The sequence below is a fragment of the Eschrichtius robustus genome, chromosome 7 (assembly GCF_028021215.1).
Source record: "Eschrichtius robustus isolate mEscRob2 chromosome 7, mEscRob2.pri, whole genome shotgun sequence".
Lineage (NCBI taxonomy): Eukaryota > Metazoa > Chordata > Mammalia > Artiodactyla > Eschrichtiidae > Eschrichtius > Eschrichtius robustus.
Genome location: NC_090830.1, coordinates 12,635,749 through 12,779,927, shown reverse-complemented (window position 1 = coordinate 12,779,927; position 144,179 = coordinate 12,635,749). Strand labels below are relative to the sequence as shown.

The 144,179-nt window shown below is 46.3% G+C and overlaps 1 protein-coding gene across 2 annotated transcripts; it reads right to left on the bottom strand.

Moving 5' to 3' along the window:
- Nucleotides 1–32,013: 32,013 nt before the first annotated feature.
- SIPA1L2 (signal induced proliferation associated 1 like 2) lies at nucleotides 32,014–139,980 on the bottom strand. Of its 2 annotated transcripts, XM_068548846.1 has the most exons (21): nucleotides 138,333–139,980; nucleotides 120,317–120,450; nucleotides 118,126–118,314; nucleotides 110,151–110,325; nucleotides 105,691–105,794; nucleotides 97,064–97,221; nucleotides 90,807–91,383; nucleotides 86,794–87,068; nucleotides 72,718–72,954; nucleotides 70,896–70,979; nucleotides 69,341–69,441; nucleotides 68,872–68,975; nucleotides 66,835–67,220; nucleotides 61,900–62,124; nucleotides 59,627–59,780; nucleotides 57,313–57,532; nucleotides 49,036–49,167; nucleotides 38,949–39,002; nucleotides 38,276–38,399; nucleotides 37,247–37,328; nucleotides 32,014–33,277 (listed from the first exon to the last, which is right to left on the bottom strand). In XM_068548846.1, exons 1-21 carry the CDS (start codon nucleotides 139,807–139,809, stop codon nucleotides 33,131–33,133), a joined length of 5,139 nt encoding a protein of 1,712 aa, XP_068404947.1. In that variant the 5' UTR covers nucleotides 139,810–139,980; the 3' UTR covers nucleotides 32,014–33,130. The 2 variants fall into 2 exon arrangements, with proteins under 2 accessions (XP_068404947.1, XP_068404948.1); XM_068548847.1 differs by lacking the exon at nucleotides 38,949–39,002.
- Between the last annotated feature and the right edge of the window lie 4,199 nt (nucleotides 139,981–144,179).

The window sequence follows — 144,179 nt, the reverse complement described above, 5'->3', positions numbered from 1 at the left end:
AAATACAAAAAGCTATACAATAGTTGAGACTTTGAGAAGAATTTGATGGTTAATTACTAAAATTGTCCCAACCAAACTCAGCAGAGAAAGTGAGACTAATATCCTCCGCACTGGAACATTAAGCCCAGCCAGTACAATGTCATTTTCTGCCTAAAGCCTCACTTTAATTGAGAGACAAGTAATAAATTAGACTTTCAGGAAACAGGAGTTAGTACCAGATCATCATATTTGGCTGTGGAATGTTTAGTCTTCTCTTGCAGGCACCTGCTTCATGTAATTGAGTGTCTTGTGGGATGTTTTAATAGCCTTTTTCTAAGGGATGAATAATGTCCACTGTATTGCTCCAGGAGCAAAAAACGCCACAGCTGGGCAAGATGCTTAGCAACTGTTACTGTGTTGAAGAGATTTGCCAAACTCAGCAATTTGAGGCAGTCGAAATCCATCATTGTGGTCACGAGGTGCCTCTGTACCAACTAGGCTGGGGACGCTCCACCGAAAGGAAAAGAAAAACCCTTCATTAAAGTCCTGGGGAGAAACCCACCTACATGCTCAGCAAGCTCCGGCACTCAGCGCCCTCAGAATGAGGTACAAGCTCCTTGCCCTGGGTACAGAGTGTTTGTTTAAGAGAACTTGCAAAAGATGAAGGGGAAGTAACACTCAGCAGCTATCCTCAGACGGCTGCAAATTGTATTTTAACAGAAAAGAAGAAAAACAAAAGCCCTCGGATGAAGAACAGTTAACGACATAAGTGCATATGGTTTATAAGTATACCCCAAACTTAATGTTAGAGAATGCCACCTCCTTTATCAAGTTATTTGCAGTGTTGATCCTAAAAAGATAGCTCCAAGCCAATGAAACTACTCATCTGAGGTGTGCTGGACTGGACAAATGTTTTGATCTTATGAGAGTATGTGGGACCATAAGACATTAAAGTGCAAAACAAGCAAAACAAAACAAAACAAAATCTAACACCCGTGATGTCTTTCTTCCTGGATAATCCAGTATCTTAAGCAAGTTATTCTAGCAAAACCAAGATTCTAGTTCTTATCTGTAAATTAAGAGGGAGGCAATGGGAAGTAAAAATGAATTAAATGATTTAAGCCAGTGTTTTCAAGTATTTAGGTCACAGAGTATTTACAAATATCTTGTGACCTTGAAGATTAAAAACAGGCCTCGCCTTGGAAATAGATGCCACTATTTTTTTTTTCAAGGACATGTAAGTGCCGTCGTTGTTAGGCAGATATGAAAGTCATCACGCTTCTCAGCTGTGCATCTCCAATCTGATGTGTTTGTCCTCTTTCATCCAATGCCTACTCTCCCATCCTCTCAATCAGCACATGGAAAGATGCCCAGCATCATTAGCCTTGCCCAAGTCAAAACCACAGTGAAATAACCACTTCACAACCATGAGAATGGCTGTAATAAAAAAGACAACAGCAAACACTGGCCAGGTGTGGAGGAATTGGGACCCTCACACCCTACTGGTAGAATTGTAAAGTGGTGCAGTGCTGTGAAAAAACAGTCTGGAAATGCCTCAGAAAGGTTAAACACAGCGTTACCATAAGACTTAGCAATTTCACTCTTGGTAATATACTCAAGAAAAATGAAAATATATGTCCCCTTTTACACAAATGTTTACAGCAGCAGTACTCATTGTAGCCAAACCTAGAAATACCCCCAGCAGTCCATCAACTGATGAATGGGTAAATAAAATGTGGTATATTCATAGAATGCAGTATTATTTGGCGATAAAAAGAGATGAAGTTAAAAAAGAGAAAAAGAAATGAAGTTCTGATACATGCTATGTGTGGTATGGGTGAAGCTTGAAAACGTTATTCTAAGTGAAAGAAGCCAGACATAAAAGACCACATACTGTATGATTCCGTTTATATGAAATGCCCAGAATAAACAAATTTCTGTCTCTATGGAGACAGAAAGCAGAACAGTTACTGCCTAGGTCTGGGGAGCTCAGGGGAAATGGAAAGTGATTGCTATTGGGTGTGGGATTTAGGGGGGTAATGAAAATGTCCTAAAGTTAATTGTGCTGACAATTGCACAAGTCTATGAATACATTAAAAATCATTAAGTTGTGCACTTCAAATGGGTGAACTATATGGTATGTGAATTATATCTCAATAAAACTATTATACATGAAAAAGAAATAACCCAGAAAAAAACCCAGAATATTAATAACCTAGACTAGATAATTAGAATGAGAAATCAATGGATTAGAAAAAGAGGCAAGAAACATACCGTTAAGTCAATATGTGATCAAATTTGTACTGCAAATCAGTAGTGAAATAATGAAATTATTTCATTAATTAGTTGAATAAATTATGACAAAGAAGTTGGCTAATCATCTGTGAAAGAAGAATAAAGTTAGATACTATGCTCACAGTATATACAAAAACAAATTCCAAATGGACAGAGGTAAACGGACAACAGGTATTTAAAAATAGGCAAAACATCTCATCACATAGAAGGCCTTTTTAAACAAGAAATAGAACTTAAATGTTCCAAAGAAAAAGGCAGGCAATTCTGATTACCTGAAAATCACAATTTATGACAAAAATGATAAGAAGTTTAAAAATAAGCGAGACTATTAAGAATATTGCTATGGACAAATGTTTAATGAACAAGATATAGAAGGAGTTTTTACAAGTCAATAAATAGAAGAAAAATAAAAAATTTTAGAAAAGATAGGAGCAGGTAATTAACATAAAGAAATTCATATGGCCAGTAAACACTTGAAAATGTATGCATGGAAGTTCAATATAAAATACAAATTTCTCTTTTTACCTATGTGATTGGCACACACACACACTTTAATTGAAGTCTTAAATTAAAAAGACTGAAAATACCTAATGTTGATGGAAAAAGATATTCACTCTCATACAATCTTCCTAGGAGATAAATTGTTTATCTTTGAGGGATCAAAATTTGGCCATGTCTATATACTTTTGCATTTATGCCATCATTGTAGTTCCACTTTAAGAATCTAGTCTTAAAGAAATACCTGCACAGGTGCACAAATGATAAGTAAAGATAATTGCAACACTGTTTGTACTAATAAAAAATTGGAAACAAACTAAAGGGACTATTGCTGGTGGATTATTACATAAACTAGGGTACATCCCTACCATGGAATATCATGCAATTGTTAAAGAAATGTATACTGAATGGAAAGACCTCCAAGACACATTCTTAAGGAATGAGAAGCAAGTCTCAAAACAATAAGCATGGAAAGATTCCATTTATATAAAATGTCTATGTAAATATATAAAATGATTAGTAATGCTAACACAATTACTGTGGGGCATGTGATATAAGGGGAAAAGTCCTCTGTACTTGTTTGTTTTCAATGAATACATATTTATGTATCATTTAGTTCATTTTAATTGATACTTAATGAGGGACGCTGGTTAGATTAATTCTCAGTTTCTTTCCAGCTCTCCCCATCTGTGACCCCATATAAGCATCCGTGGCTGCCGCCTCAATCTGTGTTTATCTCTGCAGAGGCAGGCAAGAGAGCCCTGCCAGCACTAGACTTTCTGACTTGAGGCCACCTCCGATCTGATAAAATACACGGGTGGTTAGCAATCTCGCTTTAACCAGTGCCTTCCAGAGTAAATGTATCCGGTTGTAGGTCAGACTGTGAGACAGTAATCTTACCTTGGCATCAGAATCAAGCTGCGTGTTGGATGGTATAAACCAGGAGATGGTCCACAATGTGGTGCCTGAAGGCTGAAGAGAGTGCTGGCTTTGGTTTTCTCTAGCTGGATCACCTGTGCAAAACTGGACACACACGTGGACCTGCCAAAGAGGAAGCCATGGGCCGGGGGATGCGGGGTGCTGGTGGCCCTCCCCATCTGTCCGTTAGCCCTTTGCTGCTTCAGAGGACAGATGGATTAGCAAGAGAAAGCAGAGGGCCATCCTATCTGAGAGCATCAACTGTGTCTATGGGAGACTCTTGGGCGGTGTCGCCAGAAATCTAGGCGAGATGCAGAGACCCTGGACCCACGAGGTACACAGACCATCTTGGTTAGGAAACTGGTTGCAAAGAACAGAAAACTTGTCAAGCTATCATTTCGCACTTCAACGTATAAAATGTCAAGTTACATCTGGGCCGCACAGAGAAGAAAACTGGAACACGAAGGTTAGGTGTTGGGACCTACTTTGCCCTCCCCACCCCTTCCTCTCTCCTCACTATCTCACAGACACACCCCTCTTACAGCTTCTGAGGGACCAACTATTCTTTCTCCTTCATCCTTCCTCTTCCTGCCTTCTTTCTGTCCATCCGTCTGTCTGTCTGACTCTCTCTTTCTCTCTCTCACTCAGTTGGCTTCTGCTTTCAAAAGTCCAAAGTAACCATTCATTTCAGATATGCACCATGATCTCGGCCTTCGATATCCCAATTCTAAATCAGAAGTGAAAGGCCTGGTTATCTCAGAGCAACCTAGGAGTCGGCCCCCAGTTGGTCCTAGTAACTGCTCCTCGTCTTAGCGGTAAGAAAGCAAGAAGAAAGGCAGGGCAGCAAGAGCCACGGGCAGGCTGCACTCAGATTCTCTGGGAGGAAGGCCATGGTTGGAAAAGGGCTGGATCAGGCAGCACAATAGAGTCTCGGGGGTTGAAAGGGCACTTGGAACAACACAGCCTCTTCCCCAGGGTCCCCTACGTGACCCTCTTCATGTTTGCTGTTCAGCCTCTGCCGGAGCGTTCCAGAGACAGGGCCTCCCTGCTGTAGGTCATCCCGGTTTAGAGCAAGTCTGACCAGACCAGGGTCCTGGTGCTGATTCTGAGCCCCGCCTCTGTATGCCCAGCAGGCCTTCACTGCACACTCCCTACTGGAGTTACACCAACTCCTGAGAGTTAGGACCATCAACTCTTGGAAGACTCTGTAGGGGCATATGCCTAAAAGTTGTATTTCCGCATATCAGTGTGAAATCCGTGAAGAAAAACACCCCTTCTGTCTACGCAGCTCTTCCACCTCTATATTCTGACCCTTTGGGTCACTTGGTGGACTGTTGCTTTAGCTGCTGAACTGGAATTCATTAACTAACACAGTCATTCATTCATTCAACAAAGATTGACCTCGTGTCTACTAGGTGGCAAGTACGACACCAGGCATGCAGTGTGACCAAAGGACATGCCTCTGCCCTCAGGGAGCTTGTGGTTTGTAGGGGGAAGGGTGTTAGAAAAAGAACTGCACAAGGTCCATTGACAGAGGCATGGATAAAGAAGATGTGGTACATATATATACAATGGAATATTACTCAGCCATATAAAAGAATGGAATAGTGCCATTTGCAGCAACATGGATGGACCTAGAGATTATCATACTAAGTGAAGTAAGACAGAGAAAGACAAATATCATGTGATATCACTTATATGTGGAATCTAAGAAAAATGATACAAATCATTTACAAAATAGAAATAGACTCACAGACATAGAAAACAAACTTACAGTTACCAAAGGGGAAAGGCAGGGAGGGATAAATTAGGAGTCTGGGATTAACAGATATGCACTACTATATATAAAATAGATAAACAACAAGGACCTATTGTATAGCACAGGGAACTATATTCAAGACCTTTTAATAACCTACAACGGAAAAGAATCCGAAAAAAGGCATATATATATGTGTATATATATATATATGTATGTATAAGTGAATCACTTTGCCGTACCCCGGAAACATTGTAAATCAACTATACATCAATAGAAAAAAAAAGAAAAAGAACTGCACGTATCATTCACGGGATGAAAGGGTTGTGAAAGAAAACCCCGGGGCTGTGAGATGGTAGAAGAGGGAGACCAGTCCTGTCTGAGCGATCAGAGCATCTTTTCTTAGGAAGTGGTGCTGAGGCAGAGGGAGTTTGAGCAGCCTGAGGCAGGAGGAAGAGGCTGGTCTGGCTGGAGGTTAGTGAGTGACAGGACGGGCCGAGAGAGGAGGCCTCCAGCAAAGCCTGCAGGGCACGGGCAGAGAAACGGGGAGGCCACTGCCAGACTCCAAGCAGGCAAGTGGAAAGGTCGTATTTTTATTTTTAAAATCTCACTCTCTTTGCTATGCAGAGATAATCAGAAGGAAGGCAGGGTGGGTGGGAGAAGAGCAGGTAGGGGGTACCGTGGATCTCCAAAACGGAGACGGTGGCTGTTTGGACCAGGAGGGTGGGGAGCAGGGGAGACCTCAGAGTTGGAAAAAAGTCAAAGTCAGTAGATTTTAAGTGTATTTTTTTTTTTTGGCCATACCTCACAGCATGTGGGATCTCAGTTCCCCAACCAGGGATCGAACCCGTGTCCCCTGCATTGGAAGGTGGAGTTTCAACCACGGGACCACCGGGAAGGTCCCCCTTAAGTTATTTTGAAGGCAGAGGACTTTGTGATTCTTTGGAAGGGGAGGGAGAGAGGTGAGTCATATTTATTGACACAGAGAACAATAACAGTGTAGATGTGTCATAAATTCACTGCGGGACCCAGTATGTAAGAGATACTCGGGAAACATCCAAATACAGATGTCAGGACTCTAAAGGGAGAAAATGCCTAAGCTGAAGTCTGGGGTAGTTCTAACTAGAATTCTGTGGGCAGCCTTTACAGGATTGCTTGGAGCAAACTCTATCTCATTAAGATTCTTGTAGATAGTGTAATTCTTCACTCTTCTGTAAACGTGGAACCATGGCAATCAAAATGCAAGCAATTGTTTAGTGAATAAAGCATCGTGAGTAGGTATGTTTCTCTTTGGCCTTTTGGGGAATTGAGACAGTTTCACCACTCAGCCATCATGTTACCATCACGCTACCATTTTGTGACACTTTCCTCCTTTCTCACCAACCTTTGCTTTCTGTAATCTGTCCACGCGAATGGGTTTCTGGGCTCTTGGGCCTCCTGGGGGAGTAGGTGGTGGGTCTGTGGCCGCGTCAGCAGGACTGATTTCTAATTAGAACCCAGTCTAGGAGTGATGATGTACGTGAGCTTTGCTCTGATAATTAATAGTAACACCTTCAAAACCAGCTGATCAAAGCCCATCTGCTCGGAGCTGCAGCCTGGGACGAGGGTTGGTCCTCAAAGCCTCGTTCCCGTGGGTTGAGCCTGAAGCCCTCCGAGGCAGGGTCAGGCCCCTGGGTTCCAGACTCTTTACCTCACACCACACTGCCCCTCCTCCCATCTCATCTAAGCCCACAGAGGAAGGCAGGCTGACTGCAGCCTGTCTCGAAGGTCCTAGAGCCACCGGGAGCCAATGCAGATCCCACGTGGGTGCGTCCAGGATTTTGCATTTACAGTGACTAAAGGGGATCCCCAGGCAGGGGACTCAGACTTGCAGTCTTGCCTTGGGCATGCCTCTATTTTCTTCCCTCCCCATGCTAGCTGGGACTGGCCACCAAGGCTTAGATGAGTTGTCACACCCTCTCCTGTCCCACTGCACCCCCGGCCCCTACTCACCCCATAATTATTTGTTCAGAAGGTCCCTGGCGCAAAGAAACCTCCACTCGTGTCTAGCCGGGCTCTGGCAGCCCCACTGTGGGATGAGTAGCTTCTCAGTGGCTGTGTCTGTATTTGTGTACAAACAGACCTGGAGCCCTGGCCCTGGGGGTCTGTGCCACAGCCCAGCTTCACAAGGGGGGGCCCATGGGACTCAGAAGGTGGCTCCCAAGGCTACCCACCAGCAAAGGGAGGAGTGAAGGTAGACGCCGGCCCACAGGTTGGGGTGGGCGGGGAGGCCAGGGTGTATAGGGTAGAGGGCTCCAGCCCCTCCCCCCGCCCCCCGACTTCTGGAAAGGCTGCCTGTCCTCTGATGCTCTGTGACACTCCTCAGTGGCTCCGGCACTGCACCCCCGTAACAGCATCACAGAGACAAAGCAGCTTCTGTTTTGACGCTTCTGTTTGGATGAAATTCCTACACAGCCCGGGGGTGGGGGGAGGAGTTTCCAGGCAGCTGGGGAGAGCACGGTTGCCTCTGGCTCTGGGATTGGCCTTGACGCGGTGGCCAGAATGGGGACAAGGAAGAAGGCTGGTCCGCTCCTGTCCTGGCTGGGTTTTCTGGTCCTCACTGCTCTTCTCTGGAACCATCGTTCAGATGACATCGCACATCTGAGGTTCTCCTCACTAGTCAGACTTTCTTTCATTTGATGTTTCACCCGGAGCAACTTACAGATCCAAGAGGTTGGTCACATGCAGGGTTCTTAGCAAGCACACGTATTTCTGGATATGTGTTGGGTCAACAAGGACCGTGCTGGATTTTATACATCAACCAGCTCAGAATAGGGTGTAGACGAAAGGCTGCATCCAGGCAGTGTGGACGCTGCTGGGGAGGGCAGGCGGCCATGCAGACTCATCTCCTCAAAATGGCATTGGGTTTGGGGGTTGACCACCATCCTCAGTGTGGCCCCATCTTACTGCCTCAGGGTCCGAGAACCCTTTGGACTGGGGATGTTGACTCCCCCTAACAAAACTTACTAGAAGATTAAGTATACAACCAGAATGACCATTTTTAATTTTAGAATGAGAAATAGAACTGTTGGGTAGACCAGATGTTCACACCAGCCTGACTGCTAACATTTTCTCTCCCTGAGGGCAAGTTATATAGGAAGCGAAGTATGAAAAAGATGTTTGGTGAAAATAAGCTATAGCAAGAGGCATATAGATATATATGTATATCTGTGTATCTATGTGTATATATATATACATATATATATATATATATATATATGTATATATATATATATATATTTAAGGGTTCTCAGGATTTGTTTTAAACAAGTACGATAGGGCACACAGACAAAGAAATGACTATCATGAAGGAAGAAGTTATAAAAACTATGAACATAAAGCTCACAGATCCCTAGAAACAAGAGACACAGCGTGGCGTGTAGGGCCACATGGGGAAGGACCAGGGTTGGTCAGGAGGCGGAGGGAGCAGGGAAAATGTGGGCAAGAGCCTTAATTGTGCGTTCCATGGGAAAGAACAAGTGAGGCGGGGTCAGCAGCCGTAGGATTGGCTAGTTGGAAATTTTTCAGCAGGTTCTGGGGCATAGCAGCCGTCCCCAGTTGTCTGGTACCTGGCCCTGAGATGATTAGGGCAGATGGATGGGTTAGGGTTAGGGTTAGAGCCTGATAGAGGTGGTGGTTGGGATGTGGGCTCTGGATTGGGTGGTTTGTATTCGAAAGGCACACTTGCAGGGCAGTTGTTCGTCTTCCTTAGGAATTGGTTAGCCCTGGTAGGAGCAGTCTATCCAGGGTTACCAAGGTGCCGAGATGTCAAACCTAATAATACAGAATAAAAAGGCATGATTAATACAATATATAATTTATTTATGTGTGTATATGAATGATTTGAATGTTTAAAAGAGTCCATCAGTTTATTCAACATTTGTTGAATGCCTACTAGGAACAAGTTGCCTGTATTACCTCTGCCCTGTTGGAGCTCATAGTTTAGCATCAGTCACTGAAAACCCAGTAAGTCTATATCCAAAATAAAGATACACCTGGTTGAGACTTGTCTTTGGTCAGTGGAACACTCTTCCTGACCGTGCTCAGATGGGCACTGCCAACGTTTGTCTCTATGACTTTCCTTTTTCTGACTTTCTATGCCTGTCCTGACCATGTTCTGAAAGACATGGTCCTTGTTTAGGTACATTGATACATCTAATTAGGTCATAGACCTCTCTGGCCTGGTTGCCTTTCAGGTTCTTGTGAGAGACTTTACATAGCTCAGTTCTGTGCTGATTTCATGATTTGAAGATCATTTCTCCAAGAACCATCTTCAGGCTGATTTCACACATTCCAAGAAAGAAAACTCTGGGGACTGATTGCAATATGTGATTTCTTTGGCCAAGATGTCCCAGAATCATAACAATTCCCGCTGTCCTAGGAAATATCCCTCATCACACTCTCCAAGTGTGGGTCCCAGAGGGGAGAGGAGAGAAAGGTTGAACTAAAGCCTGTAGACTCAGGACCTGCCAGGGAGGCCATGTGTCTTCAAGGACCTCTGGCAGACACGTTTGTGGCGTACATAGTCCCAAAAAGAGATTGTGAGAGAAGGTCAGCATGAAGCATGCTAAAACACACATTATTTTAGCAATTTCCACCTCACAGTTAGGTCCAGTTGTACAGCATGGTTTTCAGATCAGTATTTTGCAACTCAAAACACAGTCCTCTAGGAACAATGTTATAAAAGTCACGCTACATAACTGTTCCCCCAAACCTACTTCCCTTTCCCTAGAAGATCCAGCTCTGGTAATGAGCAGCTCATGAAGGGATTATGCAGTTATCTGAAAGATGAAAGCATCAGTGCAGAGCACAGCAGTCAGGCAAGTGAGGCCATCAGCACAGAGACTCCAAGACCCTGGCAGGAAGGGCTCTTCCCAGTGCAATAAGAGGTCAAAATTGGCCCTATGTGCAAAATAGAGGCATAAGGATGTAAAGGCGGGGTGTCTTCTGGGGCGCCAGCCCTCGCACAAGTAGGCAAGTCTTGCCTTCATCATTCCACCTCCAATGTCAGTGCCCACGTTCTTCCTTCCTGGGCTCATACTGCCTGCTTGAATATCAGTTATAGAATCAGTCAGGATGAGTTTTGGGCCTACATGGCAGAAAAACCTAAATAAGCTTAATCAACTCTCTGGTGGAAAAGAAATTCTGGTGGTTGCAATGCAGACAGTGGGGGTCCCACCAAGTCCCCCAGCACCCAGATCCCTTCAGCTCTTTGCTTATCCATCCCGAGCACGTGCTCTGGGTGGGGGGAAGGGCATCTTCTCCCACGCTGTCCTCTCTGGCCACTTGCATCTCACTGGCCAGAGCACAGTCACGTGACCATAACTAACTCCAAGAGAAATGGAGAGATAGGCTTGAAGCTGGGCACATTGCCACCCACGTGTGCCCAGGGTTCTGATCCTATGGAGGAAGGGGAGAAGGGTTGATGTGGGCACCTAACAACCTCTGCCACAGCAGACATGTGATTATGAGCCCTTATGTGAACGTCACTGGCTACAAACGTGGTAATAATAATAACTCCTGGTGTTACCAAGTCCAAGTGCAGACTGCTCACTGCACAAAAGGCCAATAAATTGAGAGATGAGCCACTGTATTGGAATCGAGCAGACTGAGAAAACGCTGGACCAGTATCCCAAAGAACCATCTTACTGAGTTAGAATTCAGGCTTCTTTTATACCGAAAGGGGATGGGGCGTGGTAGGTTGTTGCAGACTTCTTGGCGTTGGAATTCTTTGTTTTTGCAGCTGTCAAAGTGGGTCAGGTCAGGATGTTCCTGTAAACCTCCAACAAGGCAAATGTTATTCTCTGTTGTGCAACTTTTTACCTCTATATGAGTGGAAAGTGTTACACCTTTAAAGGTCAGAGCCTTGAGAATGGGATATCCTGTATATTTCAGGCTACAGGCAACAGTCTTAACTTGTAGCAAAAGAACAGAATAGGAAAGTTAAAGAAACAGACCCAATTTGGAGTCAGATTTGTTCTTCCCTGTTACAATGCAGAGCACCAGGCTAAGTGTTTACGCACACTCTCTCTTAATTCTCATAGTGTTGCTGTGAATTAGATGACTATTATCCCAGTTTAGTGATGTGGAAACTGAGGCCCAGAGAACACACCAGTAGATGGCAGAGCTGGGATTTGAATACTGCAGATTTAACTTTTTTGCCCTGAGGTCAGCAAAGGTCTGAATATGTAGTGGAGCCAGACCGTGCAGGACTTGGGGCTGCCCCGGCCCATGGCTACAGATGTGTGAGCTTCCCACGGCTGCATTCACACGTCTCCGTGTTAACCCCAGGGATGGGAGCTTGCCCTCCTGCCAGGACACGGCTGGATGGAGAATCTGACTTTCTTCAAGTCCCCTTGCTGCAATTTTGCTCTCATTAGCTCACAAGGTGCCCCCTGTCAATCCCGCTTTCTTTTAGTGTCGACATTGTTGGTTTCAATCATGTCATTCTAATGCCAGGCATAGAAAAGGCGGCCAGCAGAAGCACCTGCCAACTTAGGAATGTGTTGCTTTGCCAGCAGATGTCAGAGGTCAGAGCTGAACACAGTAGACAGGAGGTGGAGCTCCAGCGGAGACCAGGAGGGCAGGGAAGCGAACACCCCTTCCACAGCGGTAGAGCCCTTACGTAGATGGTGTTGTAGCCGATCTAACCCCACATCAACCCTGTGTGGTGGGCGCCATTACTATCCCCACCTCGGAGCGGAGGAATGTCACCAATTACTCAAGGCCACTCAAGTGAAAACACAGGAGAGCTGATTCTTTCTACCACCCAGAGAATCCAAGATGGGGAGTCAGGATCAGGAGAGGGAACAGGGGACAGGCCAGGGGTCACAGAGGAGCAAACACAGCCAAGTCAGAACCAACAGCCAAGGTCAGAGTCCAAAGCTAGAGGCTAAGGCTGAGTCAGGAACGGTCACCAGGGCATGAGAACGAATGCTGGGGCCACGTGGGAAGGCTGGCACTGGGCCCTCAGGCCACCTGCCTTGGGACAGAGCTGATCAATACGCTGGCGTCTGGGGGGCAGACAGACCCCCCCCACCACCACCACGTGTGATGCTGCAGTCTGGGACCAGGGTGAGTGGGCCCTGGAATCCAGTTCCCGTGCTGCTGGCCTAGCTGGGGCTCTGATCCGAGGAAGGGGCCTTTCCTAGAGGGACACGTTTCCTAATTCCTACAAAGAGGCCTCGGAGGCCAGCGGCATCCTTGGAAGCAGGTGTGTCCACCAGAGGACACTGCGTTCCCCGAGGCCTCACCTCGGCACCTGCACACACATAGATGTCTCTTTGGGATACGAGTCAGAAACTCTGAGTGAGAAGGGGCCTCACGGGACCTGTGTCGGGCGTGAGTCCCTTCCTAAATGTCACCTCCTGAGGGGGCCTCCCTCGGGGCTCAGACTCTGAGTTACGCTGCCTCTGCTGGACTCCCAGCCCTTCACCTGCCCTCTCGTGCCAAAGCCTCCAGTTACTTGTGCATAAGCCCTACCTTCCCAGCATCCTCATGACCTGCCTGCCTCTGTACCCTCCAGAGCATCCAGCCCAGGCCTTGGAAGACGAGTGCTGAGAATTCCCACTGCCCTTTCTCTGTGACCTTTGGCTTCTCTGGGGCTTCACTGATCTTCCCGGCCAGATGGAAAGGACTGAATCGACTCCCTCCAAACCCCTCCCACAATGATAACATGATGATCATAAGAGATTTTAATCACATAGCCAACAAACTCCTACTACTGGCCAGACGTCGTGAAGACATCGTATCATTTAATCACCAGAGGACCATGCGTTCTGTGTTACTATACTCACTGTGCCAATGAGGGACCAAGAGCTCAGGGAGGGTAAGTGATTTGTCTAAAGACACACAGCAGAATTGAAACTCAGTTTTTATGCCAAATCCAAATATTTCTCTTTTTTTCCCTTATAGCATCATTATTTCAGTTCACAATAAACCTTTTCTTGAACATCTAGCATAATGCTAGGCACTGTGGGTCCAATGATAAATAAGATACGATCTCTGCCCTTAAAATCATTTTGCTTACGGATTCTAGCAGAGAAAGATCATCTGAGTGGAAATGATATAATTTTAGGAGTGTTAGCAAACGCATGATCAAGCACAATGGCCTCTGGAAGTTCTCCGTTCACGAACGGCTCACAGCCCACGATTACAAACGGCAGACTTTCCCCGGCCCCGCCAGTGTCAGGAGTGCGGTCCCTGCCTGTGCAAAGGCACGGCCAGTGCCCACAGGCTGGGTCCTGCAGACGGGAGCCCGGTCAGAAGCAAGCGGGCCTGCTGGGCTGTGTGCACAGCTGCTTTGGAGCGGCCTGGGGCTGAGTGGTGGAGGGAAGACGATGGTTGCTGCTGCTTTATCCTCCTCTCCATCCCACCCGTGGTGCCCCACCAGGGCTGGGCCCGGTGACGGTGTTGGTGGAACTGCTCCTGTAGACATTTCCCATCGCTCCAAACTTCACCCTGGGACTCTCTTTACAGAACAAATAGCAACTGGGCTGGTTTGTGCAGTGGGGGCGGGCAACAGAGAAAGAAATCGGAGCCAGGATTCTAATCCGCGAGGTTACACTGGAAGCAGCCCCAGGCCGGTTGTCAGGCAGTTTCATGGAGCTGAGACTCCGGTTGCTATGCGGCTGCACAGGGAGCTCGCCCTCTGCCCCAAGCCTCGTTCTCACGACCCTTGGGGCTCTGCAGAGACCTTGACCGCGCGGAGCCAGCCCGCCAGCCTGGGGACAAGCCCCAGGAGGGGATGGCGGCAGAGTGTGTGTGCGTCCAGGAGGACGTGGGCAGGTCTGAGACTTGGGCGCAGCGGCGCTCCTGCGGGGCGGGGGTGTGGACTGCTGGCTGCCCGGCTTTTGCAAGGTTGTCGCCTTGCTCAGACGTGGCCACATGCATCTGTCCCAGGGGCTGGTCACGGGCTTTTCTGTCTCCTGGCAAACAGACGAGACCTTGAAAGGGAACTACTTTGGATGGCAGGGGAAATGCTTGGGCGTGGCCTTGGGTCAAGCTGGGGCAAACTCTCCATTGACCAGCAGACAGGGGTCCAGGCTGTGAAACTTTGCCCCTGGTTAAATGTCTTTGAACGAGGGAAGGTGCAGGACAAAATGACAGCGTGATCTGGGGAGGGGTTGAAAGAGGAAGTGGGCGTAGAGAGAGGCATGCAGAGGTGAAGCGGGAAGACGCATGGCAGACCCTGGGAGCCTGGGCTCCGAGGGCACCAGCTTCCTGGGGGAAGACGGGGACTCAGTAAGTGTGCAGCTGACAGTCAGCTTCTCCTGGACCTTGAGGGCGCAGGAGGGATGCCTTCTTCAGGAGGGGGCCTGGGAACTACCCTGCTCTTCAGGCCTGTGCACTCGAGCAGGTGCGCACAGATGCCCCGACACACACACCGACACGAGCACACACGGGTCCCCCTGGTTCCAGGGGCTGGTAAGCTATAGACCAGCATCTCCAACAGAAACAGGATGCCAGCCAGCTACGCAATTTTAAATTTTCTGGCACACATGTTAAAAAAGTAAAAAAAAAAACAAAACAGATACAATTCATTTTAACAATATATTTTGTTAATCAAATATATCTACAGTATGATCAGTTCACCATGTAATCAAAATAAAAGTGATTAACGATCTATTGCATGCCTTTCCACGTCACAAAGTCGTGACTCTGACGAGCCCACTGAGAGGAGAGCCGAGTTCTGGGGCTCACCAGGTGTCACCCGGACAGATCACTCACCCATCTGCACCAGGCTCCCTGTTTGTAAAACGAAGGGCTCAGGCCAAGGGGACACCTTGGGCAGGATGAATTAGCTCTGGAATTCGAGCGGCCCTCCCAGGGCTTCAGGACCCTCCCACCGTCAGTGGTGGCTTAGGATGGTTGTATGGAGGGAAGAAAATTACGGGGAACACTCAGAATGTTCTGGACAGCCAGGTTTCCTGGAAAAACAGAGCCCCGATTTATCATTGCATGATGTAAATGCTCCCACCATGGCCCATCTCAAGCTCCCGATGACATAACAGCCAGCTTGCCAAACTCCCAAAAAGTATCAGCTGGCTTGTAGGAGGCGAGACAGAGCCCAGGGCACTGCGGTGAGATTCAGAGTTCACTCCTGAGCAGGAAGCCCACTGGTCACGGTGAGTGTCAGGGTCAGCTCCACGGGTGTGCGACCGTGAACGGCACGGGGCGTTAATACCCTGTGGTCATCGTCTTAAAATTCTTAACGACTTAAGTTTTGAATTTGTGTTTTGTAAGTGAAGTCTAGTGGGGCAATAAAGCATGTGCTCGCGTGGTTACCAGGGGATAAGGATGGGGAGGGATACGTTGGGAGACTGGGATGGATGAATACGCACTGCTATATATAAAATAGATAACCAACGAGGACCTGCTGTATAGCACGGGGAACTCTATTCAATAGTCTGTAATGGCCACATGGGGAAAAGATTCTAAAGAAAGAGTGGATATATGTATACGTATAACTGAGTCACTTTGCTGTACAGCAGAAACTAACACAACATGGTAAATCAACTAGACTCCAAAAAAAATTTTAAAAACCCCAAAACCCATGTGTCCTCTTGACTTCAGGTGGTCCTTCTCTTGCTGCCTCCCTGGGATGGGGCTTCAGGTGCAAGCTCCCCCAGCCCCTGGCACCCCAGATGTCAGCTGGCCTCCCCCAGGTGCCCTCTCAGCAGCCACTGCCATCTTCCCACCCAGCGGGGACCTGAGCACAGCACGGGGGGAGGCGCGGCTTGAGACGGTGACAGCGGGGGACCCTGTGCAGGCGAGTAACTTGCTCACCTTGATTCCAGTACCGAGTGTGTCTTGGCTCAGAGGCTGCCGTCCCTTGGGGGCTGCCGTGGGCTGGGCCATGGTCCCTCGCTGCGGCGGCTGGCAGAAGGGGGGACCCTGCTGAGCCCCAGGATGGGGACCCCAGGAGCCTGTGAGGGTCTGCACTCACCCAGGGGATATCCCCGTGTCCAAGGGGGTGACACTCAATAGCAAATACAAAACAACATGGCAGGTAGTGAGAGAGGGAGAGGAGAGGGAAGAAAGGAAAAGTTTTCAATTGTAGTGTCCTCATCAGCACATTTTCCCTACTGTCTGAACAAGGAGACCTGCATTTCCACTGTGCACCGGGCCTGCCAGGTATGAAGCCAGCCCTGGTGGGCACCGCTGGGCACTGACCAGCAAGGGAAGAGAAGAATTCATTAGGCCGGCAGGTGCGTGGGATTGAGTGACCACACTCCGAAGTTCAAGGCCGAGTTCCAGTCACGTAAGGCCCCTCTTTTGCCTTTTTATTTTCATGTACCTCCGTCCCCCACCTGCACTTCACATCCATGTCATGAAGTTCTCAGAGGTCCATCCAATCCATTCTCCACCCATTAACCGACGCTTATTTATGTCTATGAACAAGCATACTAAAAATCCTCTGTTGTTTTGTAGTGTTTGTTTCAAATTATATCCAAATGGTATTGTGATATCATGCTCTTCCCTTTTCTTCATTCTGCACTCACTATTGTCCTTTTGAGGCCCAATTATTGGCTCTGCAGACCTAGTTTATGCCGCCTGGTTGCTTTGATTGCTGGTGAGGCTGAAAACCTCCTGATGTACTCACTAGACTAGGGTTCCCCCGCTGTGACACGCCTGCTCAGATACGTTGCCTATTTTTCTATTCTATTTATCTTTTTCTCTGGCTAATTTGCCAGAGTTCTCTACATATTCAAAACACCAACATTTATCTGTTATAGAAAATGGCTAGAACTTATCCCAGATAATATTTTCACCCATCTTTTTTCTGTCTCAGATGCCAGTTACAGAACAGAAATCTTGACTTTCTTTTTTTTTTTTTAATATATATATATATATATATATATATATATTTTATTGAGGTATAGTTGATTTACAATGTGTGTTAGTTTCAGGTGTACAGCAAAGTGATATATATTCTTTTTCAGATTCTTTTTATTGGCCACGCCATGTGGCATGTGGGATCTTAGTTCCCTGACCAGGGATCGAACCTGTGCCCCCTGTGATGGAAGCGTGGAGTCTTAACCACTGGACCACCAGGGAAGTCCCTCTTTTTTAGATTCTTTTCCCTTATAGGTTATTACAAAATTTTGAATATAGTTCCCTGTGCTATACAGTAGGTCCTTGTTGTGTATCTATTTTATATATATGGTAGTATGTATATGTTACTCCCAAATTCTTAATTTATCCCTCCCCCCTTGACTTTCAAATTAGTGAAATCATTCAGATTTTTCTCTTCTGGCCTTTCCTTTTTGTATTTTGTTTAATAGAGCTTTTCCCAATCAAGGTTATAAAGAGAGTCACCTACACTTCCTTCTGGCTTTATAGTTTTCTATAGTTTTAAATCTATTTTCTAGCTTTCTAGCTTCACCTATTATATTTAAATAGGTTCATGAATCTGGAGTTTTTGACATTTTAATTGTGTGAAGCCCAGGATTGGCCTTCTACACTTCTACAACTTTACACAAGGATAGAAAAAGTGGGCAGAGCTCCAAGGAGCCCACAGGGAGAGGGGCTGGGACTCAAATAATGAATCAGACTGAATGCCAGGTGAGGACCTGTTAACAGCCTAGGATGTGGCCATTAGACGCTCCTACAGCATCCCTACGCAAGCTAAGAATTCCCAGATAGGATTACCTTTCATCCTAAGCTTCGTTCGTAACCAGGTCTTTGTCCCTTTGGGCTTATATTCTGTCATCCTCCGATGTGCTAAGCACTTGATGTGAGGCCCAGGGATGCCTGGCCTGCCTGTCTGCTCTCCACACGCAGACACCCCTGGACCCCCACTAGCTGGGAGCCCTGGAGGGCTGCCCCGTCCCTGGCACAGGCTGTATCGTCACTCTCCATTCCTCATCCTCCTGACTTTTGAGGACACAGACATTGGGATCTGCTTGTCTGCAGCGGCCCTGGACTCTTGCCTTCAGTCACGTTCCCTTTAGCCCCACAAAGGAGGCCCAGCAAAGAATTGTTGCATAATTGAACCTGAACTCCAGGGGCCTCAGGCGGTCCTGGTTGGGATGCCGTGCACTTCCCGTGGCCTTTCTGAGTTGGACACGGACGGCCTTAGGTCCTCGCTCCTTTCCACAAACGTCCACCCAGCACCTAATACCTGGTGACAGGATGCTAAGAAATAGGCAAGAATTTGAACAAGAAACTCACGTGCTGGTTGCAAAGATTCACACGTGAAAATACAATCTGATAACGGTGATGGCCGAGGCAGTGCACTGTCAATGTGCATTTGCCGAGCCCCTGGCACATGCCAGGGAGGATTTTCGGCGCTGAGACAGAGGATGGGGCAGGATGGGGCAGGGGCCCCCCATCTAGAAGGGGTGTGTAATGATATTAATAGCTAGCTTTTATTGAGCGGTTCCTGGTGTGCCAGGTGCTTTTCTAAGTGCTTCACTTGTCTGTACTCTTTCTATTATTATCTTTCTTTTGTACGCGAGGAAACTGAGGCCCAATGAGGCCAAGTAGCTGTTCCAAGGTCACACGGGTCATAGGAGTCAGAATCCTGTATTTGAACCCAGGAAGCCTGGTGCCAGAAGCCCTGTGGGGTGGCCCGTCGGAAGAGACCTATGGTGAAGGAGCCCAGAGGGGAAGATATACTATTTTCTAGAATTCAAGTGTCCTCCTGGCAGCAGTGCCAAAGTAAAGGGGCACCCAGGACACATGTTAGCATGTGCTACACACACATGGGCATCCCATCATCTCAGTTTTTGGCGTGACGACCGTCAACTAGACACCTAGTTTGTGTCAAGGGATGTGCCAGTTGTAAGGGATAAAAAACGCGCTGCGAAGTGGACAGTAGGCACTTAATAAGTGTCTGTTGAATGAATGAATGATTAAGGTAGTAACTGAATAAACGAGAGACAACGTCTCTTCTTCAGGTCGGCCAGCCAGGTGAGTGATATCACTGTGGTCCGTTTGATGGATAAAAGGCAGCGAAATTGCACAGAAGGGCTTGTGACGGGTGATGTCCGGAGAGGGATGCGTCAGGGGCACTCATGTGCAAAGTCGTTCCTGGGCATGGCTTTGAAGCAAGAGCGTGAGGTCGTTGGGCGGAGAAGATGGGAGGGGACATATGAATGCACTAGACGCCAGACGTCGTGGTGGGTTTAGGAAGCCGGTGGGCAGGTGAGGAAGGAGGTGAGTGCAGAGGTGTTGGCCGAAAAAGTCAGGGGAGGGAGGCAGGGTTTTATGCTGAAGCCTTCCCGTCAGGTGCTGGGCAAGGCAAGAAGGACGTTTCACAACTCCCTCCCGCCTGCAGCGTGGTGCCGGGGGCCACGTGCGGATGGGCGCAGAGCCCGGGGGACCACTCAGGAGCTGGGGGCCAGATTCCAGGAAGGCAGTGGCAGCAGCGATGTTTGCGAGAGAAGATGGAAACGTGAGGACACGTTTTCTGGGGTGGGACATTAGAACGACCACCGCCACCGCAGCGTCTCTTGGTGATGGATAAGATGTAGCCAGCGAGGAGGCGCTGTGACCTAGGCTGACTCCCGGACTCCTATCCTGGGTACCAGGCAGACACTGTCACCCACTGAGATGAGGATGGGAATGCAGGGCGGAAGCTATTGGGAACGGGGTGGAGGGCGGTGCTGGGGCCCCTGCCTGGTGATGATTCTCTCCTCTCCTGCAAGACAGTAGTCACCCCTTCTCTTTCTCTATGTGCTTCGGGGGAAGCTGACCCAGGGCCAAGCTCCAGGGGGCCTTGCAGGTCATAACTCAGCCCTGCCTGCTGTGATGAGCTCTGAGACGAGGATGGGGCCCAAGTTGCGCAAGTGAAGTAAACCTTCTGAGTCTTGCTTGATCCTTGGGGCAGACATGCGTCTTGTCTCTCTCTCTCTCTCCCTCTCTCGCTCTCTTTCTGGGGCAGCCACCCTGGGAGCAGGAGAAGAGTCAGCCTCACAAGGAGGCGGACCTCCTGAGCTAGACGGAGACACGTACAGGAGTCAGGGCCCTGGGAGCATGGCTGTGCCAGCAGATGAAAGCCCTTCAGAAACCTGTCTGACCTTGATTCCCTGTTCTGTGAGCCAAAAATTCCCTTAGGGTTCAAGTCTGTTTGAATTGGGTTTCTGTTAATTATAATTGAAAGCATCCTAATTGACACAGAAGAGCAGACTTCTGGTTGGGGAATCTGGAGCTCGGATAGGGAATTGACGTAGAGACGGAGGACCAATGAGCAAAGCCTCCGCTCTCGGCGAGAGGAGCCAGCGAGCTCTCGGAAGCGGAGGGTGGTTTGTAGAAGTGGCTTCCACACCACCAGAGGCTGCAGGAGCAGGCGGGAGGGGCGGCTCCTGGAGGACTGGCTGGAGGAGGAGGCCAGGGAAGGCAGTAGGGGAGCAGTGGGAAAGGTTTGGAAATCCTGTAAGGCTTATAAACTGCCCTGTGCCAGGGGCTGGCACGCAGAAGGTCTATAATGCAAGGTGACTCTACTTACAAAAATGAAATGTCTATTTGTTTTGGTAGCTGGTAGGCCCCTGGTGGCCCTCAGGAGAGCCGTCAGGGTCGAGGGTAGCGGTGGAAATGGAGGTTGATTCTGGGGCACCTCGGGTGGACCTGTAGACAGCCAGGGAGACTGCTTCATCATCAAATACAGATCAGACAAGGAGAGAAGAAAGGCAGCTATTAGCAAAGGAGTTTTTCAAGATGAGAGAAGGCAAGCGACGTGTGTAAGCTGAGTGGAAGGAGATTGAAGCGAAAAAGAGGGAGAAGGTGGGGATGGAGGGTGCCCTTGAAAGAGGTGGTGGAAGCTGGGATGGGGAGCCTGGGAAGGGTGCTGGCCTTGGTGGAGCCAAGGGACCGCTCACCTTCCCAGGTGGGAGGAGGAGGAAGGCGGGTAGGAGTTAAGGGGGCTCAGGACGGCAGAGAGACGGGGAGGCCAAGGCCGGAGGGCGCGGCCAGAGTGGGCTGTCAGAGCTCACGGCTTCCAGGGGGAGGAAGGCACATCCAGGCGTGGCCTTGGCCGTGGGTAGCTGCCGTGGGGAGGAGATGAACCTCGCAGGAGGCAGAGGCAGAGACCATCCTCCACGCGCCTGCCCCAGCACCAAATACACATATGCCATCCTCCCATCCTCCCGGCGTGCTCCTGCCCTGTCTCACCTCTCACCCACCTCCCACCCTCACGCAGGGAGGCAAAAGGGGTGGGTAGGAAGGGGAGCCCCTGAGGATGTCGCACGTTACCTCCAGGTACTTGGGGTGGAGTGTTAGACCCTCGGAGGGACAGTTCACTGCGGAGGCTCTGCGGCCCAGGTGTCCAGTCCCCAGTGGACAGACTGAGGTACAAGGAGGGGAGGGAGGTGGTCCAGGCCTGCCGGTTGCCATCCCCGCCGAACGGAGCTCCCCTGAACCACAGGTGGCTTTTCACCTGACTGCACAGCAGGATCCCTGGAAGAGTCGCCGCTGGCCGTACGAGCAGCACGCCCTGGCCCAGGCTCGACCTGCTCTAGACCACTGCGTCCTGCTCTCCTTGCAAAGTCTGGAGAGTCAACCTCAAAACCAAGTCCGCTGAGCACACAGCCCAGCTGATGTGTTAGATCCCACCTGGAGGGGGCAAACCAGGGGCCCAGCCCCAGGAAGAGAACTCTGTCTGAGTGTCCCCGACATCCAGCACCCCTTCTGCCGCTCGCCTGAGCGTGGACCCATCGTGAGCTGGTCCACGTAGCAGCTCCACCCGTTCTGCTCCATCGAGCAGAAGCGATTCCACGGAGGAAGCTTGGAAGCGTCCCTGCAGAAGAGCTGGCCGAGCTACAGCGCGGGCTATGGGGCCGGCCTTGTTGGCGCAAGGCCGAGCAGCGTGGAGGCGACCCAGGGGCCTTGCGTGGAGCAGCACAAACAGGAAACAGCCTGCCTGCCATTCCTGGGTCCCTGGAGGAACCCGGAAGCCGAGGGAAACCAGTTCTGGACACCTGCTGGAGCCAGGCACAGGCCCAGATCTGCTTTTGTTTTGCCAGATTTAAAAATTTAAAACTTGGGGGAGGGGTGGTAGCGGGAAATGCTTTCACTGCAGGTGTTTACTTTGGCACGGGAGACGGGCTGGCATCCCTTAAAATGAGTTGGCGCCTGGCTGGGATAATGCATTGTTAGGTCTCTTTGCAGCTCCGTTCCCGGCTCAGAGTGCCCCAGCCGGCCCTGCCCTGGTGCGGTTTGCAGGGAGCCTGCAGCTGGGGCCAGGAGCCGGGTCTCCACCCATGTCCTGGGTTATTTATGGGGAGAGGGACGACCAGCCGTCTGGAGTTTCCCCTGTGCCTCTCCCCAGGCCCAGCCTCCCCTGTTCTAACCTAGCCCTGAGCGACCCAGGCCGGGCAGGGGCTGCGGGCACTCAGAGCTGGTGCTCAGGGGGCGGCCCAGGTGAGTCTCACCTGCCCAGGAGTGGCGATGCGGCTTCCTGACACTGGGCACTTGGGCTGCCTCGGGGTTCCCAGCTCAGTGGTGTGTCCTGCCTGCCTCCCACAGCGCCACTGGCTTTCTGCTGCTGATACCCATCAAGCCCCAGGAGACACACAGGTGGGCTGATTTACAACCATCTGCCCGAGAGTGTGGTTTCCACCAGGGCCGCCCAGCTTGAGAGGAGCCATCGCCAATAGAGGTGTTTGTGGGTTTGAATCGAGAAATTAGTCCATCATCTTGGTGCACTCTGCCAGAAAAAGAAAATGACTTTACAGCAACTATACTTCAATTAAAACACACACACACACACACACACACACACACGTATATTCCTATTGGACAGCACTGGTATATAAGATGCATTTTCTTTCTTTTCTAAAAATGATTGCTGCATGATTGATTTTTATCTTACTTAAGTATCACTCATGCTCTCAATTATTCTTTAAAGATTGTCAATGATATTTTGGTAAATTCCTCTATACATTGCCAACCACCTCGGTCCAGAGGACAGCAGTGATCTAGAATAGTTGGATTATGTCATAGGATCATTTCTAGAATTCTTAATTTGATGACCTCAAAACGATGTTAATTCTATTACTTTACATATCCTTGGTTATTCTCTTTGACAAATAAATCGTCAAAACGGGGACAAAAGGACTTTGTGAAGTTAACCCCCATATTTTGTTTGTTTGATTTCTGGTACCCACAGTGTAAGATGTTTTCCTACCACGCCCGGAAAGAAAGCCTACCATTGTACTTCTCTCAGCAGCACGTGCGAGACGAAATGAAGACCAAATGAGTCGTGGGGTTGAGGACTGGCCACATGGTGTTCCTGGGACCCGTCTTTGCCCTCAGCCTTCCTCTTGGCAGACGGTGCTCGGTCGGTCCTTGTGCCGTGAGAGACTTCACGGTGAGTCGTGAGTCCTCTACTGACAAAGACGTCTCTCCTGAAGCACCACCCCCTAGACGCTAAGGCTGTCTGGACATAGTCTGTGGCGGGGGAGGGAGAGGAAGGGCGAAGAGGGGGCATGGTCGTGGGAGGTGGTTAGGAGTTCTATTTCAGTGGCATGATCCATTCACGTCACTCATGGAACAAAGCTCCCTCAAGTACTAGCACTGTACTTGAGAATATTATCCATACATTATCTAGATCCTAGATTCTGTGAGATTGTTCCTTCCAGGGTTTTCTGGTATTTGACAACTCCTAGGCCCAACTATCACCCTCACTGGGAGTCTCAGCTTCCTCAGGCCAGGCTCTGCCCCTTCCCCTAACCTCAGTGTATGAACGCTCCCGGTGAAGGACAGCGGGGTACGCCATCCGTGGGGTGACGTAGCCTGTCCAGGCAACTATTTAAGAGCGTTTACCTCTTAACTTCAGAGCTGAGTCACGCCCTAAGCAGTGGGCTCAGCCCAGGGCATGTGGACACTCATCCTACTTTCTCTTCCTGCCAAGGCCGGTGAGCGGAAAGGAAGCAGAATTTGGGGGAGTGCATGTTAAAACTCTGCCCTCTGCTTGTGTAGCAGTCAAGGGCACCAACAGCTGTTTCGCAGCTCTCCCACAGCCAGCCAAGGCCTAGCACTGGCCTCAGAAGCTCCGTGAAAACAAAGACTACCTGATTAGCCCTTTGATAACTGCCCATGGCACTGTTAACCACGACCTCTCCAGGTAAAAGTGCCAGTAAGTGAGTCAACACGAAGTCCCAAAGGCTCAGAACAGAAGTGGGGAGGGGCCCTGACCCCATGTCCTCCACGACCACAAATTCCATCTTGCTTTCTGGCTGGGCTCTGTCGGCTTGGGTGCAGGGCTGAGCTGGATATTTCTCCTTTTGGAAGAACAGGAAACTGGGCAATGCTCCTACACCTCTGCAATGGTGATGTGGGAACCTGGAGAGTCTCGAATCTGACCTGTTCTACGTCTGTGCCTTGATTTTGCTCAAGGGTTCAACGGCCAGGTTGGAAATCACCATGGGAGCCAGGCTGTTAGCGGGTTCAGTAGGATAGAGTTTATGATTTCAGGCAGTGTTGAAAAATTAGGATTTCCCCAAAGATTCCTCATCTCAAAGGTATCCAGTGATGCTTCTTATTATTACTTCCTTGTCTTGACCTAACTTGACGGAGATTAATCGAATCTTGGGTACAGATATCCTTACCCAAAATGCAAACAGTGCCCAAGATTCACAAACACAGCACTTCCTTTGATACAGCTGAAGAATAACCTTATTGCAGACCGTGTTATAAACCCGGCCTTGCCTGGGTTCCCAGCCCTCAGTCCGCCCATCCAGCACAAGAGTCCTCTTTTCTATAAAGTGAAGCAGGTGGTTCCTTCCGGCTCTGTGGCTCTCCTTCCTTCCAATCAGTACCAGGGCCTTCTCATAATGGCCTTTGTTTTTTCTTCCTTTGAAGCATGGTTTCCAGGCTTCGGAACCCTCAAGCGCCCCTGAAGCTATTCATCTTTAATCCCTTCCCCTGCTGCCCTGGCGTCTGATCTCACCCTTTAGCTCATCCAACCTCCTTATCCTACCAGATGCTCCAACGGCAGAGTTAACTGTGAAAATTTAGGGCCTGGAGCAAACCTTTCAGAATCATTCTTCCTCTGCTCTGCATTAATTATCAAATTAATCACTCTTTGGAGAGAGGGCTTCTTTCCTCCGTTGCTTCTCCCGCGGGCCTCCAGAGCACAGCTTCTTGGAATGGCGTCTGTCTGAATATATGGCAATTGATCAAACTCTGGCTGCTCTCTGACATCCAAAGAGCACTTTGGTGGTGTTTTATATTTCCCTGCATTTGTTCCAACAAGTCTTTACTTTTGGTGAGGCTGAGTTTTCTGGTTTCTCTGTGCTTATCCATCTCAAGTCCCTGCAAACTAACTCATTCAGGTTCCCATCCCTAACCTTTTAAACAAATTTATTTATTTTTAATGGTGGCAAAACACACATCAACTTGACCGTTTTCACCATTTTTAAGTGTGGAGTGCCGTGGCATTAAGCGCATTCATATTTTGTGTGACCACTGCTATGCTCCATCCACAGAACTGTTTTCCATCTTCCCAAACTGGAAGCCCATGTCCATGAACAACAGCTCCCCATCCCCCTCCCCCCGCCCCTGGCACCCACCATCATTCTGCTTTCCCCTCCCCCAGCCCCTGGCACCCCCCGTCATTCTGCTTTCCCGTGTCTATGAATCTGACTACTCCGGGTACCTCCTGTAAGTGGAATCATACAGTAGCGGTCTTTCTTGTGCTGGTTTATTTCACTTAGTGTGATGTCCTCAGGTTCATTCTTGTACCCTGTGCCAGAATCTCTTTCCTTTTTTAGGCTAAATAAAATTCCGTAATAGGTATATACCATATTATCCATTCATCTATCCATCAATGGGCACTTGGGTTGCTTCCCCCTTTTGGTTCCGGTAAATCACGCTGCTGTGAACATGGGCATGTAAATATCTGAGTTCCAGCTTTCAATTTTTGGGGGTACTGACCAGAAGCGGAATTGCTGGATCACGTGGTAATTCTGTTTAATCTTTTGAGGAACCACCGTACAGTTTTCCATAGTGGCTGCACCGTTTTACACTTCTGTCCATTATACGTAAGAGAGTTCCAATTCCTCCCCATCCTCGCCAACACTTGTCCCCTCCCTATCCTTTTCATTTACGATACAATTCATCACAAGGCATAATTCAGGAGAGGACAATGAAGTCTCAGAGAAGAAGATAACGGGTTTCTGTAAGAGGCAACAGTTATTGCAGGAGGGCTGGCTGTGTCATATTTTCTAAGCAAGGTATTGAAAATGGTCATATATGTGGGCAGATATTTTTATAACTAAAATATACATCTATAAGTTAGATGTTCACATCTATTAATGTAATGTATTTAGATGGTAGAACCAAGCCCATTCACCCAAATTGTTCTTTGAACAAGTGAAGGGAGGATTCTTGCAGGCATCTTTCTGCACATGGCTACGTTCTTGGACAGTCGTTAAACAATATAATTTCACATTTGGAAATCAGTGTCACTGGCAGGAATAACCCTCATACAAACAACAAGACAGTAGACAATTAGGGTAGCCAAGTTTAGTTCGATTGTACATTTCAGGGCAAATCATTTAAGAGGTTTCTGCTTTGAAAGAACAGAACAAGAACCTGTTAAATTAGGAAGAAACACTTGCTTTCAGAGTTCATCTCAACGATGAAATTAGTGTAAGCGGTGTGTCCCTCATATGCTCGTCTCTTTAATTAGGTCACTGCCACGCTTCCCTCTACTTACTCAGCAGCTCAGAGATGAAATGGTTTTAGGATGATGCTGGCTGAACAATGAATGGCCTTCGGGTAGTTTAAGTAAAGCAACTATGCTCCAATAAAAAAAAAAAAAAAAAAAAAAAAAAAAGAGTAGCAACAAAAAAGAATCAAGTAGGAGTCAAAGGGTTAAACCTGCTGACCCTTGTGCCCTGCTATAAGGCCATGTCTCCTACTCCCCCGAACAATGCTATCTTGAGTTCTCAAGTGCTTAATTTACAGGGATATAGAAGGCCCAGTCTTGGCATTCTCTATGCATAGAAATGGGCATTGTGGATTTCAGCCTGCTGTTTGGCAAGCCCTCAGCCCAGATGGGGTTCAGTAATGACTCCTGCAAGGTGTTTAATCAGATCCTAGAAGAGCCCATGACTGCCATGTTTAATTATTCCGATTTAATGGAGCATTCAGCTGGATCCCACTTGGTTTGCGAGCAATGATTACGGTCATGGGGAAGAGGGGCCGAGGACCCAGACGGACACCCGGGACGCAGGGATGCGCTACACAGCGATTGAGGAGCTCTGCCAGGGTCTGACATCTCCAGCTGCAGATGTGTATTTATAGCCATTTTCTCTGAGCCAGCACCGATTTAGTCGAGGCAGATGATTTACTGAAATGCTACGGCTCTGAATCTCCTCCTGCACACGGCCTTCCTCCCGATTTCACTGCATAGGGAAAGGCTGGGGGAGCAGCTGATATTCAAACAACAGAACTTCTACTCCAGCACCTAACGGCCTGATTAATGGATGCTGATGACCAGGACATCGGGAGTCTAACCCTTCATCGTGTTAATAAGCGGCCAAAGATACTTGCATGTCAAAGGGGCCGGTTATTTTTTATTTGCTCTTGTGAAAAACCAAGCTGCTCTGCAAATTTTAGGTAGCTCTCTGATATGAGGGCTGGAAAACAGAGGGTGGTATATTTCAGAGTCTGCAGACGCTAATGGTTGAATCAGAATTTTGATTGTAAGGATTGAATGGGGCAGTGAATTTTCTTATATTAAGATGAACCGGAGGGCGCTTAAAAGACTTTTTTTTTTTTAAAAGTAGCTTAAAGGCCCCGAATCTTATATAAAATGCAAGAATGTCACCTTTGGAAGTGACGCTCATTTAAACCTTTTGTAAAATTCACGAGGAGATTTTCTTTGGGCTTAAGCTTCTGCCTAATTCCTGCTATTGAAAGTCAGGAAGCTTGGTCTTTGGGTTAACTTGGAGGTCATAGGTCAGAAACCTAATGCATTCCTTGGATTTTGTGGGTTTCTTACCATGTTCCCTTGCTGAGGAGCATAAACAAACACATTTCTCTCCCACCTGCCTCTAATCAGGTGTTGAATTAAACCCAGTCGACTCTATCTACTTTCCTTTCTGCTAGTGACTAGTATGCCCGAACTGTGCCAGCTAGAACTAGGGAAATGCTTTTCAACTTGTAAGCACCAAATCCACAGACGCTCAAGTGAACTGGAGCTGTTTCTTACTAACCAGTCACCCAAAAGAGCAAAGCGTCTGTAAGGATTTTCATCACCTCCTCCTGCACACCCCCAATCTTGGAAATCCTGAAGAAAAAACATTGGCTTGATTTCAGAGGATCTGAGATGACTTAATAACCTCCGGAGGTTGGGACTAAAAGTGGTGGGCCTTTGCCTCTTAGGAAGGCTTGGGTGAGTGCAGTTCACAGTGACTGCGGCAGAGGGGTGGCTTTGCCATAGACGGTCGCTTGTTCTAGTGACCCACCTTCCTTGTTGCAAAGAGAGTGGGGTCGACTCTTCAAGAAGTCATATTCACAGCTTCTCCACAACTGGAGAGTTCGTCGGTCCATCTGAAGTTCACGTCTGTTCTCTCCTTAAATTGCCGTCCAGGCTTCCCAGGCCAGCAGTTTACGTAAGGAGCAAGAAATGTTAACAACATCCAAGTGCCCCACTGCTAACCACAGTCACAGCTCGTGAAGAAATCTATCAAGCGCGTGATTCTTACTGCGTTTTGAATAGATTATCGCTTTGGTCTTTGGCTCTGCAGACAAGAAGCTATGGTTTATGGCTTCATGAGTTTGATGGAGACTTCGGTTAATGACATGTCATCAGTTTCTGCATTTTAATGGGCTAGCAGGACAGCCGACTCCCGACATTTCAAAGATAATTGTGGTATCAGTAAAGGCAAGACTGTATTTTTACGCTCTCCACCCCTGCCTGATGTAAGTTATATTTTTAATGATAAACCCGCTCCTTGAGACTGAGGAGAGCAGGAGAAAGCCTCTGAAATACGAATTAACTTTGTCACATACGAGAATGGCCTGAATGCATAATAGATCAATGCCTATGGTTAGAAAAAGCCTGCTTGATATCACTTATTCTAAAATAAAACTGATTTCTAGTAGATATATTCTAATATTTAATGAGTTTGTACCCAGGAAGTCCTTACAGAAAGTCGTGTTTAGCTACTAAGGGGTACCTTTTGGAATTAACAGTGTCTATGAGGACGCCAAGTTGCTCAAAACCACATGCACTATGGAGAACACGACACTGGGATTTTCTACAGGTTGGCTTTTGACTGGAAACATACATTTGAAAACAGCTGAGCAGGCCAAAAGTCATGCGGCCACGTCCTCTGGCATGGCCATCTGGCAGACTTGAGAGGTGATTCCTTCTTTGCGGGTATAGACTGAGAAGTATCTCTTCAAAAGAACCCTTTTGGTCTGTAGGTGTGCCCTAGGGAGGTGGGACGACTCTCTTCAGCTAGGTTTGGGTCAGGTTCCTTCGTTTTCTCGAAGCAACGTCAACCTTTGTATCCGCTTGGTTGCCCTCTGATGCAAAAGCATCCATCTCTGCCCCGTGATGCAGAGCTGCACGCAGGCCCTGGCCAGGACACACAACTATCCGTAGTTAAGCTTTTACTGAAGGCAAGAAACGTTTATGGCAAACTGTCTGGTGAACATGCAGTCCAGTGATTCCTCTGAAGTTTAGGGCTTATCCCTGAACCAAACCTTTCCCTCCAGTCTCCCACTCAGCAGCAGCTCTAGGGGTTCTACCTGCGAAGACGTTTTCAGGTGTGACCCAACTCCTTCCCCCCATCTTATCTGTCAGCATCATCGCTCACCTACATGGGTCTCTCTTCTCTACTCTTTCCCTTATCCCAGGGTTTGGTCAACAGTGCTAGCGAGTGGCCTGCAAGCTAAGAATGGCTCTTCCATCTTTAAAGGGCAGTAAATGAGAACTGAACAGGCAACAGACAGTAGGTGACTCTCAAAGTCTAAAATATCGACTGTATGCTTCACACAGAAAGTCTGCAGGCCCCTGTTCCATGCAACTCCTTCTGCTTTTGGAGTCAGAGTAAGCCTTTAAAACACAGGACATATAATAAAATAAACAAAACAAAACAAAAATAAAACACAGGACACATTACGGTGCTTTCCTGCTTCAACAGTTTCCTTTTGACTTAGAATAAAATCCAGACTCTACTATGGCCTAGAGTTACTTAAAGATCTGGCTTTTACCTGTTTTTCCTAACGTTTCCTTCTTTCCCCATCACTACCTATTTTCCCTATATTCTTTCTACAGTTCTACAGACTTGGGGCCTTTGAACTTGTGTCCCCTCTGCCTGGAAAACTCCCCCCAGCTCCCCCTGGCCTGCTCCTTCCCCACCTTCAGAAGTCTCCTACCCACGGAGGGCTCCCCAAGCACACTGTCTACACCTCTGTTCCTCACCTGTAGAGAGGGGATGATCTAGGTAGCTGGCCTTTAGGGTTGCCATATAGACACAATGGACACAGGACAGTGCTTGGCACACGGTAGCGAGTCAAACAATGTCAGTTATTACTATAATTACTACAGTATAATTATAATAATAATTAAGGGATCCCATCCCAGGCACTCTTTATTTCTATCTTTGAGTTTCAAATAATCGGATGCCTGCCTCCCCTTATTAGACTGTATGCCCCGTGAAGGCAGGGCCCAGCTGGTCTTGATCAATGATGGCTCTTCCACTCCTGGCATGTGCCTGGTTCACGGTGAGAGGGAGAGCGGGGAGGGAGAAAGATGCCCACCTGGCCCATGACACCCTGGCTTCCTGAGAATCCGCATTCCCTGGATGTGTCCTGGAGGTGCGCCTGTATCTTTTGCAAGGGTGGCTTCAGGAAACAGCCTTATGAAGCCCCCTGCTCCACCCGCTGCACGACCATTTAGGATATTTTTCAATACACCGCTCATGTGAATGAAGCCCACGTGAGAAATCCCTCTGAAGGTAAATTCTAGGAAATCACTGTGCTTCCTCCAAATTCTTGATACAGTTTCTGTTCTCGGAAGGTGGAGAACTTTGTACCGTGATTACTGTGGTTCCCTTCCCACTCTGGCTCACGTTCTGTCTTCTTTCTGTCTTACCTTTGATTCAAGTTTGCAGTTTACTCCTTCCTGATTATTTTTCAAATCCCTATTACTTTATTGCATTTATTTTCTTGTAAGCAAGACCAAATGCTTTGCTGAATAAGATAAACATTTTAAAAAAAATCAAAATGAAAGGCAATCTTGGGTAAATCACTTGACTTTAGCCTCAGTTTACTGAGCTGTAAAATGGGAATCCCGGCACCCACCTAGTAAGGATACTGTTAGGATTCAATGAGATCTATGAGAAGTGCAGAGGACAGTGTCTGGCACGTGGCAGCCGTTAATCAGCACTAGTAACTTTTTACTTTAAATCAGGTTGGGATTCTGTAAGAAGGCTCAGTAGTACTCAGTACAGATTAAGGTCCTAAACGACCAGGAATAAATTCTCATACACTCAGATTGTTGACATATTAGAACCCCGAAGTCTACATTCACCTGACAACACTGTTCCTTGTGTGGACTCTTTCAAACATTTATTAAAAAAGCAAAACGTACATTCATCTCAAATAGAACAGTTAAAAATGGTAAAGCAATACAAACAACTTGTTACCAGCAGCATCCAGTTGTTAGAAGGAAGGTCCTGCCCCGCTCCTCACTCCTGCTTGGGCAAGCTCAGCCTTTTCTGAGCCCGCTGCTACCTACACCGCCCTCCAAAATAGTGCAGGTGAAACCAAAGTTTATAAAATTAACAATTTAAGGTTAAATAAGCTTAAATAAGGGTGTTAAATACAAGACACTTCATCAAAGCTTCTGTACAAAGATAAAACAAATTTGGCATTGTACAATTGATTCTGCTGGCTCATGGCACACAGGGGAGCTCTCGTAAGTAAGCAGGTTGACTCTTTTCTTTTTTCAACAGAGCATTAACTATACAAAAGTGAACTAAGAGTTGAAGTAACTACTCAGTGAGCCATTTACAAGGCATATGTATCTTTTTTTTTTTTCTTAATCAGAACACTGTTAATATTCAGGCACCGTTTGCTCCTGCAAATAAATAAGTCTCTAAAGGAACTGCGTTTGAACTCGTGTTAGACACATCAGTGCTTTTTCTGTTCCCCTCCCGACACGGCTTTTCCAACTATTTCCCCTGCCTCTTTCTTATTGCTATGATAATGTGGCTGTAGAAATAAAAACTACTGTACATCCAAAAAAATAGAGCACCTTTAACATTAAAGTATATGTCTGATTATTTGTTCTCATGTTTATTTTACAATTCTAAAGCCCAAGCTATGGTCAATTGTTTTAGTATCTCTACCAATTCACCTGATATATAGGACATAAAACCCAACCCTCGTCCCTCAGGAGGGAAGCCCACGCAGAGCTCCGTTTCAGCAGAGCCTTAGAGGGCCACACTGACACCAGAGTTTACATTCATCTCGACACCAGCGTTACATTCATCTTCACGAGCGTTGCTCTCCGCGGTCACACGGCGGCTCCCCGTGCTGCTGGGGGGCATGGTGCTAGACAGAGTGGGGACAGCAAGCACGGCTACGGTGGGCTGGAAGCACAGCGAGAAACCACATGTTGGCGACTGTGAAGGGACCCCGGGCTTCCCCAGGGCCCCTGGTTGGGCGGCGCTCAGGTTACGGCTTCTTGTCGACGGTGTTGAAGAACCACTCCGTGAACTTGCGCAGCTGGGCCGCGGCCGTCTGCGACTCTTCCTGCAGCCGAAGGTTGTCCTGCCTCAGGTGCTGCACTTCGGCCTGCAGCACGGCCTTGTCCTGCTTCTCCTGGGGGCAGGGGGTGGAAACAGATGGTCACACATCTGCGGGACACGCTCTCTCCTCCCAGCTGCAGTCCAAACGCTTCTACCCTTATTTATTTATTAATTTTTTTACTGATTTACTTATTTCTTTTTTTTTTTAAAATTAATTAATTAATTTATGGCTGTGTCGGGTCTTCGTTTCTGTGTGAGGGCTTTCTCTAGTTGCGGCAAGCGGGGGCCACTCTTCATCGCGGTGCGCGGGCCTCTCACTATCGCAGCCTCTCTTGTTGCGGAGCACAGGCTCCAGACGCGCAGGCTCAGTAGTTGTGGCTCACGGGCCCAGTTGCTCCGCGGCATGTGGGATCTTCCCGGACCAGGGCTCGAACCCGTGTCCCCTGCATTGGCAGGCAGATTCTCAACCACTGCGCCACCAGGGAAGCCCCTTATTTATTTCTTGAGGGGAGAGGGAATCTGATTGCCCGCTCTGGTTTCTGCCAAAAACAGGGGGGTGGGGACGAGTAACTCAGAATATTCTTTCCTTTCATCCCACTTTGCTCCCAACAGGAAGCGAGACAGCTGTTATACGGGCAGGTGATTAACCACAGTCTATATTATCCTCTATCTGAAAAAGGGGGCCTGGGAAAAGGTGCAGCCTTGGACAGGAGGGCAGAGCTTCCCGGGTGCACCTCCTTACTGCACAAGTCGGAATCAGCATACCTGCTGATCCTAGGCTTGTTTATCACGAGCTCATCTTGTCTTAAAGCTTTCCTGGGACAGTGTATTTCCCTAATGACCTTCAAAGTGTGCCACTAAAAACTATGTACAAATTATCAAGATTTTTCAGGGACTTCCCTGGTGGCGCAGTGATTAAGAATCCGCCTGCCAGTGCAGGGGACACGGGTTCGAGCCCTGGTCCGGGAAGATCCCACATGCCGCGGAGCAACTAAGCCCGTGCGCCACAAGTACTGAGCCTGCGCTCTAGAGCCCGCGAGCCACAACTACTGAGCCCGCGCGCCACAACCACTGAAGCCCGCGCGCCTAGAGCCCGTGCTCCGCAACGAAGAGTAGCCCCCGCTCGCTGCAACTAGAGAAAGCCCGCGCTCAGCAATGAAGACCCAACGCAGCCAAAAATAAATAAACAAATAGTATTAAGAAAAAAACAAGATTTTTCATAAGAATCAGACCTGGAGTTTCCAACAGACAGTAACGGAAAACGTACAACACAAGTTTGAGCTCCCAGACGCTGAAAGGGATGTCTTGCCCCAGAGAGGGGGGGGGGGGGGTCATTGTCACCGTGGTGGTGGGAGATGACTTGATTGCTAACTCCGCAGACGCACCTGCAGCCCTGTGCCCACGGCCGTGCGGGTGAGCTGGGGGATAAGACTCTTCAGGAGACTGGCCCCCTCGGCGTGTCTGGCCCTGCCCCTGAGCTTTGCTCCTATTTCCCGTCCCTTCTCACCTCTCGACCAAAGACACCGGTCCCAACTGGAGGCTGGTGTTAGAACTCATTGCCGACTCAGCCCACGTCCCTCAGTCACTACAAGAGGTTCAAGCTCCTGGCCGCCCCAGGCGCCAGGGCTCTCGTTCCCAACACGGCTCAGACATCCCCAGGGCCCTGCTGCAGCTCAGCTGCCCACCTCTCCTGACCCCTTGACCCTTTAACTCCACCCATGGAATGCGTCCTCTGTCACCGAAACCTGCTGAACTCTCAAGCTTTTCCCTGGATATTCCCTTTATCTTCAGCTATAAGTGAGTCCTGACTCTCTCCTGGGGACGAGGGTTTGTTCTGAAGAGCACAGGGCCTGGAGGCTGCCAGGCTAACACCTCGCCCCGGCTGCCCGGTGCAGGTAACTGCTCTCCCCTAAAATCCCAGCTGCCGGGAGAAGCCTGACGTGGGCTGAGAGACCTGCCACTCCTGCTCTTTGCCATGGTCGACTCTATCTCCACTCCCTTCCATCATGGAAGATTCCAGAATGTGGTTCACCTTTCTTCTTTCCTCCTCCATCCCTCATGTTTATTGATGATCTTAAGATGCCGTAGATGTTCCACCTGATTCAGTCTCTTTGTGACCTCGAAGACTGCCCTCCTCACCACCCCCCTCCTGTGGCTATTTCCTGTACCTTGAAGCTATTACTGATAACCGCACATCTTCCTAAATGTTTCAAGCTCCCACTGCCTGGCCACCACCTCTTGTCTTTCTAAAATAATTTCTCCAGTATCCACCCCTCCAAAAATGATCTAATCTACCAGTCTTACCTTATTGCCAGCGTCCACTCACACCCCCTGTGATGACATTATTCCTCCTCACCCAGCTTAGACTCTGAGTCACTCAGTTTAATCACATCCTATACACACTGAATGGTCCCTGTCTATCGCTCCTGGTCTTAATTTCTTGTCTAAAATCTAATATTGGTTAAGTCCAACTCTCTAACTTTTCTACACCTACATCTGGAGACAGGGTGACCAGCTGGCCCGGCTGGTCTGGGACGTTCTTAGTTCCAGCTTTGAAAGTTCTGTGTCCTGGGAAACCCTCCATGCCAGGCAAGCTGGGACAGCTGGTCATCCACACTGGAGGAAAATACCTAACTTATGCTGCAGTCTTACCAAATACATCTGGTCCAATTATCCTCCACTCTACACCTTACCCTCCATCCTTAAATCTCTCACCCTCCTTCCCATCGCTCACTCTCAGCTCTGGAATAAAGAAACCACCAGAGGGGAACTTTGTCAACCTGTCTCTGTTTGGACTACAGCCATACCTTGCTTTGCAGATACCAGTGTTTTACAAATTCAGGGTTTGTGGCAACCCTGCATCGAGCAAGTCCATCGGCGCCATTTTGCCAACTGCATTTGCTCACTTCATGTTCCTGTGTCACATTTGGTCATTCTCCCAATATCCCAGACTTTTTCATTATTATTACATTTGTTATGGTGATCTGTGATCTTCGACGTGCTGCAATCGTTTTGGCACTTTTTAGCATGAGAAGGATTTTTTAATTAAGGTATGTACATCGTTTTTATAGGCATCATGTTATTGCACACGTAACAGACTACAGTATGCCATAAACATAATTTTTATATGCACTGAGAAACCACAACATTCATGTGATTCAACTTATTGTGATATTCGCTTTATTGCAGGGGTCTGGAACCACACCTGCAGTACCTCTGACGTAGGCCTGTACTCGTGTATGAATGCACGTGTGCACGCATGCACACGGACACACACACACACACACACTCTGCTCTGGTAACTATGTGTGGACGGCCCCTCCTCCCATCCAGGCCAGCTCCCTCCTTGTTAAGCTCAGGACATTGTTTCCCTCCCAAGTGGATCATCTCTACCAGCGCTCATGCCAGCTGTCACTTCTCTCTTCTCCCTTCTTCCACCAACAAAACCCTCCCCATGGCCCCTCCCCGCCCCACCATCACCCACCAGCTGCAGCACTCCATTCCATTTCCCTGGATAGCAAAGCGGCTGCTGATAGCACGGTGCTCATGATCCAACAAGAGCTCAGCAAAGGTCTGTGGAATGAATGACCTCACACCTTTTGAGGACCGAGCTTGCACAGGTTGATGGGTAGAGCAGACGCTGACTCAGTAGGAGGAAGCAGCCTGGGGAGACCAGGCTTCCTGATAGCAACTAACGCTTCTTAGGTCAGCTCATAAGTGTTGGAGCAACTGATGATAACTCACTGAACTGAAAAACGCTAGCCTGCTGCGTTTCTGCCTCATTCTGAAGACTGGACATCCGGGGCTCATCCTCATCCAGTCAGACCTACAGGACCTTGTGTCCCCTACAATGAAATACAGCAGCTGTGGGCAAGAAGATGGAATCAGACCTCAGGAGTCTCCGTTTCCATTTACGGTTGGGTTTTGATTAGGGCAGTTATCTTTCTTGAGCGTCTTTTTTTTTTTATTCCTAATAGTTAAAAAAAGGTTGATTGTGTAAGAGAAAGAGTTCTGAGCATGGGCTTCCAATCGATTGCTTTACCTTCCGAAGGTCGGTCTGCAGCTGCCGAAGAATCAGCTCCAGCTGGTTGACTTTCCCAGTCAGCGTGGATGGAGGCCGCCCTCTAGCAAGGAAGGAAAGACTTAGAAAGACTCAAGCGCGCTGAAGTCAAGACACCGCAGTCAAGAGTTTTCGCTGGTAAAGTTTTCATGTAAAAAATTCTACTGTGTGCTTAGAGCCCAGCAAGGAAATAAATAAGATTGTGTCAGATGTCGAAAGTGAACACACTGCTGCTTTGGTGGAAAAATCCCTCCTGGGTGCCTTCTGATTTAAAAGGGGATTCAGAATCTCTACAGGCATACGCATTGGTAAGAAAGCAAAAGATAGGTGATCTAAATGCAGTTAGCAGCTGAGGTTAGGTAGACCAGAACGAAGTCCTGAGAACCAAATATAGACTCAATGTCCCCAAATTTGCCTTCCTCTGTTAAGGAAGTATCAAGGGGCTCATCACCAAGATGAACATGCAAGTTGTTGATAACTCGAGTTGACAGACAAGTTGGAATTGGGCGTGGCTGACACTGAGAAAGAACATACACTCCGTGGGCGATGAGCACGCCAAGAACACAGGGACAGAGATAGCTCGCTCTCGGCACACCTCAGTGGGCGCCGTGGGGCTGGGTGGACGACCGGGGTTGGTGGGCGGGAGCGTGCCCTCGGCAGATGGGGGATGGCCAGCGAGGTGTCCCCGTCTGATGCCGCTGCAGTGATCACGCGGCAGATGCTGACCGGGCGTCACACCCTCCCGCCCGGGCCGTGAGCCTCACCACCAAGGGCGCTGACTACACGTCTTGGCAGGACCCTCCCGTGGAGCGCAGCAGTTACGCTGACAAGCTCCATCCACCCCGGCAGCGCAGAAGACGTCTCAGGCCCGCTCGGTCCCTTCTCTGGGTCCTGAAGGACTAGGAGAAGGCAGGTGAAAATGGTTTCCTGGCTGGCCAGGGCTGAGTTGAACCCCTGTTACCCACTGGGGCCCGGGACACGGGAGGGGGGCGGTCCACAGGGGTCACGTACCCAGTGGCGTCCATGAAATCTTTGCCACTGCCAGGATCGACACATAAAGGCAGCTCCTGGGCCCCTTCCAGGTCCTGCTCCGGGTGCATATCTGTCAGGGTACAGAAGGACGCCACTCTCTGGTCTGGGGATGGGAGACACACACAGAAAGAAGCATTAGTAATAGCCGCAAGGCACCATTTCTTCGTGGAAATGAATAGTTGCTAAATAAAATCTTCCCCTCCCCCCAGTCAGTTACTGCCCTGTTTTAAACAAAACAAAGAAGAACAAACTCAGGCAAGCTGCTGACAATCAGAAAGCATTCAGGCTGGCCGCCCTTCTGGGCTGCATGGCACACTCATATCACAGCCGTGGGAACAAGGAGCAGACATTGGATTTGCTAGAGCCAATCTTTCTTCTGTCCACATCCCAAGAAATGCCAAAGCCGCTGGCTGGGCGTGAAAGAACGGCATTGGGGGATGACATGACTGATTCACAGAGCCAAGGAGAGGGACCTCTCCTCAAGCTCTCCCCGAACCCGGAGAGCATCCTTGAGACACAATGGCCCGGACACGTCACCCTGTGTGTCCCCAACCCCCTCCGTGCTTCCATAACCATGCAGACGTGCAGACAATGAAACAGAAAGAGAAGGTTACGGAGGATGGAGACCCCACGAACAGCCCCAGACAATCACCTAGATAGGACGTGTGGTGACAGAGTAGCCCAAGTTCTTCATCTGAGTCAAGACCTGAAATAAGATTTAGAATTTTCTTTTGAACAGTGATATCTCTCCTCACTTGAGAGCCTCTGGGGGCCCACATCAGGCTCAGGTGATGGGGTCCTATGAAATACAGCTGTGTCTGTGTGTGTGTGTGTGTGTGAGGGGCACGTGTGTACACGTGTGTGCCAGTGTGCACATCTGCATGTGTGTAAGTGTGTGTACATGTCTGCCTGTGTGCATGTGTTGTACTAAGCCAGGAACTGCCCCGAGAGACAGTATTATGCATCGCCAAAGAGTGTGGAGAGATTGTACATTTCACGCGTCATGGTCCCGGCCGGACGCACGGCTGTCGTGACCCAACAATGGTTAAGTGGCATGCCACACATGTGCCAGTCCAGCTGCAGGAAGGCGTGACCATTTTGGGTTTGCTTAAATGACCAGCTCCCTGAAGGTAAAGATAGCGGTGGTGAGAGAGATTAGCTACATCTTCTCACTAAAACCCTTAGAGGAAGATCTGTAGTGTTTACAGCAGTGAGAGCGATGGTCAGCACGACGACCCCTCCTTAGCACGGGGCCGTTTCTGTTCCTGGCACCGGTGACTTCACATCCAGTGTCTCAAGAGCTAGGCAGGAAAGGCAATGTGATATTCTTCGGAACGGGAACCAGACAGGCCCAGCGCTGGGCGCTGAACTCTGACGCAAGAACGCTGGCCCAGAAATGCTGAATGGCAGGCAGAGAAATCCTGCTTTCAAGCAAAAGGTACAGGGGAGAAGCAGGGACACATCTAATCATCCACCCCCCCCCCCCCCCCCCTCCACCGCCCCCTGGCACCCGAGCGCATCCACACTTGGGATTCACACGAGGGATACGGCAGGTGCATTAGCGCTGCAGCGGCTTTTTCACGTGATGTGATTAACGGCTGCGAAATCGCACTGGGGTCCGTGTCAGGGGTGCTCTGTTCTTAATTTATCCCCCTCTGGCTGCTGGCCGCCTCTCCTAATGAAGGTACCTGCTCGCCTGGATTCAGGAGGATCATGCACATCCCGTTAATCAGCGAGGATGGCGGAGGGGCCGGGGGCCCTGGAAGGAGCCGGGCCTCAGGGCTGGGGGCACCCACAGAGTCCGGGCCCTCCCAGAGCTGCGCTGAGTACCCCGCCTGATCGATCCGTACAGCAGGTTCCCCAGACATGTGTCCCTGCCCTCCGTCGTGACACCTCAACACCCGTGACAGGTACGCAGGTGTCCTCAACCGACATGCCTGTAAAGCTTTAAGGGGCCCTTCTCCACGCTTCGCACCTTCTACAGGATGACAGACCTTCTGTAACTATACATTCCTGAGAGATAACCAAACTCCCAACTTGGTACAGGCTGGTAGGGGTTTTGCATCTGATGAAGTAATTTGTAATTTAATTAAGATGAACAGCATAACTTGGGCACTGCCTACTTTTACACCTGATGGGATGTGACCAGCAGAAGTGGGCAGGAAGGACGGAGCACACAGGCCGGGGGTGAGTGGCCCTGGGGAGGGGTAGAGGGTCTGGTCTACCGGAGTGTCCAAGGTAACCCTCTGTTCTGTGACGGCCCCAAAGCAGGGAATGCTTCCCAGTTAAAAAAAAATCAACAGCAGAGGCATTTTTTATTCCGCAGTGAATTTAACTACGGACCAAAAGGAGTGAAAGAAAAGAAAGAACTTATTCTTCTCACTTTTTAAAAGGGTCTCATTGACTCATCCACATTTTATGCAACCCGGTAATAATTTGGTTAGTTTGTATCTTTCTTATTAATATACTTGGTTCTGATGGTCAAGTCTAAATATCTCAATGAAAACGTCTTAGCTTGCTTCATCTATTTTTACCTTAATTGATAAAGTACCCACATATTTGAAGAAACAGAACTTGCTACTGGCAGCCATTCAAACATTCCTTGGGGAGAAACAAGGTCCTACCGGTCAGGAGGCAAGAAGCCAGAAATAGTTTTGCCAACGATGTAATTTCACAAAGAGGATTTCACTTTGAATCTGAAAAGCCTGGGAAGCTGAAATGCAACCAGAATGCTACTTGATTAAGTACAGACACTAAACTCCTTTGTAAAATAGCTAATCTTAGTGACAGTTTCCAGTGGGAGCTTTATTCCTCCACAGCTGATTTCTGTAATGATAAATATTCAGTAACCAAGTAATTACTGACATTGAACCAAAAGGCACAGACAAAACTGTAAGAAAAGGGAGGCTCGGAGTATGAACTTCATGTAAATGGTGAGCGCAGCAAAGACCCAAATCACCCACACTCTACGTGTTTGTTTGGTTTTTTCCTTTCTGTTCTTTCCTGTGCAAGCAAATCTGGCTAAGAGGGGACATGAGGGCATGGCTTACACATGAAACAATCCTCCCCTTGAAATAATCTTCAAAAAACCTGATTTCAATGTCAGTTTCTTTTTTAAAATTTATTTTATTGAGTAGTATAGTTGATTTACAATGTTGCGTACCAAAGTGATTCAGTGATATATATTCTTTTCCATTATGGTTGATTACAGGATGTTGAATATAGTTCCCTGTGCTACACAGCAGGACCTTTTTGTTTATTGTCAGTTTCTTATTTTAGTGCATTTAGCACTAAACAAGAGGATGAACAGTCAGCAGACTATTTCATATCAATCTAGAGCTGACATGGCACAACAGTTGCCTGCAAATAATCCCTTTGACCCCAGGCAAGCTGCGTGGAGCCCCTGTCAGAGATCTGTAAGTCCCGGCCTGAATCGGGAGGGACGGGTGCTCTGATCAACTAGCCATGTCTGCCGAGGGTGTAGAATGGGAGAACGTATGCCAGATGTATGCCATACAGGACACGCAGGTGTGAGGCTAAATTAAACTAAACCCATTTCCACAAATGAGGCTGTTCCAATATGTCTTTGCTACAACTACAAATTACAGAAAAGCTGGGGCTCTCTAGCTACAGGTAGAAAATCACAGGTTCTGTTTCTGACAGCTGTGCTTATCAAATTGTAGCTTATTTAACTGACCGCCAGGAAAAGAACATTTTTAAACATAAAATACCTTGGTTTAGCCTTTTGCAGCCTACTGATGAACGTTGCAAGGTAATGGTCTAGAACCTGAGTAATGAACAAAGAAAAGCTCTGGATTTATTCTTTTAAGATACAACTATTGTTGTTTGGTCCGAAACAATTTTCTTACTTTTGAGAGAATTTAAGTCAATTTACTATAGTAAATTAACTGTGCATTTTTTCATCTAAGTAGCTGTCATTTTTCTTTTCTTTTCTGTTTTTGTAAACCTTAGGAGTCTTACCGTGTGTCCCATTTTGTTTATGCTTATATCCACGCAGCGATTAAATGACAGTAACTTTAACAAACTTCATCAAACTTAAGCTGAAGCTTCAGAACCGAAAAAGTTCTCATCATAAACATGCAGGCTTACTGCGCTCTGTTTAAGAAACCAAGGGCATAGGGAACCTAATAAAAGTGTAGACTTCCGTTTTTTCAGAAAATACACTTATGTGGACTTTCATTCCCATGGCGGTGCCTGACAAATGAGTTAATTCTGCACGTGTCACGAGCACACACATCCGCTTGCAACAGTTAAGACCAGCGGGAAAGAGCTGAAATCCCGAGGGGAGGAAAGGCCTGTGGGGACGCGTGCGGGACACGGACACGCAGGGAGTCTCCAATCACCAGTTTATAATGTTGCCTTTGACACCTGTTTCCACTTAAGACAACGTCATCCACTCAACAAATGCAGAGAACACACCGACTGGCAACCTCTGGTATTCTGATAAGAGAACTACTTTAAATCCTAGAACTTTTAAAAAGACTCCACTTCCCCTCCCCGGCTTCACTGTCCGACCCACAGCCAGCTTTGCTAGTTGGGTTTGTTCACTTGACCATATTGGGGGCATGGGACCTCTCTCTGTTATTCGGTCCCTCTATACTTCACATTATTTTATGTCATAAGGGAAGTGACAAATGATGGTCTCAGTGCGTAACGCTGACGACAGGTGTTGTGGAGGAGTTCTGATGGGCCGAGGGTCACATCTCACCCTTCCCCACTAAACGTAACAACTGCCCACGTGACAAGAAGCCAGAACTGGGACTCCGCCAGTTTTCAAACGTGTCACAGGAGAGGGGAGTGAGGGGCCGTGGACTGTCGTGATAAACACACTTGGCACTTGCCTCACCTTCTCTCTCCCAAGCTTATGAAGGAGTTCTCAATTTTTAGACACTGGTTTTTGGAGCAGAGTTCCATTACCTATCTATTCGCTTATTAATTAATTTTTAACAACGCTGCATAGCATTTCTCTGTCGGAAGCTTTTCTATCCTTTCAAATCATTGCCAGTAAGCAAATTCTCAGGAATGAGATTTCTGGTCAAAGGGTGGGTACATTTTCTGGCTCCAGTTATGTATTGTCATATTGCTTTTGAACACAAAGATGGATCAGTGTATAATCTTTATAATGATACCAGCTGTGAGCATTCTTCATAGCTTTCCAGAGCTGCTGCATCGTTTTTCATACTCAAAAGGTGGGAGCTGGTACCTCATTACTGTTTACGTTTACATGTGTGGTTGAACACTTTTCAAGTCCTCATCTATCGTGTGATCCTTCTTTTTGGACTGTGCGACACATGACTTGACCGTTTGTTTATCAGGCATTTGGCACTTTTGGGGGGTCATGTTCCTTCATTCACTGGAGATACCCTGGTTTTATCCATCACATTTATTACAAATCTTTCCCATGTTCCCCTGCTTCCCCTTTTATTTTAATGTTCTCATCCAGGTTCATAAAAGATCTAAAGATTTAAATACTTTTATCTGGTCATATGACATTTTTGTACGTTCTCTCATTACTCCATAATTATGGCACTGGCATGCTTCCAAAACATTAATCGTCCTGTCTTTACTTTTTCTAGAATTGACTTTTCTAATTCCTAAATCCAAATGGAGTACATAAATTCCACTCCCATTTAACTCTTAAATATACACAGATTTCAGCCTAGGCTCTTTTTTTTTCCCTTCAAAAGGACTCATTTCTATCTTTTGAATCGTTATTATGCTGCTTTACTGCTATTGATTTATAATAAACTTTTATGCTGACCATTGTTCATCTGTTTTCCAAATGGATGCAAATATCCTTTAGATATCTGAACTGAAATGGTACGAAGTCTGTGAATTAACTCAGGGAGGGCTCTCCTTTTTCCCATGTGCTTTCTATCCATTCCTATCCTTTCATATATTACAACTTCTCAGGTATCAAAGTGTCCAGTGCTTTTCTCTCATTATAATTCTAATGATGGCTAACTCCCAAGGAACTTATAATTTGATCTTGCTGATGTACCTAAGGTGTCCTTTATGACTGCTAAGTGGAAGGCTGTCTGCAAAGATGGCTGTGGGCACATGCCACCCCTCATACCAGAAGGAAGAGCCTACTTCCATCCTGGGATTTGGGCTGGCCTTGGGACTTTCTCTGCCCAATAGAACGTGGTGGATATAATGTTCTGGGTCTTGAAACGCCATGTATCTTCTGCTTATGGTCTCCTGATTCCTTAAGCCACATGTGAAGAAGTATAATTACCCGCTGGAGACAAGGGTCCAGCTAGACCCCAGCTGTTCCAGGTACAGACACATGAGTGGAGTCACCTTAAGGCTCCAGACCCAGTTGAGCTCCAGCTGAATATAGCCATATGTGTGACCTCAGCTGAAACCATAGGAAGCAGAGGAATCACTCAGCTGAGCCTAGCCGACCCATGGAATCATCAGACGTAACAAACCATAGCTGTCTTCAGCCATAAATTTTGGGGTGGTTTGTTATACAGAAATAGGTAACTGAAAAAATTAACAATGCTTTGAAATGAGGCTTATAAAAATATGAAATATATTTTAAAATATCTTACCTACTCTATTTTATAATCTCTAATAATTTCTTTTTGATTTTTAAAATATTTCCTAGATATAGAATCATATCTATAAATATTTCTTTACTTCCAAAATGTATTCCCTTTTTCTTTTCATTGCTTGTTTAAATGTCAAGAATTCCAATACAAAATCAGAGGACACGGTCTCAAAGGATACCCTTGTTTAGTTTCTGTACTTAAGGGATCTACTTAAAACATTAAAAACATTTTTTTCCATTAAGTATTATGTAACTATTTGGTATAGTATTATGTAACTATACTCAATATCTTGTAATAATCTATAAGGGAAAGGAATCTGAAAAAGAATCTATCTATCTATCTATCTATCTATCTATCTATCTATCTATCTATCTATCATCTCTATATACACGTAACTGAATCACTTTGCTGCATACCTAAAACTAACACAACATTGTAAATCAACTATCAATTATACTTCAATTTAAAAAAAAGTATTATGCAACTATTTGGAATAAAGTAGATATTCTTTGTTAGGCTTTGAAGGTATCTCTCAAATCTTAATTTTTATTAGAAATAGGTCCTGATTCTATTACATATATACCCTTTCAGGGAAATCGATATGACAACTTTTAATGACTTCATCTACTATACCTTATTCTAATTAAGTGATATCACTTATATGTGGTATCTCAATCAAATAGGCAGATACATTCCATTTTTTTAAGGCCTGTTTTCAAATGTGCTAACTACTCATGTCAAAGTATGGGCACAGCCTTCTTCCAGAGGGGCCTGAGCTCAATAAGGCATCTTGAACTGCCTTTATTAGTTTGTAATGATTTAACAGGCACATGGGGATTTTCTGGACTATCTTTTCTTCATGATGTTGAGTCTAGCTCAGAAATGGCTTTGAGAATTGGTACAAAAAGACCATGTCGCAGGCAGAGCAACTGGGTCATCTAGGTGAAGACCTTTCTCTTTAAAGTGCTAAGGGGATGCCTATTTTCATAGCAGCACTATTCACAAGAGCCAAGATGGAAGCAACCTAAATGTCCACCGACAGAGGAATGGATAAAGAAGATGTGGTACATATATACAATGGAATATTACTCAGCCATCAAAAAGAATGAAATAATGCCATCTGCAGCAACATGGATGCAACTAGAGATTATCATACTCAGTGGAGTAAGTCAGACAGAGAAGGACAAATATTGTATGATATCACTTATCTGTTGAAATCTAAAATAGGACACAAATGAACATATCTATGGAACAGCAACAGACAGAGAGAACGGACTTGTGGCTGCCAAGGGGGAGGGGGATGGAGGAGGGATGGACAGGGAGTTTGGGGTTAGCAGATGCGAACGATTATATATAGAATGGATAAACAACGAGGTCCTAATGTACAGCACAGAGAACTATATTCAATATTCTGTGATAAACCATAATGGAGACGAATATGGAAAAACGTGTACATATGGATAACTGAATCACTTTGCTGTACAGCAGAAATTAACACAACATTCTAAATCAACTACACTTCAACAAAATAAATTTTTTAAAAAAGTGCTAAGGGGATGGATCACACCTGGCCACCACCGTACCAACTTGCATCACAGCGGAGCTGACACCGATAGAAAAGAATCTGATGAGCCAAAGGTCTGGAGTTGCAAAGTCTTGAACTTTCCTGTGCTGACTAATGTCTCAAGGTGGCATGCTACCCTACGGAGTAACACCGAGAACAACTGAAATTTTTAAACACGACCTCAACTCTTTCCACATTTTCTACAAAATGTTGATTGGAAAGTTCAGACAGGTCAGGTAACCAAAGTCCTCTCCCCCTGCAAATAGAATCCCACATTCTTTCGGTTGAACTTAGGTACCCCTGCCCCTGAGGCACCGGCTAGCTGGGATGTCTCTGCTTTTTCCTCCTTTGTCTGACGACGCCAACTCCCAGCTAGCCTCTAACTCCAGCTCGGAAGGACCCTGAAGAACAGAACTGGAGGGTAGGGCTGGGAGAAGCCTTCCAGGTTCTCTGGAAAGGTCTTCATTTCACAGACAAGCAGGCTGAAGCCCAACACAAGCATGTACCTTAGAGGACTGGTGTCCAGCATTCAGTGTCGGCACAAGGCGTGTAGCTAAGTGACTTGTCCAAAGGCCAGCAGCCCAGCCGTAGGGCTGCGATCACAACCGCAGCCCCCCGGGATGGACAATTCAGTCACTGCTGTCTGCACCATTTTGCCTTCTCACCCTCCCACCTGCAGCCCAGCTCCCTGAAAAAAATCCACTTCATAGCAGCGATTTTATTCGGAAGGGGTGGAAGGGAGCCAAGCAAAGACACAAATGAGGGTGGAGACAAAGTGATATGTGTTGTTTTAAATCAGAAAAATGAACACAAAATGCAGAAGGACCTCAGAGGTTAAAAATTATGCTGTGGGCTGAGACAGCTCAAGGGTGCACAGGGCCCTGTGCGTTTTGGACCTACTGGCTCCTTTGTACGAGCTCTCCTCATTCGGTTATCTTGCTCTGCGCTTGATCAATAAAGATAAGATAAACTGGAGAAGCAGGCTTCCCTTGAGAAACTCATCATCTAATAGGAAGAGACAGAGATGTGAATAATGCAGAATTCAGTGTGGTAAGCACTACGCTAATATTTATGCAGTGGGGGAGCGGAGAAGACAGAATAGAAGTCCTTACACTCTCCTCGGGCAGTAAGACCACAGTGTGCACGGAACAGGCCAGAGAAAATGCTGCTCTCTCTTGCCTGGGCTGCTCTGGACAGAGGTGAGACTGTGCTCGTGCCCTCTGGGGCTCGGTCACGTCGGGCCAGTGTTCGGAGGGCTGTTACAATGCACTCTACCCATCTTCTGGTTGAGAGAGATGAAGGCTGCATTACCAAGCAGACGGGGGCATTCTCAAGTTTTTGCTGTAAAGCAGCAAACCCAGAACAGTTGTACTCTGTCTGATAAGGGAGCAGGAACAGCCTATGCCTTTTGCAGGAGTTTCTCCCCAACAGTTTCCCTGTCACCCCAACTACCAGAGCTAAACGTCCCTGTACTGAATTAACGCGTCCCTGAATTAGCTTGAGAGTAGCTTTCGACTCCCCCCTCCCCCAGACTCCCCCCCAAATGGTGCTTAGGACCAGAGGCACTGATCCCAACTGATGAGAGAAACTGCCTAGCAGGGCAGCTTGTTAGAGAGGCGGTCAGGGCAGCTGACCTCCACACTCCGCAGCAGCCTGACTGCAAAGTGCACCTGCCCCTCCTGGGAAAGGAATCTGAATACCTTTCCTGAAGCCTGCACATCACAGGTGACGGGAACCGAGGACCAGAGCGGGTGAGTCAAAGGAGAGGGAGAGAAAAGGGCCACTCAGGTGGCCATGGCCACCCCTGGGGGGGGCGGCAGTGAAGACGCAGACACACAGGGGAGTCTCAGACAGGTCACCCAGGTGCAGAGGCTGTGGTCATGGAGAGAATGTAGCAGCAAATGGCAGAAAGTCTGAATCCGGGTCGCCGGGGTCCCTGGACCCACGCCTAAGGTCCAGAGGGTGCCTGGGAGGCAAGCATCTCCCTTGTCCGTGGCCCCCTTTACCTGCAGGCTGGAGAAAAGGTGCAGCTTCCCCTCCTAAATTCACAGAAACATTCTCCAGAGATGGTGGAGGGCAGTGTGACAGCCAGAGGGCCCCAGAGATCAGCCAGTCCAGCACCATCCTGACCACATGGTTACAGGAGGAAGCCGGGGCCCGTGCAGGGTGACCCGCCGTGTCAAGGAGGCCACACCAGAGTCTGCAGGGACCCCAAGCCACCAGACGCCCAGGCCTGTGCTTGTCCGGGCAGCTTGGACCTCTGAAGGGCCTTCTCCTCCCGTCTCGCCCCATCACGCTGGGAGGAAAGATAGAGTCTGTGCCCTAGATCCCCACCTCTACATTCCAGGTAAGAAAACACAGGTGTCAGAGGACAAGTGACGCCTGCCAGGTCACAGCTGGCGCCTGACCTGGAAGCAGGTTTGGGGCCCTTTGCCCAGGGCTATTTCCCTGCGTGCCTGGGTCTCCCTAAGGAAAGGCCCTCGGTCTCAGCCCAAGCCATCCCCTGGTTTTCCTCTTGGGAGATGCTCAGAGCATCCAGACGTTAACCCGGACATCCCTGCGTCGCTGCCCCGGCCCCAGAGGCTGCGAGTCTTTACCTTCAAATGCCCGGGCAGCATCCACGAGGTGGGACCAATCTAACCCCGTGGCCGTGTCCGGGAGGGGCATCAGGCCGGGATCTGCGCACTTGGACTTATCTGACAAGGACCCGTCGGAGAACCAGAACTCATCTAGACAGAAACAAAACCAGAGTGTCAGTCAGATCACAGCACGGGTACCGGCTGGGCCCTCCGAGGGGCCCAGGGGGCTTTTTGTGAAAGATCTCCTGTCCCAGGAAAGAAAGAGATACCCCACCGCAGTCACCCAAGAGACACAGCGCTCGAGAGGAGGGGCTTTGTGAAAGAGCCGCGACCTCCAGGCTCACTGAGAGGTCGCCAGCAGGCAGGGGCCGGGTGCAAGTTCAGGACTGAGCCTTCACGTGAATCAGAAAAGCAGAGGTGAGCTTCTCCCGGGTGGGCTTCTCCCGAGGACAGCACCCCAGTCTGACCACCCTCAGGATCACTTCCTGTTTCCCTTGGGGTGACCTCCCCCTATGGGAAGAGTGCTGAAGCCTCTACTGTAAAAACGGTTCGGTGCAATCTCTTTTGTACATTTCGCTATGTACAAAAATGGTGGTTGGATTACTCTTTTGACTTAACGAGGCAGCTTGATCGCTGGCTAAACCAAAACCCTCTCCCTAACCGGCACTGAATGTTTGCTAGTCTCCCTTTCTCTGTGCAAACAGACCTTTTACATTTCTTCTTTAAACTCTCATCACGGGACTTGAAGCGTTTACGTCACTAGCCATACTGGTTGTTAGGAACTCATTACGCACCTGCGGACAAATTTCCCAAAGGCTGGACCTTCTCTAAGGTGCCTCTCCTGGACCTGCCCAGAATGTGGTACGCAGCTGCTCGCGGACACATCTGACTAATTAGACCAATCAAAATAATGACCACCTGGCCGTCTGAGCCCGCAATTAAGGAAGGGATGTAATTAACCAAATGCACCTGTAATTTTAGCGCCCACATCCTTTGGGGAAACTGTGAAATGCTCGCACCTGGACCAGGACAGAGGGTGCCTGCGATCTGTCCTTGAAGGACCCTAATGCACCGTTTCCCAGCACCTTCCACATGCAGCTCTTAGCCTACCTCTAACAGCTGCAGCTAACGATGAAGCCACTCTGTTTTTAATGTTAACGCACTTAAATGTGGAACCATCGCCCCTCCATCTTGAAGGGAAACCAGTAACGGGTATTTTATCAACACCGTTCCCGCCACCCTCCCTCTCCACGTGCTCCAGTGTGTTCTATGTTTGATGTTCTCTGTCCCTGTCTGCTTCTCTCCTGACGGGCCCCTCTGGACCCAGGGAGGCACCGAAGGGCAGAGGCTGGGCTGACCCCGCCCAGGTCCCGTCTTCACCCAGAATTTAAGGTTCAACCCCCCCCCCGCCCCACAGAGAGAAGGGTCAGGAAGCCCAGGGACCCTCAATCACGTCCCCTGTCTCTCAAACACATCAGCTGCTTTGCTTAAAGCAGGTTGTCTGCACCAAGTGAAAAGAAATTATTTGACTAGGGGGGAACTACTTTTGCCACTGATTTCCCTGCAGCTGAGTTGGTCAGGAATAGGGGTGTGTGTGTCGCAGCTCTGGGAAGGGTGCCCCGGGCCGGCTGGAAGCCGGTGTGCATGGGGCACGCCCCTCACCTCCTGCCTCTCCTTCCCTCACTGGAGAGGAAAACGTCAGGGAGTGAAAAATTATTCAGCTGAATGAACATTTTTACCGAAAGTACAGTCTCTTGGTCATGTATGGCTAAGAAATGTCAACCTGAGGATTTTCTTTGCCTTTATAGAGAAATAATCCTTCTTCACCTGAGCTTCTGGCATCCTAGAGCCTAAAATCAAACCCGGTACACATTCCGTGCGCTGTCTGCTTTCTCCCCAGCGCCAGCAGACAACGCCCTGACTGGCTCTAACAGGAGTCAAGGCAGACAGCAAAATAACAGAGGGCAAGAGGGGAAGACGCAGTGAGGGGGGGAGCTGGGCTACAGTCCCTTGTCCCCTCTTCCCGTCCCTCCTGCGTTCGTAAGCTCAAACAGCATCTTCCCCAAACGCCCAACGGGGGACTGACAAAGGAGCCCTGACCATCCTGGGTTAAAAGATCGGAGCTCTCACTCTGTGTGGCACCAGTCTGAAGTTTGGTGGCTGGGAAGTTCCTGCCCAGAGTGAGTGTGTGTGGGGTGAGTGGGCCTAGCGACCCACAGAGCAGGGGGTTGTCAGAACCAGAGGCAAGCCCAGGGCATCCTTCTAACCTCCTCCAACTTCTATGGATAACCAGGAAGCAAAAGGAGGGATATTTCTTCTTTACTGTAAACAGTCCCTCCTCTCCCCCAGTTGTCAATGGGACTTTCGTGTTTATTTGACACTATGGAACTGGCAAAGATGCTTAGTAAATTGGAGAAGATTCCCTCCCTCAAGAGTTTATTTGGAGTACTATCCACTCACCCGTCTACGGTGTGTTTGTTAAATGCCTACTGTATGCCTAAAGATGGGGCGGAGCAGTGGGTAAGACAGACAAGGCCCACCCTCTCACAGAGCTTACACGACGAGTGACACGGACAGAGGGAAGAAACAAATGAACAAGATCATACAAGCAGTGGCATGCTGCAGGGAGGCCTGTCCGAGGAGGCAACAGTCACCAAGACACAGCCCAGCAGCAGCTGCCTGGGGAAAAGCAGTTCCGGGAGCAGAGCTCCGAGAAAGCACGGACTGAAGTCCAAATGCATTGTCGTTCGGTAAGCAGGACGATACCAGTGTCAAGGAGTGTCACTTTAAATGAAGTAGGAGCCGCCTAAGTTCCTCTCTGTATTCTTTTTCTTTTTTTGGGGGGCCATGCTACGCAGCTTGCGGGATCTTAGCTCCCTGACCAGGGATGGAACCTGGGCCCTCAGCAGTGAGAGAGCTCAGAGCCCTAACCACTGGACCATCAGGGAATTCCCCTAAGTTCCTCTCTGAATTATCAAAATGAAAAGCACCGTACACACTGCTATATTTAAAATAAATAATCAACAAGGACCTACTGTAAAAAAAAAAAATTAAAAAATAAATCTTTTTTTAAAAAAAAGCACCTAAAATTTTTGCAATGCTTGGAAAATCATATAATCGGAAAAAAATTAGCTTTCTTTTTTTTTTTTTGTCCAAGACTCCACCAAAAATTCTTTATAATACTTATAACTGACATTAGGTATCACCCAGGTGACGTTTACTCTGCACCTGCTGTACTCTGGGTCCCACCAGGTACTGTATCAGTACCTAGGGATGGGGTAACCCTAAGGCGCAGGTTCTGCCCTTGAGAAGCCCACAGGAGCATGGTGTCGCTCTGGGGTCTGGGCAAGTACGTACAGGCACCAGCCCCTGCGCTTGGTGTGACTGCAGCAGCTGTAACTGGCTTGTCTCCTGAGCTTTCCGGATGGGGCAGAAAAGGCGCGACTTGGGTACCAAAGCCTGTTATTTCAAGGCCAGTTCTCTCAGGCCCACGCTGCTCCTCTGGCCAAGCCGGGAGAGAAAGCGACTCGTGGCTTCCGAAGGGCAGCCGATGTCCAGGCACCGCTGCCGGGGCCTCTGCTCTACTGGCCTGGACATCGACCTTGGGGCTTCCTGTTTGTTTATCCCGACCCTGAAATCGCGGGGACCAGCTTTATTGAGTCTGACTTCCTCACTGTTGTTATAAATGCGGAGGGGCCTTCCTGTTACCATTTCCTGGTGGTCAGATAGCTGCGGTTTCACAATGACCCTCCAGAAACCAATGGATGTTTATTACAGTGGAGACTGAGAACATTTGAAAAAGGGAGAAAGAAGCGCCACACAGAGTCGGAGAACACTCTTCCTCTGATGGCCACGGATGCTGTCTGCGACGCCAGCGGAAGCAAGGGCAACTCTTCTGCTGGTTACACACCACTAAGTCTGCACCTGGGGTCTGTGGCATCTTCAGTGGGTACTAAATGATAAGGAAAACACTGATTTCTTTTATTTCTGCTAAAACTCGCTTTTAAACTTCAAGGAGCGTCCTTTGTGAGGGGCCTAGGTCACAACTATAGGATTTGGGAACATACAGAACCTAACACCCTGTTTGGTTTTATTTGATTTATTTATTTTATTTTATTATTTATTTTTGGCTGCGTTGGCTCTTCGTTGCTGCGCGCGGGCTTTCTCTAGTTGCGGCGAGCGGGGGCTACTCTTCGTTGCGGTGTGCGGGCTTCTCATTGCGGTGGCTTCTCTTGTTGCGGAGCACGGGTTCTAGGCACGTGGGCTTCAGTAGTTGTGGCACGGGGGCTCAGTAGTTGTGGCTCACGGGCTCTAGAGCGCAGGCTCAGTAGTTGTGGCGCACGGGCTTAGTTGCTCCGCGGCATGTGGGATCTTCCCGGACCAGGACTCGAACCCGTGTCCCCTGCGTTGGCAGGTGGATTCTTAACCACTGCGCCACCAGGGAAGCCCTAATACCCTGTTTTTATTTCTCAAGATTTAAGAACTCTTGTTAGTCTACCCACATAGGAAGATTTCTACCATTCCTTGGAGAGTTTCATAAAACTCCATTTTGCAAAAAACCAGTAATTCTCTTTAAACATGCTCTAAACCTGCCAATGCTTGGGACTGCACTGAACAAAGCCAGGTAACCACATGGTCAAGGAGACAAGGATACTATGAGCGCTTTTCAATATCATTGGTTTTCGGGCCTGTGAACTGTGTGTCAAAATGGCCGCTCCCTATTCTTTTTTTCTACCTGGGCCCCAAAAGAAATTTTACTCTGAAATCCACCAATGATGGAAACAAAAGGCCCCAAATGCAATGCAGAAAGATCTCAGAATTTGTTCAATTTTTCCAGCTGGTCATATTTTTAATACCTCCAAGTTGAAGACATAATGATACAGCACATTCAGGGATCCCCAAACCGCCCCCAGGAAGTATGTATGAATCATGACATGAGTCACATCCAAAATGTGCTTGTTAAGTGTCATCTGTCTTCCAAGGTTGGATTAAGATCCTGGTCTCAGGAGAAGAGAGATTCTGAGATGGGCCCAAGTTTGAGACATGGAAAAGCTAAAACTGTCTGAACGAGAAGCCGGTGACTGATAATTACATGGAGAAAAGGTGGGGCGATGAGGTTTCCTGAGGCTCACTGTGAAAAGATGGGCTTGGCAACCCTCCCCCGTGCTGTCCTTGCTCCAAATTAGGAACAAGATCCAAATGAGTCTCTATGAGTGGAAGGTCAGATGCTTCCTGGGAAACTTTAGGAGAATACGTGTGCCTTCTGCATATTCTTGCTCAACCTCTGTAGCTACTGAAGCATCCAGAGCTACAAGCTCTGGCAGAACTAACCTAACTTCCACTGCAAGTCTTCTCGTGAAGCTAAGTCTCTGAGAAACTAAGAGAAACGCCTGGGCGACCCCAAATAGTCCTCATTTCTCGCTCACAGGCGTCTGCTGACCACAAGCTCCCACTTGTCAACTCTCTGGCTTGTTCCAGGGCCAGACTGTTGGAACTATTCTCAGAGCGATATCTGCTCACAGGGGCTCTGCTGAGTGACCAGAAACCACAGAAAGCAAAAGATGACTGAAATCTGCCTTGAGCAGATACAGGAGTAACAACCACACAGGTGAATGTGGGCGTCAGGGGTCCCAGGGACAACCAGATCCTTGCAGTTGAACCTCTTGGTGGGCAGGGAGGAGGGAATCAGAAGTGTCTTGGGGGAGACACATTAATTCAAATTACTCCCAGCTCCCTTGTTTATATTTTGTCATTTGATCCACCAAACCTAGCGAATTTTTTTTTCTGAGTAGGTTGTGAAGTTTAGAAATTGGAGGAGTCACGTGGCCAAATAAGAAGGTTTCATCTGAGAAGCGCAAACAGCAAGGGCCACTCTTACTGCTTTTCCCAGAGGAAGAGACGATGAAGGCAAGTCAGGCAGTTTTTAACCTGGATAGTGGAGAGTGTATCCTGCCTGTTTCCATTGTACCTTTGAACATACTAAGAAAGGATACAGGGACGTCCCTGGTGGCGCAGTGGTTAAGAATCCGCCTGCCAACGCAGGGGACACGGGTTCGAGCCCTGGTCTGGGAAGATCCCACATGCCGCGGAGCAACGAAGCCTGGGCGCCACAACTACTGAGCCTGCGCTCTAGAGCCCGTGAGCCACAACTACTGAAGCCCACGTGCCTAGAGCCTGTGCTCCGCAACAAGAGAAGCTACCGCAATGAGAAGCCTGCGCACCGCAACGAAGAGTAGCTCCTGCTCCCTGCAACTAGAGAAAGCCCGCGCGCAGCAACGAAGACCCGATGCAGCCAAAAATAAATAAATAAATAAAAATTTAAAAAAGGATAAATTGGCATACCCAGACAATAAAACAGTAGTCAGCACTAAAAAGAAGTGAGCTATCAGGCCGTGGAGGAAAATTAAATGTATTCCTGGAAAGGCTACACCCTGTATGACTCCAACTATATGACACCTGGAAAGGACAAAACTATGGAGACAGTAAAAAAGAACGACTGATTTACCAGGCGTGAGGGGGAGAGAGGGATGAACAGGTGGAGCACAGAGGCTTTTTAGGGAGATGAAAATACTCTGTAAAATACTACAGTGGTAGATATGTCATCATGCATTTGTCCAAACACATAGACTGTACGACGCCGGGAGTGAACCCCAACGCAAACTATGCACTTTGGGTGATGAAGATGTGTCAGTGTCCTCTAACAAATGTACCCTGTGGTCGGGGGGAGACTGAGCGCCTGTAGGGGCAGCGGGTGTGTACACGGGAAGTCTGCATGCCTTCCGCTCACTTTTGCTGTGAACCTAAGACTGTTCTAAGTAAATGATGTTTATTAAGAAAAAAAAAGCAAAGCCAAAAAAAGGATAGAGAGTTTACCCTTAAGCAATGCGGGTGTTAGGGGCGTCGACCTCCCACACAGTGGAAAATCTGCGTGTACTTTACAGTTGGCCCCCGTATCCGAGGTGCCACATCCCCTGATCCAACCAACCGTGGAGCATGCAGTACTGTGATATTTACATGGAAAAAAAATCTGTGTGTAAGTCGATCTGCACAGTTCAAATCCGTGTTGTTCAAGGGTCAATTGTGTGTCTTCCACATGGACGCAAATGAAAGGTAGAATGTAAGAACTACAGTAACATATATACTGTAGATTTCACAATCATACCTCAAGCATTTTTAAGTGGAAGATATGACATCTGCAAGAAAATAGAGTTTTACTGGTTTTAGGAAAGCTTTAGGAGGCCATTAAAGTTACCTATTTACAAAAAAGGACAAACATTTGGAGAAATGTTAGGGTATTAGAATATGTCTGTCTGACCTTCATACCTTTATCAAGAGGGAGTATTTCTCCAATTTAGGCAAATGGACTTTTCATAACAGGCAGGATATTATGTTACTTAAAGAAATAGATTAAGAATTTTATGAGACAAGGTTCATTTCCAATTATGTTAAACATTAGAAAGCTTATTAGAACTTTTATTTCATTTAGCCTGGGACTTATATGTGTATTATGAAGTTCAAATTGGTTCTAAAGATAATGCTTTCTACGATGAAATTAAAAAAAACCCTGACAGTGAATATATTTCTGATTTAATCCTCATTCATCCTGTACAATAGAAATTAACTATGAAAAAAGGAAATAAAGCTAACTAATGTTAAAAAAAATCACCCTTCAACACTGACACGTTAATAGGAAACTAACACTATGTAAAAAGGAAAGATTTTAGGATTTGAAGGAAAATCATCTGGAAATTATCTAGTCAACCTGTGGCCAATAAATTGGGAGTGAACTGGACACAGAGAACCTAAGTGATGGGACATGGTACCACGTGGGAAGAGCCAGGGCTGGGACCCAGGTGTCCCGATGCCCACCTGCCACCTTCGCCTTCACCAGATCTGGAAGATCAAGAAGAAACAGACACAGGAGGCAAGAAAACCAATCTTCCTCCCTGCATGCTGCCCACCGGAAAATCTACCACCATGGCACCCTTTTCTCTTTATCAGGTTTAGACACTTTTTTCTTTATAGATGTAATAGCTGAGTTGAGTATAAAGGTCACTATTTTACTTGCTAAAAACGTTTATTATGGGTTTTTCAATTTTCTGAAAAATTGGTAGTGGTGCTCAACTTTTAAAAAATGTCCACTTTGGGGCTCTTATCACATTTAAAAATCATTAAAAGAGAAAACACACCACCAAATGATATATAGTTTAAAGAATAAACAAGTCCCTCCAACCCCCGTAGGAGACCCACCCCAGAGAGCCCACGAGGACAGCTCGGGCCACCCCAGGCACTTACTCCGCGGGCTTCCCATGCTGGGCGCCGGCTGGGTCCGGGGTGGCAGGGTGCTGTGGTAGGGCGGGGTGGTGCTGAACAGGATGTCACTGGGCAGGGCCTGGTCAAGGATGGAACTTCGGGAGCTGCCGAAGGAAGACCCCCTGCGGTGGCTGCAAATGCTCTCGTCCGAGAGGGTGCGGTACAGCGAGCGCCGTGGGGACAGGTTCCCATAGAACGAAAACTAGGGGTTGAGACAGGAGGAGGGAAGGGAAGACAGATGTCAGAAAGCTGACAGCGTGAAACGCATCTGACTGACTTCGGCGGGGTCCTGTACCACCGTGGGAGCATCTCTGAGCAGCAGTTGTGCGCAGAGCCTCAGCCTAAGGATGCTATACCAGGCACGCAGGTCACCGAGGCAAACGCGCCAGGGCTTCCTGCAGTTATTGGATTTGGCTCTTGTCCTCCTTTGACGTTCTGTGAAATATTACCACGAATTAGACAGGCACAGCTCTATTCTGAAATGTTAAATGGACACACACAGGTTCAAGAAAGACAGTACTGGTCCAGGAAAGTCTTACTGTCTACATACTCTAAAGGTTCACTCACAGAAGTCTATTACAGTTGTTGAGAATTGAGTTAGAGTAATCAATCATAACCAGATTTAAAGAAACCATTAAAATTATCGTGTTAAATCACAGATAGGGTAGGGAAGATTCATACTAAAGAGGCAAGTAGTCAAAAACTCAAGAAAAATTAAATCAAATCTGAATTTCCAACTCCTTCTATATCCTGAACCACATTCCTTTTACACCAATAACAGTAAAAGCCGGAATGTTTGCATCAAGCAAATACAGAAATGGCTATTTACGTTTGTGAATGTAGCCAGAAGGCTAAAAGTATTTCTATTGTATGTGTCCCTTTCATTCTGTCAAAGTCTGTCCAGCTGATGAATGGGAGCCAGCGTGTGTGTGAACTGCAAAGTTAAGTTTACACTATGAAAAGAAGGCGATTTGTCTTAGAAGAAAAAAAAAACACATGTCAAGGAGAAGTTTGTTCCTATTAAAAGAAAAGCTATTTGCACTTTCGGTACAACAGCCTGCACCCAAGCTTATACAGTACCATATACGTGGTCTGATACAAGTTAAAAAAAAAAAAAAAAAAAAAGACTCATTCTGTTGAGTTCCTCCGAGATTCCCTCTTCACACACAACCAGCAGGCTCTTCAGAACATGATTACAGGCCCATTAGATTAAAGCGGCTTTGAGGTAGTATCTCATGAGAGTGTTACTCTAAGAGCACAATTAGGTTAATTGCAGCATTGTTTTATTATAGGGAAGACGGCAGCACAAAGACTTGCTGTTTATCCCGATCAGTCAAGACGGCCATGCCTGACTTTTTTCTTTTCCTTTCATTTGGACAAGAGAGCGCTGAATTAGAAGGGAGAAAGGCCTGCATTCCACGGCTGACTCTGCCCCCAAATATTTATGGGAACGTCACATTTCATCAGTTGGGGCACCAGTTACTTGCCAGAAGAGGAGATTGGGCTAGATTACCTGTGAGTCCTTTTTCATACTTTCCATTACTTAACAGAGTGGTTTAAGAGACTGTAATACTACATAATAAAACTAAAACTAATAAGGACAATAAAGTCATCTAACGGTAGCGAGGGTCTGCGCCATGGTAATGAAGCCGTGCCCTCGAATGTGAGGTTGGTTTGTGAGACTGATGCGTGGCCTTTCCTTGTGAGTGCTCACGGTTTTACAAGCACGGGGCAAGTGCCATCTGATTTACAACGCCAGGCAGCAGAGTACCTAACTCCAGCCCATTTCTGGAACAGGATTACACCCAAGCAGGACGGCTTGGAGAACTCTATCCTTGGTACAAGTTCCGGAGCAAAAGTCAGGCGGTGTGAATTTTAACAGCTACTATTTCTGATGACCTGTTATATCCGGGTCCTCTGTGAAGTTGGTTCTTATCTTTGCTGTAACTCTGTAGTACATTTATCATTGCTTCCTCTTTTCAGAGGACGACACTGGGCCAAGAGATTAAGTCACATGAACAAAATCACACGGCTGATGGTCACTGCAGCCGAGAGCTGAGGCCAGGCCCGCCTGCCTCTAGCTTCCTCTATCCGTCTAGAAAGCTGCCCTTCCTGACCTCTCCCAGGCTCACTCTGCTTCCTGGGGGAATAACAGTGAAAATGGCCAAGCGGGCACAGAGCTGTGGGCAGGATCACGAGAGAGACCACATGTGGGAGAACTCTGGAAGCCCTGGCGTCTCTTTAGGCTTTTCCTTAGTGTTTCCAGTAACTTCAAAGCTACACAAAAGTCACTAACCTTTCTCCTGCCCTCCTCCACTGAGGGGCTGTCGGGAAGCATCAATTTCAGAAAGTCTTCTTTTGAGAGCACGTGGTGAGTTTCTGAGACGTCATCTCCCACCACTGCCTGCTGCTGAGCTGCGGTGGACAGGAGACCCATCTCACCATACAGCCTGGTGAAACAAGGCAGAAGGAAACTGAAGACGAGTCGTCAGCTTATCTGTAGAACGCCTGTAGCCTTGTGAATTAAAATCCAGTCACCAGTTTCACCCACCACGTTCATTCACACACAGCTCTTCTAAGTCATTGAGCTGCATTTCACTTCTGCTGCATTTCTCCCAGATCCCCATGCCATCTTACATTTGTGAAATGAGTGCAAACTTAGGTTTCTGAATAATGCGGAAACAGATCAGATCCCCAAAGCCCTGGAGGAGAAAACATAGAGCCAACTTTTCAAATAAGGCTGTGTTTTCCCTTTCCTAACCTGTGTCAGAAAACACAGTTTCAATAATTCATCAGAGATTATCCCGCGTTCTTTGAAGGAAGCCTGGTGCTTCTCAGGAGCTTGAGAGAGCCTTTCTCTTGTGGCTGGGCAACCCGACGCACCGTCCACCTTGCAACACGGAGAGCCGGACCCCGGGGAACCTGATGTTGAACAGTAATCCACCCGGGTGCATGCCAAGCATTTTTATTATCAGCCATTTCGCAAAGCCGTTTGGATAAATAAAGCAGCTGTCCCCCTTGATTATCAGTATATAGAAATGTATTTATGGACAACAAAAGACTGTCTAGCCGAATTACTGTTTTCAGCCCTTTTCTTCAGAAAACTGGGGAGTCGTTTTTAAAAGGTTTGGTCTGCAAATGTAATCTGAGCCACGGAACATTCCTGAAGACACGGTGGGTGAAGAACCAGGGGCCGTACTGTCAGCAGAGGCGGACGGGCCGCACGACCTGAAACATGATGCTTCAGGAACCCACGGCCCAGGGCGGCAGCTTGCAGAGGATGACCTGCGTGTGACTGTCCTGCGTCCCCGAGATGACCCCATCTCCAAAGCCAGGCTACTGTGTTGCAGGGTGACGGCTCACTGGGGAATTATCAGGATATGAAACTCACATGAACATGCTCAAAATTAAGAACGATTTATCGGAACTCGCTACGGCTCCTGCTTTGTTCAGGTTTCCCGAACTTTTCGGCTCTGTAAGTAGCAGCGGCGCTGACGACGTGAAAGCGGTGACTGGGGAAGAAGCTTTCAAAACTTTTAAATGTGACTGAAGATGTGGTTGGCTTGGGAGCTAAAAAAGAACCCAGGACCCGCGGGATGGGGGCTCTGCACGGAATGAACCCCCGTGGGAAGACCCGCCATGGAGGGTTTGTGATGAGGCCGTCAGACGTGCCCAGCTGTGGGCCCTGAGATTCGGGGGTGGACGTGCTCAAGAGCTCCAGGCCCTATCTGCTTTGGGAAAGACGCCGGGGAGAAAAAAACAAACCCAGGTCTCGTCAGTAACTGCTGGGATAAAAAGGTAATACCGAAAATCACTAATAAAATGCACTATTCCGGTTTCCCTCTGTGTTTGAATAAAAATTGCTAGCCTCTTTTCCTGCTAACTTAGTGACTTTATTCAAATTGACAAATGATACGTCGATAAGTATGCTCCGAGGGTCTACTACGTGCGAGTCACGAGGACGTACAGAGGTGAGCGGGACATGGTACGTGAATATAAAAGCAAGGAACATAAATTTGTTTTAGGGACTTCCCTGGTGGCGCAGTGGTTGAGAATCCGCCTACTAGTGCAGGGGACACGGGTTCGAGCCCTGGTCCGGGAGGATCCCACATGCTGCGGAGCCACTAAGCCCGTACGCCACAACTACGGAGCCTGCGCTCTACAGCCCGCGAGCCACAACTACTGAGACCACGAGCCACAACTACTGAAGCCCGCGCGCCTAGAGCCCGTGCTCCGCAACAAGAGAAGCCACCGCAATGAGAAGCCCGCACACCGCAACTAGAGAAAGCCCGCGTGCAGCAACGAAGACCCAACACAGCCAAAAATAAATAAAATAAATTTATATAAAAAAAAAGAACTTTGTTTTAATTTTATATGAGAACATCAAGGAAAGAGAAGACTTTTAAAGAGAAATATAAATGCCAACATTTAAAGAGCTTTACCGAGATGTTTCTCGATTACTCTTTTTTTAGAAAACCTGTTTCTACTGGGGGGAAAAATACATTAGCTTGGTCCATGCCCCAGATGCCCAAGGTTTGCCTAGAGAAGAGCCCCCCCCGGACGCCTTACCCCTGACACTCAGCCACTTCGGGTTCCTCGGGCGGCGGGCTGTCTTCCGATTTCTTCCAGCCGATGACATATTTGTTCACGGCCCCTTGCCGGTGGTAGGCCTTGGACACGGACCCCGGGGCCTGTTGACTGCTGTTGTGAGACACGATGTACACTTTGGACGTATCCAGAGACCCACTACTTTTGGAACCGTGAGCCGAGGGGCTTCCTGAATGGTGTGAACCACTGGGGAGAAAAAGACAGAAGCTGCGATACAATCAGATCTCAGCGGGGTGGGCACGTTGCCAAACTCAGAGCCATCACGCACGACTCCTGTCCTTCTCTGTGAGCAAAATCGGGCAGAGGAGGGCAGATGTGACCGCCTCTCTGCCACGTGCCTTTGGAACGCCCTGCTTCCCACAGGCCAAGGGTGTTCACGTGCAAAGCTGTACGCCTGTGGCCGGAAGGATGTTCAGTAGAAAAATGGGCACCACAGTGATGCCTCAAAAGAAAAGAAACTCAAATGGTGAATAAACATAAGAGGAAGGGCTCAACCTCCGCCATCCCCAGGGAAATGCCAGTGCAAACCACTGCAGAATATCAGGGCACGCTCACCAGACTGGCAAAAATGGGAGCCTCTTACGAAGAGAGCGCGGTGTTAGCCAGCACCTGGGGCAATGGTCACAAGCCCGATGTGCTTTTCCAGTTTCCTCATTCAGGCTTGATTAAAAATGTCTTTGACCCCAATAGTAAAATATTTTAAAGTTAAACTCTAAGAACAAATGTATCGAATCCATTTGACCGGCAACGTGGCAAAAACCCATGTTTAGCAGCAGTAACGTTGTTATAAAGGTTTCCTCTGAAGCAGATCAACATTCTAGAATGTGGGCAATAAGGTTTTCATGAATCCTTTCCTTCTAGACTCATGTTCTTATTTTAGAGTCTCACTGCCAGCTCCCAATCCTTTACCAAGAGTAAACAGTATGATGACATGAGTAAGTGTAAACAACAGATAATCACATGAGCCATTTACAGGAGAAGCCAGAACACGGGATTTTTTGTTTTGGTTTTTTGGCGGTTGATTTGTTTCACTTTGCAAAAGCTTGGTTAGGCTCCTATGAATACTGCTTTGTATTCTGAGCTCTTATCTAAGTGCCCTGCCCTCGTAGGAGAAAAAAAAACAAACAAACCAACCAAAATGGGTTTGCTGAATTAAAAGCCTGGAGTAGCAGGAGAGCTGGCTAGGCATGTGCTTGTGCCGCTTAACGGGTGGTGATTCCTGCACACCCCTCCCTCCACCCCCGTCCTCCCCTCACACCAGTGCGGCTTGTCTTCAGGAGTCCTAAGTCCCCCTACCCAGTCCTCAGTGCAATCCTGGAATCACACCACACACATAATTGACGCTGGCTCTACTCCTGGATGGCTGTTGGGAGCGTGTGCGTGTGTGGCGGAGCTGGTGGGGATGGTAGTGATGCTGGTGGTGAAAAACCAGAATCAGAGTATTAAGAACGTGCCATAGATGGTCTGGGATCTGCGAACAGTCGGCCGGCTTGTGCCTCCTATTTCCTTAGGCTCCCCAAGGCACTGGGTTACCAACTCAATCAACAAGCATTTATCAACAGTCTTCTTAGACTTCCCTCCTTCACTCAACAAACATTCCAATGCTTGTCAAGTTCAAGGACCTGTATGTACTAAGTGCTGTGGCTACAGAGTGAAGGAGACAGGCCCAGGCTCTCTAGATGAGAGGAGACAGCAGCCTGGGGTGAGGTACACAGTGAGCTCAAACCATGGCAACCAGGGCTGAGCGCTGAGAAGCAGCTAAAACATGGTGGGATACACGAGTGCGTGGGGTGGAGGGGTGACTAGCCAGGATGCCCGGCGCTGATGCCGGCCCCTAAGAGTCTCTCCTGCTCTCCTGTCGCAACCGAGACCCTGGGCAGTGGGCCTCAGCTCTGAGCTGACCACACACTCAAAGGCCGACGGTACTCATCATCAAAGGGCATGTGTGTCCCAGTCTGGGTCCTGGCATTTCAGGATCTGCAGAGTCTCAGCACCACTGCGGTAGGTGGGTCCCTTGTGCACTAATGAGCAAAGTTCCTTTTACCTCAACACACTGACATTTCAAGTCTTATTTTAAATGTAAGCTATTAATAGATAACACTTAAAAATACTTAAATATTTTAAAATTAAAAAAAAAAACGACTTTAGAATATTTGAAATCTTATTTTCTCTAGCTCTCCCATATGGGTCAGGGGACAGACAGGAGGAAGTGTTCAAAAGAGTTAATTTAATGATGAATTCCACATGAGCAAAAGCCTGCAACTGGAGTTGAAATGTGGCTTTAAAGTCACTGTCAACTAAGAAGGGCAAGAAAAAGGCACCTGGATGGGAAAGGAGCCCCTCACTCAGCACACGGCCCTTCTACAACCGCTGTGCACACGTCCGGTGTAAAGGGGTGGAAAGAAGGAACATCGACCAGAAATGCAATCTAGCAGTTTCCTGTGCTTTCTACGAGTCTGACCCATTACATTAATGAATGCTTACGGTGTTCCAGAAAATTGACTTCGAATCCCTATAAATATCCTGACTCTATTCATAAAAGAAGGTGCTCTGAAAGCGGTTTCCACTGAAATTTTCCTCAATGGTAATACAAAATTCTGTTTGTGATGCCAATTACATCTCTCTAACAAGGTATCAGGAAATCAGCCATTTTACAAAATCTTCTACACTTTGAACAAGACACCAGAAGATTATAAAATCCCAAGATGGTTTTGACAGCCTGGCCGATTAAAAACTGTCTCTGAAAGTAAGATAGGAATAATTCAGGTAACCAAAGCCACTGATAACACTTAACTGTTATTTTAGTTAGTACTAAACCTATTTAAAGTCCAATTATTAAAGAGAACTGGTCAAAAGTAATAGGAATCTCTACTTTGAAAACAGTCTCCATATCCTGCACTCTGTCTGCCCAGGGGAAGAAGACAGAGCCTACGGCGGGCGCTCAGGAGGCCCTGTCTGCATTTGCTCCCCCATTTCCCAGGGACACGATCCTCTGATTTTCTTCTGGGGAAGTGGCTCTCTTCCCCAGTCTCCAGCTGCGTGGTTTGGCAGGACTGACCCACCAGGCCCCCAAAGCACAGTGATTAAAGCCAAGAACACGTGAAGAGACCCTGGTGGCAGGGCAGGGGGGGGATGTCTGCAGAAACTTGAAAAGATCCGCGCTTTCTTGCTGTGACAGGGGAGCACGAGCACGGGAGGCCTGCAGGTGACACAGCAGGTGACACAGCCATTCTCACTGCTGAGATGTCAGGGCAGTCCTGCCGAGCCCACGGACCGGGGGGACCTGGTCTCAGGTGACATCACGTGAGCTGCTGTGTCAAGCAGAACCTTCATAGTTCTGGCCTGTGGGGTTACATAAGCCAAAATACTACCTTCGCTGTGTGAGCTAATTCGTGTGCAGCTTTCTTTAACCTGTCACATAAATGCCCTTGAATGACACAAATGATGTAAATGTAAAACACAGACGACGACGTTAGCGCCAGGAAAAGGAGAGCAGAAAGGCGGCGGTGAGCACGTGTGTGCAGGCACCCTCGTGTTTTAGATTTGTGTAAAAAAAATTAAGTTACGTTAATTTTCCGGGACTTAGAAGTTGAAAACTTTTTTTCAAACAAGATCAGACATCACATGACATCCCTCATGAAAATAACAGCACCGCTGTTGAGGTCTCGGCCTCGACTGAGAGGAAAGCCGAAGTGATTCACGTCTCTGCTCTGTGGTCACAGCTACTCTCCCTTCTGCCCGTCGGTTCGTCCCTCCCGGCTCAGCAGTGGCCGCGTGAGGACGGGGAGAAGGTCGGGGGCAGCGGGCTCGGCCTGGGTGAAGGGGGCCGAGGAGCACAGAGGCTGGCGCTGGGAACCCCACGGCCAGCCTCAAGCACCATCGCTGGAGAAGTTCTCCCGCCACGGCCTCAGGTACCTGGAAGGATGGTTCCCATCAGTGTTCACCTGACTGCCCTCCAGCAGCTAGAAGAGTTCTGGGGAAAAGTCAGACAGTAACTCAGAGCTGAAGGTAGGGAAGGCCTTGGAGACAGGAAGGAAAAGGAGAGCGGCCGTCAGTGTGCAGTAAATTCTACGCACGGCCAAACCTGAACGAAGGCGTTTCTTTGCCTGGTCTTTGAAGGGAGGAATCACCAGTTATGAGTTTTAAAGTCACTGTACAGACATATGTCAAATAGGAGTTTAAAACTACTCATAACTGGGGAGGGTGGGAGGGAGGGAGATGCGGGAGGGAGGAGATATGGGAACATGGTATATGTGTAGCTGATTCACTTTGTTATAAAGCAGAAACTAACACACCACCACTGTGAAGCAATTATACTTCAATAAAGATGTTTAAAAAAAAAAAAACTACTCATAACTATATACTGCACATCTGTAGTCAGAATACAATTCCTTTAAACTTAGCTAGTCTTTTTTTAAAAAATCGGACTGTCAATGTGAACATACTTCCACTGGTACACACTCGTGAGAGGGGGCCCGCGGACCAGGGGAGAGCAGGGCACGGGCCTTCAGAGGGACGACGAGAGGCCACCCCCCGCCCCCCGTCACTGTCTACTATCACCTGAGCGCTGGCAGGCTTGCCATCTCCTGACAATCAGGGACAACGGACTGAACTGGGAGAGAGAGATGAGTGGTCTGCTGAGGGCCATGAGCATCTCTGTTTAGTTTTCTCTCAACTTTCAAGAGAAAGGAAGACAGAATCACAAACGTATGCATGTGCACATTTCAAAGGAGACTCCGGAAGCAAGCGCTTCCTCTGAAGTCAGGCCGCGTGGCACACGGGTGACAATGACCTCAGGCGTCTGCTGGTCCTCCTTCGGGCCCCTCGCCCACCCCAGCGCAGGCGACGGCGCCCAGGGTGCCCGGGGCGGGCGCCGCTGGCGGCGCGGGGACTTACCTGGAGTGGGAGGAGATCTCGCTGAGGTCGCCCAGGCTGCCGTCGGCGGCGTGGCCGGCGGAGATGCTGGGCGCGTAGCCGTGGACCGTGTACATCTTGGCCTGCTCGTCGTCGGGCCCCGGGATGTCCGAGTCAGCCCACTGGTCCGCCTGCCCGTGGACCAGGGACCTGCTGCCCGCCAGGTGCACAGGGCCGAGGACCGCGGCGGGCACGCACGGGGCCGTGTCGATGCCACTGTCCGTGGAGGCGCCCTTGACGTACGTCAGCCCCGGCAACTCGGGGTCCATCAGGTCCCCGGACCCAAAGTGCTTGTCGTCGCTGTTGCCAGAGGTGTCGCTGGAGAGCGTGTTGCTGCTGGAATGGCTGGGGCAGCTTTTCTCTCCGATCTTGAGAAGAAAGAGAAACGGGAAGGCTTCCAACAAATCCCGCGCTTTGCTTCTTCACGAAGAGGTCATTCCCCCCCAGACTCAGGAAGCCACAAACCAGACGATTTCACCCAAACCCCTTCTGCTCGCTTGTCAGCGTGAGGCAAGGAAAGAACTTCCTTTTAAAAAACACCCTGGTTTCATGCAAAAGTCCCCCTGAGTCATAATTCCTCCCATCATTCATCTTAACCTAAATGGGTATCTTTTCAAGTCTTTGTTCAATTACTTGTGCATGAAACGTGAAAGTATTGCCAGGGTGTCACTAAACAGAAAGTAATCAACGAAGGTTACAGAAGCTGAGAAAGCACGTGGGGAATCAATAAAAGGAGGAGAGCAGCCTTCCCTCCAGAAGTTGCTCCTACGATGAATGACAGGGCCAGCCCTGCGTTTGGGGCTGAAGACCCAGGTGTGAATCACAGCGATGGGGCTTTGGACAGCCACTCGATCCCTCCCTGGGCTTATTACGCTAAGTCCAGCGATCGCTGCGTGGACCCAAGCAGCTCACGTGCAGAAGCACAGGGTAAGCGCGAGCCAGACGCCCCAGAGCCCAGGTCAGGGCAGCCCCGGGGGGCTGACGAGATGGGGGGCTCTCGGGAGTGCTCTGAGGTCCCTGGAAGATGAAGCCAAGAGAACAGGGTAAATGTCCCCGTCTGAGGATGTCCTGGTACAGACATGGCCCCTCTCCTCAGGCTGGGAAAACTAACGAGGCCCAAATCGTCAGCAAAAGGCTGTGGAGTCGTGAGACCCAGCCGAGCCCCGATCTCTTTTCTAGTGGTTTGGCCCTTCCCTCCTTCCTATCGCATCCGTAAGCAACTCCCCTTGCCCTTTGCTATCACACGTGGATCTTCTGTGCGGGTGGCACTGATTGGCTCCATGAGGCTGGCTCGAGACGAGGTGGGGATACAGCTGAGAGACGGAAGCCACATGTTCGCAGGTAACACTCGGCTGGCTCTACAGCTGGCCAGTGACGCGCGGAGGAGGAGGAAAGGAACAGCTCAGGTCAAGGCCTGATCAAACGCCCACAGATTCCGAAAAACCAGCTACTTTGTAAGGTTGGCTTCATTTGGCAACAACTACAGTTCCTGTTTTCACATTTAACTGGAAGTTTTATTTCATTGAGCTACAGTCACCGACATGGCCCACTTTTTCATTTTTGCGGAAAGTAAACAAAACCACGCGGGCACTGTGGGAACACCGGCTGCCTGGGGCTGGTATGACTGTGTACCATCTGCAGCTGTCCACTGAACCCCAGGCAGAGTGTTGCCCACCACACACCCCGCTTCACAGGTTCCGCTTCTGTGCTGTGCCCACAAGTGGGTAAGAGTTAACAGATTAAAAACACCAAGGATCAAAGGCTGAGGCTACAATCTTGGCTCTGCCAATAATTTACAGTATGACCTTTCTTTGTGGTTCTTTATAAATCAAGGAGGAAAAAAAAAAAAACAAAAAACCCTTAACTTTTCATTTAGTTTTTTTTTTTTTTCCCTCCACCCAAGAGCCTTGTGAGGTAAATGACACCACTGAGAATCCCTGGCAGCAGTGGTAATAAATCGCGTGTGCTGAGATGATCAGAAGGGCTGACGCAGCGTTAGTTCATGAGGAAAGGACTCACGTGAGAAAGCTTATTGGGGGAATCCTTGCAGCCTCCATTGTTCTGCAGGCCTCTTTCTTTATAGGAGCTCAGGACTTTGGAAGGCGGGCCGTGCCATTTGGCTTCTGTCACAAAGAGAGAGAAGACTTAACATTTCATGTCTAGTGTTAACGAAGGAGCGAAGAAACGCAGGAGCCGAACAAAGGGTTCAGTGACCGCGAAGAGGACTGCGGTTCCAGGACCTTCTGCCGGTCCTGCCGATGGAGACACCCCTGGAACAGGCAGAACTGCCCACAACGCTCACGGTCCATTCCCCAGGCGCCACAGTCACCACCCGCCGTGACCACGTCCCGGACGACGTCGCGAGGTCCAGCGGCCAACTCGCACAGGGCAGGATGCAGCTGACCAGACGTGCACGGGTGAACGAATGAGTGATGGGGGAGGGAGGGGGCAGGAGGGAGGGGCGCCTCGGGGCAGGGGTCCTTGTTACCGGGGTGTCTGCTTCCTTCCATGGCGTCCTCCCGCTCCCTGGCCCCTTCACATTCCAAAGGGCCGGAGCCTTGGTGCTCAAGCAGCAGGGGAGACTGGCACCTGGAAAGAACACAGAGCTGAGCCCGCCTCGCCCCCCCATCATCCCCCCACTGTCCCGTGTGTGTGCTGGCTCCCCGAGGGGCAATCCCAGGGACCCCTAAACAGAGGCTGGCATTTCCATCTGGCAGATGGAAATGCAGTGTCTGCCAGCCCAGCCCTGCCTGAGAGACTTCGAGCATCCGGAACTGGGGGCTCTCGTTTCACCACTGGGTCCATAGAGGCACTTGCATGACACTGTTTACAGATAAAGGAGGTGGCCGACGCCAGGGGACGGAAGGACTGTCTGGGGTCAGACGGCTCATCCCTGATGGGCTGAGGATGGGCTCACTGCTTTTGCTGTCACTGTTTCTCTTGTGCTCTGATACTTTTTTATATCAAAGTTTTTAAGGAAAAAGAAAATCAGGTTGACTGGCGCTAGACTACATCCAGGTAGACTTTGTTTTATGAAAACCCCCAAGTAGGACAATTCACTCTTCCAAAAGAAACTGCATTAAACTTATTCACGTTACAAAGGGGCACTTACTTACAGAATCCCAGTTACAGACCCCGGTTTGCAGAAAAAGCCAGACGTGGTCTTTCCATTGACAGAAAAGACTCCCCTCTACTTTAAAAATGCAACTCAACGGAGAAACATTTCCTGAAGTACCACTTTTAAGAACCCCCTCTAGGATCTAAGGTAGGGAATGCATGGAACTCGGACTGCAAAGCTCTACTTCTCAGCCCAAACCAGAAGGAAGGAGCGTGCCGGGGAGAGACGTATCCCTGGGCAGGTGCGAGAACAGTAATAGAAGGTTCTCTGGTGCGGTGAAAGCCTCCCCGGCTGACCTGGCGATTCTCTTGTCTAATCAGTGCAGCCAGCAACTTTGAGCAGCAGAGACAACACTGGGTCCCAGCAGCACACAGAAACACTGCTGCCGTGAGCCAGGCCGGCATCTCCACGGGAAAGCACACCCGCCCCTGCTGTTTCCCCTGTATCAGTGACTGTATCAGTCAATTCTGTGCCCTGTTCACAGGCGCCCTCAGGGTCCTAGATGCTGCTCACACACTACAAGGGACCTGTTAAATCTGCCTTCTCTGATTCTGGGCTGGGTTTGGGAGAGAAAACACTTTCAAGAGAGGCTGTGAATTTATTCCTCGTCAGCAGTTCAAGTGAAGGGAAACTCCCAAGGGCCATCGCCCACAGGGTCTCCAAATGCTTAATTTTCACATGTTCAGAAAGACTCTCCCTTATTTAAAAAAAAAAAAAAAAATCAGACAAGCTCAGAATACAGACAAATGAGTGCCACCTCCATAGAAATGATCAGCTATCCAGCCTGGATACACTTGTCCTGTCAAAGGCCTGTCCTCATTTCTCTGTCCCCCAGTGGCCTCGTGCACAGTAAGCGCTTCTGAATGCGCCCCGCAAACAAGTCCCCCCCCCCAGGGGCCCGCAGAAAGGTGAAAATGAGCGGTACCCGTCGTATCCAACTTGCGGTCTCCAGGGTCCGCTCCCGCCGGGTCCGGGATCACTGGAGGAGGACTGGTTGCTGGGTGAACTTCTGAAAGGTTGACTAGAATCAGTAATCGGGCCCTGAGGGGTCTGTGGGCTGCCAACATCCTGACTTGGCTTGTTTTGTTTTACAAATGAATTCATTTTTCAGTGATGAAGAGAAGGAGAAACAGGCATCGCAATCGTGGACAAATAAACTAAGAACTGGTGATGCTGTGAGATTTCAGGTGGTTTACGGTTGGTAATTTATTATAAGAAAGAGATGTGGCAGAAACAAGGCTTCGCCATCTAAAGATTTAAAGCACAGCTAATGACGCCAGTGAAACACGCGGAACCCCCAAGAACACAGAATTATGAAAACATCACTACTACTTGGTCTGTGAAACTTAATGCAAGGCACGTTGTGGTTCTATATTTAAAATCCATACAGAGAGAAAACCCTATATTTGGCAAAGCCATTTATTTCCACACATCGATTGAATGCCATCCTATTTATTTCAGACACACAAAAATGAATGATACTCGTGAGAATTTACTTGATGAAGATGTGCTCGCCAACTTTCCCTGTTGCTATTAGAACCCTTCCTTATAACTTACTAAATTCTATGTTAATAAGGGACGTTCTGCAGACCCCTTCCCTTACCAGATGTCACCCTTTCCACCTGGGCTATGTACTATGTGCATTTCTCTGAATATGGGAAGTTTATCAACTCAGCAGACCTTTGAGAAGGGAGAGCGAGAGCCCAGATGACTTAGTGTCAAGTTAAAGTAACACCGTTCCTGCACTCATTCGTAGAATGGAGGAAGCAGAGGAAGACCACATGATTTCATCTTAGCAATTATTATTAATACCTATATAGGCTTCCTATGTGCCAGGAATGGTTCTAAGCAGTTTACCTCTCTTGATTGACTCAATCGTCCTAATGCCCTGTGGAGGTCTCTATTATCGCTAAATTGATGTTTCAGACGAGGAAACTGGAGACTGGGAGAGGCCGAGTAACAGGCCAAGGTGATGACCGTCAAGCAAACAGCCTGGCCCAGCGTCTGCTTACAGCAAACGCTCTATTAGACGAGAGCCTGACAAGACATTTGGAGGAAACTCATGGTGTCTCCATGGCCCGTAAGTTATGCGAAAGTTAAAACAAAAGGAGCAGGAATCAACAACCACAACAAAACAAATTTACTACGTTGTTCACTTAAAACTACCTTTGCGAATTACGTAACCCCCGAAGTTCTCACCAGCTTCTAATGCTGTTGGATTTAACTTTTAAACGAGTGCATTCTCTCAGGGAAAAACTTAATTTAAAACTCAACTCCCTTTGCTTCAAATGGGAGAGAAAAACAAAGAGATGCTAATGATCCTAGGACCTCTGAAAATGCTACGCCCACGAGAGTGATGGGATTTCATCACTGATTTTGCAGCTTTGTTTTCTTTATACTCACACCCTTCATATTTATCTAGAGGCTCCTGCAAAATGGTTTCTCGGATATCTTTCCCGAGATGGTTTGGAGAGCGAGTTGATAGGAGGATCGCGGTGGAGAGGGATGGCCGTGGCCCTGGGGGGCAGCGTCCGTGGGGAGGACCTAAATGCCATCAGCATCATCGCTGGGCCAGGACCCCAAGCACCCCAGCATCTGGGGCCCGTCTGGCCACCCTTCCTGCCCACTTGGTCAGAACAAGCTAACTCAGAAATGATTAAGCCACAAAAAAGTCCCCCTGAGCCTCTGAAGTTCTAGTTGCAAGAGCTTCCCAAGGGCTGCCCTTGAGGAAACGGTACCAGCCTTACCTGGTGCCGTCGGGCAGCTTCCGGTCAAAGGAGGTGCTGCGTGGGAGCAGCGGCTGGCACTGCAGCCTGTCAGGCGTGCCGGGCACCGGGGAGGCCCTGGGCAGGGGCTGCAGGGCGGGCGTGGGCACTCGGTGCCACGTGGTGTTCCTCCGGAAGGGGGTCTTGTACTCACAGGGGGTGCCCTCGCTGTCGAGCTTGTACTCCACCATGGGGATCCGGCAGAGCTCCGAACACCCTCTGTGGAGCCAAGAAGAGATGGTCGGGGGGTGCCAGCGCTGAGCCCTCAGCACCGTCACTTGCAACCGCGCACGTGCTTCTGGGGGCGCACAGACAGCGACGAGAGCCATCACCCTCAGGAGAAGCCCTGGCGACGGTGACCTTGTCTGTTCATCCCCCAGCACGGATCAGGAGGAGCCAGTCTCACGCCTGTGGCTCTGATTAACCGACAGATACACCTGTCAGGTGTTTCATTCATAGGCTCTGTCTCTCCAGGTAGTCTGCAAACTTTGTGGACAGACTGCCATATACCTTTAACCACTTTGCATACATTGAATCATCTGCATTGAACATGGGTGATAAATAAACTTTCATCGATTAAAAACGCCTCATATATAATCTGAACGGATATTTGAAAGTACAGTTATATCATCGGGAATCAGAGTCACATGTTATACCAAGTCTGAGAAAAGTGAAAAACAAACTTAGCAAAAGCTGTCACAGTCAAGGGAAAAGCCTGAGTGTCCATCCTGTCAAAGTCACGTGTGGTCTTAGTTACACGGTCACTCCCACGGGTCCTCACAAGGTCATCTCCTGTGGGCTCAAATGATCAGTCAGGGATGTAAGACCCTTTAGCCTGAAAAATGTGATCTCAGACATCCCTCCAGTTACACCGTGCACATAGTACTACTGACTTGACCAAAGTGACCTGCAAAGCCAATTGGTGCTGTTTGGCCAGGACACAGGGAGACTCGGTAAGTCTCAAATTTGAGTGTCAAGGTAAATTATCCCAAGTTACCACATGAGTGAAGCCATGCCTCTCCCTAGACGTTCCGGAGTCAGCAGAAAAACTTTCTCATATTCACTCTAAGAAATCGATTAGGGCAATAAGGTATCACTCTTTAAACAGGAGACTTCCATCCTCAAGATGGTGGAGTAAAACTTTTCAGAATCATTACAAAAGAACAAAGAGAACAAAAAACAAAAACAAAGTGGACCATCAACAAAACTTGGAGACACCAAAACACAGTATATAAAGATGGAAGGCAATATCGAGACTGGAAAATCTATAGAGAAGGACAGTAGATAAGCTGTCCCCTAGGATTGGGGATGGGAATAGAGAGTGTCTCTAAATCAGAGCATGGTTTCTTTTTCAGATGATTAGGATTTTCTAAAATTAGAATGGGGTGATGGTTGCACGACTCTGAAAATATTCTAAAAATGGGTAAATGCTATGGTGTGTTAATTAGATTTTAATAAATATGATGAATTAAAAAAAAAAAAAAAGATGGAAGGCAAATGGGAGAACGTCAATGGTGGAGCAGAGAAAGGCAAACCCAAGCGTGTGCAGAGGGAAAGACAAAGAGAAGCACGACCATCCCCTTGCACACTTGAACAGGTGCAGGAACAGAGGTGCCACAGAAAGCGGAAGGGGAAGGGAAGGAGTGAGCAGAGAAAAGTGTGACCCTGGGGTCCAGGCAGCACTGGGCCCCGTCTGGCAATACCCACCCCCACCTCTAGAGGGCAGGAGCAACCGTCTTGGGAACCCAACCTGAAAGGAGGGACTCAAGGTCACGAGGTACCCAGAAGAGCACAGCTGATAACAAAAGGTGAAGTAAAAGCTTCACTGAAAACGAGACCCCAAGTTGCTCCTCCTTCCTCCAAACCCAGCTTCAGGGTCACACCTCAAAGAACAGGGATCTTTCTCCAGAGTAAAGACAAGCAGGTGTATGCCACCTGATCACCCTGCCATGAGGCTCACCACCCTCAGAGAAAGAGAAGAAACTTTTGAAATTTAAAAAGAGGATGGCTAAAATTCAAAATAAAAAATCCGGTTAAGACAGGTGGAAGGTAAACTGAGGAACTCTCCCAAAACGTTACAGGAGAGCAAATGCAAGAAAATTCAAGTTCAATCCCAGAAGTCTAACATCCACCTAACAGAGAAAGAGAAGAGAGAGAAAATAGTGGGAAGAAATGATTAAGAAATAATACAAGAAAATTTCCAGAAATAGAAGATAGGTAAAACCAGATTTGACGGTCTCTAGTAGAATGAATGAAAAAAAGGTCCATATCAAGACGTATTATTGTGGAATTCAGAGTCCTGGGTTAAAGCAGAGACCCTAAGTGTCTGGTGCAGGGCCCACACAAAGGCCTGGGTCACTGAATGGTCCATTCTTCTCAACAGCAATGCTGGGTGAAAAGTTCTCACCTGTCAAATCAACAGTACTTGGAGCTTGGGATGGAGAGAAGGGATAGAAACCAAAAACAATGCTCTGCTTTTTGGCTTGGGAAACCAAATGGATGGTGGTGCCACCCTTTGAGAATAGAAGAAATGAACTGAATAAAAGCATCCTAAGGAGATACGTATGCTTGTTACACAGAATGGGGCAGGGATTATCTCTTTACCAGTAAACTTGACTTCCTATCTTTTATTTTAACTCTCCTTCCCCCAAAGCAAAATTCACCTCTCTTTATCTAAGCAAGTTTAAATTACTCTTGATTTACTGAATGTGCTAAGTTACTGGTCAAATTTAATAAGTCGAGATTTACATTGGATTGCATTTTTTTAAATAAAATGCCAAGACGCTACAATTTTTTGCTCACGGACTTACATTGTTTCCAAGTGTTTTTCTATTTAACTAGATACCACATCCCCTGGGACTACTGACTCGTGCATATGGCCAATGACGTAATCAGAAATCATAAAGGTGGGATATTAGTATACATCAAAACGTCAAGAAAACCGACTCTTGTAATCCCCCGGAACCGATGTTGTAAGCAAGTCACTGGATGTTCAGGTGAACCTCAGGCTTCGGTGTCTCAAAGGCTGAAGCTGTCTGAATCGTCCAAGTCAAGGAATCTCTAACAGAGACCAACCAAAGTGACAGGTCCCGGAGTTCTGTTTTGAATGAAAGGCACGTGAACCTTGAATCCTAGGGACTAAAGGGCATCTTGCATTTCCAGTGTTTGTTTGGGTTCCCAGTTGATTGGGTTTGGTTTAAAAAGAAAGAATGAGGGGCTTCCCTGGTGGCGCAGTGGTGTAGAATCCGCCTGCCAATGCAGGGGACACGGGTTCGAGCCCTGGTCCGGGAAGATCCCACATGCTGCGGAGCAACTGGGCCCGTGCAGCACACCTACTGAGCCTGCGCTCTAGAGCCTGCAAGCCACAACTACTGAAGCCCGCGTGCCTAGAGTCCGTGCTCTGCAATAAGAGAAGCCACCGCAATGAGAAGCCCACACACCACAACGAGAAGTAGGCCCCGTGTAGCAACGAAGACCCAACGCGGCCAAAAATAAAAATAACTAAAACAAATAAATTTATTAAAAAATTAAAAAATGAAAAAAATTAAAAGAAAGAATGAGAAAAGAGAAGACAGATGGCTGGGTAGTACGGTGTCTTTAATTCATGTTCATAGATTGTAGTCTTCAGTAAGATGCTGTAATTTAGCTTCAATCTCAGATGAAAAAAATGTTATATAAATGCATAATCATGACTAATATTTGAGAGACCGCTGACAAAAACGTGTGCCATGCATTAGGTTGAAGAGAGAATCAGGGTTGAATATTTCATTTCCAACCTCTTGCAAAAGGTCATATGTACATGATCTTTTAGTACTAAACATGGGCATTCTTTTGCCCTAATAAAAATCAGTTTAAAGAATGACTTTATTTTAAAATCAAAATTAATTCTGTTATTACACTTTTACAGTTAACTACTCTTACAAAAGAGATTTTTGCTTTGTTCACTTCTATGACCAAGACATCCAATAAACACCACTAATTGTAACATATCATCAAACCTAGTCAAACTCAGCTCTGCTCCAGAAGTATAAGGAAGTCCTTGAAGGAGACATATGGAAATTCAACCAGTTTTTAGGGAAATGGGAAGAGGTGTAGAATAAGAATTACAAATCAGTCTGCAGAGGCGCTCACGCTGCAGCAGGGGCCAGGAACTGCACCTGCCCGTGAGCACACTTCTCTCTCCCCCCTTGGGGGGCCGGAGCACAGGACGCCAGGCAAGATCTCAGCTCATCTGAGTATCCAACCTGGCACTTCTGTGAAGGGCACACGGCACACATTTCTGGGAAGTAAAGGCCAATTCAAACGCAAACTGACCAGGTGCAAAGAAGACCCAGCACAAGAAGTCATTTCCGAACAAGTGAGCTGCTAATCTTGTGTGCAACTGAACCATTTTTTGAAGAAAAGACTTAGATCTTTTGCTTTCCCGCATTCGTGTAGAAATCCAGACCTCACTGATAAATGTGCTTCATCTCCTTTCCACATACCAAATCGAGTCAATGGATGTGAAAGGCATTTCTAGCTTCTGGCACCGTTTTTACGGTGTTCTTGCCAAAAGGAGGCACTCAAAGACTTAGCTAAGGCTGGGGGATCACTAACGTGTGGCTAGTGACACGACTTCCTCTTTGCTCAATAACAAACATCATCTACTTATGCTGCAGATTACCATGCTAGGTAGAGATCAATACAAACTCAGCTTCGGGGATCAAAATAAACGTAATTTTTAACATTGCTTGTCTAGCCAGTAACTTTTCTGAAGCTAATAATCTCTCTCAGTCGTCTATCCTGGAAGGGAAAACATTCTGGAGACCAAGAACATCATAAAAAACGTGCCGGTTAAAAATGTGACACTACAAAACTGTAAGAATAACAAGTGGTTCCGTGAGTTGCAGCCCTCAGAGGATCTTACGTTTGACTGCTTTAATCTGACAAACAATCCCATTGTCCTTCTAAACCTGGCACTGTGGACTCCGCAGGATGGCTTATTCCTGTACGAGAGACACTCAGTGACTTCCTCACATCCACACGCATCTGTGTTCTCCTCTGCTTCCGGAAGCTCCCGAGACCAGGGTTTCCCACCTGTAGATTTCTAGTCTGTGGCTGCTCCCACATCCCGGCTTCTGGGCACGGCCAGCGCAAAGGTGGTGTCCTCTCTATTCACAGCTAACAGGCACCCACGCTCACTGCCCAGCACTGTAGCTACAGACGCACAACTTCAGAGACACCAGCAAGGTCCCCAAGATGGCATCATTCCTTTCAAATGACACCTCCAGTTTCCCAGAAGCACCCTTCATTCAGCATCAATAAATGGGCTCTTGAAGCAGAATCACTGCTGGCCAGGTTGCGGACTCAGCTCTTTAAAGGAGCCATTCAACCTCAGCAGCCTGACCATCAGGACCATCACTGTCTGAGCCCAGCCAAGCTGCAGAGTGTTCTCTATTCACTCCCAGCAGGAACTCTCTACAGCAATCAAACCGTTCTCCACTGAAGAGAGAAGTCTATGCCCTGGGCTCAAAACCCAGACCTGCCAATGTGTAGCTCAGAAATGGGACAATCTCTTTGGACCCACGTTTCTCCTCCTGCAAGCGGAACAGTGACAGCAGAGGGTGTGTCGAGATTAAATTATACGAAGTATGCAAGCTTCCCAAAGCAACAGCTTCAGAGAAAGAAGTTAGTTTCAAACGGATACTATTAAGTTTTGCTTCTATAGAGACAGTCGATATAAAACAGCAAAAGGCCCATACACTTCCCTGAAAGTTCTTTCTAAATACATATTTATAGAATTCTAGAATTGTCAAGTTTAACTTAATGTAACAATCGGAAGTGCAGAAAAGTTTAGAGCTGTAAAATTCCCTTCATGTACATTCATCTGTAGAACAATGCATCATTATCCTATTACTTTCTTCTTTCATCTTATATCCAAGTAGGACCCGTGACTTTCAAAAACGAAGAAAGGGGAAATGTCCTAGGGATCATAAATAGGGATAAATACTTTTGAAGAGTAACAACAACAATAACAACAACAAAAAAAACCCAAACCTAGAGAACTGAGAAAGTTTAAAGGAACGAGACGTATTCTTTTTGTTCAAAAAAGTTGAATAAATTAGCAGGACGTCGAGTGGGTAAACCATGGGCCCACAGCACAGCTTAATCATGTAATTACAACTTGCATTTACTCTGAAATTGCCTGTTGGTTTCACTTTGTTTGGTGGCATCACAGCGAACCTTCACCTGAACCCACTAATCTAGTGACGTCTTCCAACATATTGCGATGTTATCCATTACTTCTAACCCACACTTCCCTTGTATGACACTTTACAGGTTTCCACCTACACTACACCATTTCAATTTCACAAAAATGTCTGAGGCAGTACACAGGATCTGTCCAATTTTCAGAAGGCTCAGAGACTTTGGAAAGGTGAGACAGCTTTCACCCTGGAACCGGGAAGCTGACTCCTAGCTCGGTACTCTTTCCAAAACGCATGCCCGTCTCCTTAGGAAACTACCAAAGAACAGTTAATGAGGCCCACATCCTGTCCGTTTCCACTAGGACCTGAAGGAGTCTTTGGAAACAAAGGCAGATAGATCCCCTCAAAGGAACTACCTGCTTCTTTTATATTATGCACTTTGTCAAAGAGCCCTCATAGCCCTAGGGATTGAAGTAATCACCGATATTTTAATCATTTTAATGTCTGTTATGCTAATAGCCTGCTAACAGCTAAAAGACTCTTTCCGAATTATCCAACAAGGTGACAGGGATAATTGGGGCTCATTCACTCGAATCACAAACTCTTTCTGCTGCATAAAAAAATTAAACGCTTCCAATAGGGAGATAACTTACTGTAAAGGTAAGGGCAGTGTCATACCTGAAATAGGCACTAAATGAAATATTAATTCACGTTTCTACCAATTTCCTTAATTTAAGATAAAAAAAGACACCTAGACTACAGACAGTAAAAGAGACATCTAGACCAGAAACCCACTTGACCAAGCCCTTTGAATAAAGGTCTTTGAATTGAAAAGGTGCATGTCTATTACACGGGAAGTGAGGCTGGCTGCTACTGAATAATTCATCAGCTTCCAGGCCTTTCCTTCTCACCAGACACGGGGTGGGATGTGTCTTCACACTCTGCACCCCAGTACCTAACACAGCGTTCGACTTAAAACAGGGCCAAACAGTTCTTTGTGAAGCCAACCACTACCCTTTTTTTTTTTTTTCCTTAGAGAAAGTTTGTTGAGGAAAAACATTCTATTACATTATATACTTCACAGTTCAACAGAGGACTCAACAGCTATGTGTCGCCTGATTTCTGATGAATATATTTCCACGAGGGCGCATATTCACTGGCTGTCCATCACCACTGCGCAGTGTCACTAGTCAAGCATGAGACAGTTACTTGCCTAATGGACAGAAAGCTCGTGCTTTACTGTCCCCCTTCGCATCCTGGTCACTGTGTCAATGTCACAACATCTCAAACTGCCAAAAAAGCAGAGGCACTAAGGTGTAGATGACTGACGGGAGAGGATGGGAGTGTTTTCAGCACTGAGATACTTATTCTCCAGATATAAGCTCTTGCTCTAGTTTGAGAAAGCCATTTTTAAGTAGCAAAAATATAAACGGGAAGTCCTGTACTTTAGAATGCCACACAGACAAAAAGGAGCCCACGGATGTAAAGATTATGCCTGTCCTTTCCATTTTTAACAGCCCTGGTGCCCAGCAGCTTCTGGCACAAACTACTGCAGAGTGAAGGAATGAATGAAAGAAGTGAATGCATAGTAAACGTAAGGCAACCTACCTTACGTTCGTTCTGTAACTCCATGTTTATATTCTAGGAGGGATAACATAATTCAAACATTATATTGGAGGATGGGCAGAGGACTCAGAATTGTGACCGTGCTTCAGGTTACTTTGGGAACCTCAAGTTCCGTATTTTTTTCACAGTTCACATTAAAATTCATAACTTGAGGGCCCATGAGACAATACCAGATGGAACTGATTTTTCTTATCTATACACATAAATTGGAACCCTAATCTAAAACCTCAGTTTAATCCAGATTACAACACACTATCTATCTATCTATCTATCTATCTATCTATCTATCTATCTATCTATCTATCTATCTATCATCTATCAACTGCTAATCTGACAAAATTGAGTTTTCCTTCCCATTTCTATTTCCACGTCCCCCTCTGTGTACTTTCGGGAGTTGGAACGGTCACGGCAACCGGCAGCCAAACAGAAGACAAGAACATACAGCTTCAATTTTATAGAATGATCAGAGAACAACAATTTAAAGCCATGACAACATGAGATAATTTCCACTGTTTTGCATTATATAGAAAAATATGCCTTGGATAGTATGTCAACAAAGTATGAAAAATCACACAAAACAGATGCACCACAGCATGGAATTTCATTTCCATTTTTATTGGACATATTTACTAAATCACTCACATTGTATAAGAACTCATGCATAACTCTGATGAGTTGCTATTTCCTTTATATCAGCCTTTTAAGTCGATGTGCTTTCCTTAAAATGACATTGATAAAATGTCAGTCACCTTTGAAGGCTAGGGGCTGGGGCCATGCCCTGCCTTGCAAAACCAAGGAATGCTTAACTAAGAGTCTTGAAAACTGTTCTTCATCTTTGCCATGGAGACTGTCTGCTTGGGAAATGTCCTTGCTCCCTTTCAAACCTCATTTCCATTTGAAGAGTGCTATTCCCTAACTGCTTCTGGCCACTCATTCCCAATCTCTACGCAGCCTCTCCCGGATCCATTCCCAGCACGAGATCAGTTAATAAGCATTCCCAAAGGGAACCTTCCCTGCTTGGTGTTCTCTGGGACTCCACAAGGAAAATAAAATATGGCTCTGCTTTCCTTTCAAGCCAAGAGACAGCTGAGCTATCATCACTCTGAGGCTTGAGAATGGGACGTGAAAACGCGGGGTGCCTTTTGATTCCACATAAATACTTCCCCAGCTAAAGACTTCATTTAATCCAGCAGCTTCTGAGTCATAAGCAAACACCTTCTGACCTGCGGACAACTAGGAGTGAGTCTATTAAATGACAGGCCTCTCCCACTGCTGACAGGAGCAGACGGGCTCCGAGGAGAATTACCTCTCCCTGATATCCTGCAGGACAAAAAAAAGCTGATAATGGAAAAAATGAATTGAAGCATTTTTCGCTCTTTTATTCACAATGTTTACGAAGACTGAAATATCTTGTAATTCATTAACTTGGCCATTTTGCTAGTCCTTATGGCTATTATATTAAAGACAACTTAAAAGGAAAAATTACATACACACGTCCATTAAATGAATGTTTTCTTCTGGCTGCCTGCCTGACAAGGCTTAAGAGCCAATTTGTGAAAGATGGGGTCATTTTCCACGCCACAAATCAAACATGTAGTTTTACCTGGAGGAATCTCTTTGTATATTTTGCTGTAGGAGTAATGGTACTAAGTGATATTTCGTTTAAGAGGTTTGGACTTTATCAACAAGGACCCACTGTATAGCACAGGGAACTCTACTCAATAGTCTATAACAACCTACATGGGAAAAGAATATGAAAAAGAATGGATATACATATATGTATAACTGAATCACTTTGCTGTACACCTGAAACTAATACAACATTGTAAATCAACTACACTCCAGTATAAAATAAAAATTTTAAAAAAAGTTTGTATTTTAATTTTCAAAATGAGCAAAGTGCTGCTCATTTCTTCTTTTACACCCTCCTCTACAATTTCTTTAAAAAAATCTAATAATGCAGAAGGCTAAACTTGCTTAGAGTGGGGAGGAAACGTAAAACGGCGTTTCACACAAAAGACCCTGAAAAGCCAAAACAATCTTGAGAAAGAAAGACGGAGATGAAAGAATCAGGCTCCCGGACTTCAGACTATACTACAAAGCTACAGTAATCAAGACAGCATGGTACTGGCACAAAAACAGAAATATAGATCAATGGAACAGGATAGAAAGCCTAGAGATAAACCCGCACATATGGTTACCTTATCTTTGATAAAGGAGGCAAGAGTATACAATGGAGAAAAGACAGCCTCTTCAATAAGTGGTGCTGGGAAAACTGGACAGCTACATGTAAAAGAATGAAATTACAACACTTCCTAACACCATACACAAAAATAAACTCAAAATGGATTGAAGACCTAAATGTAAGGCCAGACGCTATAAAACTCTTGGAGGAAAACATAGGCAGAACACTCTATGACATACATCACAGCAAGATCCTTTTTGACCCACCTCCCAGAGAAATGGAAATAAAAACAAAGATAAACAAATGGGACCTAATGAAACTTAGAAGCTTTTGCACAGCAAAGGAAACCATAAACAAGACGAAAAGACAACCCTCAGAGTGGGAGAAAATATTTGCAAACGAAGCAACGGACAAAGGATTAATCTCCAAAATATACAAGCAGCTCATGCAGCTCAATATCAAAAAAACAAACGACCCAATCCAAAAATGGGCAGAAGACCTAAATAGACATTTCTCCAAAGAAGATATACAGATTGCCAACAAACACATGAAAAGATGCTCAACATCACTAATCATTAGAGAAATGCAAGTCAAAACTACAATGAGGTATCACCTCACACCAGTCAGAATGGCCATCATCAAAAAACCTACAAACAATAAATGCTGGAGAGGGTGTGGAGAAAAGGGAACCCTCTTGCACTGTTGGTGGGAATGTAAATTGATACAGCCACTATGGAGAACAGTATGGAGGTTCCTTAAAAAACTATAAATAGAACTACCATATGAACCAGCAATCCCACCACTGGGCATATACCCTGAGAAAACCATCATTCAAAAAGAGACATGTACCACAATGTTCATTGCAGCACTATGTACAATAGCCAGGTCATGGAAGGAACCTAAGTGTCCACCAACAGAGGAATGGATAAAGAAAATGGGGCACATATACACAAGGAATATTACTCAGCCATAAAAAGAAACGAAATTGAGTTATTTGTAGTGAGGTGGATGGACCTAGAGTCTGTCATACAGAGTGAAGTAAGTCAGAAAGAGAAAAACAAATACCGTATGCTAACATATATATATGGAATCTAAAAAAAAAAAAAAGGTTCTGATGAACCTAGGGGCAGGACAGGAATAAAGACACAGATGTAAAGAATGGACTTGAGGACACGGGGAGGGGGAAGGGTAAGCTGGGACGAAGTGAGAGAGTGGCACGGACATATATACACTACCAAATGTAAGACAGATAGCTAGTGGGAAGCAGCTGCATGACACGCAGAGATCAGCTCGGTGCTTTGTGACCACCTAGAGGGGTGGGATAGGGAGAGTGGGAGGGAGACGCAAGAGGGAGGGGGTATGGGGATATACGTATGCATATAGCTGATTCACTTTGTTATACAGCAGAAACTAACACAACACTGTAAAGCAATTATACTCCAATAAAGATGTTGAAAATAACGAAACAAAACAAAACAAAATGACATTTCACACTCAACATCACAGTCTAAAGCAAACGGCTGTCACTGCACAGATAACTTCCTGTGTGTGATGCGAGGCTGCCGGACAGCAGCGAGCGCTTTTATCCGGGTGCTCAGAGAGTCGCAGGCAGAACCAGGATCCAAAACTAACAAAAATGTGGGTTTGCAAATTTACAAATTCAAATTCTCAGAAAATTGGAAGGCTGAATTGAAAGCATTTCAAATGATACATGCTAGGCTTAAAAGCTTCCTGGCTTCTGGAAATGTGGGTGACAGGCAGGCCAATTCTGGAGTGTTTACTACCAGGCGATCAGCTAGTTCTAATCCTGGCTAAGGTTAAAAATATAGAAGACGGTTATTCCAGATTGAACGGGAGAAAAATCTGCATCTTCAGGGAATGACATTAAGGATACTCTGAGGAGACAAAGGCAAAATCTCTAAATATCTTGAATAGCTTCAATAAGAGAATTTGCATTTAAAACAAAGAAAGAATTAATTATGTGCAGACCAAAGCAGATAACATGCCCTTGGATAAAAAAAAATAACAGGCGGGACTTTTAAATGGTAGTTTTTGTTTGATTATTTGCTTTAGCTGAAAAACAATTCCGTATTTCTTAGGAGATTCTATTTTTCTAAATCATATGTTTTAAATATCAAATATAATGATAACTTTAACATTTTTATTAAGCAGATCTCTTGAAAGCTTCAAAGAAATGTCTTATTGAGCAACAGGAGACCAAAACTAAAAATAGGAGAGAAATGTTGTTTTTTAATTTTGGGAGAACATGGTAACAGTTTTGTCTAATTCTACAGAAGTAAGCAGCCTCTAAGACAGATGAAAAGACTTGATTCTCACCACAAAATTTACAAACCTATATCTCTAGCCAATGAAGAAAGAAATTTATCTTATGGAAAAATTTCTAATAACTGGTTTAAAATTTATTTTAAAAGACTAACACAAAATTATTTTAGTTTCAAAAGTTTAAAGGATTTGTTTTCTGTTATTTCCAAGACTCATTTTTAAGAAAGTAATTTTTGTCTCTGATTTTCTTGTACGCATACCACCATGAGTGATTCATGGGGTTCTTGGGGAGCAAATGGGTTTAATGGGACAGAATCCTCCAAGGCAACAAGAAACACCTTGGGTATTTCCTGTGACATGCGGCTACTACTCTCAAGAAGAATTTCAGCTCGTTAACTTTTATTCTGTAAACTTACTGGGCAGACAGAGGAAACAAGACCATAGAAAGTCAAGCAGGAGGCAAATGGTAAGATAACCAACAGAGACACACTTTTGCAAAATTTTGCACATTAACCAGAGAGGAAGGTGGTATACCATTGGTTTGTTTTCTAAAAAAGACCATGGTTTAGAGCTCCTCTATCCAATATGGCAGCCACGAGCCAGATGTGGCTAACTGAATCTTAATTCGTTCGTCAAAATGAAAACTCCTTTTCCTCAGTCACACTAGCCACGTTTCAAATGTGTGCTACCCATGTGGCTGGTGGCCACTATTTGGATGGTACAGATATGGAACATGTCATCAGAGAAAGTGCGACTGGACGGTGCTGGTTTGGAGGATGGACAAAGGAGATGGACAGGGTAGAAAGAGTGACCTCAGTTACTACAGAAGATCAGAAAGTGGGCACAGTCACCTGGCTATCTTTGAGTAAGGATTTCTTTTACAGCATGAAAAAATTCAAATGACTATCCTAAAGTTTTAGTTTATTTTTCTTTTAACTACAATGACTAAGGTGTTGATCATGCCAGAAGGTGCTAAGTGCCTTACACCTTATCACCTTATTTAATCTTTATCACACAGTACGAGGTAGGCAATGTTATAATGCCATCTTACGGATACTAAGGGAAGCTTAGAGAGAGCATGTGACCCACCCAAGATCACACAGCTAACGCCTGGATTCCAAGCATGCTTCATGCCTCCAAAGCCAGGGCTCTTGGCCAGCCGGTAGGGAACTGCATTTGAGACAGAGGCAGAGAAAATGCGCTCCAGATACCACTATAGACACTGCTGCACAACAGGGGCCAAGGCCAGGTGGGTGGCTTGTTCTTAGTGAGAGTTCTTTCTCCCCTTGGCCTAATGCTTCCTTGATATTGAGCATGGGAACTTTCTATTGACAATGGAATGGTATCACTTTCTAATCCCATTCTTGTCCCTACCCCCCCACCCATCCACTCTGAGCTTTCCAAGTCCAGCCACTTCTTTTCCTAGGTTTCCCATGACAGCTTAGGAGAAAGCCCTGGACCAGTTCAACCAGAATGGAGTGGTCACCGAACAGTGTATCGATGTCCCGATATTCCTCCACACATTGATCTCTTAAATCAATGAGATCTCTTAAATATCCTGTTGACCAATGACTTCAACGTCCCAACAAAATGCTTAGAAAATGACAGTTTATCATTTATTATATACTAATGACCTTTTTAAAGCTCTTTGAAGTTGCCCGAATGGTTGATGTCCAGACAACTTAGGTGGAAGGTGCACGTGACCACACTTTCTGAGGACCTTACAGGATAGCACCTGCCACAGAGGCCAAGGAGGAGCGAGCGTGGATGAGAGCCTACCTCCGAGGCGAGCCATCGTCATGGGGCTGGATGATGACCACCTTCACAGTCACCGAGGTCCGGAGAAGGTCGATCATCTGCTCGTGCGTCAGCGTGGCCACGGCCACCTTGCAGATCTCCACCAGGCGGCTCCCCTGGCGAAGGCCGGCCTTCCACGCAAAACCGAAAGGTTCCACGTCTGCGACGATTCCTTCGAAGTTCACGTGGAAGCCCAGCTGGCCCAGCCCGTTCCTCCTCAGGGTCATTTCCACAGTCTCGCAGCCCCTGGTCACGATCTAAGGGGGAAGGGGACCGTGAGGGCTGGCGCTGCGGGGGGCACACATCCCAGTGACAAGATGACAAGACAAGGACACGGTTCAATCCAGACTTTACCGTAATTACCCCTGGCATCAGGCACAATGAAAATAACAAAAGTAAAAACGAAGGTTTCATTCTTCAAAGGCAAACCAGATACAGGCGTCCTGCTTTTTCCTAGAAGCCACTGACACAGAGCCTGTGAGCTTAAGACGGGCTCTGATAACTACCCCCTCTCCTTTCTACGTCACCTGACTTGGCTCTTAAGCATATAAATTCCATTGTTCCAGATGGACTGAAGCAACTGAAAACATGTGAAGCCTTTCACCTATCAAGCAATAAAACTTATTAGACAATTTTTTTTTTTTTTGGTCGTACTGTGTGGCTTGTGGAATCTTAGTTCCCCAACCAGGGATGGAACCCGGGCCCCTGCCAGTGATAGCGCTGAGTCCTAACCACAGGGCAGCCAGGGAATTCCCTATTAGACAATTTTATCCAACTTAAAAAATGGCCCAATGGTGCAGCAGCTATGGAAATCAGCACGGCAGTTCCTCAAAAAATTAAAATGGAATTACCATGAGACTCAGCAATTCTACTGCTGGGTATATACCCAACAGAATTTAAAGCAGGGTCTCAAAGAGGTACACCCGGGTATTTGTCTTGGCAGCGTTATTTACAATAGTCAAAAGGTGGAAGTAACTCAAGTGTCCATGGATGGTTGAATGGATACGCAAAGTGTGCCATATACAAACAATGGAGAAAAACATGGCCCAAAGCCCTTCCAAGCTAACAGTTAGCACCCTGCCCACAGGATGGGCCGCAGAAGGAAGTCAGACTGTTAGGAAAACCTTAAGTGCTCTCTGTGCGCCAGCCCTGTGGACATCCTGTTCTAGCCCCTAGGATCCCTTTCCTGGGGACAGCCTGCCCTTGCTCGCTTGGGTGGTGAGGACCATTCAGATCAAACGTGGGCCAGCCAGCGGGCCTCCTTGGTGTCTGTAGACAAGCATCCCACTCGGTGAACTAAAGCACCAATAATTAGTTAATGCCACCCTCAAAAGTGCTTACTGAGAATAGCCCACATGCACTGAAAGAAAAACATGGGCTCATGGAGAATATCATTTGATGACCACGGCATCACTTATTTGTGGGCACTTGAAAGTTGGGAGGTATCATACCCGCATCCCCCAAAGCACAGAGCTAACGTATGAAGTTTCAGTTTTAATAAATGCTCCATTTCCATGAAACGCGCTCTGAATACACAGATTCCTATTTAATAAGACCTATGACTGTAAGTACAGCTGTGGGACCGGGGCTGGTTCAGTGTTATCACCGGTGCGGATGAGGTTACCATGGTTATTACCGCCACGGTGCCCACCCTGCTAATCAGTTTCTTGTAGGCGCACATGACAGTTTGGGGCTTAGGAAAATGGGGAAAGGGATTGCTGGTCTTAGCGGTGACGTTTTGAACGACTGAAGTTTCCAAAGTTACGAACTGAACTAATTTAAAATTGTTGAAACGGCACTTTTGTAATATATACAACCTGAATAAATTTTTCCTTCACTTCCTTTTCAGCTTTGTTTCAACTAAGCTCTCCGACCAAAAGCCTACATATGACATGTGCCCAGCCTTCTTTCCAATATGGATGCAATTTTCAGCTGAAATGTAACATCCATATATCAGATTGAAGAGTGAAAGGTTTTTCCGAGTCCTACTTGTTCTGTCTCTTCCTCTTATTTCTTCCAACCACCTGCCACGTCCCCTACTTTTTGCGATTTCTTTCTCACTTCTGTTCCTTACTTCTTAACATTGGCAAAGGCTGAGGGATCGGATCATGCTCTCCATTTATCTGGAGTTCCTCACATAATTACTTGGCCTCAATTATCCCATGGTGGCCTCCTATCCATGTATCCGGGACTGGCTACATCATCTGTGGAGTCTGGTGCAAAATAGAAATGCAGGCCCTTTAGTCAAAAATTATTGAGAATTTCAAGATGGCAACAGGAGAGCGTTCAACCAAGCCTGGGCTCTTCTGAGAGTAGACCGGCCCTACCTGTCTCTTTAGGTGGGAGTTCTTATTCCCCACCTGTGTCTTTACCTGCTTAACAGACACCTTTGATTTCACTTCCCACCACTAGAAAATGCAGCGTCCACCATCTGCCCAGTAGCACCCCTTCCCCATCTCTCCGCTACGACAGCTTCACCCTCTTCCTTTCCATTTCTGTTGCTCCTGCCCTGCACCAGCCTTTTGTTCTAACCCCCCAACAGTCTTTGGGTTGGTTTGTTTCCACCATCTCCTGTTACAAGTCATCCGAGACACAGAATATACTTCCTCAAATATATTCCAGTTATCAGGCACCTTAGTCACATTGGCAATATAATCATTTTTTCTAGGAAAATGGTAGAATGGGGTCCACAGAACAGTGAATGTGTCAGAACCTACGGGACGTGCATTTTGGTGGTTGGTGAAGGGGGTGTGTTTTATGTTGTATTTTCCGGAGCACAAATTGTGATGACTCAGTAGGTCTCCTAAAAAGAAGTATTTGCAGTATTACTAAAAGCACAGTGTGTCCTGAGACTCACAGGATAACTCAATTCTCCAGATACGAAAACTTATCACACACTTAATCATCCCTGAATCACGTCTCAGCTTGCTCACATACGCCCTCAATGCTGTTGAACACACTGAGGTCCTTTCCCGTAAAGAGCGTCTGCAAATAATGACGTTATTTCTCCAAGGCCAGCAGACACCGACATGATTGCATTGTCTCATCTACGTGGTCTGGAATAATAAAAGGTTTATATCTGGTGGAAGGAAAGGGGGCAGGAAATGGGTATAATTTCTCTTTTTCTCATGATCCATATTTGACTAAATCTTCTCTAATTAATGAAATATACATCCCCTTGGGGGGAAGATTTACACATGAAAAATTCTTTTGTCAAAGCACATTTTGTTCTTATATTTCATTTATTCTTAAAATTCTATTGTATATACTCAAACTAAAATCTGTATCTTCCTTTGTTAAAATACGAAGTAGAAATACAACTGTTAAATACCACGGACATCATGGTTTTGTACTGAAAATGACAATCTTTTTTATGACTTTTTTCTTAAAGTCTTTCTAACTTAATGGGTAACTCTATAAAACCTCTGTAAGAAACCGGCTGCAAGATTAATAACGAATTTAATCTGGCAGACTAAACAAAAATACCTGTTGTATAAATATGCAGAGGTGAAGCGGCAAAGAGGGCTTACTCTGACCATCAATATGGTCAACGGTGATTCTGTGCCTATTAATTTCCCCCTGGGAAGGTACTGTCGTGCCAGTCTCTACAAACAGACATAATATCTAGTAAATTCCTGTCCTTCCTTGAAACAGTATGAAAATATATCCCGATGTTCCCTTTGGAAAGTTGGCTTCACTTTTCCTTTCCAATCAATCTGTAACGGGTGTTTCGCCACCATTCATGGCTTCAGCAACAGCTCAAAAGGACACAGCATTTAAAATCAAACTCTATAACACAACATTGTTAATCAACTATACTCCAATATAAAATACAAATTTAAAAATTAAAAAAAAATTAAATCAAACTCTACCCCTAAGAAATAGTAATTCACTCCCTAGGTGATGTAACTGGGGTCGAAGTTCCACAGCAGAAGCTACCATGAATCTGGGATTGCAGACCTAAGGATGGTGGATAAACAGAAACCTGTACTTACCCCCAATCGCTGGACAATTTCCCTGACGTCTTCGGCACAGTTGTCCCCCGAGGACAGAAGGATGCATTCTCCTCGTTCGTAAAACACTTTGATACTCATTAACCCAGATGTCCAGCCAATGACATCCCTGCAGGAACAGTTAAAGACCACGTTCTTGGAATCCTTCTCGATCAGCATGATGAACTCATTGGAAATCCCAAGGAGACAGTCAATGTCCGAGGACTGGCCGAAGTCCCGCACCACAACGTGCCACATGATCGCTCCGACGCTGAAGAGGTGGGCGTCCTTCCTGGGCTTTACTTTCTCCTTCTTCTTGGCACCCAGGGTAATGAAGCTGAACTTCGCGGAGGTATCCACGGTGGCGGTCGTGACGAAGTTCTCCGCCAGGTCCTTCAAGTACTCCTGCCTTGTCCGAGTGGCCATCGCTCGAAACTTCTCTGATTTGTGGGCTGCGTTTTCTGCATTGATTACTTTTGCTAAAAGGAAGTCCCGGAATACTGCTGACTTTGGGAAAGTTACGGCTTTGGGAATTGGTGGACCAAATGGTGGCACATCTTTTGATCTAGAAACTCCAACACTGAGGGAGGAAAAGGAGAAACAAGATGAATTGTGGGGCCGTAATAGTTAGCTTCAGAAAGGTGACATACGCCCACACTTTCGACTGAAGCCAGCTACTTCGTAGACTCTTGTTATGCTCATTTCTGGGTATCACGTTTTTCTTTGTTTTTAGCAAAACTTTTCAAACTTAGTAGTTGAGGGGGTGTTATGGGCTGAGCAGTGTCCCTCCAAAATTTGTATGCTGAAGTCCAAAACCCCAGTAACTGGGAACGTGGCTGTGTTTGGAGATTGGGTCTTTAAAGAGATGATTAAGTCAAAATGAGGCCATTAGGGTGGGCCTTAATCCAGTCTAACAGGTGTCCTTATAGAAGGAAACGTGGACACACAGGAAGATACCAGGGATGCACACACACAAGAGGAGAGACCATGTGAGGACACAGCAGGAAGACGACCATCTGTAGGCCAAGGAGAGCGGCCTCAAGAAAAACCAAACCTGCCAACTCCTTGATCTTGGACTTCCAGCCTCCGGAACTGTGAGAAATAAATGTCTGTGGTTTAAACTACCAGGTCCATGGTCCTCGTCACGGCTGTGCGAGCTGACTAAGGTAGGGATGACGGGTCAGTAGCCAGCCTGGTGCTCTGTAACTCTGTGGCCGGTCACCACTAAGAGACAGTGACACTTTTCAACAGCAGTGAGGTTAGCCCAGCTGGCTATTTGCGATCTCACTGCTATTGGACACGATGATTATGCTTACAGGGCCCAAAGTTTTGAATGTCACTTTTTTTAAGGAAATGCTCACTTGATCACATTTTGAAAATCTAAATGAAGATTTTATAGGAGCAAAGTTTTAAGAGATTCCAGGGACTGAAAAGATCAAATGTATAGTGATGGCAATAACCATCTGAATACGGCAAAACCAATAATGCTCCCCTGTATCAGACAGAAGCTTTCATTGTCTCAAATCCTTTTTGAAGCAAGAGTGAATTAATGAATGAGCAAATGGAGGACTGGAGTGAGTGAATGAATGAACCCCACAGCACTCCCCATTTACTGAGCAGCTACTGCAGGCCAAGAATGGGAACCAACCCCACATCTGCCCAGGCTGGTATTTTCTGTGTTGGGATAAACAGAGGAAGCAATCTATGTTTCACCTTCTTCGTGGTAGAAAATCCTGAAAGCGGTGATTAAGGAATGAAAGCATGAGGTGTGAATTCCTTTTCTGGAATGTGGCTGGTTAGACTCCAAAGAGATCACGGTCCCCAGGGCTCTCTCCCCTTTGCTGTAACCTGCACACCCTTCAGCAGCGTTCATCATTTCTGGGGAAAGAGCTATAAGATGGAAGGGGGTCTGGGCGGGGCCTCAGCTGGCGTGAAAGGGGAGGGAAGGACCGCTTCCCTTTGGGACAGAAGACCAAACTCACGCACATGCATGGGAGTAAAGGCGCTGAACCAGAGAGGGAGGTGGGGGGGACTTGACTCATGACCTCAAGGAAGGTCCTAGAAACATCGTGGAGGTTCAAATGGCTGAGGGGCTGACACCATATATGACCCGTCTTCCCCTCACTACCATCCTTAGGAAGAACTTTCTAGACTGAGTAGGAATTAACTTGTCCTCCGGTGTTATTTCATAGAGAGCTGTCCCAAAGCTGCATGTCTGGCCTGTGGGTAGTGTAGCCACACCTGCTGCTTCCCCACCAGAACGATCAACCAGCTCAAGCTGCCTCTCAGCGCACTGGACCCTGCCCTCCCGACACTGGCCATCATCAACTCATGTGATCACCTCTCCTAAACGTGGTTTTCTCTTCCGGTGATGAGCACAGATTCCTGGAAGTATTTTACCCATGGAACGCTGAGGAGGTCAAATCCCATTTAACATCTTACAGGATTACTTTTTGCACTTAGCTCTGTGGATCTCAAGCTACTCTCTGACTACAGCTTGGACGCCCTTAAGCCAAAGCATCAGGGCGACCTTTTTATATCTAAATGTGTTCCAAGACGGCTCTCACTGTGGAGCTCCAGAGTGGTCGGAGAGAGACATCTGTTAACGGGGCGATTCTTCTCATCCCAAATTATTAACCCATATGTCTAACTGGACACCTCCACTACAGTGTATGGTACAGTGCGGCTCGATAAGCCACTAATCCTATGCATCTCAGATCAAAGCTGTACCAAAAAAAGGAGCAGAATTCAGGCACAGCGGTTACTATGGTTACTATTACTACTATTACTAGTCCAGGAAAACCATGATAGTCTGAGGATGGGGATCAATTAGAAAGCCCTGGTCACAAAAGCTTATATAATCCGTAATTCTTTCAAGCAGAGTTAAGAAGGAATAATTCCCAGTGGGTGGAAACAACAGTATGTTTTAGAATTTCTTATTTTACCCAAATAACTTGATAGCATTTACGGATGATTTAGACATAAGACCCCTCCACTGAGGGCAACAGTACAAAGATGAGCCTTCCTTCACGTGCCAGTTAAAGGGTTTTAGGAAAGCAACGTGGGGTACAGCAGATTCCAGGATCCGGTGTTCTTCCTAGGAGTCCAGCTCCACCACTTTCTGAGGGACTCTGGGTCACTTAATCCCTCAGCGCCTCATCTGTAAAATGGGGGTTAAAACAGTACCCTCCTCAAAAGCACACCATGAGGATTAAACAAAATAATGCCTGCTAAGCTATTACTAACCCAACTGGTATCATCACTATTATTGCCACAATGAATTATCATTTTCATCATCGATTTAACATTATCATCTAATTTTTGTAAGAAGGGGCTACATAGTAAGTTTTCTAAAATGGAAGTCATCGTTTTGTATAGCTATCACTTCCCTTTTAATTGACAGTTAGCTACCAAGCCTACAGACAGCAAGAAGTTTACTCATTCAGCTATCAAAGGATGCATTTTGCAAAGAGTTTATCTTGGAAAGCACACAAACACGTAAGTCCCTCAGAGTTAGCTCTGCAATGGCTACAACCATTGAAATGAAAGAATCTCATATAAAGAGACAGGCCATCAGTTAAGTTTGCTTTTTAATAATTTTAGACTAAAATGACGTAACATGGAGCTTTGTGGATGTTGCCGCATTATTTCTTTCTAGGTTCAAGTGGTCCCAGCATCACCGAGAGAGAGCCCTGCTGTATCCAGCGGGCACGCCTCAGACTTCTCTGGAAGGTGGGAACCTGCTCTTTCACACTCTGGACGCGTGCCCTAGATAGCCGCACGCTTTTATCAGAGGAGGGCATCTCGCCCCAGCAGTCTGTCTGGACCGCGCCTCTGAGCTACGTGGTACTTGCAGATCATGATCCGCCAGAACTCACTGCCACTCAGCACCTGTGCAAAGCTCATGGGTTGTGACCGATGCACAGGGGTCACAGGGGCGTGTGCGACCCACCCAGCCTTCCATAAAACGCACCCGTGATTAAGACGGAGCAGCCTAGAAAACAGCAGACCTGGACTGTATTTTATCAGTTCCTTGGAAATTATTTTAATGAATTTATTCTGTGACTGGTATGTTTTGAGGAAATCATAGGAAACAGACCTATGAGGTGTTTCTGGAAAACCTGGGCACTGTAACCTTATTCCCTGTGACAGAGTAAGCACATCTTCATAAAAATGTCATGGAATTGATTTGACTAGTTTTCCAGAAGATTACGATCGATTCTTTGAAGGACACTCATGAGGTGATAAGTGTGATCATTATGAATGTTTATGAGGCACTTCCAAAACCTAGAGGCACTCCACTGCTTTACATTTGAATCTCAATTAGGAAATGATAATTTAGTGATAGCAACGTGGTATCTTAAAAGGCAATGACCCCATCTTTGAACCATTTGTACAAGCTGGTTTCTACCACAGAAAACATAATGCAAGCCACTTTGTTGATAGGTGAGATCTATATCAAAAGCATCCCTCCCCGGTAATTTAATTAAACACAGAAAACCCAAAAGAAATAAAAATAAAAAGGCATTACTTATCCTTAAGATCTTTTGTGCTAATCAACCACCTCATGATAGAAGCATAAACTAAAGATAGAAAGGAATTAAAAATACTTGATTTGACCTAAGAATAGCAGCCTGTAAAATAACACCAAATACGATAAAGCCCTAGGCTTACGTTCCCAATCCATTAGGAAGGCTCATTTAAGATTACTCTTCATAATTACCATTCATCAGGGGAGATCCCAGAAGAATAAGCCGACTGAGCATGTTGGCACCAACATTACCGGTTTTAAACGTATCGTTTATACAGACTAGATGTCCTTTTTTTTCAAATATCACTTTTTTTTTTTTTTTTAAATAAAAGGTCGTTCTGAGCGTTCAGGCCAGGGGTCTCGAACTGAGGTGCACACAGGGTCACCATGGGGGGAAATCATGCAGATGGGGAGAGCATGGGGTAGGGGCTGCAAGCTGGCGACACCAAGCACACAGGCCAGTCTCCTTGCACCTAGGAGGGCGCGGCTGCAGTTCACAGGCCCCTCTGCCCCCTCACACGTGCCCAGGCCCGGGCCCCATCCAGGCCCGGGAGGCAGCTCAACCGGTAACCACTGCTTTAAGATGAGCGCCAGGAACTCTAACAGGTGTTTTGCATAATTCCTGTTATTCATTCCTCATAACTACATATTGAAGTTGGTACTATTATCCCCAGTTTTCAGAAAAGGAAATGAAGGCTCCAAAAAATAAGCTAACTCGTTACAAAGCGCCATGAGGGGGCAGGAGAGCGGGATTCTCACTCAGGTCAGAGACCGGCTCTTTCACCGACACCCCACAGGGCAGGAGCCTTCAGTGACAGCTGTTTCCTAAGGAAGAGCCTGGGTAGAGGAAGGGCAGGCCTCGTCAGTCTCGGGATTCCGAGGCACCTGGATGGCCTTTTGAAATCACCAAAGCGAGTGTCAAACCCCTATCTCGACACGCCACCACACCACCGTGTGCGTGTTTCCAAGCTCTTAGACGGGAAGAAACATTTTACCACCAGAATGCATCTCTTTCAGGGAAGCACTGAAATGGTCAGATCCTCCACCTCTGAGGATGCTATTAATCAAGCGACGGTCTGGCAGGGACTGGACGAAGTCTTTAACATTGAGGAAAGGTGAAACCTAGAACTGCGAACCGCTAGGAATTTCACTGTTTCAAAATGGGAAGAAGGCAATTATTTCTTACAGAAAGTACCTGAGTGTAAGACTTCTCTGGTGGCGCAGTGGATAAGAATCCGCCTGCCAATGCAGAGGACACGGGTTCGATCCCTGGTCCGGGAAGATCCCGCGTGCCGCGGAGCAACGAAGCCCGTGCGCCACAACTACTGAGCCTGCACTCTAGAGCCCGCGAGCCACAACTACTGAGCCCACGTGCCACAACTACTGAAGCCCACGTGCCTAGAGCCCGTGCTCCACAACAAGAGAAGCCACTGCAATGAGAAGCCCGTGCACCGCAACAAAGAGTAGCCCCTGCTCGCCACAACTAGAGAAAGCCCGCACACAGCAACGAAGACCCAACGCAGCCAAAAATAAAATGAAAGAAAAGAAAGAAAGAAAGGAAGAAAGAAAGAAAGAAAGTGCCTGAGTGAAGACCGTGGGAAATATAATTAGAAAAAAAAAAAGGATAATTATGGGCTAGAAATAATAATTGGAAAACTAACTGGAAGACATTTTGGGGAATGAGGTCCTGTTGGAACAACCCTGGGAGCACGAAACGCCAGGGACTCACCTGTAACACACATTTTCAGTGCACGGATTATGCACTTTGACTATGACGAAGACATGTTGAAAGTGGGACCGGATGCTTTTTGGAGTAAAAGGAAGTGCTCCGGGCTCTTGGAAGACAATGGTCACGATGTCATTTCCTATATGCCTTTTCCTCAGGAGCTGCAGTCAGGAAAGTGAACACACACACAGAGTTACAGACACGGTTTTCTGTAAAAACAAGATACGTAAATGTACACAATTCACTCAGCATTCAATTTCAAGGAGATTTTTAGAAAAGCAGAGTCATCCTTTGGAAGCTAGGGCTCCTTGACATGGCTGCATCCAAAGACCTATGGAGAGAAAAGCCTCAATATTTAAGTTCATCTTTTGCTTTGAAATGCAACTGGTGTTCTCTCTCCTTTTCATCTTTATCATTTTTTGCCCTGAAATAATAGCACATTAGAGCTAAAATCGCTTTAAGGAATCTTGTAGATTAAGCTCTTCGACTTAAAAGGAGGAGATGGCAGAGCGTCCAAGGGAAGGTACAGTGGCTGAAAGTCCTGCACTAGGGTGTCAGGGGCTTAAATGACACATGCATTTCTGCAACAAAAATACAGAAGACTGTTATATTGGTGGTGGATATATTCAAGCTAATTAACTGAAATCTAGCCTTTTCAATGTATTTTGGGAACACAGAATTCCACCAGATTAACAGTTGGAAAACTCAATAAATTACAAATGCATCAGGAGAGAAGGAACCCCAGGGCAGTAACACCTGAACCCCTTTACTTGCGATGTTCCTTCTGCCAAGAATGCCCCCTTCACCCCAAGTCTCTCCTAGACCACTCAGGTCTCTGCTGAGCTACCAGCACACTGGAAAGAATGTCCTTAGAGGGACTGCACAGGACCTGCACCCATAACCGCAGGCCCATGGCAACCACATTAGTTGTCGTGTCCTATTCTAAGTCTTGGTTTACTTCTCCTGCATCAGGTCATAATCATCAGGAGGGCAGCAGATGTACCTCATTGACTTTTGGTTTCCCAGTTCTAATGGCCTGCCCAGGACACAGCAGACACCCACACACTCACTGGCTAAGTGAATAAACAAACGGTACAAATACACAATCACAGCCACGTAACACTGCGCAATAAAATTGTGACCCACTCTGAATACACACCAACAAATCCGTACACTCCGTAAGCGTATGCACCTAAAGCCATGAGGATCTGTGCTCACAGAGTCTGCGGTCCTCAGCTTTCATAGAGACAGTAATCCTTACATGAGTTGGTGATGTCACTGCAGGAACGGGGTGATCTCAGGTAGTAAATCTCTCTTTACGAGCAGTAACAGAGGCAACAACCTCGCGTTTCAATTTATTTGGCACTTACAGAACATACTTCACTGTAAAGAGCGTTAATTTCAACTTTTAAAACCTTTTAAACCCAGATACAAAAAGGATTTCATTGTCAGGCCCCTGACTTGTGATTTAGCGTGATAAAAGGCCTGGAAAAGTGGGAATGCAATGTCCATTCTTCCAGAGTTCCCTACTATGGGCCAGTTCGATCGCTGATTCATATGCTGGAAAACTCCTATTTAAATCCCCATGGTTAAAGCTATAAACACACAAAAATCGTTTTACTGCCTGAGTGAAGTTTTGAAAGCAATATTAATATCCATTAATGAGCCAGCTGTCGTTTTAAAAATGTTTGCTAGATATTTAAGTAAAAGGTGACATTTTAAGATGCATGTAAAAAAATCAGTAGCCAACTAGTCATATATTCACTGTGTTACTATTTACCCAGCCTATAGTGGACACAGATGTTCATCACAATAAACATTTCATGAAAAGAAAAGAAAAGAAAACAAGGCAAGGACACGTATCTAAAACAAGCATCACGGGACTTCCCCGGTGGTCCAGTGGTTACGACTCCGCGCTTCCACTGCAGGGGGCGGGGGTTTGATCCCCGGTCGGGGAACTAAGATCCTGCAAGCCGCACAGCGCGGCCAAAAAAATAAATTAAAACATACAACAAGCATCATGACAAGCTGAAAACTGTACGAGGCTAAGATATATTCTTCCCTCGTTTCCGCAATAACTGAAATACATGATTCACATGTACTGTAACAGGACAACAAAATTCAGGAACAAATGAAAAATTAAAATAAAAACTGAAATACCTAACAATGTGTTCAATGTATTTGCTGAGCACGAACACAATGGCTTACACTGTACGTGAAACACGGGAATTCTCGATCTCCTTGAAACACGGGAATTCTCAGACTGATGAGAAAACGGAGCTTGCGGTGGCCAAGGCCACGTATGGAATCCTGGGCCCCTCCTTCCCCAGTGACTAGGGCATCCGCTGGCCGCCCTCCTGGTTAACCTCAGAGGGCAGCCCAGCCTCACTAGTCAGTGAAACGTGGACAGCTATTCCTACCCATTTCTCTTGCTCCTGAAGGAAGACCATGGGTCCAGTTCTACACTTCACCACGGGAATATTTAAAGCGCAAGTTAACTTTAAGGCTAGTTACCTTGACGACGTGCCAACCCGCCTTTGCCCCTTTCTAAGCATGTTCTTTTGCTTTGTAAAATGCGCTAGAAATAGTTTTAAAATTCTAGTTAATTTAACCACGGTCACAAAATGCACTTTGTAGGAAACGTGCAGGGGAGGGCGGGGAACAAGGAGATTCATTAAGAAGAGGAAAATAAAATCTCAAGCTCTCTGTAGAGAATGAACGAAGAAAAATGAACACCTGGCCCATCAATAGGATATCTGAATCTTTTTAGAGACTAAAGAAATACAGCATCTGGCAGGTTCACGGATACATTATTCATTGTCAGACATTCAATAACCTAAGTAATTCTTGGGCTTCTTATATAAAGGTTAGGGTTCTCTTCAGCAGTTAGTTATGCCTTGTTCTAACTCGTCAATGAAATTCTGTAGAAGTCGACTCCGGAAATGGAAGGGGAAAGGGCATGGCAGCCCATAAACCAGGGCAGCCCAGTAAGACAGCAAGGCAAGTTCCTGGTCACCAAGACGCCGCCGGTGCTATTTCGGGGATTAAGGAACGACGTCTTCTAAGCCTTTCTAGACACGAGAAGCTCCTAACACTTCTTCAGTGCCAAGAGGGCCAACTCAAGAGTCTTCAACCGTGAGAGTGAGTTAATAAATATTGTATTAGATTTACATAGTCAATTCTGCTAACTTCCCAACACTTGATTCAAGCTGTGAGCCAGGAATAAGCTCTTGGTATGACAAGGAAAGTGAAAATGCGATTCTTCACCCAATTCCCTGACAAAAAGCATACAGATGCTACAGAAATAGCAACCTGTGGGTTTATCTTCAATTCCTTAAACACACTTCAGGGTTTCACAGGTCCAGTTTTAACTTGGTGCAAGAACCAAAAGCAAGTGAAAACAACCGACCTCCAGGCAGCTGCATATGCATCGAAAATGGCATCAAGTTGAACTTGGTTAGATCTACCAGCCTCTAGGCAAACAGGTTCATTTGTTAAATTCTTTTTTAAAAAAACCTGGGAAGGTTAAAAAAAAAAAAAAAAAAAGCATGTTGCACCTAATTCTGGAGGAGAGGGGGAAAGAGACTGCACCGTAAGAAGATGTGATGTGTCTGGGATGTGGTTCAGAAGAAGTCTCTCAGGGTCAGTGATGAGAAAGCTTAATTTGAAACTGGAGAAGGTGGATCTCCAGAGAGAGGTTCTTGTCTTAAGAAGCAAACATGTGAAAATGAGCATGATTTCAAAGAGAAAACTGCATCGTTTAACGATTACAAGTTCTGAAATTCAAAGAGATGAGTTCAGAAGTGAGGACAAAAATTAAATGTATCCCGTTTTGAAACAACAATCATGAATTCTGGCTCTCAGTCCTTGGGGTATCGTCTGAAAGTCCCAGCGGTAGGAGCAGGGCTGACAAAGACTGGTCTGTCCCGATCCTTCCCGCAGTCTGACCCCGTCACCCGCCTCCCCTTCTGGACAGCCGCCCTCTGTCCCTGCAACACGCCCACCGGTCTCTGCAGCAGGCACCTTGCGTCTGCCAACCCTTGCTTAGAAAGTGTCTCCCCTTTACACGGAGCGCTGGCTTCTCCTCCTTCAGGGACCGTCCTAATTTTGCACGCTTGCACACAGAACACACACAAACACACGTGCCTGCACACCACACAGCCCCCTCATATTCTCTGTACTCAAAAGAGCATGTACTGGTGGTCAGAATTTTGCTCTCATTTTTAAGAGACATCTATAAAGTTTCCTGTATAAAGACACAGAAAAAGTGCACATAGAATAGCAGTCTGACTAGCAAGAAAGAGGGGGAAACCTACACACATTACCACATAAATACAAAAGATCTTGCCTCCTTTGCGTCCACAAAAGAGTGACTGCTAATTAACCGCTGTGATCTCAAATCAGCAAGAAGAGGTCACATTTAATCACCGTTTCAAGGATGCATTGCTGATTTACCATTCTACATAACCAATATAAAAATATCATATAAAATATTTTACCAATGGCAAGAGTAAATGCACAAACCAGCTAATAAGCAAGACTGAATATTTTGGAAATGGAGAAACAGAAATAAACCAAGAATGCGGATTTTTAATGATTTAATAACAAAGTGAAGATAAGAAAGGATTATGACGATACAAATATTTCTCTTCTGAAACTGGGCAATACCAGCCCCTTTTCAAAGCAATAATTCTTATTATCTGGTATAAGCATACATTCTTCTTTCTGGCCTGGGAATAAAGCTAATCATGAAAAGCTGAATACGCCTTCTATGCTTCCAAAATATTCCGGATTACTATTTATAGGTGAACCCAAGAGCAGTCAGGACCTGGCTGTAGAGCACTTAATGAGGTAGATTCCTCCAATATTTAAATGGTTCCTCAGCTGTACCAATTAGGGACTTACAGAAGTATGTACACAAACCTTTTACGGCAGGGGCTGACCATCTGTCTAAATTAGATGGAGAAGGGGTTCCAGCCTAGCCTAACAAGCTCTGTCCCTATTTCCTCTGTAGATGTCAAGCCCAAACCCTAGGCTAAGACCAGGATTCTTCAGATGGAATCTCAGAAACCCAGGGGTTTTGTCTTTTTCCTTAGAGACCTCCATGGAGCTCGGAAACCCCTTCCAAGCAGGGCAGTTCTAACATTACACATGCACTGACACACACAAAACAAGTTTACTGTGTGCCAGGAGCCATGCTGCCTTCATCTGTTTATATACTTAGTTTGTCTCTGCCAAAGTGAAGTCTGAAGCTAATTTGTGGGGTTCTTTCCACGGATAACATCCCAGGATGGCTTAACTGCGATCTGTCTATAGGACAAGCAGGAGGGAAGCACCCAGGGGAGACAGCCCTGGGAAAGTGGACCGACTGCCAAGCAGACCCAGAGAGAGACCTGGGGGATTTGACTGAAGAGGGAAAACACTCCAAGAACGGGCTTCGTTATCTGCCTAGGTTTTCTTTGTGAGAGTCCAGACATTCCAAAGATTGAACTCTCTTGCAACTGTCATGAACTCTCTAAAGACTTCTAATACATCTTGGAATCAGCTTTCAGCTTGATTTATTATAAGAACAAACACAAGAAATTGTATCTGAGGTGGATGCGTCTGGAACAGTGAAATAGTCACAAATACCACGGGGTTAATGAGGCCAAAGTCAGAGGCGCATTTCACGTACAGACCAGTTAACTTTGCTAAGTTCTGTGGCCTCAAACTGCAGTCATGAACCCGGACGGTCACTTCAGACACTTATGCCCTTGGTATTACCATAATCTGTGGGCACGGGTGGGGTGGGTGAGAGAGATGGCAAAGTAGCACAACCCACAACAAATTTGGAAAGTCCGTGTTCCAAGACTGCACAGTGCCATCACTGATCTATGACCGGAATATTCTGATCATGATTAGCAAAGTATTAAATGTCAAAGTAAAAATGATTTTCTGAAATTATTGATAAATTAGTCCCTTCCTTTCTTAACTATTCAGGCCTTAGCTTTTCACGATAGGTCTTTAGGACTGGGAACAGGAAGATAAAATGCAAATTAAGCCATCTAAAATACTCGTCCTCTACATCTCATAAGCTATAAATTATAATAAACACCTAAAACTTATTGAGCACACTCTGTGCCAGGCACTACTTTGAGTGCTTTATACATATTAACTCACCTAATTCTAACTACCATCTAAGAAAGGTTCATTCATTCATTCATTCAACAAATGTTAACTGACTGCTCTCCGTGTTCTGGGCAGTGGTGCTGTGGGCATACAACACTCAGTGAAGAAAGAGGTAAAAGCCTCTACCTTCAGTGGTAAAGGAAAATAAAGCATAGACAGTTGTGCCCAAGGTCACAAAGCTAAGTAGCTGGGATTTCATATCCAGGAAGCGTGGTTCTAGAATTCTTGCTCTTAAGAACTACATTTTTCTGCTGAAGCTTCTTTCCAACCTAGAAGGAGGAAGCCTCAAAGAAGGCCCTAGAATCACGGAATTCTAATGCTAAGAGGGAGATGTTATGCATCATCTTGTCCAAATACGCTCAGGTGTGCCACACCTCCCCACTTCCAAACCCTTGGAAGGTATCTCAAAAATACAGCATTGTTCCCGCCTGAGCCTCGGTGTAGAATTCTTCCTTCTCAGTACAGGGCTCCAAGCACCCACTGTTGGCCACCTACACCACATCCTCATGATATAATTACCAAATTTCTTGAAAGACTAAGAATCTTTTCCAAGGCCACGAGGCAAATGACTGACTACAATAAGTTCAGAATACAAGTCCAATGACTCTTCTCCCCCATCCTACACTCATCCCTTTTATATTGTGATTACTCGCCTACACCCTACGTTGAGTATATAGATTTCCCAATGAAACACATATAAGATCATATACGTTCTACATATAGTAAGAGCAATTAAAAAAGCAAAACAAGCAGTTTTCTACCTCTAATGCATCGGCATAACATTCAATGCCATGGATTCTCACTCAAGTTAAAAAAGAAAAACAAAAATGGAACCAACAAGTCTTTAGGCTACGGAGTTTGTAATATACAATCTCAATGTACAAGGATTTCTTTTTTTTTTAAATCTCCCGTTTGGGAAGTTGAAAAGACCCACGCACCTCACTCCCCACCCCCATCCTTCCATCCAAGTTTTTGCGTGTAGGACTTTTCGGGGAGAGTTTCAGTGAAAGAAACTCTGGTACAAAGAACTCATAAAACCACACTTCTAATTACTGTTCAATAAAAAGGGGACGGGGGAAGCCAGCTTTGAGTTCTGGTAACAGCAAAGTCAAGGGACTTCGAAATTCCAGGGGTTGCCCTCTGAGAAACAATGCAGTGGATTCGGTTTGGAGTCCAGTGACTCAGGTTAATTGGGGAGCTGGCAGGGCCTTGTGGTTTGAACGCTCCATGAGTGGGGTCCAAAGGCACTGGTTCTATTTCCACTAACGTACTGACGGAGTCTCTGGGCCTGAGTCAGCCCTATCAGGTTTCTCAACAACAACTCACCCAGAGTTTAATTACTGGATGATCGCAAAAGTATCTGCAGGACAACTGCATGGCCTAAAACTGAGCATCTTAATATCGAGTGAGTCTATATGGCATTATTCCAAATAAATGTTTGAAGAGCTAGAAATCCTTTAGTTTAAAACATGTGTCAAGTTCATACGTGTGATCTAGGGATTGTAACTCCACGTCATAAAAAACATACAGACATGTGATCAAAAGACAGATCCTCTGAAGGTAATGGGCAGAACTCTGATTACTAGAAAACCCTGCAGAAGATACAGCAAGGACAAGGGATTGAGGTTAAGTATAAGGTAGAAAAAACCCATCTAGCAATTACCACGATAAGAGGAATAAACAGAGGAGCTATAGCCCCAAATGTGACAAGCCGGGCTGGGGGTCAGGGGCCTCTTCTTCCTCCCGGCTGTGGGATCTAAGGTGGTTCTTCCCACCTGGGAACAGGGCAAGTGGCCTCGCTGGAAAAATGCACCCCTTGACTACCTTCATTGATTTCATGAGCATTCAGAAAAAAAGTAAAAAAGAAAGACAAAGTTCTCTGCAACAATTAAGTTTCATTCACATGACAAATGCTTATCGAACAACTACTATGTAGTCCCTGGTGTTTCAATTTAGAGCAAAGGAGTGCGGTTACGCGACATTAGCAAACTTAAGTTTTCTAAGCATGGAAACAAACCTTGCTTTAACTCTGGATTCACCCCAAATGTAATCAAACCCTTAAAATTAAAGAACGCCACGAGTGAGTTACAAGATTCTTTCTTACAATATTTTCTAGAAGTTATCCACCCACACGCAGAAACCGAAGCTCAGGTTACGTTAGTTGACTTCTTCTGTAATTAATACAGTTGACACTGCTTCCCATTAAGATTTTGCCTGGCAAGCAATCCAGGTGAGTGTGGAAGAGTTTCTAAGATTTGTAAGAAAAGAGTGCAATAAAACTTGTGCCATAATAATCCCTTTAAAGCCCAAATACTCCCAGATGATAAAAGAGTCAAAGGCTATTAATGCCATTCAAAGAAAAAAACCTACTGATTCTTTGCAAATTCGAAATACACTGATACCATCGAAGGGCCGCCCTCGGAGGTGGCATCTGTTGCGAGGGGGGCGGGAGGAGGCCTTACCTGCTGCCTGTTGTTGGGCGTGTGTGGAAGCATGGTGCACACGTGGAACATGAGCTCGTAGTCTTTGTACGTCGTGTACAGGGAATGCGTTCCTGTAGAATCAGCTGAAAACAAAGATTAATTGCAAGAACGAGTGAGGCCGCTGCAGATGAGCAATTCAACACTTAGAAGGTCATTATTACAAAAGGCAATTCAACCGAAAAGAACAGACCTCCCAACACTAAAGGACCAGTGTCTTGGGGGTGGCCCCGCTCTCTCACTAGGCCCTGTTTCTACCACTTTCCAGCCCACGCCTGTGGCCTGAGTTTTCTCCTCATCTGCTCTCACCCAGGCGCTTTCTACTGAACGCGTGGTTTCCCCTCTCTTTTCTTCGACACTCTTGCCTTCGCAGTGCTAACTTAGATGACCCACATGGGCGAGATGCCGCTGCCACAGGAAGTACAGGTGAGCACGGGAGGAGGAGTTGTGGCCTGGCGCCGGTCTGGGTGCAATTATTAGATGGGGCTGAGCTAACCAGAAGTTACCCTTGCCCCATCGTGTGTGTGTGCGTGCGCGTGTATGTGCGTGTGTTTACAGTTAATCATCAGTTACTCTTGGGCACTTGACCCTCCAGAACCCAGAAAAATGAAACAGGATTGACTTCATATGGAAATGGGAACGAAAGATGTTAAGGATTTCTTCCCTGAATGATGGAAGTAATTTTCTTCTCTTTCTGACAGGCAATGCGATGATGCAGTCATATGATTAAGACCAGGAAGGATGAATGTGATCTCTTACTGCATATCATGCACTGATACGTGTTAAAAAAAATATGACATCTGAATCCCTGTTAATCATACAGCTATTCATCTTTTGAAAAGCAGAATGGTTCTGTGCAAATTCGAAACCCATCTGTATTATCAACAGATTACCTCACTGAGAGTTTCAGACACCCAAACCAACAGTGACTGTAAAACGCTTAAGTAATAATTTTAGGACGGAGGTTTGAACCACTTTGCATATGGATAAAGACAAAAAGATAAACAGAAATTAAGATGTAAACAGAACTCAAGATTGCCCTTCTCAAGCCTTGATCTATATACAGGTTTATCTTCTACCTTTCAAACAACAATAAACAATACTGTTCAATATTACTGAAAACAAAGTTTATTCCATTGTGTTTGTTGGGGAAACTCTAAGTAGCGATCTTGGGCGAACCTTATTTTAATCTGAAAATTAAAATTTTTACTTTAAAAACATTAAAACACTTAACCTTCACGGGCATTTATTATTTTCTTTCTAAATCATGCAACATATTATTATTTCCAACATTTATATCCAACTCAGAAATAGTCCTGAAAATCCTCTAGAAAAAAGTATTGCATACAGTTTTGTGCTGAAAGGTACTCACAGAAGGAAATTTCATGCGTAAGGGGAGTATGTAGAATGTTTATCTATGGATACTGATTAAATCAACTTGCGGATGGTCAGAGAGGATATTCATCTAATAAGCTCTATGTTATCCAGCCCCCATTTTCTCTTTTAACTATTCATTAAATGCATATTTGTTATTTTTCTTAGGACTTCTTAGAGAGTAATCTTCCATTTCAACTGTCTTGTCTCAGGGCCTTAAGGGTGAACGTGGCTTTAGAAGTGAGCAGGCCAGTCGCGAGGGAATGACAACTGTTCCTCCCACGAAGAAATAACATGGAAGGTCAGAGGATGGACTAACCCTGCAGGTTCAATGGCTCCCCTCACAACACTGTTACTATGATGCTTAAAATTCAGTAAGAGAAATGCTGACAGATATTTCACAGTCTGGTCAATGGGCTTCAGATTCAGGAAATCATAATGAAAAAAGAAAAATGCACTTTTAGGGGGAAGGGGGAGAAACACTCTCAGAAATGTGGTCATAATTTGTCTATCCCAAGTAGGACTAAAGGACGAATTTCTAAAATTAAGTATTCAATATTTTCAAAGTTTTTATTTTAAACATCAGAAGGGTAATGCAAAAGGTCAACTCAAGCTTGTTCAAGGGTTTGCTGCAACTACTTCTGTTCAAAAGGAGATACAGGGGGGCTTTCCTGGTGGCGCAGTGGTTAAGAATCCTCCTGCCAATGCAGGGGACACGGGTTCGAGCCCTGGTCCGAGAAGTTCCCACATGCCGTGGAGCAACTAAGCCCGTGCACCACAACTACTGAGCCTGCACTCTAGAGCCCGTGAGCCGCAACTACTGAGCCCGTGTGCCACAACTACGGAAGCCCACATGCCTAGAGTCTATGCTCCGCAACAAGAGAAGCCACTGCAGTGAGAAGCCTGTGTACCGCAACAAAGAGTAGCCCCCGCTCGCCACAACTAGAGAAAGCCCGCGTGCAGCAACGAAGAACCAATGCAGCCAAAAATAAATAAATAAATTTATTTAAAAAAAAAAAAAGAGAGATACAGGGCCATCATGGCAGTCTCCGGTTTTATCATTCTCTGCACCCAACCAAAGAAAGGCTGGCCACGGCCTGGGGGTCTATACTCTACTGGTTAGCAGAGCACCTTAGCGGCTCACAGCGCCTCTGTTCCCACCCCATTTCATTCTGTACTTAAGAGAGGAACAACCCATTTTAAAGCTGGAAGGGACATCTCAGATACTCTAGCCCGAAACTCTGACTTTTCTTTGTGAAGAAAAAGAGGCCCAGATTTGCCCAAGGTCCTGTGGGCAGGCAGAATGAAAACTGAAACACAACTCTCCTGTATTTAAGAAGGAAGATATTTTTTTTTGCCCACTGCACGAAAGACGTACTTTTTATTTGACCACTCCATGAAACATAATTCTTAGAAACCTTCTCTCTAAAGGCATGCCATGATTTCTTTGCATCTCACAGAAGGTCTTGCTCATAAAAATAAAAGACTCGCTGATTATTAGAATCAACACATCAAAATCTTGTTCCGATGTTATCATTTCCTTGCACTCAAGTACTCAGCGCTACCTCTGTAATGTATTAAAGACATCTCTTAGGTCATCAAAACTCAAAGCTGATGTCAATTCTATACATAGGAAAATATCTGCATTACCTCTGTTGTAGTTTTATAGAAAGTACAGCTCAGAAGCTCTTAAAAATGCTTCCCCAATCCACCCCACAGCAGAGGGACGGCAGGCATGCATAGCAATGAGTCCAGGTTGGCAGTGGTTCTCCTGGAAGGACATCCCCAAGGGTGGCACGCCAGAACCTCTAGGGGGTATGTGGCGGTCTGTGGGTAAGGGGAGTTTGCACAGGAAACAGAGGAGAAAATCAGAAAAGGTCTCACTGATCCTTCTTAAAAGATGTGGATATTTGCAATGGCTGTCGCAAATTATTTTCTAACCTTAACATTTCTGCGGCATGAGCAATACACATTCAGCCTAATAGTCAAACTCCAACCTTGGCATGCGTGGAGGACACACAGGGCCCGCATGTGAGCCAACACCGTGTCCAGGTCTTGCGATCTATCCTCTAAGGGTAACTTTCAAACACAGATCAAAACCCCAGCACTGATGACAGGCCATGCGCACTAAGAGTGGCACCGTCGGCGATCTAGGCAAGTATCTCTGATGGTCCCAAGGTGAGCGGGCCAGGGGGCCGCAGGGGCTCAGGTGGCCTCCATGCCAACCCTGGCTCGGCCACACGCTGACCCTCCCCCAGGGAAAAGTTCCCACCGGCCCCTCCTCTAGGGCTGGATGTCCTCCCAGGTGCTCCAAGTTCAGAATCTATATGCTCATCCTTCATTAAAAGAGCAAGCGATTAATCGCTTGACAATAAGCAGAATTTCCCCAGATACACAAAATTACTCTGCCTGGTATTTTTAGGTGTGCTGAGAGCAACTAAATAACAACACAAATACGCAGGTGAAATGCTTAGAGTTTATGAGGACCATAAGGAACACAATTGCCTACATGAAGAGACAAGACAAGTTCACACATCCTAGGAGGGCACCCACAGGTGCCCCGCTCGAGGGGACCTGACTAAGGTTCTCGGGAAGCAGGATGCGTCAAGCTGTTTCATCATTGCTTCAGCTCCCCAGGTAACGTCGTGAAAACGGAAACGAGCAAGATAAGGCCGTGAGCACGGCCTGAGTGGATGTGGGGATGTTTAGACTTTCAGAAATGAATGCGGGGCTCATCTTTGCTGCAGTGGAAAAGGGTGTAACGGACAGGTGAGGTGAAAAGAAAGAAGAACATATTAAAAGATTATTCACCAAACGCCGGCGAATCTCTGCTCCTGTTACATAGGAACAAGAATTGACCCTTTGAGCTTATGTGAGACGCAGAGCTCTTGAGAAATGTGCTCCCTCTGCACATCTGAGGAAATCTCAAACTCCATCCCAAATAAGCCGGCTCGGCCGCTGCAGGGGGTCAAGAAGGGGAGGGCTCGGGATCACTAGCTTAGATGTCTGCAGTGTGCCTACCTTTGGAGCATTAAATCTGTGCACACACAAGCAAGTCTGAAGCTTACTTTTATTGTCCAGCTGAGCTCGGTATTTACTAAATCCTTTCAGCCGCACCCTCTGGCCCAGCAGATCGAGGAATTCTTCAAAAGCTGGTCCGGCCGTCTCGTTGTTGTACATTTCCTCCTCGGTGCTCTGGCCGGCTCTGCAATACAGGATCCCGATCTTGTGCTGAAAGCTCAGCTGAAATGGGGCAGAAAGGGAATTATTCGGCAAAAAGTATCAGACAAGGACACCTGAAACTAACCAACACTGTAAATCAACTATATTCCAATACAAAATAAAAATCAAGTTAAAAAATAAAATGAAAACAGAAAGTATCAGACGAGCTAACTTCCAGTAAAACTAAGATGATAGGAGCTGAGAATTCCGTTCTCAGGAAAGCTTGTCAGGACAATTCCCATAAGCTAAGAAGCAAAAGAATAAGCAGCTGTCATTGTACACAACACTCCAAATACATAACAAACCCAGAAACCCGAAAATAACAGCTGGAGAAACGTCAGACACCCTAAGAAATATAATGAATGGCCTTGCCCGTGTGGGAGCTGCCAGGTTTCCAACATGGAGAGCCAGGTTCAAGCATTTATTTAAAAATACAACTGTGGAAATATTTAATCTATACCCTCTATATAGTCATGAGCATTATCTTCCAAGTTAGAAAGAAAAAACGGCTGCACACTTTAAAAAGTTTTCCCTCTCTGGTTCCTAATGCTTTCTTGTTGTCGTTATTTGAACACTCATGGAAATATGAAAGACTGTAATTAAAAAAAAAAATCAAATTCAGGTCTGGTAAGGAAACTGTGATATATGTATAGTGATAGAATAATGTTTTGTTTCCATAGAAGTAACTCTGACTGAACAATTACCGTCATTTCTACATTTTTGACTGTCTTGAAAACATCTGCTAAATATACAATAGGCCATAAAGAATTTTAGTAGCAATTGAAGATTTCCTGCTGTAGCTGTATCTCCATGTCCATCCCGTATCATGCTGGAAGCTACCACACTGCTTTCTCCCAAGGCCGGGGAGAAACTGGATCCACCTTTACAGCTTTCTTGTTTTCCCTAAAGAGGAACTCCTTGTCACTCAGGCAATCAGGGCACTTCATCTTACTAGCCGCAATCTGAGCCTCCAAACGCTGACGGATTATCAGCCCTCTCTGATTCCCTAAAGGCATCCATCCGTAACACTGTTCACTTCTATTATCAAGCTGTAAAACAGAGCCTTTAATCAAAACTCAGGGCTGACTAGATCAGTAAAATAAGGTAAAATGGTACTCATTTCCCTTGAGTGGCAAAGTGATTACAGCCATCTCATCCGGGTGACCTATGACAATGTACAATCCGAGAAAGGTAGGGATCCGCCTGCTTGGGGCATCTCAGCAGAGATGCTAGGGGAAGCTCAGAGCTGGGTGGGCAGCCGACCGCCAGTACATTTTACACACGCTCCACCTTCTGGGTGCTACGCGGGAGGGGAGGAACCAAACGAGACATCAATCACCTGTTCGTAATCGGACCGGATAAGCTACCTCCAGGGATGGCTCCCATGGTGAGGGGTTTGGGGGGGGCGGGTGGAGAGCACACAGGCCCCAATCACACAGTGAAGACAAGGATCCAGGCCCGGAATGTGGGGCTATGAGATGCTGGGCGTAAGCTATTAGTGCTATGAGTTGTGTTGTTCAAGTCCTTTAGCAGCGTCAAGGCAGAAAAAACATTTCTATTTGTCCAGGGATTGAGGAATAAATGTTTCTGATCAACTCAACTATCCAAATAAATGAGACACCACATTTACTGCAAACAGACCATCATCCTCCAAAAAAAAGTATAATACAAATGTCTCATATTATTTCACTAATTATTTCAGAACACTAATTGTTCTGAGTGACCCAGAAGACACTCCAGGATCTTAAAGTACTTTAGGCAACACCTGGGATTGGCAACTGTCACCACAGATGTGGATGACCTTGGTGACTGTCAGAACTGGATAAATCCTCTAACGGGACCTCTACGAGACTGCTGTACCTCCTCGACACCGTGAATGGTGTGACCTCCCTTCTCCCCAGTTGTCCGGCCCTGGCCTCATGGAGAGTCCCCCAGAGATCCTGTGGAGAGATTAGCAGGTACAGGTACCCAGGGCCCCAGGGCCCCCCGCCCACACATCCTCCGCACCCAGCAGGGGCGGCCATACCACCACCCGCATCCCGGGGCTGCCGCTCTGTCTGTCCCCCTGCCTGCCGCTCCCCTAGAGCCCTGCCACCTCTTCTGGTGCCATCTCTCCTGGTGCCACCTCACGCCACGCCCCTGCCACACCTGCAGCTTGTCCCAGGCAGCCCCGCCATCCCCAGCAGGAAACCCTTCCTCTGCCTCTTTGTGCAGCAGGCCCGGAGCAAAGCTGTCTGGGGCCCCAGGGTTGGGACCGGGGCGGCCCCGTGCGGGTGAAGCAGAGCCCCCCCTGGACCAGCACAGTTTCTCTCTGATTCCTGACTCTTGTGGACTCGATGCTCCCTGTGGACTCAGGCACAGGCCAAATACCTGGAGAACTGAACCCCCCGGAGCTTCCTTGCTGAGCGCGGTGCCATGCACTCACACCCCTTTCCTTCCAGCCATCGCACAGACCAGCCTGTGTCTACATCCCAATGGGGAACAGGACTTGCTTTCTACCCAAACAGCCCTGGGCCCATGGGAATCGGGGGATGAGGCTAAATTAGACTTCAAAGCCCCCAGGTGTCTTGCCCCAGCTCCTAGAGCTCTGCTCCCGTGACTGAGAATAAACCACTGGGGCCTGTTTACTACAAGGCCTGTGATTCCACTAAAACAGTAAGAGGATGAGACACGGTGTGAAGGAAGAGACCTCTCTCACTCGAATCTCTTATAAACCTCATGAAATCAATGGAAATACAACACCAAGGGTGACCCCCTCCTGCCCGTGGTTCATCAGAAAGCTGGCACACCTCTTCAGCCCGATCGCGGTACCAAGGGGAGGACAGACCCCGGGTCCCCACGAATGAAAACCCCCAATTCTCTCAGAACAAGGCTTTGTTTCTAAACACTCAGGCTGAGCCTAACCACGCCCCCATCCCACTGACCTTCCTTTAACTGTTCTGATGCGAATCACAGCCAGTCCCGCTGTCCTGGGGTGAACGAGGCTGGCACCTGGGCGTCACCACGGTCAAAAACTAAAAACACCCACTTGTCAAAACTCTAGACTGCTCCCGTGCTCAGAGCTGGACACACAGACCCTGCACGGACAGGCAGACGATCCCTTGCCTCCTGGGACTGGATAAAAGCTGAGTGCTCTGTCCCAAGGCCAGAAGCCCCGTCACTATTGACAAGAAAATTTAAATTTAAAGGGAGGTGACAAAAAACAGAGCCTCGGAATGGCCTTGAAAATAAATTCAAGGGTGCAGGAAAGCCCTTCCACCGCATCCTCCCAACTCAACGACCTGTTCTAAGCGGGTAGTCTCATGTATTTAGACCCGCTTGACTTCGTGTCAAGTAAACCTGGTATGTGAGTGAACATATATCTGGGTGAGGAGACAAGAGCAGAAGGGGTAATTGGCTTGTGAACAAATTAATCCAAAGATGCCCTAATATTCTAAGCTAGTGAGCTGTCATAATTTACCTGAATTAATTTTTTAAGAAGTCAACCTAGGGGGTAAAGATAAATTAGGAGTTTGGGATTAACAGATACACACTACTATATATATAAAATAAACACAGGGGACTATATTCAATATACTGTAATAACCTATAATGGAAAAGAATCTGAAAAGGAATACATATATATGTATAACTGAATCACTTTACTGTACACCTGCAACTGACCCATTGTAGATCAACTACACTTCAATTAAAAAAAAAAAGTCAACCTATATAATCTTAGGAATTCACCTGTTATACAAACTAGGATAGTCTTTTAAAAAAGGAAAAATGGAATCTTAGAGGTTGGGAGGTGAATTTATGTAGATAAAGTAGCAAAACTTTCAAAGTCCTGATTGATAATTACTTCCCTTATAATTCTCCATGGCATGGAGTCTTCCTGCTCAAAACATCTTACCAAATGTAAAGAACGGAATGAATGACCTGATACCCACTATATCTCCCATTGATACAACATGTCTTGTGCAGAGCAGATAAACACAGTGGCTGTCAAACCAGGAATGGATTCCAAACTCCAAGAAAGCAGAAAACGACAATATGTCCTTTACAGTATTTTTTCAAGATTAAAACCCCTTAAGACCAGTAACATAAAACTGGCCCATCCCCTCCTTGGGCAGATTTTCTATCAGGAAAGTAGATAAAGACAGCACTACCCAGAAGAGACTCAAAACACCCCAACAGTTTAGGGCAACTTTTAAGGATCCTTTAGAAACCAGGATGTTAGAAAAGCTGTCTAATATCTTTCAGAGATGAGCATAAATAGTAGCTCTTGCTGACGTAATATGGAAATTAGATACCACTAAGAGTTGTGGGACGTTAAAATGTCGTATTGTACACCATTATGAAAGTATACCAGAGTCAAATAAATATAATCTCGAAAGAAAAAAACACATGAATACAGCTAGAGCTCTAAAATGCACTGATGTGCTTAAAAGAAGCACCCAGTTCTCAAAATTAATTCATCAGATTGTAAATAGGTGTTCATTCAAAGTACCTGAAGGCCTAGTTTAAGAAAAATTCCCTGGCAGAGTCATTTTTATAACCTTCAGTGCTTCCCACCGGCGTAGCTCCTGGACCTATTCTGCCGGACAGGCATCCCAAGAAGTGCCTGCTTCATTCTGTGAGGAGACAGTCACCTGTGGCTGTTGTAACGTCTCTCAGGGCTTGGGCGTCAGGATCCAGGCTGGGGAACACGGGGCCACCTGTGGACTCCTCCACAGCAGCCTGGGGGACCAAGCACCCCATCCGCCAGACACCTGCTACCCAGCAGGTAAGGGACATGTAATCAAGGGAGAAGCAACACACACCAGAAACATAAAGAGATGAAGACCACGGGGGTCGGCACAGCTCTTTCAGACTCTTCCATGACGCGGAAGTGAATGTGTAACGGAGCAGGACCCTATGGGGCCTTCCCAGGACAGACCCCTCCCCCATATCCTCTGCTGTAGCTCCTCTCTGAAGTACCTAGATAATAGACCAGATAATAGTATCTGACGCCTATTTCCTGAGTTGTTTTTCAGATGCTAAAACCACCCCCAAATGGAAGAAATTACTTGATGATCATGAGTACGTAGCCCCCAGACCTGCTGGTGCCTAAGGACTGACCACCATCAGCCAATCAGAGAACTGTGCACGAGCTGATCACAGACCCTGGGGTTCCCCTCCCTCACCTGGCCTTTAAAATTGCTCTGCTGATCAAAACTACAATGAAGTATCACCTCACACTGGTCAGAATGGCCATCGTCAAAAAACCTACAAACAATAAATGCTGGAGAGGGTGTGGAGAAAAGGGAACACTCCTGCACTGTTGGTGGGAATGTAAATTGATACAGCCACTATGGAGAACAGTATGGAGGTTCCTTAACAAACTAAAATAGAACTACCATATGACCCAGCAATCCCACTACTGGGTATATACCCTGAGAAAACTATAATTCAAAAAGAGACATGTACCACAATGTTCATTGCAGCACTATGTACAGTAGCCAGGTCATGGAAGCAACCTAAGTGTCCACCGACAGATGAATGGATAAAGAAAATGTGGCACATATATACAAGGAATATTACTCAGCCATAAAAAGAAATGAAATTGAGTTATTTGTAGTGAGGTGGATGGACCTAGAGTCTTTCATACAGAGTGAAGTCAGTCAGAAAGAGAAAAACAAACATCGTATGCTAACACATATATATGGAATCTAGAAAAAAATGGTTCTGAAGAACCTAGGGGCAGGACAGGAATAAAGACGCAGATGTAGAGAATGGACTTGAGGACACGGCGAGGGGGAAGGGTAAGCTGGGACTAAGTGAGAGAGTGGCATGGACTTACATTTACTACCAAATGTAAAATAGATAGCTAGTGGGAAGCAGCCGCATAACACAGGGAGATCAGCTCAGTGCTTTGCGACCACCTAGAGGGGTGGGATAGGGAGGGTGGGAGGGAGACACAAGAGGGAGGGGATATGGGGATATATGTATACGTATAGCTGATTCACTTTGTTATACAGCAGAAACTAACATACCATTGTAAAGCAATTATACTCCAATAAAGATGTTAAAAAAGAAAAAAAAAAAAATGCTCTGCTGAAACCCTTCGGGGAGTTTGGGGTTTTTGAGCACAAGCCACCCATTCTCCCTGTACTGGCGATTTTACAATAAACGCTGCACTTTCCTTCACCCAAACCCGGTGTCAGGAGATTGACTTTACTGCGCCTACGTGCAGGTGAGTGGACCCAGGTTCGGTTCGGTGACAAATGCTGTCCTTCCCGCCAAGCCCTCCTGAACTCTGAGTCCCTGGACCAGCAGCGACACACCCCCTCTGTCCCTCCATGACAACAGGATTTCCTCAACTGCCTCATGACCATTCTAAAAGCACTTTACCAGTGATGACCATGATGAACTCTTCTGTGGGATTTTAGAAGTCAGTTGCTCAGGGTTCAAGTTTTGGTTTGGTTTAGTTGTTGTCTTTAATATATCAGCCTTCACTCTTGAGAAAGACAGACTGCAGGATTCGCCACTCTGAATTCCACAGTGCCTGCTTCCTCTGGCCGAGAATGCAGTGTGAATTTGCTAGTGCAATTACAACTTCATCTCTTTTAGAATTCCAGCCATCTGAGTATCAAATACTCCACCAATATATCACAGGGAGTGGGTTACTGGGTCCACCAAGAAATCCCGCATACTCCCTCCAAAACATGAGAAAGAATTGTCCTTGGAAAATTCTGGAAAGGCATCATAATTGTCTTTTTCTTTCTGCAAAGCATGTATTTAAAAACAAATCCACTCATTTAAAATAAATTGCATACCCTTGGGCACCGACCACTCAGGTTCGCCTCCAAATTATCTTGCATCTGAAGTTAAAAGGCTCCTTTCCATCTTCTGGGCCACCACCTAAATCCTGTCCATCATTAATTCTCTCCCGGATGCGATTAATGATCACATAATTGAGCTCCAGGCCATCATCAGTCTCTACCTTCACCAGGCTGTCCAGTTCCCTTCTACCAGAATAATCGTCCTAAATTACGGCTACGAGCATGTCATATCCTACCGGCAAACCTTCAATGTTCCCTACCACCTCCTCGATCAGTGCTAACTCCTTAGCCCAGCATTCACTTCAGCCTCAACATACTTTGTAATTGTTGTTGTTTTAACTCCTAACCTCCCTGCGTGTGCCCTTCTCTTGTAAAGAAACTGGCCATAGTTTCTAAAAGAGCCAAATGCTCGTATCTCCCTGTTGGAATTCTACTCAAGTCTAAAGGCCCAGTTACAACACCACCTCCTTCAGATGTTACTTTCTCTTTTCCCAGAGCACACACTGCATTTCTATGTCTCCATAACCCATGACCACACTAACGGCCGTGGTGTTCTTCGTCTTAACGGCCCCAAGGGTAGTGACCAAGTCTTAGCTTCAAGCCTCCTGATACGTGCTGTTCACTGCCATCTGTTAGCATGACACTTTGCACAGAGCAGACAAGAATAAATGTTAGTTCAGGGAAAGGCCCAACGTGAGTTCTTTACACCCTGGGAAAAAACACCAGCAGTCTCTAATAATCATGAATCAGATCTGCTCCTGCCGGCTGGGACATACCGAAACCCTGGTAAAAACAATGCAAGTCACAACTCAGCAGGAGGTGCATTGCACTTATTATTAAAGGCATCATGTTACTTAACTAGTATAGAGGCATATTCAGGAAAAACTGGAGAGAAAATGCTTTAAGGCATTAAAAATAAATGATCCCCAAAGGCAGATGGAGGGGGAAACTCCAAAACATTCAGAAACGTGGACACAAAGTCCCGCACACTTACAGTCTCCCACGTGATACACACCCCTTGCTCATCCAGCTTGAGCAGCTGCTCCGAGACCTTGGGTGAGCTCGAGGCCTGCCTCAGGCACTGGATGCTCAGCTCTGGAATGACGTATTCCAGGACTTCTTTGAGAGGGAGTCCGCGTGCAGTCCCATGCCTGGCAGTAGAGGGTATGGCATCTTCCAGAATCGCTCCTCTCAGGGTTGTCAGCTGCAGGGGCAAAATACAACATTCCGGTTAACGCTTATTCCTGGTTGCCTCTTTAAAGCATAACTTTTTAGTTGCCTTAAAAAAGGAGGAAGAGGGCTTCCCTGGTGGCGCAGTGGTTAAGAATCCGCCTGCCAGTGCAGGAGACACGGGTTCGAGCCCTGGCCCGGGAAGATCCCACATGCCGCGGAGCAACTAAGCCCGTGCATCACAACTACTGAGCCTGCGCTCTAGAGCTTTCGAGCCACAGCTACTGAAGCCCACATGCCTAGAGCCTGTGTTCCGCAACAACAGAAGCCACCGCAGTGAGAACCCGTGCACAGCAACGAAGACCCAACGCAGCCATAAATAAATAAATAAATAAATAAATTTATTAAAAAAAAAAAAAAAAGAGGAAGAAAGCTAAGGCTCTTTCCAGAGTGGGTCAAAAGAGGCTCAAAGTTCTCGATCTGAAGAAGGAAATTCAACACTCAACAGTCAGTCTTTAAACAACTGAAGGACTCAGGGGTCAGGCAGGAGCCAGGCGGGGCTGATATAACCAGACGTGCGTGAAGCGCGAGAAGGAGTGAGACAAAGCCCCGCCGGGGGACGTGAAGTCACTCCCACCACGAGAGGGGCGCCCAGGAGGAGCCGGGGGTCCTAGGGCCGGGCTAGCCGCAACTACCTCCTCCATCCTTCCGTTCTCTTTTTCCCATTTTTCTCTACATCATCTTCTCTTCTTCCACTTTTCCTATTTCACTTTCCATCACTGGCAATTCCCGAGGCTGAGTGGGGCGATCCCGTGACCCCCGGGGGCAGGTGACCCAGGGCTGGGAAGACCACCACCGGACTCTGCCTCCTGATCTGTGATATGTCCTCAAACACGTGGTGAAAGCCTGGAGCCACTATTCTGACACATGTCATCTAAGCCCAGGTCAAATACGCGGAGAGAGGAGGCCCCGCACGGCCGGCCGAAGGCCTGGTTCTAACCCCACCCCTCCAACTCTTGTTACAAAGCAGCCGCAGTGACGGTGGTAACGACGGCGCCTAGCGTTTGCACAGTGTTCCGGGGCATCGCTGTGCAACAGGACTCTCTGCGGTGACGAGACCGCCCGCCATCTGCACTGGCTGATACGGGAGCCACCAGCCCCGAGTGGCTGCTGAGGCCTGACCTGTGACAGGTGTGACCGCAGAGCCACATTTCTTATTTTATTCAATTATCTTAAATTTAAACAGTCACACGTGGTCAGTGGCTACTGAACGGGACGCTGCAGGTCCGTAACTTACAATATGTCCCCTCCAGAGAGGGCTTCCTTTCCTCTTTACGGCACAGAGCCCCGTTCACAGGAGCACCAACGCACAGGCAGTGGGCACCAAAGTGCCAGGCTTGGGCAGGGCCGGCGAGGGGCTCTCTGTACTCTGATCCCGAAGGAATCACATTCTGGACTGTGTGGCCGACACATTCCCATCTAATGACAATGGTCAAGAGGACAAGACCTGAAGTGCAGGCCAGATCTAGTTCTTCATATAAATCAACATCCCCGCCTACACGGCTCCACGCATCGGCCATATGGTGTATAACAGTCGCACTTTGCACTCAAAGCAAGACCAGCGGGGAAGTAGCCTGGGTGCTGGTGGGATGAAGTACGGGTCCACGGAGGTGCTGGACCTACAGACACGCTAAGCCAACACCCACCCCACGGGCGGCCTCCTGGTTTTTCGCATGCGACGCTAAAGTCGTCCTTCAATTCTGACATGAAATCATATAGTTCAAGTCTGTCCTCTGCTTCAGGCCCGAAAACCTTGCATTTTGATCATTTCATCCTTTCTGTCATGTAAGATGGCGGTCAAATCACTGCCACTGAACATCCGTCACAGGTCTTCAAATTTCCTACTTTGAACAAAACGGTAGAAGCCCTTCCGGTCCCCTGAACTGCTGTGATCGGCACTGACAATGAAAGCGACACCTTAACCAAGCAGCGACCCCAAGGCCCAGCCCAGGACAGACACCCTGAGCGCCCAGTACCTCGCTCGTCCTGAAAGCCACCCGGTAGTTGAACTGGGACCCTTCTTTCTCCTTGGCGTCTTCCACCTTCTCCCTCCGGATGCTGACTGCCACAGGGCCGAGGTTCTCATCGATTCCGAAGTAGTTCTGGTGCTCTGCAATGCAAGAGAGCAGTGGCATGAGACGAAGGCAACCAAGAACAGAGTGGGCATCTTTCAGCTTGTGTACCGAATCCTTGAAGACGTACCAGTGGCTCTGGTGCAGGATTCCCCCAGATGTGATCCACTTTTTTTGCCTCCAAATCAGATGCACTTTTAACCTGTCATTTTCTACTACTTCGTCCTCCCATTCTGCTTCTCGCTAGTTCATAAGCCGCGCAGGAGCCCCAAAGTTGAGTTTGGCATCACTGAAAAGAGTTTTGCCATCTTAGAAACTGTTAAAAAAAGGAACCTGGCTACTTGAAGAACCGAGACTGAACAGTTTTCCTCCAGCTGGGAAGGTCACCTCCTCTGACTGATTAAAGGCAGCGGAGGTGAGCTAATCAGCCACTCAAGACGAGCCGGATTCATCTCGGAGAACAGGGGGGTGGCAAAGACCACCCTGTCACGATGATGTCATGAAAGCACCTAAGAGTCTAAAGCAAAATGGATCAGCCGACAAAAAATGGATAAAAGGTCATTAAGCTGCTGAGTCCAAATTATTTCTCCTAAAATACTACAACTTAGTTTACTATGTTATCAGCTAATCATTTCTTTCACATAAAGTCAGGGTCCCATAGAGATCTAAATGCACACAATCTCACTGGAGGAATGCACTCTGAGGCCCTCCTGCCCACCTAGCACAGGGACCCCCGAGGACATTCTTCCTAAGAGATGGTCATTAGGCTCTCATTTATACGCTCAACAATTGTGCGCCAGGCACTGTCTCAGGAGTGGGGTAATAATCCAGAAAAACTCCCCACTCACGAAGCATGTACTCTAGTCTGAACGCTGCCGGTGACAGCAAGCTCACTGCTTTGTGAGAATCCCTTCTGGACACGTGAGTGAGCTCTGCTAAAAGAAGTAAAAATGCTTCACTGCAACCAGACTTTTTAAGTGTTGTCTTCTGTAAGGACCCAAACTTAACACTCAGATGTGGTCCGACCCATACAAAACAGAGGGTGTAATCACCCAAATGTTTATTCATGCTGCTTCTGGATTTTAGCAACCCTTCACACCAGTAATCCGTGCAGAGCAAGTGGTCCATGCAAAGCCCCAGGTGTTATTCACTTATTTCCTATTTAACTGCTGCCTGGTCCGTTCTCCAAGACGTACACTTATAAAATTGATTTTTTTCACCCCACATGCAAAACTGCTTCTATCCCTTTTCTATGTCACCTTAGTGGTTCTGGCCAATCTTTCTGACTTCCAGTTTTCACTTAAAAAGAAACATACTATATCAAACGTTTGTAAGCTTGAAAAAAGCCATAGGTATTCCAAAGGCTTTGGGTTATGCTAACATTTTTTGCCACAGTAATTTCTGAAGGAATAGAGAATGTTATTCAGAAAGTAGAAAACAGGTTAAGTTCAACAAAGAAAAACGGCACCTGTATCACTCAAGGAAAATATTACCTAAAGCCGCTAATGAATACTGGCTACATCTTAAAAGGCAGATCATTTATGTTTTACTTCTTGCAGCCAAATGAGATAAATACTGACATAATTTCCCTTTTAAGCCAGGCAGGGCTAGAAAAGCAAGTCGACTATTTTTGGGACTAAAAGGTGAATTGCTGACTTAGTCCTAGACTTATACAATAGGAAACGAGCCTTTGGTTTTTCATGGGTAACTCTGATAACAGTCTGGTTAACTATTACAAACCTGCAGGGCTCCAGTGAAATTAAACATACATTGAAAAAAAAGAGTTATTTACCCTGAGGAGTTATTTATCATCAGCTTGATACATTAAGAACCCACTTCAAGAAGTTCCCGGAGAAGTGAGAGAGTGGCATGGACATATATACACTACCAAATGTAAAACAGATAGCTAGTGAGAAGCAGCTGCATAGCACAGGGAGATCTGCTCGGTGCTTTGTGACCACCTAGAGGGGTGGGATAGGGAGAGTGGGAGGGAGAGAGATGCAAGAGGGAAGAGATATGGGGATATATGTATATGTATAGCTGATTCACTTTGTTATACAGCAGAAACTAACACACCATTGTAAAGCAATTATACTCCAATAAAGATGTAAAAAAAAAAAAAAAAAGTGACCGGCAAAAATGCTCAAATCGGTTCCTTGTTGGGCATCTGATGAAACCCGTGACATAAACCAAAAGAGCTTCAAATTATTTTAGGGAGAAAGAGTGAACAAACAAACAAAACCCCTTTTCAGGATAAAATTGAGAGCCCAGATTAAGTGCATCCAATTATTAATTCTAATACGTGACAACTAAAAATCCTAAAGTGTGTGTGTGCTGTCTCACACTCAGCAGGTGCTCTAGGGACAGATGACAGAGCAGTGACGGCAGGGGCAGGGGCTGTCTACAGGGGTGCACGGGGGAGTTTTCCGGGGTGATGGAGCTACCCCACATCTTGATTGTGGTAGTGGTTACATAACACACTCATTTGTCGAAACTCTGAGAACTGTACACCTTTTAAAAGGGGTGAGTTTCACTGCATATGTGAAGTATATTTTTTTTAAACTGGGGAGGAAACAGAAGGTCAGTGAGAGGAAGAGCTGGCAGTCCTCGGAAGTGGGTGGGTCTCCGGCACACATACGAGTCATGACCATTTCACTCACCCCAGCAGTTTCACCCCACTGCCTCCAGGGAGGAGAATTACTATTCCTCAAGCAATCACCCTCTCTCTTCCCATTTTCTCAACTACTAGGTGTGTCCTCAACCATCGCTCACTTTCTTCCACACTAGCGCCCTGCTAAGGACTCCACGGCGTCTGCTGGCAAAGCCAGCACCCACCTTCCAGTCTCTGCCCTAGAGGTCCGCCATGATTGCACCACTGGCCACCCACTCTGGGCTGGGACCCTCTACTTCCTAGACCGCTGGGACGACCCCATTCAGAATGAGGCATCTCCCAGCTCTTTGCTTCTGGGTTTCTTCTGTCGTTCCTCCCCGGCGTCTTCTCAGCCAGGCTGTCCTCTCTGATTCTGCCTCTGTCTTCATGCTTACCTGTTTGAAAGCCTATCCTTCGGTCTCCCCTTCCATCCATCAAACCATCTTCTCCTTTAAAGTCCTCAATGCTCTCATCCAATCTCTGTCTAGGCTCTTCTCTCATAAATCTCCTCACTCACACGCCTTTGCCCCCTCTGCCTGTCACCTCTCCCACTTTTCTTCACTTGACGTTCCTATTCATCGTTCCAGACTCAATGCAAACATCATGTCCAGCGGGAATATTCACCGCCTCTCCAGATGAGGCTAAGTCCTTCAAAATTTTTTTTTTAAAGTATAGTTGATTTACAATATATTAGTTTCAGGTATACAGCATAGTGATTCAGTATTCTTACAGATTTCACTCCATTAAAAGTTATTACAAGATAATGGCTATAATTTCCTGTGCTGTACAATATATCCTTGTTGCTTATCTATTTCATACAAAATAATTTGTATCTCTTAATCCCCTACTCTGACCCTCCCTGCTTTCCTCTCCCCACTGGTTACCAGTAGTTTGTTTTCTATGGCAGTGAGTCTGGTTTTTTTCTTTTATTTTTTAGATTCCATATATATCATACAGTATTTGTCTTTCTCTGTCTGACCTATTTCATTAAGCATAACATTCTCTAGGTACAAACACATTGCTGCAAATGGCAGAATTTCATCCATTTTTATGGCTGAATAATATTCCATTATATATATGTACCAATTCTTTATCCTTTCGTCTGCTTCCATGTCTGGGCTATTGTAAATAGTGCTGTTATGAACACTGGGGTGTGGGTATCTTTTCTAATTAGTGTTTTTGTTTTTTCTGGATATACAGCCAGGAGTGGAATTGCTGGATGATATGGTGGTTCTATTTTTTGTTTTTTTAGGAACCTCCATACTGTTCTCCATAGTAGCTGCACCAATTTACATTCCCACCAACAGTGTAGGAGGGCTCCTTTTTATCCACATCCTCGCCAACGTGTGTTATTTGTGGACTTTTAGGTGATGGCCATTCTGACTGGTGTGAGGTGATCTATCATTGTTGTTTTGATTTCTATTTCTCTAATAATTAGTGATGTTGAGCATTTTTTTCATGTGCTGGTTAGCCATCTGTGTATCTTCTTTGGAAAAATGTCTATTCAGGTCTTCTGCCCATTTTTTAATTGGGTTGTTTGGTTTGTAATATTGAGTTGGATAAGCTGTTTATATGTTTTCATTATTAACCCCTCATCAGTCATATCATTTGCAGATATTTTATCCCATTCGGTAGAACGTCTTTTTGTTTTGTCGATGGTTTCCTTTGCTGTGCAAAAGCTTTTAAGTTTAATTAGGTTCCACTTGATTATATTTGCTTTTATTTCTTTTGCCTCAGGAGACAGATCCAAAAACAATATTTCTATGACTTACATCAAAGAGTGTTCTGCCTATGTTCTCTTCAATGAATTTTATGGTCTACAGGATTTAGGTCTTTAATCCATTTTGACATTATTTTTGCATATAGTGTGAGGAAATGTTCTAATCTCACTCTTCTACATGTAGCTGTCCAGTTTTCCAAGCACCACTTATTGAAGAGACTGTCTATTCTCCACTGTACATTGCCTCCTTTGTCATAAATTAACTGACCATAAATGTGCGGGTTTACTTCTCAGCTCTTTATTCTGTCCCATTGATCTATATGTCTGTTTTCATGTCAGTACCATGCTGTTTTGATTACTGTAACTTTGTAGCACAGTCTGAAGTCTGAGAGGGTGATACCTCCAGGTTTGTTCTTTATTCTCAAGACTGTTTTGATAATTTTGGTTTTTTTGTGGATCCACAGGAATTTTAAGATTATTTGTTCTAGTTCTATGAAAAACATCATGGGTATTCTGATAAGGACTGCATTTGATCTGTAGATTGCTTTGAGTAGTATGACCATTTTAACAATATTCTTCCAATCCAAGAGCACGGGATATCTTTCCATTTCTTTATATCATCTTCAATGTCCTTCATCAGTGTTTTATAATTTTCAGAGTATAGGTCTTTCACCTCCTGTTTATTCCTAAATGTTTTATTCTTTTAGACGCAATTTTAAACAGGACTGTTATTTTTTAGTCTCTCTTTATGGTAGTTCATTATTAGTCTATGAAAAAGCAACTGATTTCTGTATATTAATCTTGTATCCTGAAACTTTGCTGATTTCATTTATTAATTCTAAGATGTTTTGGTGGGTGTGGGGTGGCCACGGCCACTGTGGGCGTTTACTCAAAAGCAGTATCTCGGAAGCATCCCAGATCTCTGAAGATGGTTGCTCCACCACAGCTCACCCCACCAGCCCTTCTTCAAAGGTACCTGCTCTGTGGTGTGGGCTGGCTAGCTTCTGATGGCCTGTCCCCGCCTCACACCGCCCTCCAACGCTGGCTGGGGCTGGCGCCCTCTAATCTGCAGAACCATCCCGTTCCTCTATCAGCTTTGGCATTTCTTTGGCTTCTTCCTAGTTTCTGCTCCTTTGTGGCTTTATGCCCTTTTTGTATTCCTTCACTATCATTTTCTTGTGGTGTATGAAAGGGGGAGAGATAACATGTGTGTTGAAATTGCCACGTATAACTAGCAGTCCTAAACTCATTTACTCCTAAATATCTGTAATTCGAATGAGCCTGATAATGGGTTTCTGAATCTGAGCTTTCCTACTTATCACCTCCTTAACCTTGGGTTAGTTACATAACCTTTCTTATCCTCAGCATCCCCACCTCACCCACCCCTAAGATATATATATAATACATTTAGCATCATTAATCTGAGACAGACGTTATAGTTGAAGGCAGGCATGTTAATGACAACAACAACAAAAAAAACTCAATGAAAGACAAAAAGGGAGTGAACATCAAATAAACAGCATCATGGGGCATTTTGATTTTAAGCCCAACAGTCTGATAGTTCAAGACTCATACTACAGGAGATTCATACTTTTCATCTCAAAAGCTGATCTGTAATCAGAGGTTACATCGCATTCAGGGTAGTCTTCTAAAGAAAGTAGTGGCATATATAATATTTTACTGAATAATTTCTACCAGTAACTAATTTCTTTTTAAATGAGGGGAACCCAAAATATGTATATTACCCTATCCACCAAAGATGGCAGGCAAATTAGTGAGCAAAACAATTTCCTTAGTGTCTACCTCTCCAGGCCATGACCTACACTTGTTTTTGATTTTCCTCTCTCTCACACAGACACACACTTTCTGAACACAAGTAGAGAAGACATTTCTGCTACGTACAAACCATCACACCGTTGGACTTGCCAGTTCTAAGGCCCCGTAGCTATTTTCTAAGGGATCGCTCCGTGCTTTCAGTCTCACCGAGAAGTACAGCAGGTTACCTGGACGTGTTTCTAAAGAAACCACAGTCTTCGGCTGCGCACTGTAACATTCTGTCTAGCTTTCATACGGGGCGTTCCGCACACGGTGGAGATGAGAGCAGGGAAGGCGCTCCCTGTGGTCTCCAGGAGGGAGCCAAGGGGACCCTCTCAAATGACACCTGGTCCCCTTCAGGACAGCTCAGGCTGTTCATCTGCATCACAAGAGCCTTCCCCTCTGTGGGCACAGGACAATGAGCCCCTCACCCACGCGAGCCCATCTTTATCCCAAGCCCTGGATTTCCATAAAGTTGCTTCAAGGGGGAATCAAATAAAATCCTTCCTTGGCAGAATGGAAGCTGTGAAAAGACTGGAAAAGCTGAATGAAAATCTACATATCATGCAAATACAACAGGGCCAGATTAAAAAAAAAAAATTGGTTAACAAGATTTCAGCGTAGGAAATGAGATTCAGTGTGTCTCTGTGGTGCACTCTGGCTGCTCAGTAAAGAGAAGAAAAAATTCTAACTCAGAGGAGTTTTAAAAAAAAAAAGGGGTACGTTGAACCTTAGCCCAAAGGCTGTTTCCAGGTACTGTCGTACCTTGGAAGGGAGAGGTATTGGGTCCGTCACTCATGGAATGAACAGGTGAGGATCACAATTCTACACGCCTCCCGAGGCCAGTATGTAAAAGAGAAGCCCCGTGGCTCTGCCTCACGTGATTTCAGAGGTGTCAGCACCATATGGGCCACGGCGCCATCAGCAAGTCCACAAGAGCCACCAGCAGCTGCGGACTATGCCCCATCGTCCTGCATTGGTTAGTACTCACAGCAGAAGCTTTCCTTTAACGGTTCTTTGTTCTTTCAATAGCCAGTTGATCATTTAATTGTCAGCTCACTGCCTATCTGGGTTAAACCCATGGCTGCAGGTGGCTGCTGTCTAAGATCCGACCTATGATGTATCTTTTGTCACTTTCTCCTCCAAACAACTGTTAAATCACCTCCCCCATTCCAGGAGTTATAAAGACGTGAACAGGGAATGATGAATACATAAATGGACAAATGAAAAAAAAAACAGGACATGCTTTTGCAGATAATAACATTAAGAGTCATTAGAGAACCTCAAGGAATCTCAAACTCCCTGCTAATGTTTCATGGATTCAATTACCTAATTTGATGGGGAAAATGAGGCATTTTGGCTATGTGAATTCTCCTTTGACCAAAATTTAACCAAAGCATTAGCTAAGCTTGAAAAACCTGAGGTATTACAGTGAAAATGACATTATTAAACATACCTCACGTAAATTAACTCATTCATCTCCCTACCTATGAGCAGGTATCCCCATTTTACAGATGGTAATACTGAAGCTGAGAAGTGAATGATGTGCTCAAGGTCACAAGCCCCTGTGACAGAGTCAGGATGCAAACCTTGGTAGTCTGGCTTCAGAGCTCTCTCATGTAAAGCAACTCAAGGGTGATGAGGTTACCGAGAAGATTTAAATTATGAAAATCAACTCATGCACACAGTAAAATGAACACAACTTGAAGATGAGACAACAAATCTGTCCTGAACATAAGGACAGTATCTTGGAAGATGCAATTTTAAGAAAACCTTGAATAAAAAGTGCAAGTCTGGGGACTTCCCTGTTGGCGCCGTGCTTAAGAATCTGCCTGCCAATGCAGGGGACACGGGTTTGAGCCCTGGCCCGGAGAGATCCCACATGCCGCGGAGCAACTAAGCCCGTGCACCACAACTACTGAACCTGCGCTCTAGAGCCACCCACGTGCCACAACCACTGAAGCCCGCGCGCCTAGAGCCCGTGCTCCGCAACAAGAGAACCCACCGCAATGAGAAGCCCGTGCACCACAGCGAGGAGTGGCCCCTGCTCACCGCAACTAGAGAAAAGCCCGCACGCAGCAACAGAGACCCAACGCAGCCAAAAACAAAAATAAATGAATGAACGAATAAATTTATTTTTTAAAAAGTGCAAGTCTGGAGAAGTAAGGCAGCTATCAAAGGCTTGCCTTTGATAATGCATAATTTTCAGTGTCACTGGCTACAAGAATGGGAAGGAGAAAGAAAACACTACGAGAGCAAAGAAAGGGTTCACTGCATAAAAGCTGAGAGGCCCAGATCATTACTGAGCGGAGTAATTGTCCAGCTTTCCTTTTATTTCTTAAGTGGGACAAAAGCGAAGTAAGTTTTGGATCTGAACAAATGCAAGGTAGGTGGGTTTTAGTAAGTTCTAGGTGCTCTGAGACCTTATCTTCCAGAGACCTTGACTTCCAGCTTTACTGCACCAGTGTCACCCAACGCCAAGTTCGTGTGCTCAACGCTCAGTGAGGCATAACAAACCCAAACGTCGGAGTTTGGAGCAGAGAAAGGTTTATTGCAGGACCATGCAAGGTCCTCCCCAAAAGCCCCAAACTCCTTGAAGGGCTTAGCACTTTTAAAGACAAGGTGAGGGAGGAGCGTGGTTAGTTGTTGCAAAATTCTTGGGGTCAGAATCCTTTGCTCTTGCTGCTGTCCAGGTAGGTCAGGTCACCATGTTCCGGTAAACCTCCAAGAAGACAAATGTTATTCTCTGTTCTGAAACTTTTTATCTCTATACGAATGGGAAAGTGCTATACCTCTAAAGGTCAGAGCCTTGAGAATGGGCTCTCCTGTATATTTCAGGCTACAGAACATTCTTAACTTGTAGCAAAAGCAATGAAATACAAAGGCTAAAGTCAAAGAAACAGATCTAATACGGAGACAGATTTGTTCGTCCTTATTACACCAGCAGCAAAATGCAAGGAAGTTTTCCCAGTGAACTGCCGCATGGGTCAAACTATACAGAAATATTAGAGTATTAATACCTCTTCCTAGAGAAATACAAGAGTATCAGTTCCTTCTCAATAACTGACTGAGAACACATCTGAGGACAAAGGATGAATAGGATGAACTAGCACGCAGTCCTAAAATGCTGCAGGGGGTGGGAACTCTGACCTCCCAGCACAGCATACATGTTTCCCAGCCCCCCCCCCCCACCCTCTGCCCCCTCAGCCACATGGAACCCACGTGACCGTAACCCACAGGCTGAATCCCGTGTGCAGCTGGGTGATTCCTCCCTGCTAAGAGCCCCCCTGGACCTCAATAGGAGTTCTGTTTGTGGAGGTACTGGCCAGGCGCTAAGGTTAAGAACTGAGTTGATTGTGTCCGCTAAAGGAAGAATTTGCATCCCAGAATAGTACTATTGTTAGGTGGTACTCAGTTCCCCCATACGAATTTAATAGTGTCCAATTCGCTATTAATTTTCTTCAGTGACTGTATAAAACCAGAAGGACAAAAAAAAAAAAAAAAAAAAAGAAGCCACCAGGCATGAAATTCAAAGCAAATGCAGCCATGCGTCACTCAGCAATGGGGTTCATTTGATATGTAAAAGTATCCTCCTGCCCACAACTGCCACATTAGTGAAACTTAAGTGAATGTGTTTGGAATGGAGTGGCAGACTTCACCAGACACCTTTCCCCCGGGGCCCACCCTGCCATATGGTTCTCTCTACTATTTTCTCTCTTCATCTTTTTAACCAGTAAAATAAAGTCCTGCCCTTTAAATGCTGCACCGGTGGTGGGGACACTAGTTTCTTTTTAGAGAGAAGTCTCATACATTTAGTTAAGAACTCCTGGGAGGACAAGGATATATACTATGGAACAGGCACTATTCTAAGCCCTTTACAGGAGATATTTTTATATTTTTATTGTGATCCCATTTTTAGATGATTAACTGAGGCACAAAGAAGTTCAAGAAGTTGTCCAAAACTGAGTTGGGATGTAAACCCAAGAGTCTGATTTCAGAACAGTCTATGCTCATTACATCAAGATATGCTGCCCTGCCTGCCAGTCACAGGTCTCCAACTACAATGAGAATGGACAGACACCGCTGCCCATTGGCAAAAAGGGGCAAGAGGGTTATTATACATATTCTAGAAGAGTCCTTTGATTTTATTTGTTCATTTAGCAGATGTCTGTACGAATAATACGCTTCAGTTAAAATATTAAGGACAAAGATTACCATTGGAGAAAAGGATACATTTACATAGAGCTGGGTAACAGTAGTTAAAAAAATTAGTGAACTTAAAGATTTTTACAGAAAAGAGGCCCTGGAGAGAATGCCTGGAAGTGCTCCACATCCAGCAGCCAGGGCTGGGCCAGACACAGGAAGGGCCTTCAAGGCTTAAGGGCTGGCATCTTGGGGTGTAATACGGGAACAACAAATCTGACCCCATACTGGATGTTTCTTTTACTTTCACCTTTGTATTAATACTCTAACATTTCTGTATAGTTTGACCGATGTGGCAGTTAATTGGGAAAACTTCCTTGCATTTTGCTACTGGTGTAATAGGGAAGAACAAATCTGCCTCCATACTAGATCTGTTTCTTTGACTTTAGCCTCTGTATTTTATTGCTTTTGCTACAAGTTAAGAATGTTGCCTGTAGCCTGAAATATACAGGAGAGCCCATTCTCAAGGCTGTGCCCTTTAAGAGTCTAACACTTCTCTACTCATACAGAGATACAAAGTTGCAGAACAGAGAATAACATTTGTCTTGCTGGAGATGTACCGGGAACATGGTGAGCTCATCTATGTGGACAGCTGCAAGAACAAAGGATTCCGAGACCAAGAAGTCTGCAACAACCAGCCACACCCCTTCCCCTTCCGGTATAAAAAAAGCCTCAATTCTAACTCAAGCCAAGATGGTTCTTTGGGACACTAGTCCCCCCTTCTTCTCAGTCTGCTGGCTTTCCAAATAAAGTGGCTATCCCTTGCCCCAACAAGTTGTTTCTTGATTTATTGGCTTGTCATGTGGTGAGTTGTCTGAACTTGGACTCAGTCATGGGGGCAGAAATGGACCTTGGAAAGGCCAGTCTTACACCCTACATTGTGGTATTGATATGGCTTCTGTTGGACACCCGGTCTGCTCAGAAGCAGCTAAACACTCTTTTCTGGAAAATTCCAACCTTTTCAAAAAGAATTCCAATCTGCCCACACCTAAGAAGTCTTGTAAAGCTACGATGGGAAGGAGAAATCAAAGAAGTTCTCTGTCTTATTCATGGGCACATGACGGAACTATAAACACTAGGGCCCCTAAGCGCCAGGCAGTGGGGAGAGAAGAGGGCAAACTAAGACTCTCTTTCATACACGCTAGAGTCTGCCCCATAAAACCAATTCAGCTCTTTACAAAGGATTTCTACTAGATACGTACTTCTTCTGTTGTACTTGTCACAGAAAATCCCAAGAAAAAATGAGCTGGGCACAAAGGCCTCCTTCAGAGAGTTCAGTGAAGATTTGGGAACCAGAGTGCCAAGGACATCCCAAACAGCCCCTTACAGCCACCTCACCTTAACCTGCAGATTTCAGGGGAAATTCAAAGAGAATGTCTTTGTGCATTCCAATACAGATAGCAGAAAGAGTAAATTCTAGGGCTTCCCTGGTGGCACAGTGGTTAAGAATCCGCCTGCCAATGCAGGGGACATGGGTTCGAGCCCTTGTCTGGGAAGATCCCACATGCCGTGGAGCAACTAAGCCCACGCGCCACAACTACTGAGCCTGCGCTCTAGGGCCCACGAGCCACAACTACTGAGCCCATATACCACAACTACTGAAGCCCGCATGCCTAGAGCCCACGCTCTGCAACATGAGAAGCCACTGCATTGAGAAGCCCACACACCACAACGAAGTGTGGCCCCCGCTCGCCGCAACTAGAGAAAGCCCGAGAGCAGCAACAAAGACCCAACGCAACCAAAAAAAAAAAAAACACTAAATCTAGCTTATTAAAAAAAAAAGAGTAAATTCTAAAGCTTAACAATTTCCCTGCCCCTCAAGGTAAGTTTGAGAACGATACTCATGGCAAGTGTGTACAGAAAGGGCCCTGGAGCTTTGCTACTTTTAAGAACTGTATCAATTTTTTTCTTTCTTCTTATTTTAAAGATTCTCATTTTAAATATATCATGAGAATTTATAACTTACATTTAAAAAAAAATGAAGTAAATGATTTTTAAATTGTTTTTGATTTAAAGAAAAGCTGCAAAGATATCAGAGAGTTCTCTTATACCCCTCACCCAGTTTCCTAGCTGTTACCAGCTTACATACTTTGGTATATTTGTTCAATTAATGCACCAATATTGGTATATTATTATTAACTGAAGTCCATAGTGTACTCAGATTTGTTTAGTTTTTACCTAGTGTCCTTTTTCTGTTTGAGGATCCCATCCAGGACACCACATGACATTGTCATAGTGTCTCTTTAGGGTCCTCTAGACTGTGACAGTTTCTCAGACTCCCCCTTTTTTGATGACCGTGGCAGTTTTGAGGAGTACGGGGCAGGGATTTTGTAGAACGTGCCTCAGTTGGGATGTGTCTAATGTTTTTCCCTAAACAGACTGAGGTTATGTTTTTGGAGAGGAAGACCACAGAAATGCCGTTCCCATCACATCAAGGGTACAAACCATCCACATGGTTTGCCCCTCTTGATGCCGACCTGGATCACCTGGCTGGGGCAATGTTTGCCAGGCTTCTCCCCTCTTCCCACAGTCCATCCTTCGGAGGTGAGTCACTAAGCACAGCCCACGTTCACATGGAGAAGGGGAAGGCCATGACTTAAATTTCTATAATTTTTCAAGGTTTATGAAGTTTAAACATTTTTTATAGCAATTTGCTTTTCAAGTAAAGATCTGTTGTTAAAATGAACGTTCATTAATATATTTGACATGAGTAGTGTTGCAGGTGGAAGAGATATAGGTCTCTGTATCACTATGTTTCTGTCAAGTTGAAAGATTTTTCTTTGAAGTAAAGCAAATACAGTCATTAACTCTTCTGCCCAGATCACGGTTGGCAAATACCTGGCATCTCCCCACGCGCCCGCGGCAGATGATGATCATTGCTAATGGCTCTGAGAGTGCTGATGCAGCTGTGTACGCAATGGCAGAAGTACCAATGAAGGAAGCATGAGCACCCAAAGCAAGCTCCACGGTACTGGCAAGAGAAGCCTCCACTTACATCCATTTATCTGCATCAGGAAAAGCCCAGCAGGATAACGATGAAACTATTCATGGGAATTGTCTCTTTCTTATGGATTGGAGGGGTTTTCTTTCTCTTTCTTTTGCTTCCCTACCTTTCCTTATTTTCCCATAATGATCATATAGTATTTATACGCCATTTAAAAATTCTAAACCAAAAAAAAAAAAAAAAGATAAACATTGTCCATCTTAGGATTCCCTCCACCCCCCACGTCCACAGGAACATACATAATGCTCCCAAAGGCTCAGACACGATTTCAGCCACTTTTCACTTCACTCCTGAGTTATCAAAGAGGCGCAGCTTTATCCTTCTCTCTGGTTTGACCTCCGTTTACCCCAAAGTGACTTACTTCGTCTTCTGGAGCCGTTCTTGTGTGCGTGACCTGAAGCAAGGCACTGGACAGCTTTAGAACTCCTGAGCAACTCTCAGGGACACTATTGCCTAAAAAGTGCAAGACACACAGAAACCCACAGCGTCCCTCCGCCGGCCGCGTGGCTCCGGCCCCAGTCACGCTCCGGACAGTCAGTTGCTGGCGAGCGGCTCTGAGTGGCTCTAAGCCCCAGGAGGTCTGCTGTGCTGCAAGGGAAGCTAAAGGCAATTCAAACCAAGACCACAGGTGGAATCCCCATCTAGGGGGCCCCAGCTCCCAGGAGGGAGCCGCAGTTTCACTAGAGTTCCATGAGGGAGAGAGCGGCCTGGCACACAGCACCAGGGCCATCGCCAGCGAAAGGAAGGGACGTTCGAGAGCATTCACTAAGCCTGCTACAATCCGGCTCTTTCAAAAAGCCGTTTCACTGAAGGCTACAGAGGGATTTGCCCGGACAAGCAATGCTGCGCACATGGCACCGTGGCAGGCCACTCCCCTGCATAAATCCTTCTGCAAAGTTATTCAGAGCCGTTCAAAGACTATGTGTCATAGGACTACACCTCGACATAAGGACAGCCATTTCACGTCAACTACCCAATGAAGAGTCAACCAGTGTGATGAATTGGGCGATTGGGATTGACATGGATGCACTGATGTGTATAAAACTGGTGACTAATAAGAACCTGCTGTATAAAAACATAAATAAAATAAAATCTAAAAATGAAAAAAAAAAAAAGGAGTCAACCACCTTATTAAAGCTGAAAAGTTTTACCTATGACAATTGATGCAGGGCATTGTCACTTGAAAGAAGGGAAAGAGAGAAAGAGAGATTCAGAGAGCTGGGTCTTTTAAACCTTTCCCAGCGATTGGGAGCCATGTCATTCTTTTGAAAATGAAGTTTCACACAGAACAATGAAGAATGGAGGAAAAGAAAAGGCGTTCTGGAAAGTATCAAAAGATTCCTTGATAAGCCTGCTTCCAAAGAGAACAACTGAGTGAAGGGAAAAGAGAAAAAGGGAAAGAAAAAGTCTGCAAAAATGCTCTATCTGTGCCAGTCTGCCCAGGGCCTCTGTTTTTAAACACAATGCTGTTCCTGCAACTTGTGATGTGTTGGCAGATATCAACTCCAGCGGTTGAAGCTGGTGTGAAAAACGGGGGGAAATCATTAATTTAATCATTGCACTTTATCTGGCAGACACATGCTTTTAATTGTGATCCTTGGGAAGAAGCTGGGCTCCAGTCCCACACGTAGGAGGCCTCGGCCACCTGGCCGCTGGGAATCCGGGCTGCTGCCCCCGCCTTTAGTCCTTAATGGCTCTACGGAGAGACCAGCAAGAGCCGCAGCACCTGCTATTGTAGCCAATTGCATTTTGAAGTCACACAGGCCCACAGGGGAAGCGCTTAATATAGGAGGAAGCAGGCACAGTCCAGGGCTGCAGGGAGAGAGCGCGGAGTGGCAGGGCTGGGCTGGGGTCTGATTCTGTCTCCTCCCGCTCTGTCCTGGCCCCGGGTCCCATTAGCCGTACAACAGTCACCGTGCCCAGCGCAGAACTGCAGCACACACAAGACAAAGGACCTCGGGGACGGCTGTCCTGCACCTTCATTGTGCAGGCTTAGCGCAGGAGTCTAGAATTTGGCTGTCTGCCTCATTCACAGACCCAGAGTGAGCCCAGCACCCCGGAGCTGTCAAACCACACGTCTACAAACACTTACAACTCACCGCAGGGCATCTACTCTCAGATTTTTCTTATTTACGTTTTATTGCACATTCAAATCTACCAAGTTTGATGCTGTCATTTCTAAAGCCCTGGAAAATCCTCAGCAGCGAATCAGGAAAAGTGGAGGAAATAAACCACTCACAGACAACTCTTTACAATTATCAGGAAGTGACAGAGTTCAAGAGAAAAACTACAAAAACCCGTCAAGAGAATTAAGAGAATCTAGCAACCTAAAATTATCTCGTGGAACAGACCTGAAGGACATTAAATGGATCAGATGGTGGCAACCCTGCCTGGGTCCAGAAAACATCAGTTCTTTATTCCATGTACACTGTGTAGACTTAATACACTAAGATATGCAAAGGAGTACAACAAATGAGATGTTGGCACCAAGTATTTGCATAAATACGCATGTATACAGATACATACACATGTACAATTTTTACACTCTGATATTTTACAGGGTGAATCGCAAACCACTTACAAAACTCAGTTAGCCAGAATGACTCATCGCCTAAGGACTTCAGGGCATAACAATTCCAACAGACTATTTTACCGCTAGCATTGACAGCCATGGCTTCATCGATTAAAAAATATCTTAAGCAGGAAGCCTATTTCTCCATGGTCTCCCTTTCCAAAAATAACTAAGTTCCACCTCGAGAGCATCTGTGAGCAGAGTTTTATAATCCTCTGCCCCTGGATGAACAGTCCTGAGGGCCATGAGTTATTTCCGGCACAGATTAAAAAGAAGACCCAAGATTCTGTGCACTCACTGGCTGCAAGGCAGTAACATCACAGTGGTGACACTGACGCCCACCAGGAGCCAGGGCTGAGACGGGAGTGTTGGGGACACAGCCAGGGAATCAAGATGTTGACAAAGTTATTTCAGTCCCATCATGTCATCCGTACAAGACCAGAAAGACAACTCAAACCATATGACCAGTCACAATTCAAATGCCTGCTTATTTAGCTATGTTGCTTATCAACATTATATTCATTCCATTGATTTATATGATTTCATAATATTATGATTATGGATGACTGGTTAAATCTGGATTGATGCAAAAGGGGGGGGGGAAATTATTAATTTAATAATTGCACTTGGTCCAGCTTGTAGTCCAAGGGGAAAAAGCACGAAGAAGGCTCCAGGGACTCAAGTGGATGGAGTGACCTCCTGAGGTTAGAGCTACACCCCGACCAACCCCAAAAAGAAACAGCTGGAGTCAAAGATGGCAGGCAAGCATTCTGAAGATAGAAACCAATACTAAATAAATTCAGCGTACAGTCAGCTGGCATTTATCCACACCAGAAGGCACAGGAGGAGAAGAGGCCCCCTAAGGCTGACTGGGCCACCTCTGCCTCCTTCGTGCTCTAAGAGGTGACCCCTGGGAATGGAGGGGGGTGGCAGGTGAAACTGCAAACAGAAAACTAAGCCCCAAAGAGTATGCTGTGCTAGAAGGAAGGGGCCACGGAAGCAAGTCACACCCACTAAGAAGGCAGGGCGACAGTCCCCAGGTGTTCTATTTGGCGTGTGTTACTGACGTGTGCGTGGAACACGTTTCTCTGTAGGCCTGTAAGACAGAGTGGATTCTAACGTCCCTGGAATAACTAACGACACATTGAAAGGCTGAGGATTCAACGACATGACTTCTGAGGGGTGCATCCTTCAAGGCTAAACATACAAATAGAAGTAAACATCATTTATTTCACACGTACTTGAAGAATTTCTGAAATAACAATACCAAGGAAATATTTGTATCTGAACCTTTCAGCCTATGTGTAAAACTGCAAGAAGACTAAATTTGTCTATCCTACTAATTTATACATTCATACATTCTTTCAACAAAGGTTTACTTAACACTTTCACGATGTACAACAAGGCAGAAGGAGCTGTGAAGACATAAAATTAGAAAGAGAAAGCAAAGGTGTAGGAGAAAAGTACAGAAAAAACTAGAGGGGAAAGAACCAGAACTATCCAGTGTACACAGTGTAAGAGATTATTCAGAGGAATGAAAAGAGCAATGGAGTTCATCCGCGAAGACTTCCTAAAAGGGGTCTGACGTTTGTGACGCTCACGCGTTGGCAGAGAGAAGGAAAGAGCAGACGTTTCCACATCAGGGACTAGGGATCATCAAAGGCAGGGAACTGGGAATTTCTAAAGAAGGGATCTGGGACATCCCTGGCGGTCCCAGAGGCTAGGACTCCGTACTTGCACTGCAGGGGGCACGGGGTTCCATCCCTGGTTGGGGAACTAAGATCCTGCATGCTGCATGGCGTGGCCCAAAAAATTAAAAAAATAAAAAAGAAAGAAAGAAGGGATCAGTCCGGCAGCAATGGAGGCTCTGTGACACAGAACAAGCTCAGACCCGGTGGACAACGGCCTCGGATGTGCTCCGACCCAAAGCCGCACATATCACACGGGGCCCCTTACCTTTGCCGTAGAAGAACCTGCGGTAGTAATAGGCCCCCAGGTCGATGTGCTCGATGACGTAGCGCCTGACCTTCTCCCTGTGGATTGGCTGATTCTCCCTGGGCACCTCCAGGACCGAGACGCCCGCGTTGGTGCAGTGCGAGCTGAGTGAGGACTCGAAGGAGGAACTTTCCCCGCAACTGAAGGAGGACGAGTTGGCCCTGGACAGCGCGATCCTCCTGTCGCCCTCCCCGCCTGTCTCATTCCGAAAGTAGGGACAGCTGAGGACCAGGTCGTTGCTCTTCCCGTCACCGTCGTCGGTGTCCAGGTTCTCTTTGGAGTTGAGGTCCTCTTTGCTCCCCAGCGGGGAGTCACAGCTGCCCGTCGGGCCCGCTGGCGTCGGGGTCTGGGATGCCGCCGAAGCCCCGGTGGTGATGTTCTTCCTCTTCCCCACGTTCGCCCTCGTGGCCATGGCTTCGTTGATATTAAACAAGATGCTCTGGACATCGTAATGTGCAAAACAGCGCTGGCAGTTCCAAGGGCGGACGCCCCTCTCCAGACGCCCGTCCTCCAGCTCGGAGGTGAACTTGAACGTCTCGTGCTCACTTTTCACGGTCCGCAGCTTGCGGAAGAGGGACGTTTCCATGGACTCCGCCTTCAGCCTCCGTTGGAAAGGCCTGTCCCTGTCTCTCCCCAGGAGGAGGGCACTGTCCATATAGTCTAATCCTGAGATGCGCACGAATTCGCCTCTAGAAATCTGTGCTGCGGCGTGAAGGCTGGGGGAGATTGCAGGGTCGCAGGGGAAAAACTCGGAGAACCCGAACGGGGCCATCGCCTTGTGGCCGTAGTTCTCTAGCCGGTACCCTCGGAGCATAGCAAAGAAGTTCTCCCCCGACAAACCCTGCCGGTCGATGGAAGACGTGCTCCCGTACTCCCGGTGCAGGGCGGCCCCGGTGTTGGGGTTCACTGCATTTTGGTCTAAGACGTCTTCCGCGTCGATGTCGCTGATGGTGACATCACTATTGCTTCTCTGTCTTATGGGGTGCAGTCCTCTTTGCGGAGAGTGAACGAAGATGTCTCCGATGGCATACTTCGCCTCCACGAAGTCTAGGTCGAGCGGCTCCTCTTGCTGGCCGTCGCTCTGGTTGTTCTGCCCGTTGTGCATGATGGACGTGACACTCTCGTAGCTGGTCTGGGACCGGCTTTCCCACAGGGCCTTGCAGGTCAGCTCCTTGGCGCAGTCCTTTTTAGGAGGCCACTCAGACACCCTTGCTCTGACACCCATCTTGGGCACGGCCGGGGTACCATTAGCCGGACCACTGTTCTCATTGGAAGTGGAAGCATTTAAGGAAGTGGTGGGTCCCATGTTGCCGTTGATGGCTTTAAGTTTTCGAGCAAAATAATCATCGGACTGCATGATTCTGGGAGGACCCTTGAACTTCGAAGAGGCTCTGCCAACCTTGTGCTGCTCTTCTTGTGACTGCCTGGGGTCACTCATGTCTACCGATGACGCAGGAAGCTCCAAGTCTCGCCAGAAAGACTGATGTAAATCTAATTACATTGTTATTTCCAAAGGCTTCTTCTATGGTTGTATTTTTTCTTGGTAACCAGAAGCAAACATCCTCAGAGTATGGTTTCTCCAAAACCAACTTGCTTCTCAGTTGCTGTAATAATTTTGAACACCTCTGTCCTTTTCAAAAGCATCCCTTAAGACATCTGGCCAGTTCCTTTACCTGAATTAAAAAACAGAAAACAGCCATTAACAATCACTGTAGCTCCAGTTCAATACATTCTCCACGTGGTTTCTTATCTGCCCTTCTCTCCAATTCCCCGTAACCTGTCGTGAAGTTTCATGGTTCCGCACCGCTGTTCACACTCTCCTTCTCTCCGGAACACTCTGCCTACTCACTCTACCTGGCTGCTTAAAATTTACACCACACAATCAAGCGGTACCCTCCCACGCTCAGCCCACATCGGAGCAAGGACTGCTTCCTCTATGTTTCCATGGCATCTGCACCTACACCAATCATAGCAGTTTCCCTTATACTCTTACTGCTGCTGTACTTATCAGTCTCCTCCACTAGCTAACTGTAAGCTCCTCTAAGCCAGGAGCTATGCCCTTCATCTCGGTATCAACATTATCTATTGATGTAACCTGGCTTAAATCAGGTAATCAAGCAACATTTCAATTAGTTATAAGAGTAACACAATGGTCATGGAATTGTTTGAGTATTCTTAAACTTTCTTTCAAACCAGTTAAACTCAAAATGTCCAGCAGCACAAAGGTCAATACCAGGCACTAACAATGAGTTTTCAGAATGCTCTCTTGCAAGCAAATAAGAACTCACAGAGATCCCCTGACAGTGAGAAGGAGTCTTTAAGAATCTGGTGTCTGAACAAGTACAACTTTCTAGTTCATTACACCACTAGCAAGTTGACAAATGTGCAGGGAAGCTTAGAGATTTAAAACACAATTTACCTTTGTGTCTGGTAGAAACTTGACTTCACCAACTCTCCTGTTTAATTACAAATAATTTTTTCAATTTGTTCTATCTTTAACTAGACAAAAATATTTTCCAGGTATTACTATTTCCCGAACTCATGGCTGTCTGGGAATCTTACTGTTGGCACAAGAATAAAAAAAAAAGAATGACTCTACCACGCCTGAAAATAACGATGAGAATAAAGATGCAATATAGCTGATTTCCCTCAGCCTTCACCAAAGCATAAAAAATAACCGCAATTCAGTTAGGAATAATGTTAAAATTCTAACTAGCTAAACAGTGTAAGGACTCTTTCCAATGGGTTCTTAATGACTTTGTGACGACCATGTGGTGGTCTCCTGGAATAGCAGATATTTTCTTATGATGGCAGCTTGCTTTCTTCCCCATTGAGGAAAAAAAAATCAGTCTGGGCATGACAACATGCTGCTTGCTCCCAGGGAAGCTTCATAACTGAGGAAATCATGATATTTTAGGGTGTGGCAAACAGGGAGGGAATGAGCAGTCAGGTGCTTCCGTGCACTCGGCAGACCAGGATATGCCCAGAGTTCTCAGAGAGAGACCAGAGCTGACGGCATCTTATCTATTTCACTTAGAAGTATTGTATTTAAAAGAACCACAGATGATTCTGAATCATAGTTATTTCCTCTATAATTTAGATTATCATCAAATCCTTTCCCGGAAACTGAAAAAAAATGACGACCGAGATACGAAAGAAAACAGCTTCTTGCCTAATAGCTCTCTGTTGAAATGGTATTTGATTCACACTGTAGTAGGCTTCTGCATAATCTATACATTCTATTAAGTCTCCTGCTTACAGAACACTCAACACAATTTGAAAGGGTAAGAAAAGCTTCTAATGGTTGGTACAGAGCTATGTGAATCGTCAAGAGGCATTAATCTGATACCCATTTTCATTATCTAATACTAATCTGTATCCTTATTACCGAAGAAAGAACCATGCCCTGCCAAGTACCCAGTTCCAAACACTGAACAGTGACATTTCTAGAAATATAATCAGGAACTAAGTGCTCACCACCTCAAGGAATTAGAAAAAGAACAACAAAATGTACCAAAAGAAACCAGGAAAGAAGGAATGAATAAAGATACAAGCTGGAATTAATGGAATGGCAGGGGGTAGGGGATAAAAAGAATAGACAAATCCAAAAAGTGGATTTTTTTTTTGAAGAGTAAGAAAATAGATACACTCCTTCCCAAATCTGAAAAAGGGAAAGACAGACAGACAGAAAGAAAGAAAGAAAGAAAGAAAGAAAGAAAGAAAGAAAGAAAGAAAGAAAGAAAGAAAGAAAGAAAGAAAGAAAGAAAGAAAGAAGAGAAAGAAAGAAAGGAAGGAAGGAAGAAAGTAAGGAAGAAAGAAAGAGAGAATAATATTACATAAGTTTGGAAATGAGAAAGGAGACATGACCACACACATAGGAGGTACTGAAATAAATATAAGCGTAAAAGAATTATACCACAAGCAACTCTACAGCAACAAATTTAGAAACATAGAAGAAACTAAGATTTCCTGGCAAAACACAAACTCCTCAAACCCATCCAAGAATGGAAAATTTAAATAGAGTGATTAGCACCAAAGAGAGTAGAAATATAACAATCCCCAACTAAAAATATGACCAACGTATGCACAAAATGCAAAGAGCTACCTTAACCACGACTTTGAAACCCCTTCATCCTCCCATTTATGAGACCAAATGCTATCTAAAAACGTAGTTTGTACCTTGCTTTCCTTCCTTTTCCCTGTCGCAGCACACACTGAAATACCAATGTCCCCACAGCACATGGCAGTCAAAGCCGGCAAGGTGCTCAAGGCTCGGGGCACAGGTGAGACTCTGGTCCCCCTCCCCAACTCCACCACCAGCAAACAAGCACCTCCCCTTACCAGCAGCCCACTCCCACACCCCAGAAGGATGCTCTGAGTTCAAGCCACCTGCCAGGAATGTGTAAAACACAGAAACCTGAAAACCAGGATTAACGTGCACAACACAGACACTGAATAACTTGTTCTGGAAAAACTAACCATAAAGTTATCAGAGGTCACCGGGCTTGGACTCATCTCTGAAAACTGGTCTTCCAAGCTTTCACATCCGTTTACATTTACAATAGTATCATTGTTTGCAACAGACAGCATTAAAACTACAAAATCTTTATTCCATAGATCTATTATAGATATGGAAGGGCTTCCCTGGTGGCGCAGTGGTTAAGAATCCGCCTGCCAATGCAGGGGACACAGGTTCAAGCCCTGGTCCAGGAAGATCCCACATGCCGGGGAGCAACTAAGCCTGTGCGCCGCAACTACTGAGTCTGCGCTCTAGAGCCCGCAAGCCACAGCTACTGAGCCCACATGCCACAACTACTGAAGCCCATGTGCCTACAGCCCGTGCTCTACAACAAGAGAAGCCACTGCAATGAGAAGCCCATGTGCCGCAACTAGAGAAAAGCCCGTGCACAGCAACGAAGACCCAATGCAGCCATAAATAAATAAATAAATAAATAAATAAATTTATTTAAAAAAAAAAAAGAAATGGAAGACACCGACGACTGTCAGAAAGTAAGGATTATTGCTTTAAAACATGAATGAATAATAGCAGCAAATAAAAATAGATGAACTAGTGTTGAATTTTACTATTAGGCTTGCCAAAACACACAAAAACTGTAGCAAACTCAGAGCACACAAACCCTTTGCCAAAGAAATCTTCTGAAAATATTCCTTCAGTTATGATTTTTTAATTTCGTGCGAGCGATAAGAACATTAGCTGTATCAGACGGCTACTGGTTTTTCCTGTCTCGGATGTATTCCTCTTTCTTGCGGTAATGGGTACCATACCTCTAAAACCATTTTATTTATGTGGGGCTAACTCCACCTGTAACATGTGACCCAGGTTTGACCAATGCAAGTGCTGCATCTTCAGGCCAGAGTGACTGGTCCAGGGGTGAACCCAGGATCCAAGCCAGGAAGGGTACCCCAACACGGGTGCTCTGACCCTCGGCAATGCCCAAGCAGCAGTGGGCTCACCTTGCCAATGGGACTGAGAATTGAAACAGCAGCACGAAGCAGGGCCAAGTGAAAGAAATGAGGACTCCTAAGGATGCGGCTCTGGAACCAGTTCCAGAATTTTCCAGCTGCTTGAGCCAACTGATCACCTGTTTTGGTTTATTCAGTTTGACTTAGATTTCTGCGTTTTCCAGGCTAATTTTAAATGTCCTAAGAGACCCAGCTTCTATTCAGTTAAAGACCAAAGACAGGAAATTTGACGAACACAGCTACTGTGGCACGGTGTTGCCCAGATCGCCTGGTCAATGAATGAATGGACGGAAAGTCACAGTTCTGGCACCAGCATCCAAATCA

What these genes read in the sequence shown, in the direction of transcription:
- SIPA1L2 (XM_068548846.1), bottom strand. Translation starts at nt 139,809, where the DNA reads ATGAGTGACCCCAGGCAGTCACAAGAAGAGCAGCACAAGGTTGGCAGA. An exon ending in GAAGTGGCTGAGTGTCAGGG is followed by an intron (nt 59,781 to 61,899) that starts GTAAGGCGTCCG and finishes TTGTTTCACCAG; the next exon opens with GCTGTATGGTGAGATGGGTC. An exon ending in TGCTGCCCGGGCATTTGAAG is followed by an intron (nt 39,003 to 49,035) that starts GTAAAGACTCGC and finishes ATCTTATTTCAG; the next exon opens with GTCTTGACTCAGATGAAGAA.